This window comes from Cryptomeria japonica, chromosome 9 (genome assembly GCF_030272615.1).
Source record: "Cryptomeria japonica chromosome 9, Sugi_1.0, whole genome shotgun sequence".
Taxonomy (NCBI): domain Eukaryota; kingdom Viridiplantae; phylum Streptophyta; class Pinopsida; order Cupressales; family Cupressaceae; genus Cryptomeria; species Cryptomeria japonica.
In genome coordinates this window covers 334252744-334396922 of record NC_081413.1, presented here as the reverse complement: position 1 = coordinate 334396922, position 144179 = coordinate 334252744, and the positions used below count along the sequence as shown (strand labels likewise).

The 144179-nt window shown below is 36.9% G+C and overlaps 1 protein-coding gene and 1 pseudogene across 3 annotated transcripts; one reads left to right on the top strand and one right to left on the bottom strand.

The window, feature by feature from the left end:
• Positions 1-9676: 9676 nt before the first annotated feature.
• Positions 9677-29085, bottom strand: LOC131029776 (DNA replication licensing factor MCM2-like; annotated as a pseudogene).
• A 20613-nt stretch (positions 29086-49698) lies between these two features.
• Positions 49699-130980, top strand: LOC131029725 (uncharacterized). Of its 3 annotated transcripts, none has more exons than XM_057960349.2 (10): positions 49699-50053; positions 50131-50193; positions 50262-50317; positions 102427-102520; positions 102776-102836; positions 127680-127761; positions 129328-129383; positions 129465-129528; positions 129627-129715; positions 130577-130980. In XM_057960349.2, the coding sequence occupies exons 1-9, from the start codon at positions 49940-49942 to the stop codon at positions 129685-129687; spliced, it is 651 nt and encodes a 216-aa protein (XP_057816332.1). In that variant the 5' UTR covers positions 49699-49939; the 3' UTR covers positions 129688-129715; positions 130577-130980. The 3 variants fall into 3 exon arrangements, with proteins under 3 accessions (XP_057816332.1, XP_057816331.1, XP_057816333.1); XM_057960348.2 differs by lacking the exon at positions 130577-130980 and adding an exon at positions 129808-130157; XM_057960350.2 differs by lacking the exon at positions 130577-130980 and having other exon boundaries at positions 49700-50053; positions 129627-130157.
• Positions 130981-144179: the final 13199 nt, after the last annotated feature.

The window sequence follows — 144179 nt, the reverse complement described above, 5'->3', positions numbered from 1 at the left end:
ACGTCGGTCGTTGGATCACGAGAACTTGCATCACCTTTATCTCCATTTGATCTCTTTGCTTTAGTGTCGGGCCCTACCTACTTTTTTCCACTTTGTGGACTTTAATAGTCATTCACTTTTCCTTCGTGAGGTCGCGCCAAGCGTTAGATCAAACTCAAATCACCCGGCCTTTAACTCCAACCGGGACCGTCAATCCTTTTAATTAACCACACCTCATCTTGGTGGCTAACGGTTTTCACCATTTCACTGAGGTTAAGCTATGGGCATCTTAGGGCCACGAAACAACGAGAAGCGTTGGATCAATCTTGAGATGAATGCCTTTTAAGTGGGCCCTTTACCCGGGAATTACTTACCCCACTTGTTCTTCGGTTAATAAATGTCACATGGCAGTTGGCCATTAGCTCTGGAAACTCCTTTTGTTTCCACCCTTAATCCGCCACGTGTTCCCTTTTACTATTCCCACATAACTATTGGTTACACCTTAGGCAAGCCCTCAACCACTTTTAGAGCCATGTGGCATTCGACACATCTCTATCGAGCTCTACAAAAAGCGGTAGCTATTATGCCACATCACACCTTCTTGTGAATTCCACCTGTCTTTCGTGACTTCGTGAACATTATACTTTGTTTGGCTTGCGGCCGCGAATCAATGTGAGCCATTGATCTTTTTCCAACCCGATCATTCTTTAACCAAAGAAGATCGCTTATCTCTGTGACCCGCCAAACCCTTTCGCCACTTCGTGAAGGTTAAAACACGTTCAGCTTGATCTCACGAAACCACGTTGTCCGTCCGATCAGATGAAACTTGATCGGTGTTTAGCTTTGGTCCAAACCTATATGTCGGGTCCACCTTCGCCTTTCGCTACTTCACAGAAACTAAGTTTCGAGCACTTTTTGGTCGCGAATCAACACGGGCCGTCAGATCAATAGAAAATCGCATGATACTTATAAGGCCTGACAGACATTAGAAAAGGCAGATTAAAAGTGAACAAGAATAAAATATTTAAAGGGACCGCTTAGGTAAATGACAAGGGGAGAACAGTTTTTTGATAAATGGACCCATTGCTTAAGTGAATAAAGTAACGGCAAATTAGAAACCAAAAGGGCTTTTCTTGGGTATTGAAGCGACTTAAAACCTAAACCCTTAACCTCTTAGGATTTAAAACAAATTGAATGAACACAGGCATACCAGACACAGAATTTTCAAAAAACCTAGCCATTTATGGATTGAGAACATCCATTTTTAAAACAATGATAACAGGACCATCCCTTTCAGTGAGTCTTTTTGCACCAATAGTGTTATATCGTTGAAGACCTTTTCTTGTCGATGAGAACCATCTCCACTTTCCTCGATATCTTTTATCGATGGAGTTACTGTCTTCGATGAGTCCTTTTTGAAGTTCATTGGCGTTTGCTTTCTTCGATGCCCTTTTTATATTGATGAGACATCGTTGGGTCTCATCGATACTATTCGAATCTTAGATACTTTGATAGAATGCTTTTAGACTTGTTCAATAACTTATGGGTTATTACGGTATCAATGAAAATGATGATTTCTTCCAAAGAGAGATGGCTTCTATCGATGAAACCATGTGTATCAGAGACATGCCTTTTAGTCTCCTCGAAACTCATTCTCATTGAAATATTTTTTATGTCCATCGGGTTTCATGTCGAAGAGACTTTGGACTTTGGTGACTTCTTTGGTCCTCCCATCAAAACTCATATCCTTATCGATATCATTCATCGATGTAGTTTTCTTTTGTTTTATCGATATCAATTTTTCGATGAGAATGCTTCTTTCGGTGAATCTTCTTTATCTTGCATCGATTATATTGTTTATTTGAAAGCCTTTTCTCATCTGTGGGGGCCACCTCTGCTTTCTTCGATACCTTTTGTTGGTGGGACCATCCCTTTAGGTGATTCTTTTTGCATCGATAGTGTTATATCCTCGAAGACCTTTTCTTGTCGATGAGAACCATCTCCACTTTCCTCGATATCTTTTATCAATGGAGTTACTATCTTCGATGAGTCCTTTCTGAAGTTCATCAGTGTTTGCTTTCTTCGATGCCCCTTTTATATCAATGAGACATCGTTGGGTCTCATCGATACTATTTGACTCTTAGATACTTCGATAGAATTCTTTTAGCCAAGAAAGAAGTCCTTATCGCTGGGTCCCGCCAAACCTTTTCACTACTACGCGATAGGTAACTTCCGGGCATGTTGAGTTCATGAATCCATGTGGGCCATCTGATTGACTAAGAGTTGTGCGACAATTACAAGGCCCGACGGTCATTAGAAAAGGCAATTTAAAGGCGAATAAAAATTAAAACATTTAAAAGGACCGCCTAGGACCCATTACTGAAGTGAATAAAGTAACACGGAAATAGAATTATAAGGGTTTTTTCTCAAACATTTTGAAAGTGATTAAACCTAAACCCTAAACCCTCTTTAGGACGCAAAGCAATATTATAAGTCACAAGGCCATACCAGACCCAAGAATTTCATAGACTTAGCCAATTATGGAAAAGAATACCCATTTTTTAAACAGTGATAACAGTAACCTCTGAACCTTTATCTCTTCCCTCAAAAATGAAACTTGCCATTTGAATTCCTTTCTCATATTGATTAGCTTAATAATATTTGTTCAATGTTTTTTATCGTTAAAAGATTACCTTCCTTTTAGATAAATTAGTTAGATTCTTATTATGTTGAAGAACTTTTAGTTAGTTTTCTCCTTCAACTGAAGTAGTTATGTTTTATTTTGAAATGCTCAATTTTTTATCTTAATATAGATCACAATTTATTTTCTTTAAGTATAGAATTAATGGAATATTACATATGGTATCAGAGCAACCAAGTTCGACATTGAACCTCAGGCTTTCCATCTATAAACAAAACTATATACATATGCAGGCGTACCATGGTTGAGATAATATGCATGCGCACTATATACAAAACTATATTTGCAAGTAAATCTTTTATTCAAATCCACAATATGAAACACAAAGTTTTACTGGAAGAACACAAGTAACCTTATCTCCTTTAGATAATATCACAAGCAACTGCCTATAGAAAGATGCAGTAATCCACAGCATATACACAAAGGAAAGACGACTGATTATATTATGTATGTTTGCAAAATGGTACAATAGTAAGCCTGAGGCTATATTCTACTTCTTCTCTAATGATCCTTATTGTTACAAAAATTCCCTCATTTATATGAGGGTATACATTGTCACCAAGCATTGTGGCTTTTCAGCACATAACTATTAATTAGCAGTTTTGTTAACAAACTGGAAGATAAACAAGTTCAGCATTCCTATGTGTTCAATGTACTTATCATTTTTATACATTAGAACATCATTGTTTAGTGTCCTCATGTCGCTTTCTGTTTGGAAATGATTGGATAGAATATTGTTAACACAAAGTGACAAATCTTTGTCCCGATCCAACTCTGCTACTGATCGATTCTTCTCATCAATGAACTCTTGTTTCCACTGTTCCAACAATACTAACTCACCATTACTATAAAAAGAGGGCACCCTAGGGGTATTCCCATCGTCCAGCCTCTGATGCTCTTTCCTTAATTGATTTGCCAATTCATCATGGGACTTCAAGTGAGCCTCGGCTTCAATTTTCTCACCTGGATTCATCAGACTATTGTCATTCATCAAGCCTTCCAACTGAGACCTGAGCCTTTCATGCTCTTCACAGCTTTCACTGTTCTAGTGTATGTCTTCCAATAGATTTCTGCAACCTGTATCATACTTTTGAATCTATGGTCAATGACCTCGAGAACTAACTTATCCATCTTTTTCTATTCCTTTTTTAGTTGCCAAGATGTCTTTTCGGCCATGTTCCTCCAATACATAGCGTCTGTCAAGGCATCCATGGCATCTCTGTCAACACCGTATGTCATCCCTGTTTGACTGGTACCTGTATCAATCTAAAGTAATCTTGCTTGCAGCCTCTATTTTTCTTCATCAGTTTTCTCATATAGGCTTTTGTATGTACAATTTTCTCAGACCAGAAACTCTATCTGATCTTGGTTCAGTTTAGCGACATCCAAATTTAGTTTGGCAGTTGTTCTAGGGTCAATCTTTCCAACCTGCTGCACCATCAAATGTCCAAAAGCTTCTTCTATATCAACCAATATAGGTCTTTTATCTTTGGGATAGATAGCCCACTGTAGAAGAGCCTTCTGATCTGGATCATATCCTGATCCTCTAAAGAGTTTATCAATCTCTTTTGGCATCATTTGCCTACTTGGGTCCTGTTTCTTGAGGAATCCATCAAACAACAAGGCAGAGTTCATGTCCCATCTAGAGTATAATAACACACCAGCTTCCTTAAGCAACTGTCTTCCCTTCTCAGGTGTCATTTATCTCATCACAAGATCCATCTCCTCTTGTAACTTTTGAAGCTACTGCTCTTCTTCACTATTTCTCATGTTATTCCTAATTTGAGATCCTTTATGTTGATAGAGGATGCAGTGAACTCCTTGGAAGCAATGAAGTCACTATCAGCAATGAAATCCTCATGCTCTAGGAATCTGATGTCAGCCACTTCTTGGACATTCAGTTGTCCTGTTGCCAAGTCTATTGGTGTATCCTCTACATAACCAGGGGGGTAATCCTTTGCATTACCAGGGGGGTAATCCTCTCAAGGAGTGAATGGAATGATGCCAGATGTGGAAGAAGGAGACATATGAACCAAAGGCTCTGTATTCCTAATAGTATCAATGTAATCCCTAAAAACATGAGGCGGGACTCCCTCAAGTATTTCCAATTCATGCTCCACAAGTTTGTTGGCCAACTCCAAGGGGTCTTCAATATTTTGTAGCATGTTCTCATCCATTTTCCTTCTATAAAGCTTCCATTTATAAGCCTGCATTGCTTTCTCAAACTTTATTTGCTTCACTTTGGCCTCTTCTCCACCAATGTTCTTAATGAGGTCATCCGGTAGGTAAGATTTATGCTCTCCAGCCTTCAGCTTTTGTGATGACCGGGCTATCCTTATGTATCCTTCAGGATTGAAATTGGGCCTTGGATCCCCAATAGCCATGCCATAATAATCCAATTTTGTCTGCAGCAGGCCATAACTCTTTGAACTTTTCACAATAAAATCTGAAAATACTAACAACCCAGGTACAATTGATTGTTTTCCATGGCTTGTCATATGTTCTGCACTCACTATTGACAGTTGCCTCACAATTTCCAGACAAGCCACTCTGTTAGGGACTGTAAGTGGTAGTAAGTATGGTCTCCCTTCGAACCCGTATACCCTAACTTGTGTGCAATCTGAAAAACAATACCAATCTCCCCAATTGTGTTCAATTGAGGGATCTTCAGCGAAATATTTTGGTCTTAGGAATATTTGAACCTCTGGTGCAAGGGCATGATCGCACGGGCATCCCAAGAGTCTATATAATGGCTTGACAAAGAACTCCTCAAAATGTCAATATTGATTATTCACATACCTCTGGTCCCATGAAGAAACCCATAGTTGCACTGGTTTTCTCATTCCAGCATTGTCATATGTCCTGACACATAACTCTTCTGGCCATAACCCTTCATCTTGGCCCACATACAATAGCATATGCATAAGTAAGGAATAATTCTTGAAATGAACATTGATGACATCCCCCTTTAAATTTTCTAACCCATGATTCAAAACCTCAACCAAATAAGCAGAAAAATCAAAGAAGCGGGGGTCCTTAGACTGCAAATCAGCACAAATGACCATGGCTGCAATATCCATCAAAGGATGGGCTTTTATCCCTAGCACTTGGGCAACACAGTAATAGGTATACTTGAAATATGGATGGAAAGAGTTGACATCATAGGGAGCTTTGTCATCCTGACCTAGTGGCACTAAGGACACTGCATTCCTAGGTCTATGTATAAGGAGTCTCCACGTTTTGTAAATGTGCTCTAGGTTAAAATATTCACTTGTTAACTTCTTGAGGTCAATCAATTCTTCAAATCCCCAATCCAACTCGAACACGGTGTCAATAACCTCCTTTGTGATTGCAAGAATTGGCTCATCCATGTAGTTATATATGGTCTTGGTTTTAGGGTCATAATTGTTTGCCAATGCCTTCATGAGCTCCACATTCACGAATACATTAGCCACAGCTAACCTTCCTAAGTTCAATCGCCATAAATTGTTGATAGGTTGAGGGGCAACTCTTCTATTGTACCCATATATGAATAATTCATACCCTCTCAACTATGTCCATATGTCTCCAAGATCCTCAAACCAGTCCTCCAAGCCTTCCTCATCAGCTCTAATCTTCTTGGACCTCAAACTGGATGATGGGCACTAGTCAATCAGGTCCTGGGCCAAAGAACGCCCTTCCCTTTTCTGTCTTTTAGGTTTTTCTTCTGCAGCGATAGGTTCTTTTCCCTTTCTGGTCTTATTAGTTTTAGATGATAATTCCATTTGAATTTTGAAAAAGAGGTATGTGTGCAAACAACTTACTTGGAATTACTGAGCTTTATCTGTGAATTCGCCCAATTCCAGCTTTCAGTTTGTCGCCTGTGAATTCCTTAATATTGTGCCCTTTGATGGTTGATCCACTACTTATGGCATATTTAATCAGTTCATAATGGCACTTTAGACAATGGTCACTTGGGCACACGTTTGAATTTAATGGCGATGTGACCTTCCTTGGGATTTGTTTATGATTTTCATGGCAATCAATAATCATTTTGATGAGGATATGTCTTTCGATCATTTATTTCTTTAGTCCATCGATCTCTTTGTTTCTATCGACAATACTTTTGTTTTGAATATTACTTCGATCAAGTATTTTTTCCCTTCATCGAAATACTGTATTCAGTCAGTATGGTTGTCTCCTCATCGAAACATATTTGATATCCATCGGGTCTTATGTCAAAGAAACCTTGGGCTTCAGTGTCCTCCTTTATTTTTCCATCGAAATACTTCTTTCATCGATATCACTATGCCCCATCGATGAATGAGTCTATTATCTCACCGAAGCTTTTCTTTATTTTCCCTTATCGTTCTTCATCGATAAAGTTACATCGGCAAAACCACGCATATCGAGAACATGCCTTTTAACCTCCTCAAAACCTATATCCTCATCGATATCTTTTATCAATGTAGCTTCCTTTTGTCTAATCGATATTATTCTTTCGATGAAAACGCTCCTTTTGGTGGGTCCTTTTTATGTTGCACCGATAGTATTATTTCCTCGAGAACTTTTCCCGTTGATGAAGACCCTCTTTGCTTTCTTTGATATCTTTTGTCAATGAAGTTTAACCTCCTCGAAACCTATATCCTCATCAATATCTTTTATCGATGTAGCTTCTTTTTGTCTGATCAATATTATTCTTTCGATGAAAACGCTCCTTATGGTGGGTCCTTTTTATGTTGCACTGATAGTATTATTTCCTCGAGAACTTTTCCCGTCAATGAAGACCCTCTCTGCTTTCTTAGATATCTTTTGTCGATGAAGTTATTATCTTTGGTGAGTCCTTTCGACATTTCCTTCCTTCAATGGCTCTTTTATATCAATGATAATTATTTTATTTTTTATAAAAATGATCATCATCGAAATTACGACGAATACCAAGCTTTCGACCGACGACTTCTTTGACCGTCGACAGAGTCCATTGGATTGTCAAATTTCCGACGGGCATGGCATCGTCGACCAATCCAACGCCGAGTTTTTGACTGTGGATTTTGTCGACACTCAAACGAAAATTCGTCAAAAATCCGATAAACGGCCGTCGGAAATCAGCTCTGAATGTACTAGTGTATCCTTTGTTCTAGGATTGTATCTACTGTGACCTTCAAAATATCATCAATACCTTTAAGTGTGCTCATCGGTCACTGTCTTTTAGACTTGGATACCATCACTGCATGATGATGTTGCTTTACCTTGAGATCTTCTTCTTAATATTATGACTATTATGATGACTTGTTCTCTTTGAATGCAAGGTCTATGACTTCTCCAAAACATTAAGGACTGCATTTTACTGCTCATTAAATTGTACTTAGCTCTTTGAGCCTTGTGACTGAAACTTTGTGGCTACAAACTTAAAGAGAATTGTCTTGAGGTGACTCAGTAATATTATCAACATAGTCCTTTGCCTTTAGGCCACTGCCATTGATGTCCATCTGTCATTGTCTTTGTGTCTTATGGCACTATCATTGTGCTAAGGTCTATGTCTAGTTGGTTGAATGGTTGCTCCTATGGTATTTATTTGATGTAGCATTCCTTACCATTCTCCTTATTGCTCACTACTTTGTGAATTGATTTTATGTAACTGTCAATTGAAGGGTTACTAAGATTGTCTTTCATTTTGGTTGGAATCCTTTTAGGGTTGCATATTCACTGCTTTGAAAACCTTCTCTAGGTCTGTATGTATTCATTAGATTCCTTGGGGTTGAAACTTCCTTACTCTTGATCTTTATCCAATTATTGTATCGTGGCTGATGTTGAGCTCCTATAGATGATTGTTCATTGTCTTTAACTATTCATTTTGATGGGACTGTATTCTTTTGAATGATTTCATCACTAAAATCTCTTAAGCACATTACACTTTGCATTAACAACCTCATTGTCTTGGTTCTGTATTTAGGTTTTGCACTCAAACTTTAAATAAAAAAGCCTTATTGCTGCTCACATTTTGATGTCTCTTGGACTTATGCTTGAAAGTTGTTGCTCTAGATCTAAATCCTTTATATCTTCTTATTCATCTCACCTTTCTTCCTCTGTGACTACACTATAGGATGTCTTGATATGATTTGGAGGCATCAAAAATGAAATAGGTAACACCAACTTGAAATTCTTAAGCATTGGATGAGAGAGGAAGAGGCTTGGCCTCCATGTTTTGGGTGAAAAATATGAAGTGTTAGTATTTTTTGAATGAATTCGACACTATTTTTAGTCTTCTCCCTAAAATCATCCTATCAAGGAAGAATTATGCAATCATACACAATTTTTTTGAATTTTATAGCAAATTGACTTCGAAAACTTCTCAAGAGCAAAGTTAGGATATTCAAGATTTAGGGGATTAAAATTGAAAAAATTTAAAATCAGTATGTAAGGGAGATAGCCCTAGGAATCTAGTTTCCAATGCAATTTGAATCACCTAAATCAAGAACCAAATGAAAAATTTATGACCCAATTATAAATTGTTGGTCATAAAATTGGCATCATGACAAGCCCACATCTTGATTGTACACAAGAAGATCTAGCATATCAAATCATTAGAACATCAAAGCCTATTTCTAAGGGAGATAGGCCTTCAAGTCTAGTTTAAAATGCAACTTGAATCACTTTATTTGGAGGTCATATGAAAACTTTATGCCACATTTAGTAACCACATGACTTTAAACTAGCACATGTGAACTTTACCTTCTAGGTATGTTCATCAAAATTTTTAAGATATCAAATATAGGCATCTTTAAAATATATTTCCTTTAGAGATATCCCCATGAATCTACTCTAATTCATATTTTGAATCACCCAAATTAGACATCAAATGAAGAAGTTATCAAAAAAATACAGTTGGGTAGTTTAGATGGCCATCACTTTTTGAAACTCTTCCCATGCATCAAAAACACCAAGTTATCTATAGTTAAAAAGTCTTATCTTTTTTGTCATTGAATCATAAATCAACATGAATAAATATCAGTGGCATTATAACTTCTGCAAAGATTTCTGAACTCCATACTTCTGGGTTGAAATGAATGAGTCCAGAAGGACTCTAATGACCATATCTACATCCTCTTCAGTCACATAAGTCCTAAGATGCATCCTAGCATGTGCTTCAGACATTCTTATCATTGATTAAATATTCCTCATTGCAATTGGAACTCCTTGACCATGCTACAAACACAAAAACAACAACCAGGTAAAATTGGTGAATAGAACTATATGTTCTATGTTGAAAGCCATAAAAACTAGCAATCCCCAATGAATGAATGAGTAGAACTAGATATCGAAGATTCCCGCCTCAGATTTGCATAAAAATGTGTCAATTTCTCGAGATCCATATCATGTAATTTTGGGAAGACATTGATCTTTGCATATGTGACATACTTCCTCAATGTATCTTGAGATAATATCTGGGAGTGGATTAAATGAAGCAAGATAAGTACACAATAAAACAAGCTTCTTGTACTTAGGATAGTGCCCTTTCATTCAAAAAACATAAAAGCAGATAATTTGAACCTCTAGATCAGAAGCGTTTCTTAAAGGTGACAAATCATCTCAAGGAAGTCCCTCAGATGCCTCCTCCATTTCAGAGCCTTTTGGCTGGGTGTGGGCATGGTTGTCAACAACAAATATTGCATGCATCTTGTCTCCAACCGAATCAACAACATCTTGCAAGATACTACCAAGGCACAAATTGTTAGAGAAATAACAGACAAACCAATAAGTAGATTTGTTGATACAAAGATATTATATGCTTAAACCCAATTAATGAAATTGGAAAGGTCCTAAAAAATGATTGTCCAAATAAATAAATTTAAGCCAAGAGTTACCTTCACAACACAAAGTATATCAAAATGAGAGAGAATAGGATTAGTAAGCTCCACATTTTGAGCAAATGTTTTTGACGAGTCATACCTATTAGGGATAGAAAAAGTAAGATTGTTCAAATATAAACAACACAGAACAATTATGGGATTATAAGTTAAACAATTGCACTGAACATCAACATGGTTTTATGAGAGTTGGTAAATACAACACCACAGGAGCCCAAATGATCTCCGCAAGCTGAATAAACCTGTTACAAGGAGAAGCAAGGAATCAACAGAGAAAAAACATAAACACAGGAAATGCTCAAGAATATTAGAGCTCTATATTCACAAAAACATGTAATAGAATAATGATACAAAAGAAAAGAATCCAATCTCTAATAGGTCAAAAAACCCTAAAAGGGAAAACCCTAGCCTTGCACATAATAATTAATAAAAGAATTAATTATTATGCACCTAATGTTAGCTTAAGTGTAAAAGAGATAAAGGGGAACTTAATTAATTAAATAAATTTCATTTAATTAATCAAGTAAAGACCCAATTACTCTAACACCCCCCCTTAAGCTAGACTTGGGGAGAAGCTAAAACCTAGAACATCTACTGAAAACAAGAAAGATAGGTCGTGGCAACAGGGCCTGATCAGGTACCCAAATACAAGGAAATCTCTATGAAACGGAGAAAAAGGAGAAAACCCAGTGGGAAAAAACTCCTCTCCAAAAAAAAAGAACATGTTGATAGAAATATGAAGGAAGCAAGGCCTCATAAAGACCCCCCAAGGACAACTTCCTTCACCCCAAGCATAGAGCGCAAATGAAGATAGCGCGGTGATGCAAAAGGTTTCGTGAAGATGTCTACAACCTGCTCGGCAGTGGGAATGTACTCCAAAATGAGAGAACCATCCTGAATCAATTGGCGGATGAAATGCATGTGAAGCTCAATGTGCTTCATCCACCGATGCTCCACCGGGTTGCGAGAAATGTGAATAGCACTCTCATTGTCACACCAAAGAATAGTGGGACTATCAAGAGGAAAACCAAACTCAATCATCAACTATTGAAGCCATAAGATCTCTTGATTTGTGAGCATAGTAGCTCGATACTCAGTCTCCATAGATGATAATGCATGAGCAGTCTGCTTCTTGCAAGACCATATGATAGGACCAGAGCCAAGATAGAAAACAAATCCAGAAGTAGACTTCCGATCATTGACATCACCAACCCAATCTGAGTAGTGTAGCCAACAATGTGTAGTGAATGCCATGAGAAATAGAGCCTCGAATGTACCACAAAATATGTTTGGCATCTTGCCAATGACTCTCATGAGGACAATGGGAGAATAGAGAGACAAGGCCAACCACAAAGGAAAGGTCAGGACGAGTGTGTGTCAGGTACAACAAACTGCCAACCAACTACCTGTAAAGTGTAGAATCTACTCAAGGAGTGGGGCGAGTAGTAATCAAAACAACCCCTGACTGAAAAGGAGTGGGGGTAGGCTTGCAATCAAGCATGCCAAAGTGCTAAAGCATGTCAAGAGAATACTTCTGCTGGTAAATGAAGATCCCATCAAAAGACTGAATCACTTGAAGACCAAGAAAATAGTGCAGAAGATCAAGATCTATCATCTCAAACTGGTCCATCAAAGCTCATTGAACATGTTGAATCATAAAGGATAAGCTACCTGTGATGAGGAGATCATCAACATATAGCACAAGAATCGGGATCTCACCTTCAAGATGTTGAATGTACATTGTGTGATCAAAATGACAGCATGTGAAACCAATGGAGAGAAAGAAAGAGTCCATCTTCTCATACCAAGCGCGAGGGGCCTGTTTGAGACCATACAGTGAACGTCAAAGTCTGCAAACCAAAGAGTTGTCCTGCACAAATCCTTGAGGCTGCTCCATATAGATTTCCTCCTGTATGTCTCCATGCAAGAAAGAACACTTCACATCCATCTAAAAAATGGGCCATCCCCTAGAAGCTGCAAGGGATAGTACAAAGCGATTAGAGTTCATCTTGGCGACAGGGGCAAATGTCTCTGAGTAATCAATACCCTCAACCTGTGAGAAACCCTTCGCAACAAGACGTGCTTTGTACTTATCAATCGAACCATCATCAGCATACTTGGTGCGATACAACCATCAGCACCAAACCATCTTTCTGCCCTTAGAAAGAGGATAGAGATCCCAAGTATTATTCCTCATCAAAGAAGAATACTCCTCCTCCATAGCACAATCCCACTCAGGGTTTCTTGTTGCCTCTGAAAACTTATGAGGATCATCTGAAATGGCATGACTCAAAAGACTAGAATCCACAGTATGAGAACGGGTGCGACGAGTATCTGAAGGATCACCGGCCATAGATCATGTCGCCTCAACAGTAAAGCGAGCCCACTTGGGCATCTAAGGTGGAGCGGGTGGAGGTGGAGATGGTGGATCATCAACAACATCATCAAAATCATCCTCAAAATGATCCTGAAGAGATACAGTGGGAGGAGTAGGTAGATGGGTAGACACTGGAGATATGGTATCCACTGTGGGAAGGCGCTCATCAAATTGAACATCCCGTTGAAATAGGACCTCTGGAATCAGGATCAAACAACCTGTATGCCTTAAAATCCTCACAGTAGCCAACAAAAATGAGGGGTCGACTCTTCCACTTCATTGCTCTCCTCTGAGCATCAAGAATAAATACCCATGCCTTACTTCCAAATACTCAGAAAAAAGAAACATCAGGCTTGTCATGAGACCAAGTCTCCTCAGGAGTCATATGTCAAACTGCCTTGTGAGGCATCTGATTTTGAATGTAGTTGGCACAATTGATTGCCTCGGCCCAAAAAGACAAATCCATGGACCTGGACTGAATCATACAATTCGCCATCTCCCGTAAAGTCTTGTTCTTTCTCTCAGCAACACCATTCTGCTGAGGAGTGTAGGGAACAGTAAACTAATGCTGTAAACCATGCTCAGTGCAAAAATCTCTGAAAGCCTGATTCACATACTCCCCCCCATTATCTATACGTATCCGCCAAATAGAACAACCAGACTGCTTCTCTACAAATGTCTTGAAGATTTGAAATGAATCAAAGACATCAGACTTGTACTTTAGAAAGTACACCCATTTGCGTCTGGAGAAGTCATCAATAAATGTGAGTACATACTTGGCCCCAGAAAAAGGAGTAGGGAATGACATGAGGTTACTATGAATCAACTCCAAAGGTGCCAAAGCACGAGGGGATCTTCCCTTCAGAAAGGGATCCATGTGATGCTTGCCAAGCACACAACCATGACAAACACCATCAGTGCAGGAAATATGTGGGAGCCCAAGAACAAGTGCCTGTGTACTCATCTACTGAAGATATCTGTAATTGACATGGCCCAATCGCTCATGCCAAAGCTTACTCACTAAATCTGCATGTGCTATAAGAGATGAACCTGTACCCGCAGAGGGCTCAAATCCATCAAATCGGTAAAGACGATATGCAGTATCAACACTCCCAATAGCCACAACCAAATCAGAGTCATGGAGGTCCCGAATAACCACATCATGTGGTGAGAACTCAAATGTCTTACCAAATTCAGAATGGCAAATCTGATAAATGGACAGGAGGTTCGTCGAGATGTCAGGTACAACCAGAACATCCTGCAGAGCACCCCCATCCAAAGAGAAAACCTAAACCCAAGACTAAAAGTTGAACAGAGTCGCCCACTGCAATCTGTCAAGTACCACAAGAGGCAAGAGAAGTGACCAACTGCTGAGTGTGAGTCATATGGTGAGAAGCACCAGAATCTAAAATCCAAGTGGACCCATAGGTCGAAGCTTAAGCAGTGAGAGCATGACCTTTCCCTGTGGAAGGAGAAGACGCCTAAGGTGAGGAGATGTGATGTTGTTGCATGGCCTCCTCTAAAGCCTCTAATCGTTTCCACTACCTAGAAACCGGATGTCCTTCCTTGCCATAAAAACTGCAAGTATCACCTGATTTCTTCTTAGTCTTGGAGGAAGACTCACCAGACTACAAAGATTTCCCTTGTTTCAGATTAAATGGTGGTTTAGAATCAAACTTAGGAGGTGGTTTGGAGGAATGTTCACTACTTGCAGAATTATTCTTCGCCTTCAGTTTCCACTTTTGCTTCTCCTTAGATGACTAAGAAACCAATGCTTTGTTCTTGGACCTTGAGAGCATGTCCAGCTGAGAAAGGTGAGACTGCTCACGAGACAAATGCTCACAAAACACATCAAAGGTAGGCATGGTAAAACGAGCACCCAAGCCATCCATGGTGGAATATAAAGTAGAGGCAAAAAACTGAAAAGGACCCCGAAGCTTTGAAAGGATCAAGTGAATGCACTCTGGGTCTGTCTTGGTCTTTCCACACCCCTGGAAAACAGATCTGGTAGTCTTTAATTTGTTCAAAAAATCCTCAATGGTGGGAAAGGAATCAAGTAACAAGGAAACCAACTCTGCCTCAATCTGTAATGCCTGGATCTCATTAACTCTCCTAAAGAGAGTCTCAAACTTCAACCACATATCTTGAGGAGTAAGCAAAGCATCAAGGTGAAATAGAAGACTGTCGGAAACATGTAATGAGAGCAAACCCATGGCCTCATCCATCTTATTTATGTGCTGAAGAATCTCAAAAGGACGTTGCAACAGAGGTTGAACCTCATCTAAACAAGACCACAAACCTTGTGCCCTGAGAACCCTCATGATGCGAGGCTTCTAGGTGTGATAGTTGTGTGATTTCAACAACTCAACTGAAGAGTCTGCCATGAAACTTTGCACCTGTACCTGCTTGTGTTTTTTATTATTATGTGATCTTTCAGAATAGATAGAAGATGCAGAAGGCTTTGTTTGTTTTGAGAGTTTTGGTGTTCTAGATTTTTGATATAAATGATAGAAAGCAAGAAAAAAAACCCCCATAAGAGATAAACCCAAACCCTAGTACATACTGGTGAGAATGAAGCAGTGCATAAGCAAAAAAACTTCAAACTGAAATCTCATGTACCTGATAAAATATATGAGAAACAAGATCACATATCTTAATATAGCATGCTGAGAGCTTTCCAGCGCCTATTCGTTTTTGAAAAATGGAGTCCGTTTGCACATTCTATGGCCTTGGAAGTGCAAAAAAGTGACCCCACTTTGATTGGAATAAAGTACAGTCAAACAAAAAAATTGAAAAACAATTCCAATACCATGAGGTTCGGCTCAGAACCAGCTTTCTGACTCCTATTCGTTTTTGAAAAAATGACTCTGTATGCTCAAGATATGAAGAAAAAACAAACCCCCCCTACAAATGCAAGAGAGAGGGCACATGGAGGCTATCTAGTGGCAGGGTCAGGTGGAAGTGGCCCGGGGGCGGCACTTCGACAGCGGAGCAGGCGATGCAGGGGGCGATGGTCGGGCAACACAGGGGGTGGTGGTCGGGAAGCTGCGATAGGCGGGGTTTTCTGGCGAGCGGGGTGTTCCAGCGGGCGAGTGGAGGCTGGCGACTGGCGGGGCCCAAGCCATCAGGGTCGGCGGCATGCGGTACGGACCTGCCGCAGGGCCAGGGGGGCCACGGTACCTTGCGTACCATGGGTTGTAACCCAAAAAAAAAAAATTAAAAAAAAAAAATTTTGCAAAATTTTTGAATGGTGTTTTTAAAATTAAAAAAAAAATTCGGCATGCATGCCGTAAAAAGGCAAAAAATTGAATTTTTGAAGAAAAAAAATCTCGAACTGCGTGCCAGGGTCGTACGGCCTGGTACAGAACAAAAAAAATACCCCCCCAAAGGCTCAGGTGTTGAAAGTGGTCAAGCTTTATATGACCATAGGGGTTTTGGGGCCTTCTGAGCATGATGGTGAGGTCCGTTTAGGCCCAAAGTGCTCAGAAAAAAAGGCCTATCCCTAGGTGCACAAAAAAACTTCTGAAACCCCAAATCTGCTTCCAATGCAAAAAAAACTCAAAACAAGAATAGGTAGCTACAGATCTGAAGCTCTGATACCATGTGAGAGTTGATAAATACAACACCACAGGAGCCCAAATGATCTCTGCAAGCTGAATAAACCTGTTACAAGGAGAAGCAAGGAAGCAACAGAGAAAAAACATAAACACGGGAAATGCTCAAGAATATGAGAGCTTTGTATTCACAAAAATGTGTAATAGAATAATGATACAAAAGAAAATAATTCAACCTCTAATAGGTCAAAAAACCCTAAAAGGGAAAACCCTAGGCTTGCACATAATAATTAATAAATTATGCACCTAATGTTATCTTAAGTGTAAAAGAGATAAAGGGGAACTTAATTAATTAAACAAGTGTTGTTTAATTAATCAAGTAAAGACCCGATTGCTCTAACAGGTTTTCTACCTTCCCCCTATTGGATTAGTTGTAGCAATAATAGAACACCATGCTTATAATGACATTACTATTCCAGCTTTGGATATGTTGATGCTCTATTGCTCCATAGCTTCATGAATACTCACCCTGCAAATTCCACATCACAATTGATCTGAATTTCAAAATCCAAAAACATGGTTTTATAAAGCAAATAAGATCTTGCAAAAACTCAATATATTGAGGTCTTTCAGGAGGCACCTACCCTAGTCATTCATCTTGTCAAACTCATCAATCAAACAAATACCCCTGTCAGCAAGTACCAATGCACCTCCTTCCAATGTCCACTCTCATGTTATATGGTTTTTATGCACTATTGTTATAAGCTCAACTGTTTTTGATTAATGAATAAGCAGGTTTTGAAGGGACCCCGAAACCCTTTACAAGCTTAAAACAACAAAGCAGCGAGAAACAGAGAGAAACAGAACATAAGGAAAAAAACCAACATAAAACCAAGAAAATCCAGCAAAATCCCCTGAAAGCCAATAGGCCATCCAGGAATCAGATTTTATCCAGGGCTTTAGCTAGGGTGCTGCTTATTTCTTGCAGCTCTTTGATGTTGTCTTTGAGGTTGGGGGGGTCCTTGGCCGCGGCAGCCACAACTTTCTTAAACACTGGCCCTGGTTCTCTTAGCAGTTCCACCCGCCGGGGTAGCATCACCAGCACTTCCAGTCTGGATGGTCTCCTCCTCCAGGTCAAGGTCGATGACCGGTTTAGGAGAGTGGTCAAAGACCTTAGCAATGTCTTCCAAATTTTTGGTGATAGCGGAAAGGATGCTTGGGATAATTCCCATCAGATTTTTCATCGCTTCTTTTCCCTCTTCCAGCGATTTTACCTTGTTCTCCATTTCCTACTTCCAGTTAGCATGCTCTCTGTTTTCATCCTCCCTTTTTTTGTCCAAGTTTATCCCATGCTTCTCCAGGTTTTTTAAGGTTTCGTAATTCCATCTGTCGAAATTCATTCTAGCCTCTGACAGATTCTTGAGATTATCCAGGATAAGCCCCTCGCCAGCACTATTCTTATCCTTTCTATCCCCTTCCTTAGCCAGGTTCTTCTCAGAGCATTTGTTAGTTTCCTTCTCAGAATTGACTTATGTTTCCTCAATATCCTTGGGAGTCGTATCCTCCATCAAATTGCTATTGTCCTTGCCAGGGTGATCACTAGGAATGGGGCTTTCTTGACCAGGCTCGAAATCTTCGCTTTCTTCCTCATTGCCTAGTTCCTCTTCCTTCCAGCTATCTTCTCCGTTAGAGTCGTCCGTCTCCATACCACTACTTTCCTTGACAATGTCGTCAGTTTCCAGCCTGGGGGAGCTTTTCCTTTTTTTGCTGGATGACGCCTTCTCTTTGCTGGTATCTCCCTCTTCCATCCTCCTTTTACCAGGGGAGGCAAAAATCCGCTTATTTTCCTACAGAGCGAGGGTTTTGCAATGCTCATAGATGAGCAGCAGGAGCCCACAGTGGAGAATCAGGCTAGAAGGGTTCATCATGTGCTTGTTCAGGGACCTGGCTAGGGATCGAAAGAGGTAGTAGGGCAAAGACACTTTTTTGTCGTGTCTGAAATGGTTCAGGAGCACGAAGTGGTAAGTGTGGGCCTTGGAGTAGCAGCCTTCAACTGTAATATACTCCATGATAGCGTTCAGGACCCAGCCTCACAACTTCTTGATGTTAGCGGCATCATAGTAGCCCCCAGTAGCCTTGCCAATTTCGGCCCGCTCTTTCTCTTTGCGCGGGAACGGGGACACAACATTGTTGGAGACCTTGAGGTCTCAAAAGAAGTTGAGCCTGGAGTGGGGCATACTAGTTACAGTAGAAATAAGCCCAGCATCCAGTTTAAATTTAACTCCGTAAAGCTTAAAAGAACCATTAGACCAGTGTTCAGAAATCTTGGAAACAACGAGGTTGACCCTACCTTTGTCGTAGTCCTTAAGCTTTTCCATGAAGCTGATGAGATGGCCCTTCTCCAGCTTTGCCCAGACTTTAGGCATAGCTTTCCAGGTCGATGTGTTGTCAGGTTCTTCGCGTCTAAGCTCAACTATTGAGGCACCCTTTCTTGTTGTATATATAGCTATCTGGGCAGTTTTTCCACATATATGAATTTACAAGCTTTTATGAGAAATTACATCTTCATTCCAAGAGTTCATGGATAAAAGAAGAGAATAATTAGGTTATGTCAGATTTTACATCTTATTTGGAAGCATACATACGTGGGTAACTTAACATGTTCTTGCTTAAGGAATTGAGATTTTGTTGTTCCTGGGTCACCAAGGAGGAGACAATTTATATCTTCTCTTAGACAATGCTTTCCTTTTATATTCTTTTCTTGCCCTTCGAACATAGCAAGAGTTATTGTAGCCTTAATTTCTTCGTGCCCATAAATATATGGAGCTATAGATTTAATAATTTGCACTCACACGACAAACAATTGATAAATGTGAAAGATTTAGAACAAATCTGGGAAAAAAAATTAAACTTAAGCTACATGGCATATTACAGCTTGGAAGTGCTAAATAGATAGGATACATATGACTTCACATAATTAACAAGTATTTATCTATGGAGAATTTTGGAGATTTTATAATTTTAGATTCTTATCAATCGCAACCTGGATCAAGAGTAACCACTAACCCTTTCTCCAATGCAAGGATCCTTAGCAAGATTCTGAATTTTAGCTTTAACCTCATCGGTGAGTTTAAAGGCAAAAAACAAGTCTTGTTTCTTTGTAACATATTTAGCTTCAACAACTATTGCAAAAACTAGAAATTCATTCTTGGTATTTAGTGACATGTCCAACTTATTTGTATATGTGCCAGTCACTTCCTACAATAATATATAAGCAAAACATGAAAAATTTGTCCTTCCATATGTAATTGCTAACAAAGTTTTACCAAAATCTAAGAAAATTGATTGAAGACTTACTTTTTCCTCTCCAGGGCGCGCACAATCTATAAGATCATTCAGGAGAATGACTTCTTTATACTTAGGAAGCTATCCAAGTGGTACAATGCCAAGACTTACTTGAAGTGTTAATTTTTTATAGTTCCCATATATCGTCCATAGAGGCACAAATAAAGGCACATACTACTATTTGTCATTCAATTTGTAAATGCTAAGAAGCCTTAATTGAATAGGGAACAATCATCATTGCTTCTTAGGAGAACAACCATCATTTCTTCTTAAGGACCAGGCTCTGATGTTATACTTTCAAGCTTTAACTGAGATATTCCTAATAATTTTGTTATTCAGCAATTGTTTGTATCATGTCCATCAGTATGATATCAAATGCATTTCACATAAAATGTTTGTTTTAAGTGAATGTTCTGAAGTTTAAAAAGAGTGGATTTACAAGTAGCTCTCAAAGAAAAGAAATTGCACTTAAATATAACAACACATAATCAATGTATATTCCTTAGAAACACCTTGAACAACCATGTTGCTACATATAATTTGAATTTCTTAATGACATATGAACAAAACAAACATCATTCATTGTAATAATCACAATTTTCAGGATAAGAGATGCAATATGACGCCTAATAAATTATCATTCCATAATCAACCAATTGTACAGTTGTGCAGTTGCTCAAATTCATCCTTTGCACTTGAAACCAACAAATTCATTTCAATATGAATGTACACTCATGCAGTTGCTCACATTCACCCTTTAAACTTCAAACTAACTAATTCCACTCAATATGAAATCAAAGGAAAGGTTCATCATTTCCATAATTCACTAGAAAGTTAATACATCTAACCTATTCTATGTTAAATGTGAATGGCCCCTTTGATTGCCACTCAGAGCAAGAGCCTACTTTCACTTTAGAATAGGAGTTTTAAAAGAAAGGTCCTAGAACAGTGCCACATTTGTTATGATCGTACTTGACTTGCTGCAACTAAGGGAAAATCCCAGACCTCCTAGTCACTACCCCTCCAATGCAAATCATAGTATTTAAATGAACTTGCCTGTTCAAGTAAGACAAAAAAAAATCATCTGAGAGAACTAATGAGCACCAAATTAATTGAATCCAATATGAATTAAACAATGAAAAAAATTTGTAGGCAAAAAGGCGAAACATACCTTATATTGCGAATCTGATCATATACAGGCAAGTTTGTAATTCTAACATATATTTTATTATGAATGTTTTTTATAGTTTGGATGCAATCCCCATACAACATTTTCAACTAATTCTTCCATTACTTCAAGCATAGATTGAGGGGCATCATCTAGCTAGATGGCGATATTTGGATGTGTAAAGATGAATTGTTTATAGCCAATCTCCAAGCTACATTTATTTGCTAAAGTCAATTCCACAAAATAAAAAGATATTAGAAGTGGCATGAAAAACAACTGCAACAACAAATCACCAAACAACATCATTAAGGCAATGGTATAAATATCACAAGAAGTTAGCATACATGAAAGGATGGGAAAATAAGGTTGTCAAACTAAAACAAGGCAGTATAGACTGATCGACAACCATTTCATTTATTAATCGAATGTATTCAAGTTCGCCATTTCCACTCTTCTGATTCACATAGCTATTTAGAAATTGTCTGAACTTTTTAGCTATGAAACGTCGAACTTCATCTTTGGTCACCCATTCTCTTAAAGTCCCTTGAACATTATACATTTTATATTCACCCTCTTTATCTTCTTCCTCCTACAAAAGTTATCAATAAATAAAGAACCAGAATTAGGTCAATCCCTTCACAAGGTAAAATGTAATGCTACTTGTCTAGAAAAACCATAATAATCAAAAAAGAAAGGTTGTATGTCTTTATATTCTGAGAGTAGATATGCAAGAAAAATAGTCTTATGGAAAAAGGTTTTGCATTCATATTTAAAACAAATACAGTCATAGAGAATCAATGAGAAGCTACAGTCATGAGGAGCCACAAATAAGCAAAGATATTTGAACCTCGGGGAGCGGGCCTCTTACTAGTTCAAAGGATAGTGCACAAGACTACTGCTAGGCAATCAGATCAAGGTCACCATCAAAGTATATAAACCTATGCTAGAGGACAAGATGACTTGATGACTATCAAAATGGAGTACATTGAAAGGACTGCTCTAAAAATGAAAGGATTGCTCTCTATTTGAGTTTTGCCTTCTATTGTGAAGTAGGTGGTCTATAATAAATACTGTCCTGACCTTTCCTCGGATCATTGGTCCATAGGTCCATTTAGTCTTGATTGTATTTATTGTTCTTGTATGCTTTTGGACTGTTACTGCTATCTTATTAATGTTGATATAATTATTCTTTATCAATTGTAGCCTTTCAACACTATATATCACTACCACTATTCTGGGACTGAGAAATGACCTTGAGGTTGCCTTTTGACTGATATTATTTGTTCTTTAATACCCCAATATTCTCATTAATATCCTCAGAGATCTGATTGTTTATGAGTCTCTAAAATCTTCTTCTTGTCCAAAATCTATTCTATTACTGTGGTTGTTATACATGAGCTTTTGGATTGTATTCTCAAAACAAAACCCCTATATTTTGATCCTTATTCCTGTCTCAATGGGTTTCTTAGCCAGTCATAATATTGTTCTTTGGTTTAGACTGTCCCTATGACTGCTCACAAAGAAGATGTTTCCCATTGTCATTAATGCTCTTTAGACTGTGCCTAAAGATTGAAATGTTTTATTTGTATGATTTGCATCTCTATGATCATGAAAGCTCTTAGATTGTTCTCATGATTGTATTCTTGGCCTTGGGTATGCTTTTGATGCTTTGAATTTGGATGTTTTAGCTAGGATGGTTGTGTTTGAGCTTTTTGAATGACATGATGACTACATTCAACCCACCTTCCTTTGTTCTTGATCATTCAAGACCTATCAACCGAGCTCTCCATTGATGCTTTTAGAAGGTCTTTTTGTGCACCTGAGGGTTCTATGGCTTTGATTTGAAACATTGTTTTAGACCTAGGGCTTGGATATTTTATCCTTCTAATGGATGCTTCTAAACCCTTATTCCTTCTCATGACTGCTCTATGTAGTGATACAGTCTCATAGACTATGTCTTGATGGATCTCAAGAGCTTTATACATATGGGTGCAAAAACTAATATGGTGGATCCATTCACTGTTACACTATCTAATGGTCTTTGGATGGCTTTTCCCTATTCTAATATGGTGGAATTAATATTTTTGTGACTTTGCCAAAAGAATTAATCTATCCTTATTGATCCAAAGGTGTAAATTTTCGTCTCATGGGGAGGCTAGTTTGGCCTAAAGCAAAAAATTGGTAACAGTTCCTTTGTTCAGACATAAGGAGCACTAGGTTTTCTATTTTGGATGGTAGTATGGTATTGTATGTTCTACTTATAAATTTATAATGCCCTCAAAGGTAGAAATACTCTTTACTCAAAGGTTACAATAGATTATTGTTAATGAAGCAATTTGTAGCAATTTAAGTAGATTTAATTGTAGGATATTGATATATTGTCTAGATTACCAAGGCTACTTTGTAATTGTTAGAAGGATAAGAAGAGGCATACTTTATTTATAGTATCACAAATTAAAGAGACAATTCCTTGAACTTGTATGATTGTTGGTTTGGAACAATGTTTCATTAAATGTAGCTTCAGATAGTGTGATTGCTATGGAATATTAGTAGTATGATTTTTTCTCTCAGATGGTTCTCAATATTTTAATATAAGAAATAGGGAGCATGAAAATCAAATATGGTAGTGAGAAAAATGACAAGCAATAAAAATCTAAGAAAAAGATCCAAATCATGTGTGAAATGTTTAAAGATCATTCAATGCAAGCACCATACAAAGTTACAAACTATCATCATTATAATGCTTTTATCATCTCAAATTGAAGTATCAAATCGTGCAATCATATGATGCTTGATGTCACTTTCTCCCTTGCTTGTTGGGAGACTGACCCTTACCAAATCGGCCTTGCATTTGTCACTGTTCTGGCTGGTGATGTCATTGTATATGTGACTGGTCTCTTTATTGAAGTTTAAGTCATGTAGAGTGAAGAGTAATGTGTTTATTATAAATAAAAACTTTCCCATCATGCTACTTAATGAATCAAATCAGTAGGCAAGAATTAAAGGGCAACAATCAATAAAAAATGCTTCTGTAAATGTTAAGTGAGATGACAATTGGAAGCCAATGAGAAATTGGAGGTAACTTAAGCCATAATTTAAATGGTGAGATATTTTGAAGGTCTAACATGCATGAATCTTGCAGGTGAATGCTTTGCAAGGATTGTATTTGGGTCTCAATAGGCTTTGGAAATGGCTGGAAAAGATATCGGCAAGCCTCTTAAAATAGAATATGTATATTTGTGGTAGAGGAAGGCCTTAGGATAGTCCTAATATGTCAAGAGCAGGGAATTCAAACAAAAAATACAATAATATAGGCATCCATGGAATCATTCATCGATTAGTAAATAAAACAGAGGTCTAGTAACAAGTCAAGATGGAGTATTTGTTAATAATATGTGTATTTATTAGTTTTCCTACGCCTTATGCATTGTCACACTCAGAATAAAGTCATAAGTCTTTTGATATGCAAGCAGTACCATGTCTATCAATGTGTACAATGAAGAAAGATCTATCAATGTGTATAATGAAGAGATATGTGCCATATGATAAAGTCAGTTTGTAGAAGAAACTAATAGTCAAAACAAACCGTTTATATTGATGCCAGAGCAAAGTTGCATAACCCTACCAAATAAATTTCTTAAAAAAGCATGAACCTACCTATGTATCATATATGGGCAGAGTTTCTAGTGTTTGCAAGAAGTGGGCTATCCAACCAAAGGCAAAAATGGAGATTGCAGTAGCTATGTTGGCACCATCCACTGAAAAACCCAGATTGTCATGTCAATGAAGCTGATGGGAAAATATGGGCAGAGCTTTAAGGTAAAATTTAACCCCTAATCCTTACTGCGTTGTCTTCCCGTGTTGATAATTGCATGTGTTGAGCTTCCAGGAGCATAGAATTAGCGGGAAGATGAATGTTGAGCGCCCAGAAGAAAATAAAGGGAAGATGATTGGGCGAGATGGCTATGCGAGGGAAATATTTTTTGATTTTGATTATTTCTTGAGGGTGAGTCATGAGCCTCACTCACTTTGTGCTTGATTTTCTCATTATTACTAATTATTATTTAATGGTATGGCTACCACAAAAATATAATCATCTATTGTTAGGGAATAGGGGTGTGGTTTTTAGTTTTTTTTTCAAATTAGAGAATACAATTATTTAAATAATATTGAAGCTATTTTAAAAAATTAATCAATATATATTTTCAAGAAATAAAGTTAAACAAAAATATATATTAATCATAAAAAATTTAATGTTGTAATTGAAATTAATTTAAATTTAAATATTATTTAAAGATTTTTTCAATGAAAGATCAAATTTTGAAATCAATCTTTCATTAATGAAACCAAAACTTATTTATATTTTTCTTTTCAATTATCTAAAATATGTGGCAAATTTAAAATAGGAGGATCGATGAAACCCCATACTTTAGAATAGCCATGAAAGAAAATCTTTGGAAACAAATTAGACTCTCGTGAAGAAAACCAATCTTTATTTATGAAGGAACAACTCAAAAGAGCACATAATTAAGCATTGGAATCTTCATAAAAACTTCCCTGTCACCATTGCTCTTCTCTCAATTATGATTGTTTTCTCTCTTAACCTTAGTTTTTGTTCTCTCCTAGATTTGTGATATTCTCTTGAGCTGCTACTACCACCATGATTTTATGTCTCTTCTATGAAGTTGTTGCTTATGTTTTTTAGGGAAAACAACTAGATATATGACATTCTTATAATGTTTAATTGTAATAGATGAGTAATAGTAATTTATTTAGTCTTTTTTATTTATGTGACTAATTATTTAGTTGTGTTTCTTACTCGACCAAATTAGTCATTTATAGTTGTGTTGAAAAAAGTGACTAGAATTTAGTCATTTTTAGTTGTTGTGATTAAAAGTTTTAGTCACGTAGTCATTTATTTGTTGTATTTCTCCTAGTGAGTTGGTGGATTGGAGGAGGGAATGAATGGTGGAGGATTGCGGTAGGATGAAGTGGACAGTGCTGGATTGAGGTAGGATGAGGTGAAAGATGGTGGAGGATTGAGACAGGATGAGGGATTCCGACTAGTGCTACTCGCCAATTGATTAATGCTCATCACAACAATGGATGAAGGTGGTTCTTGTAGATAACTGAATCGCATCTGTGAAACAACAGGTTGTGATATCACTTGAGGTTGGTGCTGGAAGGCACTGAAAACTTGTGACACTGATTGGATGGGTGGGGGCACAAATGATAATGGTATTGTGTAATGCATGCCCCCAGCCATAGCCTGTTTCATAGATGATGGTGGATTAGGATTAGATGGAGGATTGAGGCAAGATGGAGGATTAGGATTGGATCGAGGAGTGAGATAGGATGAACATATAGGATTAGGGATTATATAATGAATTTGGGGATAATGAGATGGTGGATTTGGATTAGGGATGTAAGTGGTAGTGTTGTGAGGAAAAGAGGGAGGTTGAGATAGGACCATGGGAGAAGATGGAGGTATGGATGTTGCATATGGGGGATACATGGAGGTGATATATGAAGGAGTTGTTGGTGGAAGACATGATGAATTTCTCTTGTCAAAGGTGTGATAAGGATTATGAGTGGATGCGCATGGAGGAATGGGAGAGTAGCTAGAATGAACAATTGGATTTTGGTATCTGACACTTGGTGCAAGCTTGCTAAGGATGAGGGCATAAAGATTTTCAATCTCATATTCATCTTGATCAACCATACTCTCATCATCATCAGAATGGGATGCAATGGAAGAAAATGATGGATGACCAAATTCATCATAATAAAATTGTGAAATGACGATTAATTGATGAGTTGGAAACAGATGAAAGATGGAAAAGAATGACAGACCAAAACTCTAAATAGGATGAAATACAAGCTTAGACTAGGATGGAAACTGACTTTGAGGAAGTTGGAAAGAGGATGAAGTTTGATGCTTGATTTGGAGGTTTAACGTTTGATTGATGACCTAGGAAGAAGGCAATGATGATGCAAATTAAGAGATGAGAGATGATGACGGATGATAATGACGATGCAAGAATTGAGATGATGACAACCAAGGTGACAACTTGAAAACTAGGATAATAAAAATGACAATGCAAATCGAGACCTTGAGAATAAGGCAAACCCGCCAAACTATGAAGAAAACTCGCTAGAATAATTTTGGGAGCATAACAAGACAATAAGAATCAAACCTACTAAATGAAGAGGCGAACCTGTCACAGTAAGGATCAAACCCACTAGACCTAGGTGCAAACCCAGTATAGCATCAAAGACTGAAATGAGAGGTGATACTAATAGTAAACCCGCTAGACCTACGTGTAAACCCGCTATAGCATCAAAGAATAAAATGACAGGTGGGATTGACAACGAACCCATTGGATTAGGGTGCAAACCCACTAGACCTAGGTGTGAACCTGCTAGAGTACCAAAGATTGAGAGAAGCAACAAAACTAATAGTGAACCCGCTAGAGTAAAGAGCGAACCCGCGAGTAATCAAAGAAAACCCGTAAGAGTTTGAATAACAGTGACTACACTAAGTATGTCAATCTAGCTCAAGACAAAGGCATTCTCACTATATTACGAAGCGAACCTGTTGCAAGAAAGCAACAACTAGGACTGTGTAAAATATGATGCGTTTGATGACTAATATTAATTTTGACAAAAGATATTTGTTGACACAAACACAACAAGCACATACAAATAATAGAATGCAATAAACAATCATGCACTTCCTAGGATAGTCAAAGGACAATACTTGTTAAATCCCCTAGCCCAGAATACTACATCCATCTGGATAGATAAAAGCTTGGCAACACTAGCTCCAATCCACGACACACACTTCTCGGGCATGCCAAGCTTTGAATTTATAAAGATCCAAAGATCTTGAGAAATTTTCTATCTCAAATTGGGTGGTACATGAGGGGTATCTTTGGTATGCGCGTATCACAACACCTGAGTCAACAAGTAGAAGGATTGGGGCTACTATAACAATGGTTCGTAGTAATTTTTCGACAAGTCTAGTCCAACAACGAATTCATGAAGCAAGCCACTCAAGGCTATAATTAAGCTTATTAATGCAAAGAAGGCCTCCACATATGATGAATTCATTCAACACTCTGGTCGTTTGACCTGGTATTTTTATAGCAGCTCGAAAAACACTACTCGAGGTCGCGTTGGGAGAGACGATATCCCCAACATGCCTTTGTTTTGAAACACTCCCTTGAGGTGATGAGGCCCCCAAGAGGTGATTCTCTAATAAAAATAAAAATGGGCGTTGTTAATCACATTTCTCTTCACCCAAGGTCCACGGAGGCAAGGGGAGAGGATACTTGGTGTAACTGTTGGTCCACCTTACGTGTGCACAAGCGTGATAATCATGGAAGACATGGGGTTCATTTCCTTTAATCAAATTGAAGTGTTCCTAATTAACAACAGACACAAATGCAAAATTGAAAAGCAATAAAGGAAATAAAATAGTTTCAGCGAAACCCCTCTTTAGCGGTCCTGCAACAAAATGTTAATGTTTGAGGTTTTGGGGTCTTCTACACGCTCGATTGGCTACACAAACATTAGTGAAATAACATCAAGACACAAACATTAGCAAGTTAGTCCACATTGGATCAAATAAACATTCTACAAAATGACAGTAAAAAAAGTAGAATTCAAACCCGCCTGGACACAGTTCAAACCCGCCACTTTATGACAAATACATGCAAACCTGCTACTTTAGGATGCAAACCCACCACTTCAGAGTGCAAACCCGCTATTTAAAATGGCAGACCTGCTATTTATGTAGAAATGAAAATGGAGGTTAACGGAATCGATATTTTATGACCATGAACCCACCATTTCACAGTTCAAACCTATCGTTTCAAAAATATGCAGAATTTAAAATGCAGGAAAAAGAATAGATGAAATGTTGTGCAAATTTACTAGAGCAAACTTGCCATTTCATCTATTGAACCTTCTATTTCACTTTTCAAACCCGCTAACTGGTTATGTGACAGCAAAAAGTATTTACAGAAATCCTAAGAGCAAAATGGTTAAATTTTACCATCTGTACAAATGCGGGAATGCATTCCCGCTGCTTCAAGTATCAAAACCGCCATTTCTAAAAGCAAACCCGTCGTTTCTTGAAATAGAAAAATCAATGAATAGACCTCTGCCGAGGCGGAAATTTTAAGTGCTCATTCCCACGTTTTTGCCTGTAAGTGCTCAAATTATATGAAAAATACACTCAAACAACAAAAAATGTGAGAAATGACTCATGAAGTAGGTCCCACCGAGCATGCCAGAAAATGTGCGATGAAAAATGTGTGTGCGAGCATAAATGACAAAAAATAAATCTAATTAATCAAGCAAACACAAGACATCATACACCTCAAGATTAGAATGATAAAATCAAAAGCATAATTAAAAGGACAAAAACAATGCAAACCACAATCCCGCTTTGATTTGATAGTTCCTCGATCTTATGTGTGCTTGAAGACGTCTTTGGATACTTGATTGTGCTCCATGATTATTGATTCAAATGATAATGGATCTTTGGTGAAGTATGGGATGGATGTGTGATGTTGAGTGGTAATTTCAGCAACATAACGATGTGAATGTATGAAAGTGGATCATTTTGGCATTATGATGATATGACGTGTGAAAAGAGGAGGAGTTGCTTGAAAAAGAGGGGGGATTAAATAGGAGTTGGAAGGAGAGGAGGGGATAGGAAAAATGAAACACTTTTCCTCAAGGAAGACAAGTGGCACTCAAAAGGAAGCCATGTGGAAGAAGATTCCACACTTGTCCTTAAAGAGGACAAGTGGCTCAAGAGGGAAGATGAGTGTCCCAAAGGAGGGCCACATGTCTATTTGGGGAAGAACCACCTGAAAATAGATTGTTTTCCAATATTTAGAAAATAGTGAATGTGCACACATGTGGGAGAGGAGGTTAGGATGGGATAGGATAAGGGTGGTTAGGGAAGAAAGGGTAGTTAGAACCCAAGGGTAAGGGTAGGGGTTAGGTTAGGTGGTTAGAAGTTAAGAGGCATGTGACTTATTTGAATAGTTAATTAATTATTCAAATGAGAGGAGGAATTAATTAATTAAGAATTAATTAATAGGGAAGAAGAAAAGATAATGAATAAAATAAAATAAAGTGAATTTATTTTATTTAATAGATGAAGGGTTAAAAAAGGGATTTAATTAATTAAATGATTTTGGGTTGTCAAATAATTAATCAAATTGGGCTATAGCATAATTAATACAATTAATTACCTAAAGGGGGGAAACACTAATTAATTAAATAACATGTGATTATTTAATTTAAAAGTATTCAGGATAGAAAAATCTAATTAATTAGATTAATCAAATTTTAGGTGTCTACAGATAGATGGAAGATTTGACTTGGAGATGATGTGGAAAGCTTTACTTGGAGGACACCTAGGCTTAAACAATGATTTAATTATTTTATTTTTTGAAATATTTTGATTTTTAGGGCTTTTTGGTTTTTTGAATATTTTTGGACTTTTGAGTTTTATGATTTTTTGGGGATTTTTGGATTTAATATGAAAACACACATTAAATGATGCAAAATGCAAAATCCTATGGCTCAAATTGGATGATGTGCCCCCCTTTGGTTTAAAATGGGGAAGGTGATCTAAACATTCAAACACATAAGACACCAACAAGCCTACTCAAGTGGAATTATCAATCCTTTTATGCACAAGACACCATGAGGAAAGATGGCTAAAATGTCTCAATTAGGCTTCACAAGCTTAACTAAGGGGTGTCTTCTATATACACAAGGTACGTGATGCCCAAATCCGTAGATGAAAGAGAATAATGTCAAACAACCAAGAGGAGATGGTAACCCAATCTCTACCTTCACTTACCAAAGGTATAAATCTCTTTGGGGCTTAGATAAGATTGACAAGATTCTACTTCCAAGAGGGGTGTCTTTCGAATCACCCCTTTCTCTTTATACTCCATCAGAACATGGGAGTTGAGGGCAATGAAGATAATAAAAAATAAATGCTTACTAAATGTTTAAACATGAAATCTAAATCTAAACACAAGCATATACCTTCATCACTCCTTGGATTGAGCCAAAGTGAATGCACCCAACTCCACTTGATTTTCTCCTTTTGATGTTGTTGATGGGATGAATGTGGCTAATCAAACTAGCAATGTGAGATTGGGATTATGATAGAATGAGAGAAGAAAATAGTAGCATAAGGGTAGGATAGAAGAAGAAAGATAAAAATGAGACCAAATGAATGGTTGTGATTCAATGATTAATGGGTGGCTAGGATTCATTAGCAGAGATGGCATGGATTAAGGGCTCAGTCTTGTGACAAGTGTCATAAGGAGGATGGAGGTGTAAGAGATAGGTGTGCTCACACATGTGTAAGAACACATTGGGAAGAACATGAATGAGACATGTTTATGACATGTGTTGGAAATAGGGTGGCTTGTGAAAGTGACATGTCTATGGCATGTGTAAGAGATAGGCTGACTTGGAAAGTGACATGTTTATGACATGTGTTAGAGGTAGAGTGGCTATGAGGTGACCTTTCATGCGCAAACATGTGTGAGCAAGAGGAGGGTAGGGACATTTTTCATATGATGACAAGTTTAGATCTTGATCTATGTAGATGGATTCAAGGGCTAGGATTGAGTGTACAAGGATTGAGGTTGATGAGGAATGAAATAATAGGGAAAATGGTAATCTCAAGGTTAGTTAGCCAAAATCAATTAATTGATTAGGCATTAGTTAATTGATTTAATAAGAGGATTTGTAGGATAAGGTTAGGCATATTAAATAAATGCAAATTTATTTAGTTAATGGTGAAGGATACATGTCAACATTAAAATTAAATAAATGTAAATTTACTTAATTAAGGGTGAAGGGTAAAGATAAAAGATTAATTAATTAAATAATAAATATTTATTTAATTGGATAGAATAGTCAAGTATGAAAAAATTTATGTGTCTACACTAGGAATGAGCACATCACTTCACAACCCTTCATTGTTGTGTGGAGAATATAATTTACAAAGTGACACAGACATAGGGCATAACATTTGAATCCCCCATGGGAGGCACCTGTCAAGGCTTGGTAGAAACACATGAATCCTTTGGGATTTTCACAATAATTAGCCATTCTTCTTATTTATTTCTTGAGATAATAATCTAATTCCTAATATGAGGAAAAAAAGAGTGAAATATCCTACATAATTCATAATTCACAGATAAACCAAGAAATAGAGAAGCAAAAATTAGTATACAACAATTGCTTCCAAATCAAAGCGACACAGAGCATGCTAACTTAAATAAAACAAGGAAAAGGAAAACAATGGCACAATCCCATGCTCTACCTAAGAACAAATATCCTAAGGTCAAATCACAAATACAAATCACTGAACTCAAAAACATTTTTTTTATTCTTTGTAAGAAAGGGGGTTACAAAAGTCTCATTTACAAGAAGTGTTGAACTCCTATTACAAGAACACCAGTGGGATTTTATATAATTTTATCTCCTAACTGTGAATGATTTTTGCAACTGAAGAATCCTCTGTTTATTTATCACATGTCCATCTTATCATGGCAACTATTGCAACTGCCTTTGCGCTAGAGATCCAAATTATTTCTTTTAATTTCATGTGTGTGGCATGATAGCCACTTGGGTTGTTTATGATTTTGATCAAGATGATTACAACATTGATCTTTCTCTTCTTCTTTTTTCTTGTTCTTTTTTTTGACTTAAGTCAATATTTATCTACTTTCGAGTAATTTTCCAATCAATGGAAGCTTCGCCCAAGTGATAAATGGCTTTTTTGCTATGAGTGCAACTTGTTACATACTCCATCCCAACCTTGAATAGGTAGTGCACCAACGCAAAATCTCGAGTCTTCTTTATTGACGACTCTAATCTTTGATTAAGTCTCCACATGGAATGTTCCTTTGCAAAATCCTTTATGATAGGAAACTGTTAAAGAGGTTGTGGGAACCCTAGGTGGCATCTTGGTAGAGTCTAACACAAATTGTGCGATCTCTTTGGGAAAAGGAATGAGAGACTGCCACATGGTTCTTTTAGAAAGGGATCCCTTTGGACTTTGAAAATCAAATACCATGTGCTTGAGACAAGAAAACAATAAGGCCACAAGAACCATAATTCAATCAGATTGGAACTCAACTCAATCTAGCTATAATCAAACAATCTACACTATACATGTCAATCATGGGAGAAATCATATGAATCAATACTCCTACATATCTCCTTCCATTATCCTTCCATTTATTTCACAACCATCTCCTATACCCACATATAATAATGTTCTACCTTCCTATTCTCAAGCTCCACCTACTTATCATAATGTTACACCACCATTGCAATCTAGCATGTCCAATTCCAACTCTCCACTAAAGCCACTATAAAAAATTTAGCTCAATGTGTCTCATCCTTACAACAACAATCGACTTCTTTAACCTAATCTACTTTCAATGTTCCTACAATAGATATGGCTAGCCCACTTTCCAATGACATTACTTGTACTCTTATCCCACAACACATGGAGGTTCCTCATTTGGAGTTATATTATGGAAAAGGTGACCCCCAAACTAATGTGAAAACATTTCAAACATTATGTAGTGACTTCTCTCATGACAATAGACTTGTGGAAAAACTATTCACTCGTACATTAAGAGATAAAGGTTTGCCAAGGTATTATTCAATGCCTCCTTGATCAATTGATGCATTTTTTTCATCAATTGTCTAATGCATTTGTGCAACATTTTCAAAACAATATTGGTCCTCAAATTACATTAACTAACTTGATGCATTATAAACAAGGAGTTAAAGAAAAAGTGATTGATTTCATTGGTAGATAAAAACATTTGCATTCACAAATAGCTTATCTTGTTCCCGATGACGATGTTCAACTAATTTTCATTAATAATTTTCAAAAGGATATTAGAGATAAGTTTCTATTTTCTAATTTTACATATTTCACACATTTATGCACAATGCTTCATAATTATCAACTTCAAGTGAGTCAATTTTAATCCTCTTCATCAATGACTTCAGTTGACAAGAATGAAATACTCGACATCAATCCTTTCAAAAGTTCAAAAAATAAAACAAGAAATTTATCAAGATCAATAAAAATTCTTCTAATCATATTGATACACTAGTGGCAACTACAACATCAAGTGTGGCCCCTTTATCATTAATATTTACATGTCGTAATATCACTCCTCTTTCTAAAATATTGCATAGTATCATGCTTAGGTTAATTAATGCTAATGTGATGAATCTTCCTCCCATCAAGTCAATAGATACCTCTAAGCCTTTGCCAACTTCTTTTGATCCTAAAGCCTTTTGTCAATACCATCATTAGCTTGGCCATGATACTGAGAAGTGTTATAAGTTGAAACGCGTGATTCAAGATCGTATTGATTTCAACACTATAACTATGGAGGGTATGAATGATAAAATAAAAAAAATCCATATAACCTTCTAATCAAAACTTACAAATATTTACCAATCCTTTGCCTTCTCATTCTACCAATGTTGTTGAGCCTAAGAAACCTGATTACATGAATGCTAATAATATGTGTGTAGAGGCCAACAATGTTGTGAATCTTAGTGAGCAATCTAAGCCTAAAACTTACTTTCTCATCATCTTTGACTCAAGAGAGATTATTGATTCACTTGATGAACCATTATACATTACCACAAAAATTAAGGAAAGCTCTCATGAGGAGTTCTCATTGATCCAATATGCATGGCAATATTATTATTGAAGAACATCTTTATACACAACAATTTTATCAAGATACATATGACAAATCTAATGTTATGATTAAGGTGCATGATGGTTTTATTTGTCCCACTATAGGTTCCATCACTCTTCTTGTTGAGGTTATCATTGAGTGCTTAGATATTACCTTTTCTATTATCCCTACCTCTAACTAATTTTGTGTGAAGTTGGGACATACTTGGCTTAATTCCATGAAAGCTAAAACTTCTACCATCCATAAATGTTTGAAATTCTCTCATGACGGGTGTATTATCGTGATCAATAATAGTCTTTATAAGCCCTTAGAAAGACATGGAAACTTTGTACTTGATTTTATTTGTCTTTAAACACTCAAACCTTTAAAACCCTGAGAAGATGTCCTTTTCTTATGGGTAAGTTCACAATAATGGTTCCCACTTTCACCCATGAAGGAAAAATGCAATGGTGGGAAAAAAAATTCAAAGGGTGTTCACTCGAACTAGGGGTGTTCAAACATGAAAGGATATCAACCTTGAGTAAACCTAAGGATCCTTCACCTATGAATATTCCTCCTCCTCATCCTAGACCTGGACTTCTTCCTACCCCTTATATTCCTCCTATATATGTTGCAATCCCACCTCTGCATCTTATAAAGGAAAGCACCCAACATGTTGTATCTCTCAAACTAGTGAGGTTTCTTTTTTTCTCCTTCTACAAAGGAAGAAAAGAATCCTATACTGATTGATCCCCAACCTTCACAAGTTTTGATTCATACCAAGAGAAATCATAGTGCGATAGATCGCATGATGAAGACATCATGCCAAGGCTCGTGAGCTTTCTTTCCAAACGTTTCCTCCCCTAAGATGCCAAATGTTGACTTGATCCCATTTTCCCAGTCTTTGCCTAATCCTTTGGAGGAAGTTCATCTTAATCAACCATGTCAAACTTGTTAAAATTGTCTATGTAAAATGATTATTCTACTTCATTTCCTATGTGCATTAAATATCTTATTGTAGACGTATAAAAATGACCATATTCCTAAATGAATATCTTATGTTCATTTCTCTATTTAATCAAATCCAATTTAATCGAATTACTCACATTCCTCTATCTAATTAAGTAAATTACTCCATTTATTTAATTAAATTCACTAGACCTCTTTTACCATTTAATAGGATAAATCATTTTATTCAATTAAATCCCCTATCCACTTTTTAATTAAATTAAAATTTAATTAAATAGTTTATCCTAAATTGAATAAATCTAATTTATTTAATTTCCCCAATTGCAACCAAATTGAATTAAATTCATTTTATTCAATTAAATCCTATTATCCCTCCATCCACTTGCAAAATCCTACATCTCCCACTTGCTTCCTAAACCCTATTCCGAACCCCTTCTAGACTCTTCTAATCACTTCTAAATTAACCTAACCCATCTCCTAAATATTGTCACATCCCTAAGCAAGGGGAAGTCACTTCTCAAACCCTCAAAGTCTTTGAAAACCCTTAAAGGCTTCAACCACTTAACTTTGAAAGTCTCCCAAACCATTAATGGTTAACTCAACCCTCTAGCATGATTAAAGAATTTCCCTAAACTCAACCTCCATGTAACTCAAGGGTATCATCAAGCATTTATTGCTTTGACCACGGTTATCCTTAATCCTTTGCACAAGAGTTTATCCTTTGGATAAAACCTTTATCCAATGGGTAATCCTAACTTAACCATAACCCTTACCCCCTAAGATAACCATGAGGTCTTCTTAAGCATTTAATGCTTCTTACATCTCCTCTCAACCAGTCTTATGTTGATATTTGTCACCATTTCATTGGTGCAAATTACAAACATGGATTCCCAACTTTCAAACTCAACCCTTGATTACCTCTTTCAATCCTGGCCATTCATTGCCCTATTTTTGCTATAAATAGAGCTCTCCATCCTCCATTTGAATCATCCAAGTCTTTAGCATCATACTTATACTAAAATCCATCCAAGTTTTAATATATCATTTGTGCTCATCATTTAGCCTCTCTTTTAAATAGGAATTAATCTAAATATGCATGTTTAGAGTATTTTCTTTATCATTTAGCTTAATCATAGACTAGTATATCATGCTAGGATAGTCTTGCTACTAATCTTGTCATCTTATAATCTAGTTTATTGCATTTAAAGGATCATGCATAGCTTAGGATGTATTTCACCTTAAAATCAACCAATGCATCCCTCGTTCTTGCATTTGTCATCCCTAAACCTCTTTGCTCAGTGATCTGAGAGAAAAGAAATTGGTTTGAGGGACCTTGTGAGATAGAGAACCATGGAACCAACCTTGGGAAGTTGAGCCATACTTCATGACTCCATAGCTTGCACCAAGAAGTCCTGTGGGTGTGTGAGCAAGGCTCCTTAGGTTTCATTTTTCACATTTTAAGTTCTATCGACCCGCTTTTCCCGCATACACTTATTATGATTAATTTAGATGACGGTGTTGATGCTAACAATGTGGATACTAATGATTTTAATGATATGCATGAGATTATTGAAATTGATCATGAGCTATCTTCGATATTTTCAAAAGCATTAGTCCTAGCTCCTAGTGACAAACAATGTGACTCATTATTAGAGCATGATCTTTTCTTTGAAAGTTGTTGTAGATCCATCTACCATGCTTGTTGTGCCTCTTCTTCCATCTTGTCTAGCATCCCTAAATGATCTTAAGCAAGAGTGGGAAGGAGATGATTTGCTAGATTAGCCTCACTTGTATAGTAGATTCTTTTATGTGCTTCCCCAGTGATGTGATACTTGATATGTCTTTGTGTTATGTTAGGCTCTCTTTGGATGACCCATGTTTCTTAGTTGGTTCAAGGTAACAAAGAGACTGGACCTGTTGTGACATTATTCTATTTGTATCTCAATTCTTATATATGTTGTACTCATGTTGATGTCATAAATGTGCTATTGTTATGTTATCTATTCGAGGATGATGCAAAGCATCAAGATCTCTCTTTTTGGTCTCTTTCATGTTGACCAAAAAAGACTTTTGTTGTTCATCTTATGTGCTCTTCTTCCAGTGTGATCTTAGTTCCACTACCTTTGGGGGATGAGGTTAATTCAATACAACCATACTTGATATACATGATTTATCAAATGCGTATACCAATCCCAATGAGTGGATCCCTTATGTGCTCTTTTTGTATTGTGCTTCATTTCCCTTTATTTGTCCTTAATTGGGGGCATATCAATGTGGCAATGTACTTGCCTTTTGGACGCATGTATGCTACCTTAAAGAAATTGCTCTAGTAAGGCATATGCAATCGTTTTGACATGGGAGCATACACTCCGCTCTTTGTTATGCTTTGTGCACACACCATGAGATTTGGTTTGTACACCTTTTATCACACACCATGACATGTTTGGTGCATGCTATAACACTCATTTTGCAGTCAATTATTTATTCAGATTACTTTTCAAATTGAGCCTTTTTCTTTGTAATCTTTCTTTTCACCGATTTTTCAATTCAAATTTTTCTCTCTCTACATGACTCATAATAAGCATAGCCTTACTGGGCCAATATAGTCATGCTCTCTCTTCTCTTCATGAATTTCTCCCTTCATCTCGATATTATATTGATAAGATCCTAAGTCCTTGGGGGCTTGGTGTCTCTTGGCTCTTTAATATATTGATGAAAGTTTTTCAATGTTATTATGTACTTTACTAAGAGTATGAGCATATGTTCATACTCCTACTAAAGTGGGGGCTAAATATAACATTGTAAATTGTATCCCTATACAATTTCATACTCACTTAGTCCTGACTTTGGTATTTTGGCCTTCGGTGCTCTAATTATGCGTGATTCTACTCACACAAACATCAAACTTGCAATCCTCATCTTTTACCTTATTGTTTGGTCCTTTGTTCAAACTTGATTGATTAGACAATGGAACCTTAAGAGCCCTTTTCCTTGGACAATGACACCCTAAGTGCCTTTATCCAGGCCAAAAGGGCCCAATTTTGGACCCTTCAATAATAAAAAAATGAAGGCAAAAATTCCTTTTCCATGTTGGCTTGCTTTGTGAATTCAAACACGTTTCATGAGGTGACAAATAAAAGAAAGCCTTACCCCTTCATCTGGGACATCCACAATCCATATCTTTCAATTACATCTCTCAATATGAACTCAATCAAGCAAATTCATTTGAGCAAGCAATTAAGCATTATCAAGGCAACAAAGGAGAGGTCAAGTATTCTGATTTTAAGCATTCAAGATGGCATCCATGATCAAGATCTTATGAAGACATTTCTACATTTCTACATGATGACATCAACCTCTTCATGAGGACTTCAAAGAAAGATTCGTGAAGGTGTAACATTCTAATTCAACATTTCAAATTCAAATCTAGACTTTGACCTTTTTAAGGTGCGCTTTCCATTTCAATCTCAATTCAATTACAGGGTTAATTTCAAACCTGAGGTTTGACCTAGGCAAACCCTATCAGCCTAGCCATAATTTTCCTTATATTGTGTGTAGGCGATAGCTTCAAAAGAGAAAATATAGATTTGGGAAGAGTAGACAAAGACACATAGAATCGGTTTTTGTAGAGGAAAAAATTGGAGGACAAAGTCGCCCCAAGCACCATTGTTTGACACTTTTTTGATGAAACTTCATGGATACACTCAAAATAACATCTCGATCCCAAGCTTTGGGGAGAAAGATGGAAGCTATGCCTATTCCTACCCATCAAGATAAACAACATGGTGATGGTCAGTGGACAGAAGAAGAGAAGAAATCTGTGGTGGACTTTGTTAACAGAGTTGTTGCTGACATTGATCACACGAAAAAAGGGTTTGAGGATCGATTCTCCATTGTTGAGGAGAAATACAAGAAAATCCAGGTTACTCTCAGGACCATTATGGCCAACAGTCACATAATTGTCAAGCAGACTGCGGAGTCCATGAACATAATGGTCAATACAAGGTGCTGATCAAGACAAGGTGCTGATCGGTGTGGATGAGGACAAAGATAATACATAGGCGAAGTCTAGTCCTTACAAGCGGACTAGAGGGAACCCGAAGAAGAAAGCTTTTGCTTAGACTTTGGACTACAAAAAACTTAGGTATGTTGCTGACAATATGAGTCTTCTAGAGGTTGAGGTCGCTGAGATCCTTAAGAGCCTCAAGTAATTCTTGTTCTCTGTTTTTTTTGTTTTGCTGGTCTGTGGGTCTCTGCTGGTTTTTTGTAGTTAGTTTGGTTTTTTGCTGGCTTTTTGGATGCTTTATGTATTGCTTTATCCTTTGTAGCTTGTTTGGTTGTGTTGATTCTAAACCTTTTAGAATCTTCATTGTAAAGGGTTTCAGGGTCCCTTCAAAACTTGTTTTTGCTTTAATCCAAAACATCTCGATCCGAAAAATATATCTATTGTTTGTATCCGAAGTTGTGGACAAGGTTGGCCCAAGCACCATTGTCTAGCATTTTTTAGCCCAAATTTTAGACACGTTTCTCTCTGCTTCCTAGTATTTCCAAATATGTACTTTATGTCTACATATCCGATCTAAAACTGTTTATGCATGTTGATTATTGTCAATTTCACATCTTTAGCCCTAGATATTGCATTCAATTTACATTTCCATTCATTTTCAACTCTAATTCAAGGAGTACTGAATTTACATTGTGCTCAATCCTTTTCAATCAGATTTGAGATTGAACCAAGTGGATCCATTCTCCTTCCAAATGCAATAACTGGAGATAGGCTTTATTCCTAATTGGCATGCATAAACTTGTGAACCCTATTTCCCATCATTACAATATTTCATCTTCATTTATTCATGCCTTTTTATGATCCTTACTTTTCACCTCTTTTAAGTTCTCATATCTCACCAAGTGTTTTATTTTATTTTTATTTTTATGGCCATTCTCTCTGTCATAATACCTTATTTTTATGTTGTCTATGCTTGTTTACATTTATGATACGATTCTCAATCTTTGACCATTATGCACATGGTATTGCCACATATTGCTTATTAGAGCATGCACATTGAGATTTTATCAATAGCTCATACTCCTTAAGGGTCACTTATTGAGATTATGTGGACGCATTAAACACTTTCCAACACCACTCATTTAGTTTACTTTGCTATATCACACCTCTAAAGCAGTTCTTATTAGCACTTCTATTTCTACATCCTTTGAATTCATTTCCCAGGGGTATCATATCTTCCCCTCTATAGATTTTCATATCTTTACATTTGATGATGTTATGTTTCCTCCCAATCTTGCGCTTATTTTGTTAAATATCTAGTATACATTAGGACCTTCATGCTTTCCATCTTATACATTGTGCCTCCGTGGACGTACCTTTTCACTTTGGGAGCTTCATGATTTCCTTCTCATACATTGTGTCTTCATGATCATCAGTTTTGGATATTAATGATTTCACTTTCAACCTCCATGCCTTTCCTTTTATCACATCCCAAGCTTTCATAACCATATATTTTGCAAGATTCCCTACACACTAAGCGAATTCCCTATAGTTCTAGCCTCATAATCTTGTTCTAGCTTCACACCATAGTTTTGGTTCATGCCATTACACTTACACATGCATTTTTGGCCATTAAGGACCACATCAACACTTTCATTTTTTTGATGCTAGGAACAACCTATCTTTCCTGGATCCTTTTTCTGCCCCTCTATCTATGTGCTTATCACTCTAGATGATTCCATGCTTATTACATAAGGCATTTGATAATTTTATCACTTTATATAAAAAGAGAAAAGCAGAGGCAAATATAGCAAAATTCTACTAATGGTGAGTATGAATTGGATGACTAGATTACAATCATGAACCCGTAGTAGACCTACAAACTTGTTGCTTGAGAATGCACATATCCATCATAAAAAATAAAACAATTGTCAAATTGAAAGATCACATTTCTAAATTGATAGTAACAACTACTAACCTATTAAGAGACAAATATAACACAGTTCTACTATGTTGAATGGTAATTTCAAACCTAAGAGACCATATTACAACCATAAACTCATTAAAAAGCTAAAAACTTATCATTTGAAAATGCCCATATCCATATATCATATAAATAATAATAATAATAATGTTTTTGATGAACGTTTCTCCACATATTTGTTTTTGCTATGGAGAACAGAACCTTACTGAAGGATATCCATTCTGTCAAATTTGGTGCAATCCAAGCCTCATCTCTTTTAGATGTTAGGAGCATTACACTCAACAAATATCTTTTTTAGATATTAGAAACCTTGTACTCAACAAATAATAAAATTGAAAAATCACATTCCAAACTAATAACAAGAGACACAAAGTGTCAAGTTCCTGCCAAAATATTTTTGATTAGTGTTGATGTCAATGATCATTATGTCGATATCAATGATCATTATGTTGATGTCAATTGTCTCAAGACAAACAAAAATTTCAAAACAAAAATAGACATATAACAAATTTTCTTAAGATGTTGAAGACAAAGAAGACAATGCATAGCTGAATATAAAAGAGGGTCACTGCATATTATAATAAATTTGTCTTGTCAGCATTTGCAACATTTATAGAAGAGTAGTTGTGTGTGTGTGTGTGTGTGTGAGAGAGAGAGAGAGAGAGAGAGAGAGAGAGAGAGAGAGAGAGAGAGAGAGAGAGAGAGAGAGAGAGAGAGAGAGAGAGAGAGAGAGAGAGAGAGATTGTGGAGTGCAAGATAAATATAAAATTTGAAACAGAGAAAGCAAAATTCTAGCCAATTTTCTATTATTTATTAAGTAGTAGTGCTCCATTTCATAGGTGTTGCTCCATATGGTAGACATCCATGATTTATGCCTTTAAAATGGTGTCCTTCCTATAATACACAAATTGTGTTTTTTGTTTGTAAATTAGTATTTTCCACATTATAAAGTTCATGGAAATCTTTGAACTGAAGAAAGCTAAATGTAATGTATTATGTTTACCTTTATGTATAGTTTACTAGGTCGAACTTGTAGCATCTGTAAATAATACATATAAAGATTACAATTAGAAGAAATATTTGGATGAAAATAGTTTTCTTTTTTATCATGTGCTAAATGGTAAGCAAAATAGTTGCTCAACAAGTGGTGAAACACAATTACAGTGTGTTATTTCTTTATAATGCAACTTTGTTGTTGGCGTTTTCAAATGTTCTTGTATTGTGATTAAAAATATGCACCAACCATTGATTTGAGCTCACACAAAAGATCAATATCAATGACCCACGTTTAAACTTGCCAATGACTTGTGGGAAGTTTCATTGATTCACTTGTATGAGCATTTATTATAAACAAATGACATATTTCTATGATTCTTTAAAATATTTGATCTACAAATAGTTCCAATTATTAGACTAACACCACTAAAAGGATATTTGTAAAGTGAAAAAGATTTGTGGTGTTATTTTCTACTTTAAGAATTTAAAGTTAGGATTTTTATGTTGATTTCATCTCTTTGTAATAAAAATAACATCTAATAAACTAAATAAGGGTTCAAATAGGATTTATTGAACATACCTATTGGCTCCTTCAAAAGACCAATACATGCTCTGTAGTACCCCTGCCCTAACCAATTTTTAATCTCAGTTTAATCTTGGTTAGTTTATCTTAATATAATGTTATAGTCAGATGTTTGATTTAATGCATAGCTGTTGATGTGGTTTTCGCACTAGTTGTATGCAAGTTGTTTAGTGTTCCTATTTCGTGGTATTAATATCGGGCTAACGCTTTCATTAAGTTTATATATGTATGCATGTATGACTCTTGGTTGCAGGAGATTTCAGGTACAATGCCGCATGAGTGCGAGGTTCGTCTTCACCTGGATTTGCAGGTTTGAGTTTACCTCTTTAATCCTTAGAGTTGGATTAGGTGGTCGTAAGACCCTAGTTGACCATAGTCGTGCTCAAGTGAGCATCGTCAGTCGTCGTCGATATTCCCTTTTGGTTGGGTTTGCGAGTCGTCTGTCTGATCGACTTTCTTGGTTTGCGTGCTTGGTGTGTATGGTTAAATTGATTAATTAGTCCTTAGTATTTAATTTGATTAAATATGTGTTTGTGCATTAAAGATTAATGGACTAAATTAATCGAGATTTCGTTATGCGATTATCGTTGATATTGGATTGCTTGTTTTAAATTGCAAGTAAGTTCAATTAAATGGCTGATTTTGAATATTAAATGCATTTTGTATATGCTGTTGAAAAAGAAAGATTTAAATTTAATTGCAATAGAATTAATTTAATCTTTTGGCATTTTTGAAATAGAAAGGTTAAATTTCAGTTGAGTGAGAAAATCAATTTTAAATGGGAAAAGCAATTTAATTTGTTGATATAGTTGGAAAAGAATTATTTTTGAGAATTATTTTAAATAAAAATTTTAATTCCAAAAAAATGAATTTTTGGTCAACTCTTCCTTATAACCTAAACTTTTGGAAAATTTTGGGGATGGATATTTTTTTGGAAAAATGTTTGTTGGAAAAATCTTTTGGAGGAAATTTGGGGGTTTTGGGAAGGAAGGCTTTTAGGAGCTTGCAGGTTGGGGCTCTCCTTCAACTCTCTTCTAGGAATGCGTATGGAGGTAGGGAGTATCTTATTTATCTTCCTTGTTGCCATAGAAATGGTATGTTAGTTGAATGAAAAATGCTTGTTGTTAAAGAGTCAATCTTTTAAAATCGATCTTAGATTTAAGCTGGATATGTGATTTAAAAACTATGCATGACTGGTGTTCTTGCAAAATAGTTGAATCATTGTGTTAAAAAAAATGGTTCTTTTTGCCATGTTTGGATTTTTGTAAAATAAAAGTAAATTTAATTGGGGTTTTGATATTCCTCAATCTGTTTTGGGTGTTTGAAACCTGTTTGTGTTGGAAGGAAGAAGAAGACCCACCAAAGAAATAAAATAATAGGAAACCAAACCATATTTCCTTTAAACCTGTTTTTTTTGGCAAATAAAAAAAAAGAGAAGGAATTGAAACCATTCATTTTTGTTATTTCGAAATTTTTAAACAAGCAAAAAATATTGGATTGGGGTTCGGAGGGCGGGGAGCGGAGCTCCACCCGCCTCCTCCTCCCCTTCCCCCACGCGAGTCGCAGCTCGCGGTGGCTGCAGGCTCACTGCGGTGGCCGCAGGGGCCGCGGTGGCCACAAGGTGCCGCGGAACCTGCGTGCACCACAGTGGCGCCGCCCGCGTGGGTCTTCCCTGCGGCTAGGGTTTTGGGCGCCCAATCCTCCGCGTTGGGAGGTGGGCCCGACCTTCGCCGCCCCCTTATATTATATTGTTTTTGTTAGTTTTAAAAATGTTTTTTTTAATGTTTTTTTTTTTATTCAAAATATATATATATATATATATATATATATATATATATATATATATATATATATAATATTTTAATATTATTCATAGTTAATTTTTAATTGAGTTTTTAATTATGATTAATGTGGCGTAAATCATAAATAATGGTTAATTTGATATTAATTAATTGTATAAGGGAATATATATGTTAAATTAATATTCGATTTCATTTTATGATTAATGCACTTTTTTCTAATTAAATTCTAGAATTGCTAATTTCGCAATTAAATATTAATTGGTTATATTTTGATTAATCTTGGATTAATAAATATATACCTTGATTAATAATTATTTGAGTAATTTTCTTTTATGCTCAAGGAAACCATCTGTTAATCTGGGAATGGATTTTCTTTATTTGGCTTCCCTAAATATGTATATTTCCTTGATATGTATAGTGTAAATTGGTTCTGGAAAAGACAAATGTGTAGGAGTTATTTTGAACTAGTACGTCAATGATGTTTTAATTGAAGATTAAATATCTTAATTAATTGGTTAATGGTTGTTTAAATTATATTCTTGTGAAATTGGTTAAAGAACTCATCATGGCGTATTTTTGTATGTTCGATGCAATGAACATCAGTGAGTTAGAAAACCAAGAACAACCTGTATCTAAATGAGGTAGATAACTGCAATCTATTTTAGATCATGTAGAAAACTTGATCGACTTTTAATGTTTAGATCCATTCGGAAAAGATTGTATCTGCTGAATATTACCTATGCGAGTTTAATTTCTGTATTCGCTTTTGTTTAAGTAATGGCAAGTCGTGCTTGTTTGATAGGACCCTATTGTATGGATTGATTTGGGGTACCTGTTTTAGTCCTCGGTTCCGAGTTGACTGTTGTTTTGTGGTAGTGTCGTATTTGGTCGTATCCTTTGTGTGGGTGTCGAATGATGATTTGTGGTTGACCATAGTTGGTCGGGTCTCTAGTTAGAGTACCGTCAATAGTGTACCTCGTATGAAGTCATGTTTGACCAAATGGTGGATTTCTCCATTTTGAACTCCGTTCATCTGACCATGTCTATTCCTTGGTTTTTGAGTTCATCTGAGTATAGTCTAGTGTCGTATGGGAAAGTGGCTTTCGATTGGGGGCCACACCCAAAGTGGCTGCTGGGTAACCTGTCGAAAGTGAGTCTAATAAGTGATAACCTAACAGTAGATTAGAATGTAATCTCTAAGTAAGATAAATTTGCCTCACACATGGGACGAGTGCTAACATAGACTCGACATGCAGTGAGAAGGCCTTAAATGGCAATCCATCATCCTTGTCTTCACGAGAGGATGTGTGGGTCCACATGAGGCTTGGATGGGCCGGAGGCTCGGATTAGGTTGCCAGGGTAACCCAGTGTATGGGGCCGGGACTTATGAAGACCCGCCATGGTAACCATACCAGGTTGTGTGATGACACTTGTCCCTACGTTCGCTAGTGTGTTGTCGTTTTGTCCTGTTAGGAGCACGTTTGTGGGTCGTCCTATTGTCTATGCCTTTGTGAGTATTTGGTTTCATGTTAGACCTTGGGTGGTGATGACTCAGTTTTGTGGATGCTCTCCTGGACCTTTGTTTTAGCTTTGATTATGTTCAGCTGGATCCTTTTCTTTTCAGGGATCGTTTATGTATTAATTGATCGAGGTGGTCGTTTGTATATTGTTTATGTTTCGCCTTGATGGCAGGATTGTAAATGGTGTAACCTCTTGTATTCCTAACTTTATTAATTATCAGAGGGGTCTTGCAGTTGAGCAGACCCGGAGATGTAGCCCTTTAGGGGTGAACTCCGAGATCATTATGGTGTTATGTGATGTTATTCTCTCATGTTTCCCTTATTCAACTTTATCATGTATGAATAGCTTATGTTAGAATGTATAAGTGGATAAGATGGAATTAACTTTAAATGCTTATATGCAGTCCTTTCTTGAATGCCATTTTGATCGAATGTATAAGTGGTTTAGATGAGATTTATCGTAGATGCATGTATGCAATCGTCTTTTAAATGCAATAAATTGGAATATGAAAGAAGGTAACTTAGAGTAATGGAATATATTCAGTTGTTGTTAAGGAAATTAAGTATGCTTGAAAAGATCTCATATGTTTATGATGAAATTCTAGTGTGTTAGAATATTAGATGTATGGCTTGTATTTTAATGAAAAGCTTGAATGAAGATTATGAATAGATCTTAATGGATGAATCTTTGCTTGTGATTTATATTTCCATCTTCTGAAAGAAATTATCCTGATTAAGAATTATCTCGTTATTAAGATAATCAACTTATTGGATTAATTGTGTGAGTTAAGTGAATTGTGAAATTTAAGTAATCTCGTTGGGAAACTCTTTAGGTGTTAGTTGATGTCTTCCGCTATGTAATCTGAATCTTTGATATCTCGTTATATTTCTTTGTTGTGCTTATCTTAAAATTTTTTTATTGCACTCCATTCTTGTGTTTTGGCTTATCCCTTCGGGGTTTCCTGGCGGGGCATTACATGCTCAAGGCACCAAGATTCTATTTGATAAATTCTTTGATAGAGATAAATCTACCAAAGACGTCGTATTTCCCATGCAAGAATTGGATTTCTTAAACTATGGGTTCTGCGTTGAATAAATAATTGCTTTCTATCGCCAGGCCATGGGTTTGCTAGGCCCTCAAGTTGTCGATTGGGATGTATTCGAGGTGCTCAGTGAAGCTTGCGGCACCTGTGCCACATCTCATTGACGAGTCCCTACAGCCTGGCATGTGGGTAAGGACCCAGCTAGGAAAACAAAACTTTCCCTACCCTTTGCATTATCCTAAACGTAGACAAAACTGTTTACCCTTTTGGATTCCTGCTGCCCACAAAAACCACTTGGACTCATCTAGTTTGGAAGGTAAGTGCAAAAGAAATGTAAAGCTCTGTAAGCGGTTGCTTCAAGAAAGAAGGAAACCTGCTTTCCCAAAAAGGAAGAAAGGGAGAAGTTGAGAAGCTATCATACAAGAAAGGGACTCATCTTGGCAAATCCTCCTTCCCGCTTGAAGTTGAGGGAAGATAGAGGGTAAATGTGATCTCACAGATTGTAATGATTGCGGGAAATGCACAAAATAGATTCTTTGAAAGGGATTTTGTAGCTTTCAAGTTGATGTACAGGGCGACATAACCTCAAATTCTTTACCAGTTTCATCCCAGACTATGCCAAAGTGGTAGTTTTTTTAATATGGTATCGACACCCCTCAAATATCACAGTAGGTTGGTTTATTCTCAGATTTTAAAGGTGAAAAACCTTTTGTAGACATGCAGAAAAATTGTGGAAATGCAGAGAACACACCTGAATTGTTGACAGTTATCCTCAAGGTGGTGTCGCCTTATGAAATGCAATGATTGCTAGACTTTCAAAAAATGGATTTTATAAAATCTCTTGGTTAGAAGATTGAATTGTATTTTTATTTATTGTGATAATCAAGTATGATATTGCGTTGAATGTGAATACTATGGGAGCTACTACTATTGTCAAATTTGGAAAAAGCTGCCCTAAATTATAGATTCTTTGTCATGTCTCAACTGGTACATTCGAGGACCTTAAGCATATCACCACAACCTTGCAAGCACACTTCAGATTTGAACTTCACAGTATTACAAAAGCAGACGTCATGTAAATGAACAAACTTTGACATTAACATTATTTGAAAAATACTCTGTTGATATGCATTAACGAGAGTATACCTCTTGTGTATTAATTTTTACGCAAAGTCCATTTCCAATGCTGATCCTTCCCTGCTCAACAAATTTGGTTATGAGGAAGCCTGCGAATGAATGGAAATAGTTTATGCACCTTTACAATTCTCAAGTCATATAAATGGGAAACACATTAAGAAGAAACTTGTTGTACCTAAATTTGCAAGCACAAAGAAAACACTGTTCCATTTCTCTAGCAGTTGCTATTGAATCATTCCTGAGGTGATGAGAGAGAAAGAAGTATTGCAGCATTGCTCGAATACACACAGGTGACAGGCGACAGAAACTGATAAAGGCAAAAGAATGGAAAGGAACATTCTCAAGTCAACAAAAGATAATTAATAGTTGAACAACTGCACAAAAATTCATGTGCATGCATTAAGCAACGAAGGATGTTTCTAGACACTTAGTGTACTATACATATTATAAAATTTAATGTGTCAAGTGCATACACAGTAAAATGTACAATACTAATAGTTCTATCTATTGAATATATATACAATTGTCAAAAAGTATAATAAATATGCATTGAATTATATGACATTTGTCAGGAAAATACATCTTAAGAAATAATTTTTTATTTATATTTTCTTGGATCTCATTGAATAAGATAAGATTTTGGTACATCTTTATGGATTTCAAAGACCATCTATCATAATCAACAAGACCACAAATTTATTGACACTTTGGATGGTTCATAAAAATATTGACTAAATATTTGAAGAAAATAGATTTTTTGCCAGGACTGTTTGCAGAATTCACCAATAAAAAAGCAGATAAATAGTATTATTTGAATTGTAAAAAAATAGGCAAAAATTAGAACTATAGAAATATGAACAAATTTTAAAAAATACTCTCAAATGATTGACTGCCTTAAAAAATAAAATGCACCAAATGAATGCATTAGCATACCTGCCTATCTGCAGGAACTAATAACTGCTATGCCAAAATCTACATTATTCAATTCAAAAGTATTACGATCTTCTTATTTATCTTCCTGGAATGACATGAACTTAAGTTCCATCGCCCAGACCAGAGTATGAAATCGTTTATTTTCCTTTACAATTGGACAATGAATGCCATATAACGGAAACCTGGATCCATAGTTGCGTGAGCAAGCGAAGGGCTCTTCACCATGACGAAGATAGGACTGGTCACGACGACTTTGATGCTGATAATAATAGGATGCGGGGCTTCATACAGGCCGGGAGATGTTGTTCCCATGAGCAGAATGGGTCAATACCACGCGGTAACTTTTCATCTATTGAGTAACTTTCAACGATTGTATATTCAATATTTGGGGTTTAATGTATCATATTTGAGCAGATGCGAACCAATTGGCACGATGTTCTGGGTCATCACTGCCCGATTTTCGGTGTGAATAGAGAGGTAATTATTGTATATGCATATAAATATATCGCAATATGGGATGCTATTGAGAGGGACTTGTTTTTCAGGTTTTTCTGCCAATCCCCAAGCCTACAGGCTACACTGGGGCAGATGCATTCAAAATGTAAGATCCCCTCTTTCTCTCCTTCACTCAATGATGCCTGTTGATATAATACATATAAAGATCGTCTTGCAATTAATTTTATAATCTGTTTATAAATGCGTGCCAAATCGAAGGCCTTTAAGGGATCACGATAGCCATTGGACTGAAAACATTCATTCTTTTTGATTGATAGCAAAAGAAATCCTTCGGTAGATTGCGAGCCTTTAGGCAGTCAATCAAAGGGCTTGACCGATTACCTTTTCCACTTTATATTCGGATGTATTTGTGCTGTGAGACATAAAATACTTGGAAAACTAAACGAAGAACTTACAGTTGAAATTTGTTTTATGTGATGGTTTAATTTGTTGTGTATCGTGCTAGTCACGGGAATAAGTCTATTTTATTTTTTGGTTCAGTGTTATTGGTTTGTAATGTTTATTACAATTGAGGTATGGAGGTTACATAGTTAGATTTTGGATACTCTGGTTTAATTGCTAGAGTTTGTGCTCTTCCCCCAGCTGTTATGATGAAGCAATTGCAGGGATCATGAGCCAGACTAGCCAGGATTTTGGGAGAAAGTGAGGCGTTCGGATGATTACAAATCTACCCAACAAAACTAACAACTTAAATCAGTGATCAATATAACAGAACACATTGACTAAATATTTGAACAGAATTATTACAGGGTGGAAATTGGGATGTTCCTGAAAGATTGTTGTCATTGTAACAACAAATGTTTATCCAAAATATTTCTATTGGTTTGAATTGTGAGAGAAGGGTGCCTTATAAGGTATTATATTCACCGTTCTTAGAAGTGCTTGTGTGCTGATTGCCTCCCTTGCCTTGTAATTATTACCAACACGTGAGGCAAACTGTCAAATCCACAAAAATCAAAATCAGTGTTAGAAGACTCAGATTCGCCTCAGACTTGGCAAGCTGATTTTTGACTCAGATTTGAAGTCAGCGTCTAGACTCTACGTAGATTTTACAAATTGAAAAACCCAATAATTCAGAGATTTTAAAGCATTTAAAACTTGTTTCATGCACCCTTTAATAAATAAACCTTAAAGAGACAATAACCTCATCAAATAGAAGCTACTTTGATCACATACACAAGTATACATTGATCACATAAGTATAAATGCAGATTTTAGCTGAAGGAAATAACACATTTATATACATAAATATTGTCAAATGTATATAAAATTCATGGAAGATGAAATCCATGGCATTAAAACAAATATCAAAACTAAAAATATAAGTCTATGGCTTAGAGGACCTTGCATAACTCATCACAACATCACGACAAGTCATGCGCTAGCATCTAAGATAGGTCCTAGATGATGATGTAGCCATGATATTTGCTTGTGTCTTAGTGTCTAGTGTGTATGTTCAAGTGACAAATTTATTATTAAAGGTTTCTTGAAGCCTTTAGGACTACATGTTATGTTGTCAAGCTCATTAACAAAGAGGAAGGCTTAAGTAAAAAGATAAATGGCTATGTTCTAGTTTGACCTTAGCTAAGATACTAATAGATGGGATTGTTCTATGAGATGTTTGTGTAGGGCATGATTGATACATTTTTGCATTATGAAAATGGTATTTCTTGCCAATTACAACTTAACTTGTATTTAGCAATACAAAGACTGTAGCATGCCAACTCTACCTATGGTAGTCCTTGTATAACAAACAAGCTGTCGAATGTATGAAACAAGATAATTCTTGATTGTAGCTTTGACTATGAAGATGCAGAGATTTGCAATAGGGAATATGTATATTATAAATTTTATGATCATGATTCATCATTGGTCTATTACTTGCTTAGACTTATGGTTTGGTGGGGGCTTGGGAGCAACACCCTAATGAGGTCAAAAGGCAACACCCCTTGTAGGGTCAAGGGGCAACGCCCCCAATGGGGTTTGGCCCCAACGCGATAAAGGGACGCGATAAAGGGTGGTGTCAATGGGTGGAGCTCTCACCACCAAGCCCAAATGAAGCCCTTCAAAACCACATTGACCTTCATGGTGCACACCGTTTTCATATTTTTTGTAAATCCTAGATGGACATGTCGTAAACCAAACAAGCATTGAAAGCTCGCAAGTTATTTTTAAAAATCAACTAGAATCTTGAGTCTATCTTACTAGACTTGACTAGTATTAGCGATTTTGGAGATTACTCAATAGCCAAGACTCCCAAACTCATTGAGGGTGACTTGCCTCGAGACCTCGAGACTTGCCATGTCCAGACAAGTCTTGGCGAGTCTTGTAACATTGGTCCAAACACATATAGTCACAACGTATGCATTCCATAATACATAGTTGGATGTTTGATGCCTATACAAAACGTCATCATTAAAGTATATCAATGGCCATAAAAAATCCCACAGAGAAGTATAGTATTAAAAACAAACATAAAAATGTAGTCATACAAGTCACATGTGCCTAAGGCCTTACAACCACTCTCAGGAAGTCCATGACAAACCAATGCCATGAAACTACAAACCTTAGCAACGTTCATGGGCATAGGCTAGACGAATATAGCCCAAATCTTCAAGGGATCTACCAAGATGTTCTCTCTGTTATGACATGTCTTAGATACTTCACCCCAAAATGAAAAAAACTTGCACTTTGCAAAGTTTCCATCAAGTTGGATCTCATGCAAACATTGCAAATTTGGCACAAATGAACCTCATGGTTCTCCAGCCGCAAATAAATTAGAATATCATCAAGAAATATAATGACAAATTATTCTAGGAAGGTATGAAACACTTCGTTTATGAGACTCATCAATATTTATGGAGCATTAGTCAAGCAAATTGGAACCATAGTAAACTTGTAGTGTCCATATTGAGTCCAAAATGCTATTTAATGAATATTTGCTTCACGAAAGTGAAGTTGATGGTAGATGATCTTTAGGACAATCTTAGAGAATACCTTAGCTTCTCTCATATGATCAAACAAAGTTATTTATCTTTGGCAAGGGATATTGGTACTTCATCATCACCTTATTCTGCTGTCAATAGTTGATGCAAAGACAAAGGGATCCATCCTTTTTTATGAAGGTGATAGGTGCACCCCATGGGGATACTCTAGGATGAATGTGACCTTTCTCCAACAACTCAAGTTTCAACTTGAGCTTACTTGGCTTGTAAGTAGTCATTTGGTATGGTGCATGCAAAATGGGTTCTACTCTTGCAATATGATCAATACAAAAGTCCACATCCCACTTTGTCGACATACTTGGAATGATGCTTAAAAATATATCGATAAACTCTTTAAGAAGGTGGTGCTCATTGAGAGAGACTTAAAGGCAATCACTCTTAGCAAGACCACTCATGGTGATAGTGAACTCTTAACATCCTTTATAGATACTCTATTTCAGCTGTATGCTCGATTGAGATGGGTCCGAGAATTCTAGTTATCACAACATGATCCACCAATCATTAACACACACACTTACCTTTTGGTGACAATCTATATTCAAATCATGAGCATTGATCCACTCCATACCGAAAACAATATGAAAGATCCTAGTGGTATGACACACATATCAATAGTGATAGTGAAGGTACCAAGGCCTAACATATAACTACACACAAAGAATCTATTGCCACCTTAGCACCTATGGCCAAATTTACTTGCCAACTACTATCTTGTGGTTGCTTTGTTTACACTAAAAAGCAATGCTCAACTAACAATTTAGAAGTCGAGTTAAAGCTCCTGAATCAAACAGGACAAAAACATATGAGTCACCAAGCATACTTAAAGTCTTAACCACTCTAGCTTTGGGCTAACTAACATCCATTTGATGTTGGGGAAAATGGCCTTTAGAGTATTTCGTTTGACTCTCTTTACGGCACATGTCTCCATTAGATTAACTGGCTTGTTGATTCTGGTAAGGCTTCTACTTCTTGGATGGTTGTTGTAGGGTTTTAGGTGGTGTACAGGAATTTTTGAAACTCCCCTTAGGTTGGGATTGAGATCCATGAACCCTAGATTTTGTCTGATAAGGTACCATTGCTTGCGAACTGTTTTGGCTTGCATGATCTCTAAGCATTGCCTTTTCTGCAAAAATTTCTGATGTCTTAGGTGTTATACAAACTGCCCCCATAATGTGATAGTTCAAACCTCTTATAAACTTGTTTACTAGTAACTTCTCATTCTCTACTAAACCTACACACCGCTTCAATTCAAAGAAACATATTTCATATTGAGCCATTGCCATTTCTAGCTGTTGGAGTTAATGAATCTGATTTACTTGATGCTGCTTGAAGAGCTCAGAAAGATAACGAGTATGGAATCTCTCTTAGAAGGTCTTCCAAGTGATAGTGCAGATATTCAAGTTTTGCTTTTGCTCCTCTTGGTCCTGCCAAGCACAAGCATAAGCATGATGTTTCATGATGGCCAAACAAACTTTCATGCTACTGAAGAATTTAAAAAATACCTGGTAATTATGACTTAATGCTAAATAATACTGCATAAATCACACAATAATGAAAACTTCAAAATGCTTGAAACATACCCATATAATTATACCTTGGAATTTTGAAAGACTTACAAGGAAACCTCCACAGCTGATACAACACACAATTGAACATAATCAACCGTATCTTACATTCAATTTTCTAGTCATTTGGAAAATTTAGTCTTTCATTCCTTTGGAAAACTATCTGAATGAATTGTTTACAATCTTCTATTGCGTTCCTATCTTTATACTAATTCAGCTAAAAAATCTAATCTTCCAGATATCAGCTTTAATTATAAAAGCATCCTTATCACTTGTAAGGATGAGATGGAAGATAAATCTAAATATTTATATACTTTCTATTTAGACTTATTTAATTAAATAGAAGACTTTCACTTAAATCACTAAAGTGAAATACGAGATAGACTGATTCAAACCACTTGAACTTTTCCCTGCATATTCACATTGATCTTGTGTATAAGTTCCTATTTGAGCTAAAATTTTAACACTCCTCAGCGAGGAAAGAATTCTTTCCAATCCAAGTTTGACCCTAAAAGCCTCAAACTTCCCTTTTGCTAAGGGCTTGGTCATAATATCAGCTACCTACTGATCAGTGGAGATGTATTGGAGCTTCATTGCTCCCTTTTAAGCATTGTCTTCGATAAAGTGATATCTGATGTGTATGTGCTTGGACCTTTCATGAAACATTGGATTCTCTAAGAGTTTGACACAACTTTCATTATCGCATTAAATGACCATGGGATCCCACTCTTGATCAAATAACCTTGCAAGTGACTTGCAAAGTGAGATGGCCTCACAAGTAGCAGAACTAGCTGCTATATACTTTGCCTCTACTGTGCTTAGAGCCACTGAAGTCTGCTTCTTGCTGAACTAGGATACCATTATTGAACCCAAGCTAAAGCAACACTCTGAGGTGCTCTTCCTATCTGTTGCATTACCCGCCCAATCAGATTATGTATACCCTTGCAACTTCATCATCTTCAAGATATCTTAAACCATACTCAATTGTGCCCTTCAAATATCTGAGCACATGTTTTGCTGCTACCCAATGCTCCCACCTTGGCTCCACCATGAATTGACTCAAGGTAAAACATATATTTGGTCTGGTGTTGGCCAAATACATCAAGGAACCTATTAGTTGCCCGTACAAGGTGGGATTAATCACCTTCGAATCTGAAGATGTTACACACTTTAGATTAGTGAACATAGGTGTGGCGAAAGGCCTGCAATCCTTCATTTGAAATTGCTTCAAGATCTCAACTACATGCTTACCTTTCCCAATGAAAATCTCTCTTGGTCTCTGCGAAACCTCTAACTCCAAAAGTAATACATTAGGTTGGTTCCTTTATCTCAAACTTAGCAGATAAATTTACTTTGCTCCCTGCAATGAGCTGCTCTACACCTGTAATGAACAAATCATTTACATATAGTATCTACTCTCAAAATTAACAAATCAGTCCCAACAACTATGTAATAAAGATAAGAATCTACTTCAGTTTTGTTGAAGCCCATACTTTCCCTGCAATGAGCTGCTCTACACCTGTAATGAACAAATCATTTACATATAGTATCTACCCTCAAAATAAACAAATCAGTCCCAAAACCTATGTAATAAAGATAAGAATCTACTTTAGTTTTGTTGAAGCCCATACTTAGTAGATATTCATTTATTCTGGAATACCATGCCTCGGGTGCTTGGTTGAGTCCAAACAAGGCTTTCCTAAGCCTACAAACATGGCGATTCCTTCCCATTTACCTGAAAGCCTTGAGGTTGCTCTATATATGCTTCTTCTACAATGAGACCTAACATCATTTGATGCATTTTCTAGTCCATGAATGAACTAAAGGCATAACTTATCTAATGGAAGTGTTCTAGAAGTTGGAGCAGATGTCTCCGCATAGTCCATTCCTTCCTTTTGGGAGAACCCTCTTTCCACAAATGTCACTTTGTACTTTTTAACACCGTCATCTGTAGCATGCTTGATTTTATAGAGCCACTTGGAACTCACAATAAACTTCCCTGCGGGTCTTGGCATGATGTCCCATACATTGTTTGTCATGGTAGAGGTGTATCCTTGACTATGGCATCTTGCCAAACTTGCTGTTCTCCAGCATCCTAGAAGTTGAAAGGCTTTAAATCATTGATACTATTCATCAATGCTGCTAGAACTGGTTCACCTTGTAACCTTTAAAGAATGCCTTCTTTAACCCCTATCACTTGTGCAATAAGCAGGCTAGATTCTTTGGGTCTACTAAGAACTTGTTGATCCTTGAATTCATTTGCATAGTGCTTATCCCCCATTGAAACTAAAAGAAAATTCTTCGTGAGACCAAGACAAACAAAACATCATCAAAATTTACAAAGTTAAGTTGAAGGGAATTAAACTCCTACCACTAGATACTTCGCATCATTACCAAGCTCCATTTAAGCTCCACAATTATGTTACCTAAAACTTATAAACTATTTATTGACTGATGTCATATGCCTAGGTGCCTGATTGTCCACATGCCAAGCATTCCACGGAAGAGAAGAAGCCATTGAGAACTCTTTTTCAAACTTGGCAGCAAGCTCATTCAACTCAGTTTCTATAGAGGCTACTACCTCCTGATGTTACTATCCTTGTTCTTCTTCTTGTTTGGACATTATGATGCATAATGACAAATTTGACAACTAAAACACTTGATTTTACCTAAGTCCTTCGTCCTTGGTTGTGAGGGTAGATCCACACCCTTTCCCTTATCCTTTATGTTTGACTCTTGTTTCAAAACCTTAGGTTGCGAATTGTTGAAACTCTAGCTATGTGGTTGCTCTAACCACTATTGGAAAAAAAACGTTAGTTTGTCACTCAGCAAAAACTAGCTGTTGGAATTATTTTTTTCTTTAGAAAACCTCTTTAAATAAACCTTAGTTGCTGTTTTTTTCAAATCCACCTGTAGCTAAGTTTAGTTGGTCCCTTTCTGCACCCTATCCATTGGTTCAAAACCCTATCCATGACTCATAAACACCTGCAATCCGAAGTTGTTGTAAATTAGAAAACAAATCTTTATTGGCTCAATGGAACCCTTGGTTGTGGATCATAAAAAATGGCTCAAAAGATAACAAAATCTGTTGCTTACCTTGGCATTCATATTTCACAAACCTTGGTGGTGTAGATTTATTTCCCATTTGAAAAAAATGGTTCAGGAATCAAAATCTCTTGAGTACAATTTTTTCATAATAAAAAAATGTTATTTATCGTGCAAAAAAATGTTGTGATTTTTCCACAAATCCTATTCATGAAATTTTCTTGCCCAGCCACGATTTTGCACTTTTGAGTAGTGATTTTCTCAAAAAATCTTCTGGATGATTTTTCAATACAAAGTCCTGCGTGATTTTTCTAAACCACCTTACAGTTTTTTTTTTCAGCAAATTGGGTGCAAATTTCATACACAAAATTCGTGATTTCTCCCTTGCTCCTAGCTGTGACTTTTAGACAACAAATATCTTGAGACTCCACACAAAAAGTACCTTCACAATTTTCAATAAAATCCTCCAAAATTCCTTCTTTGGGCTGCGTGATTTTTCTACAGCTTTTTTGTCTCTGATACCATGATTTTTTTCCAAAATACCTGGTGATTATACCTAATGACGAATCCTAAATAACATTGCATAAATCACACAATAATGAAAACTTCAAATGTGGAAAGATAGATAGATAATTACATTATTACACCTTCAAAATAGTCTTTCATTCCTTTGGAAAACTTACAAGGTAACCTCCACAAACTGATTACTCATAGCTGCACAGAAATCAACAACATGTACTATGTTGTGTTTTGTATGTTATAACTTCAGTTTCTCAGTCCTTCAAAAAACTTCTAAAGCCTTACATTCTTCTATTTTGTTCCTAGCTATATACTAATTTAGCTAAAAATCTAATTTTAAAAAAATCAGCTTTACTTATAAAAGCATCCTTATCACTTATAAGGATGAGATGGAGGATAAGTCTAACTGTTTATCTACATTTTAATTATACTTATTTAGCTAAATCAAAGACTTCCACTTTAATCCTTAAAAGTGAAATACAAAATAGATTGACTCGGACCACTTGAACCAATACACACATTTACTTTAATTACAACTCAGGGTTTTGTAAGATGAGTAACTTTACAGTGGTTTGAACTTTGAAGTTCGACTTCACTTTCGCAATAGCTCAGACTCCAAGATTTGATTTACACTTTAAGGTCTTCTGTGCACTTCCTAAACATCTTGAACTTCAGGGTCTGATGTACACCTTTCAAGCATCTTGGACTTTGGAGTCCAGTTTGCACCAACTTAGACTTCAGAGTCTGACCTACATTGATTCAGACTTTGAACATCAATTCACAACTAGTAGAGTGTAATATGTGAAACTTGCATCAAACTTTGAACTCTTGCGAGTAGGCACCTTGGGCTTCAAATCCGAGTTAACAATTTAGACTTGTAGAGAAAGAGACTAGTTTCGAACCCTGCTGGTTGATCACTTTCAACTTTGGAGCTCAATTTGCAATTTGTATTTAAGAATTTGGGGTCCAATCTAGATTTCACACAATGTGGCATTTTCGGAGCCAAGTCCAAACTTCGATATACTCTTGCCTTGGACTTTGGAGGCTGACTTACATCCTTTATTTTGGATTTTGGAGTCCGATCAGCATCAGACGACTTGCAAACTTCAGGCTGAAACATGAATACAAGCAAATTTGTATTTCACACTTAATGTCTGAAATGCAACTTTCAACATGCAAATTGTGATGTTAGGTCCAAACTCCCTCTAACGTTTGATTTAAACTTCAAGGTCCAAAATGCAATTTGCAGCTGTACAATAGTATCACAAGTCAAGGTCAGCAAGCTCGGGATTTATGAACTCCAAGGCATGGTTTGAAATGCACCAAACTGAAATACTTGCAAATCTAAACCTAAACTGATTTACAGAGAGTGATACATTTGGAAGAAATATTGGCACATCTCAACAACAAACTAATTCTCTCAGATTATTAAATCTAGTCAGTAATCGATAGCTTCAGATTATTCGATTTTAGTACATAATCAGATTTCTCTCATTCATGAAACCATGCTTTTCAACACTCTTTCTTACAATGAATATATCTGATAACATACAAACTGGAACTTATATATGTATGTATTTATGTACACATATCTATGTACATATATCTATATATCTATATATATATATATATATATATATGTATATATACAAACTGGAAGTTATATATATATGTATATGTCTATATGTATGTATGTATGTATATCTATATATATATGTATGTATATGTATACACGTGTGTGTGTGTGTGTGTATGAAATTAGGCCACCTGTATGGCTCCTTTGCTGAGCATATGCTGAACTCACATCTCCTTATGCATTCTGATTGAATCTGTCTGTACAGGGATAGGGCTCAATATCATGCCTGCAAAAGACTTCGATGCCTTTAGGCTTGCTGTTGTCTAAGATGTGCAACAAGACTATGTTTGCTGCTGACCGATAGGTGCCTCAGTCTGTAATATCCCTTAATGGATTGAACTGGGGAACTGCAAGATATGGAATTCAACTTGGCTGAAAGAAGCAGTAATAGCTATGGGGAATGATAGACAGGTAGAATAGAGATGGCAATGAACATTGGAAAGACTGCAGATAGGGATTTTGTCCTATCAACATTGTAAAGTTTGCATCTGGAAGAAGATTGCATTCGTTTAATGCAGATAATAACTCAAATCTTCGATGCCTACTTCAAAACCTTTGACCTGTATTATACCCGCATCTTCTTATGTTGGCCCAACAAAGCAATTAGTTTAGCTGCCTCCAAGTTGCCCTAGGTTGATATTTGAATTATTTAGTAATTGACATTTATTAAAATTTTATATTTATTATTTAATATTTAGTCATGCCAAGTCGGCCTAGATTCCTATGCCATCAAAGTCGGCCTATATTCCCACACCATCAAATTCCTTAATAATTGACATTTATTAAAATTTTATACTAATTATTTAATATTTATTCATGCCAAGTCGGCCTAGATTCCTACGCCATCAAAGTCGGCCTATATTCCCACACCATCAAAGTCGGCCCTTGAATCAATTATTTAACAATTTCACTAATTTATTTATTTATTTAAAATATTGGTGCTGGCTGACCCAACCATCAATTGGGAGATTGCATGGTTTCCTCATTTTGTGTGTTGTACAAAAATGGCTTGGGCAAAGCATTCGAGCATGTATAGGCTCCATATAGGCTGAATGAGGAGTTACCAAGAGCCCCCAAAACCGAATAAACCCAATGGTGAGTTCTCTAACCATAGGAAACTACGCAAGCTAAGTGACAAGATACAAAAGGGAAGTTACTAAAACCCTACCCCTAAACAGTAGTGTACGAGGCTAAAATTTGTTTTGTCAAAAGCTGCAATCTGATTTTACTTTTTGAATAGTATTGGTCATGCAATTGGTATTGGCGAAGATATGATTAAACATTTCCAATCACTATAGCAACATCTACTCTCTTAAAAAGAGGAGATAGCTTCCAATTAGATTATTACATGATTATAATTAGGAGACATATAAACAATGCTCATTAATCATATTTTCTAAATTCAACCATCATGGAAAAACCATTACAACAGCCAATACACATTTGACTTAAAGGTCAAGCAATGATATGATAAGAAATAAAGTTAACACCACTTATAGGGGTAGATTACAACCTATAAACAGCTACACATAATCAATTATAAAAAATTACATGCTAGGACATCAAAGGTCCCGATTCAGAAATTTTTCCATAAAAACACAAAGTGACAAATGCCATAATCACAAGGCAGAGAAGGTGTTGCATACTCTCCAATCTTGCACATTCTCCAAAGAGATCCACACATCCTAATAGTAGTTCAGTGCCACCCACAATGTGGAACCCTTAAATCCACCCCATTGAATGAGGCAACCAATTGGGCAGTCCAACAGTATACATTCCAAACGTAGGGGTTAAGTATACACATGTTGTCAACATCACATACATAAATGCTACCAAGCAAGGCACACATGAGTAGTGTATAACCACCAATCAATTCATACACAAGTAAGTCAACATGGAGATATAATCAAAACATCAATGCATGGACATGAGATGTCAACACATCATATGGGATACAACCACATACGAAATTAAACATATGTCTTGAGATCACAAACACCTATTAGACATGCAATCCAATGCACAAAGAAGAAGAGTTATCATAGGAAATAGCAATGGAGGGTCATTGTAAGCATAAACCATGTGGAGTTTGGGGAGCATGCCCTCATCCCATGGAGGCCCACAATGATACTAGCATCAGAATGCAAGTCTGTCCCAAATCTCATGGTATCGAAAATGCCAGATAATCCCACTTGTCCTTTGTGGTCCTTTTCATGTATCTGTTGATGTGTTTTTCATGCACATGCAAACACAGAATAAAATACCAAGGTATGTTATCCTCTCTTGAACAAAGCTTCCCCGACTGCTGAAGATCTCGCCGAAGGATCAATCAGAGCAACTCCAAGGTTCTGATATGTAGGGTCTCTACGTGTGGATAAGCTCTTGCGGTATGATGTGATTTTGCTGGAATCACAAGGGGACTTACATTTGATGACCTGAGCGTCTGATTTATTTTGGATATCACTGGAACGTGGGTCTTTACTGATCCTTGATTTTTTAAAAAGGGAAAAGGATAAGGGTTGGAGAAGGATCTAATTCTAACACTAAGAATGTAGGAGCAATGGATGACCTATGATGAAACTTTAACTAAGTCTTGCTTTGACATGCTAGGATCATCTCCACAAGGTTAGTGCGATCTTCTAAGGAAAGCTTTATGATGTTCAGATCACCACTACAAGCATAAACACCGTCAGGCTGATGCATATCAATGAAGAAGCGATAATTGAAGTTAAGATTAAGCTGAATGATTCTAGTTGACTACGCAAGGCAAGTTTGCAATCAACAAACCGCTAGTAGTATGGATATACAAATTTCACCATTGATCATACAAATTCCTTCCATTCATCTAATAACATGAAATTAAATTTGAGAAGTATAGAGACCATGCAAATTGTCGAATCAACACATAGAATTCACCATTTCTTCAATGAAGTTTACATGTCTTTTGCAACAATGTCTTGACAACAATCTTTGCCTTCTCTTTCTACTCTACCCTAAAAACTAATTGCTCTTGAACTACCACTACTGACTATTGACTATCTCTCTTTTGCTAACTCCTAACTATTAACTAATCTTTGACTATTAACCCTTACAAATGAGGAGCCAAGGCTTTATATAGAGAGCCCTTTACAAATTGACGGCTCTAATTGACTTAGAATCAATGGCTAGGATCAAAGGATAGAAACCCTAAGTAGGGTTTGTTATAACAAACTTCCTTAGCCAATGAGAAAATTACATTCCAGGAGTGAGGACCAATAGGAAGTAGGGGTGGGTACACCGAAGTTTGTGCCATCCTCGATGAGTTAGGTACATTGAATCTGGACATGTTGAGGTGGACCAATCCAGCTGGAGGAAAAATGACTGGGATGCCACCTTGTCTGACGTCTGTGTCTTGGTTGATCTCTTTTCTGTCTTTTGACGTGATGAATGATGTACCTCCTTGACTCCCATGTGTTTGATGAAGCCTCCTCACTGTCAAGTTTTCTTTCTCTGGTAGCTCACCTCGCCTTGAAGTGTTTATAAGATCTTTCTTCTCTGTCATCATGTGGTTTCTTCATGTGGTGGAATGAGGTCTTGAGGCTAGCTTGCAACTCCTCGAACACTTGCAGTCTTCCAACGCTTCAAAACACCTTGAGTCCTCCTTTATGCATCTGGGACGTCCTTGATGGTGATGGGCTTAGAATAGGTCGTCCTTGTCTTGGCCTGATTTTCTTCCACCTGCAATACAAACCAAAAGATGATTAAGCACACATGATATGTTTATCTCACATAGCATTTTCTACCTTAAATCATCAACAAAAAGGCATTAGAATGAAATTCGCTCAAGATCCTCCCCAGGGACAGGCCCTATAAGAATTTCGCTCTGGACCCTTTGGAAGGGTCAAGAGCGAAATTTGCATTTTAGCTCAAATTTCATCATCTCCTTGCCTTGAACTTTTCTTGACCTTTGAATCGCTTTCTCTTGAAGACATCATTGATTTGACCCCTAAAAAGACCAAAAAGAGGATTTCGCTTTGGACCTAGGCCAAGGACAGGACCTATAGGGAATTTCGCTTTGGACCCTTTGGAAGGGTTAGGAGCGAAATTTGCATTCTAGGACAAAATCTTCACATTTTGTGACCACAACTTGTTCAAATGCATGCCTACAGATGTTTCTAATCTCAATCAACACTAGGTTTGATGCAAAATTGGAGCAAAATAGAGTTTTTAAGGACTTCACTCTGGACCCTTTGGAAGGGTCAGGAGCAAAATTCTTGACTAAGCTCAAATTCCATCATTCCTCCACTCCAAAATGCCCCCCAAGACAAGCACATGCTAGCCTTCTCTCCACCAAGGCTTAGGAATTCATACCTTGACCTTCATCATGGGCAAACTAGGTGATTTTGGGAATTTCGCTCTGGACCCTTTGGAAGGGTTAGGAGCGAAATTCATTCTTTAGCTCAAAATCCTTACTTTTTGGACTCATAACCTATTCAAATACATGCCTATGGCCATCTTTAAGTCCAATTCACCTTCATAAACGCTTGGCTTAACACAAATTTGGAAGAAAAAGGATATTTTGAGAATTTCGCTCTGGACCCTTTGGAAGGGTCAGGAGCGAAATTCAAGTTTTAGACTTGATCCTTCATTTCCTTCACTTCAATTTGTCTTACAAGGCAAAAATACATCACTCCACCTCCAACCACGCCATAGGAATCAATGTCTTGGCTTCACACAAGGAGAAAATAGGTGGTTTGAGGAATTTCGCTCTGGACCCTTTGGAAGGGTCAGGAGCAAAATTCATTCTTTGCTTGTTTTCTCTTACTTAGCTCCATTCTTCTCACTTTGCTCTACTTTGACACTCACCTTTGGATCCCCCTCTCATGAAGACAACACCTGCTTGATGTCAAAATGGCTTGAAAGGAGAATTTCGCTAAAAACCATGGCCAGGGACAAGACCTACTTAGGATTTCGCTTTGGACCCTTTGGAAGGGTCAGGAGCAAAATCCTTGTTCTAGCTCAAAATCTTGATCATTGGTGGCCACAATCCATTCAAAGGCACGCCTAGGGGTCTTTCCAAGCTCATTTCACCTTGATCAAGGTTTGTCTTGACACAAAAAATGGAAGAAAGAGGGATTTTGGGAATTTTGCTTCGGACCCTTTGGAAGGGTTAGGAGCGAAATTCATGTTCTAGGCTTGACTCTTCATTCCTTCAACTCCAATCCACCTCAAAAGGCAAGGACACATCACTCTACTCCCAAATATGCCCAAGGAACAAGGTTGGTAGTCTAAGCAAGGAAGCAAATGAGGTTTATGAAGAATTTCGCTCTGGACCCTTTGGAAGGGTCAGGAGCGAAATTCATGATTTAGTACAAAATTCTCACTTTTCAATGCTTTCAATCACTTCCTAAGGCAAGAACATATTAATCTACCCCCACCATGTCCAAGGAACAAGGCATTCAGTGTAAACAAGGAAGAAAAAAGGTGTCTTCTAAGAATTTCGCTCTGGACCCTTTGGAAGGGTCAAGAGTGAAATTCACAATCTTGGTTGATTTCACACCTCTTTCATCCAATCCATCTTAAAACTTGATCAAACTCACCCTCCTCTCGCCACATTCAAGTGAATTTGCCACCTACTTAGTTCAAAACAAGGTCTTTCCAATGTCCTAGGCAAGATAGAGGGTCAAATGAGGATTTCGCTCTAGACCCTTTGGAAGGGTCAGGAGCGAAATTCTCATTTTGAGCTAATTTCTCACTTATTGTCTCCTTTTCATGCCTTGGACATGCTTTGTTAGGCTTCCTTCCATCATGATCATGTGAATTTGCTCTTCAAGTTGACATCTAGCCCAAGATTTTGTGAAAAATAGGGTTTTACATGAATTTCGCTCTGGACCCTTTGGAAGGGTCAGGAGCGAAATTCACCTTAGGCTATAATCCTGACTTCATCTTTCACATTTCTTCATTCCAAATAAGTGTTTTGCCTTCACTCAAGCCTAGGAATGAGGTAGTTCGTGGCTTTGGGCAATGTAGAGTGTCTTACAGAGGAATTCGCTCTGGACCCTTTGGAAGGGTCAGGAGCGAAATTCCTATTCTAGGCTCAATTCACCTTGGATTTGACTTGACTTTGCCTTAGACTTGATCCTAGATCCATTTCCTTCCCTATCCTTGCAAATTTGCTCAACCATTCAATGACTTAGGTGAAATCTTAGGTCCTTTGTGAAATATCGCTTTGGACCCTTTGGAAGGGTCAGGAGTGAAATTCATGATTTTAGCCTCTCCGTCAGGATTCATATATGGAATATAACATTTAAGTATAAGAATTAAGTTATATTCCATATATATTGTCAGGATGTTTGAGAGTGGTTTTGGACCTCTCAGAGTTATAATGCAAAATCTAGTTTTTGGAGGATTCTTCAATTTTCCAGACTTAGTCAAATTTCAGGATGAGGATGACATTCTAGACTTAGCCAAATTTCAGGGCATTTGACGATTAGGATGACATTCCAGACTTCTCAAGGCGAATTCGCTCTGCCCTTGATGTAAGGGATGGGACCTAGGAGGACATTATGCATTCAACCAAGGTTTGATTTAGCAACTTGAAGTGCGACCAGATAGTACACAAAAAACACACTAGGAATGATCTAAATTACCCCTAATTACTCAATTGACTTGACCTCTTGAGGAGATCCACTTGACTCAAGCAAAGCCTGCTACCCTAATGAGCCCCCTGGCGACCCTTCAATGCAAAGACTACTAGCCAACACCAGGCAACCAAGCAAACTAAACTAACCCTAGAAAGCAAAAAGGTAGGGGTCCCCATTTGCAATGGGGTGATGTGTGAATACGTCACAACAGTATCCTCTTGGGCATATGGAAGTATCTTGTAGTTATCTTTTATTAGTGTTTAAATGTGAAAGCTCTATTGATTTTAAGCTATAGCTTATCTTAACCTCTCATTGCCTTAAACCTCGCTTAACATACAAGTGAATGGACATGAGAGTACACTCCATTCTAGCAGAGAGCCGTAACCTCCTATGGCTACATAGTCAAACACACATAAAGTACATGACACAAAACACAAGATCCAAACAAGGCATAGAACCCCAAAAGATTCCCATCCCATTTCCATGATAAGATTTTCATTCCCACAAAATGCATTGCGCACACATGCAAAATTTCAACGGTAAAAAATCCTAAATTTTCAAACAACACATTTCCATTTTTCAAGGACATCCTTTCAAAACTAAGGGTCTCATACACACTTTTCAAATCACATAACGTTTTTTTGCAGATTTTCTTATAGTTCTAGCACATCAGTATGGGAAAATCTTAAAGTAAATAAATGAAGATTGTTAAAATTGATGGAAAGCAATTTAACAATCCACCCATACAATCTTACCCTACAATAAAGAGTGCCAATGCACCCACTTAAGGTGGGTGTGGCAATGCATAAGAAAATTTAAATGAAAGGGAAGAAGATAAAGCCTTTACCTTCAACCTGTTGTGACCATTTCACACATCGCCCCATCAGAATGGGGACCCCCCTTTTGTTGCTTTAGGTTTTGCTTTCCTTTTGCTTGTTTTTCTCTCTGCTTTTTAGGTTTTTGAGTGAGTGAGTGATCTGCCAGGGCTGGCTAGATTAGGGCTAAACCTTGGAAGCTCGTTTTAGGGTTTCTTTCAAGCTAAGTCTAGTCTTGTTTTGGGAGGTTGTTAGTCGTCTGCCTGAAGCCTCAAGATTGCTATAATGAAACATGCCTTTTAGGGGAGTCAAGTTGGTTAGATCAGGGGACAGGGTGAATAGGCCTCAGGTCAGGTCAGGACTAGATTTGAGGGTTTTCTTGTCAGAGTCCTGTTTGTTTTCCTGTCTAAGTCAGTTGAGCAGAGCCAGTGAAGAAAAGGAGTTGGTTTGATCAAGTTTGATGGAGGATGAAGCGAATCAAGGTAACATCTAGTTTGAAAGGGAAATTTCGCTCCTGACCCTTCCAGAGGGTCCAGGGCGAAAATCATTGTAAACCTCTTTTTTCTTCTCATTTTGATTGAATGATGCTTTCTAGGGCATGTTTGAGGGTAGATTGATATGATCTTGCCTGGAAAGGGACTTGATGGATTTTGAAAAGTAAGATTGATGCCTGAAAGAGGATTTTCGCTCCTGACCCTTCCAAAGGGTCTAGAGCGAATTTCATCCCAAACACTATCTCTTGCCTTGGACAGACTTGCAACCTTGTTCTTAGCTTGGAAAAGGACCTAACTTTGCCTTGTGAGATGGTTTGAGACTTGAAAACTGAGCAATTTGGCCTGGGATGGAGATATCGCTCCTGACCCTTCCAGAGGGTCCAGAGCGAAAATCTTATTAGAGCTTATTTCTTCCTAACTTTGGCTAAGTTTTCATGTACAGGGTCTCTTGGAATGAAGATTGGACATCATTTGATACCTTTGAAGATTTGGAAGCATGCAAAATGAAGAATTTTGGACAAGAAGGGAAATTTCGCTCCTGACCCTTCCAAAGGGTCTAGAGCGAAATTCCCAAAAACTCTCATTATGCAATGAAAAAGGTCAAGATTTTGGCTTGAATGAAACAAGAGTAACTTGTTTTTGCCTCTTGAAGATGTTTTAACTTGAAAAAATGATGGAATAGGCCTAAAATGAGAAAATCGCTCTTGACCCTTCCAAAGGGTCTAGAGCGAAAATTTCTATAGAAGGCATTTCTTGTCTTGTTTGGTCAAATTGAGGTGTCAAAGGCATGAAAAAGGGAAGAAAGAGCATGTTGAAACCCTTAGGTATGTTTAGAAGTCATGAAAATGAAGGATTCTAGCCAGGAAAGGCAATTTCGCTCCTGACCCTTCCAAAGGATCCAGAGCGAAATTCCTTATAAACACATTTTTTAGCCTTTCTTGGACATGAAATTCTATTCCTAGCACAATGAAAGATGAAATCCCACTTGGCAAAGAAGTTTCAAGGTGAAAAAATGAAGGATTTTGGTCAAGATTGAGAAATTCACTCCTGACCCTTCCAGAGGGTCCATAGCGAATTTTCTCAAAATTACCTTTTGCTATCAAATTTTGCTAAGTCAAATATGGGATAAGGTGAAACATAGAAGGAATTGCCCCTGGGAGTGACTTGAGGTTGCAAGAAATCATTAAAAAGTGAAGGAATTGAGCCAAATGGTGAATTTCGCTCCTGACCCTTCCAAAGGGTCCAGAGCGAAATTCCTAAAAACACCTATTTTCTTTGCAAGGTCAAGACAACTTTTTGGTTTATGGCTTGAATAGGTGTGAGGAAGTGTGTTTTTGCCTTTTAAGGATGATTCGGGTTGAAAAAATGAAGGAATTGACCCTAGAACATGATTTTCGCTCTTGACCCTTCCAAAGGGTCCAGAGCGAAAATCCTCAAAAGTCATCTTTTTTTCAAAATTTGGGCAAAACTAAACTTAGACAAGGGTGTGAGAGGACTTTTGAAATGCCTTAGAGTTGAATTGGATTGCCAAGAATGCAAGTTTTGATGCCAAGAGGGAAATTCGCTCCTGACCCTTCCAAAGGGTCTAGGGCGAAATTTCCAAAATTTCCTATTTTCCTTGTAGTTCAAGATAGGATTTTGGTTTTCAGGACTCAAAGAGGAGTAAGGCATGACGATCTATGCCTTGGAAATGATTTAAAGTTGAAAGGATGAAGGAATTGCCCTAAAACCTAAAAATCGCTCCTGACCCTTCCAAAGGGTCCAGGGCGAAAATCTCAAAATCCCCTATTTTGCCTTGCAAGAACAAACCAAGCTTGGGTGGAGTGAATGAAGAAGACCATTGCCTAGCCTTGAGGGGTGGATTGAAGACAAGATGGTGGAGGAGTAAGCCCAAGCAAGAAAAATCGCTCCTGACCCTTCTAAAGGGTCCAGGGCGAAAAACCCTAAAGTCACCTTTTTCTTCCAGATCTGAGTGAGACTAGGCCTGGACTACAATGAAAGAACCTATTTGGAATGCCTTGAAGAAATTTAGACCTTCAAAAAATGAGAATTTTGAGCTCAGGAGAGAATTTCGCTCCTGACCCTTCCAAAGGGTCCAGAGTGAAATTCCCAAAAATGCAATATTTCCTTCAAAGTTTTGATGAGCTAACCTAGTGATGGAGATAAATGAACCCTGGAGATTGCCTTGGAGGAGTTTAATGGTCAAACTAAGGTGAATTTTGGCCTAAAATGTAAAAATCGCTCCTGACCCTTCCAAAGGGTCCAGGGCGAAATTCACATTTTCACCTAATTTCCTCATGTGAAATACTAAAAATTGAAATGCAAGACTTTGATTAGGTCAAAACAAACATGAACTCGCCTTTCGAGAGGTTTTGGAGTGAAGAGAATGAGGTATTCAAGACCTAATTGGAAAAATCGCTCCTGACCCTTCCAAAGGGTCCAGGGCGAAATCATCAAAAAATCTATCATTCAACCTTGATTGATTAAGTCTAAGGCAAATTGCAAAATTGTGAAGACAAAGACATGGAAATTTGCAAATGTAGGTTGAGAAAATTTCAATTTTATCAAGTGAACAAGCCTGGATAAGGGGTTCAAACAAGTCTTGAAGTGAATCTAGACCTTCATCACTTTGAATATTTCAAAGCCTAAGGAGAAAGGAAGCTTCATTAAGCCTCAATCAAACCTCAATATTCCTCAATTTTCACTAAATTTGCCAAAATTAAGACATTTTGGGAGGTTAAATTAAGTTCGCATAATTTGAGGCCTTTATAATTGAATTAATTAATTTTTAAAGCCTTAAAGCAAATATAAAATCCACCTTGGAGGCCTTGAAATTCATTTAAAAAAAAATAAAATTAAGGAGAGCGCTTAAAATACATTTATTTGCTTTTACAAGCAAGTCAGCCTCCTTTTAAGTGGGATTTTATCTTATTTTATTGCTAAATACCTAAGTCGGCCTCATGAGGATTAGGGTAAGCGCCCTATTTAAGGGAGATGCTTTGTGGTGAATTCAAATCATTCATTCATTCCTTCTTATGCGAATTTGAGGAGCAGATTAGAGGAGCGAATTCTAGCAGATTGGAGGCGAATTTCTTGCTAAGTGTTGGAGGCTAGTGAAGGTCAAGTTCTTTTGAAGGCTAATTGAGGTGTAGTTCATCCAAAAGGAAGACCACAAGTCAATCTTTATCTAGCGAATTTTGATCTTCTTCCTTCCATTTTCCAAGGTTGATAGTTAAGCATTCAAGAAGAGGTATGAAGAATCAAATTGTTTGAAGTTCTTATTCAAGACTTATTTTGATTTCATAGCAATTTTTTAAAGTCTAAGTCTTGAAAAATCTAATTTTCATTCATAATTAATTTGAAAAGTTTATAATTCTTGGATTTATCATGTCACTTTCAAATTAATGTCCAAATTATTCCCTTGAAAGGTCTTAGATCCTATGCTTTAAGATATTATGCTCAAGGACTAATTTTAAGTTTTTGTGCAGGCATCAAATGACGACCCCCAAAGCCGAAGGATCTACTACTCGCCAGGCTCTCATCAAGGAAGATCAGAGGAATGACGAATTGGAGACTAGGATCGTGTCCAAGTGGAGTAATGTCGGAGACACCAACCTAGGAAACTTCAATGTGAGGAAGTTTCGAGAGGCCCCTTACATCAGAAAGCCATCACCTGTTGCAAAGAAGATAATTGAGAGTGGCATTATCAAAGCTGCAGGGTTCTCTCCCGCAGTCAAGTGTCATGAGTTGATGATCGAGTGCGCCCGACACTATGATTCACACTCAAGAACGATCGTGGCCAATGATGGAACTATCTTGGCCTATCTTTCGGAGGAAGCTAAAAGTGAGATTTTTCATCTCCCGGAACATAAAGACATGGTCTACAAAAGTCTAGAAGGAGCTTGGTCGATCTATGAGGATGATCTTGATTCCTGCCTGAACTTCATCAACAAGAGTTGGCTACTCAAGAGTAGACCTCGCCTGAACAAGATTCCAAATACACCGCATAGAATCAACTTCCAAGAAGAGTTCAAGGATTTGATAACCTTGCTTAATCGGGTCACAGGTGCTTCTCAAGCTTTCTTCTTTGATAAATGGATGTTCTTCTTCATACAACTGATTGTCCAAGGAAAGGGAATGCTCAATTGGGCTAGAATCATTAGCAACAATCTGGACGTGCAGTTGAGAAGACTAAGGCCTACCAAATCATTCCACATGAGTTCATATGTTGTATATGCCTTAATCAGAGGTTTTGAGTATGCAGGACTACCTCACAGAGGAGTTGTTGGAAGAGGACCCGGAGAAATAAGAGTTTGTGATTCCTATGTTCAACTGCATCATCTGCCTAGAAGTGACTACAAGTTAGTCAATGATACCTTCACGATGAATATTACCAGGATATTGCAAGGTGGGATTCACAATCGATTGTCCATGGACGCACAAGAGCTTGTGAAGAAGCATGGTGTATTGTTCATTCAATTTCAAAAATTCACATACATCAGAGTTCATGGGTGTCCTTCACCTCCCTACATGTTGCCAAGATATCCAATAGACAGGATAGTACTACTTGAGGTGACTAGACAGTTGGCAGCTTATGCGAAGGCATCCAGACACAAGCATGGAAATGGAATCCCCGTGCCCATCATACTAGGGAACTCAGTTGAAGTATGTCCTAATACTCAAGCCGCGGAAGATGCAGAGAAGGAATTATCTCTATACTCATTCACATCGTTTGCCTCGAGAGAGAATTTTGACCCTCATGGTCATATAGAAGAAACAGTTGGGAAGAAGTACAGGCATGAATCTCAGGTGGAGGACTTTTGGATGAATGTCCAAGATGATGTCGAGGTCAAGAGAAAGATGCATTCCAGGTTGCCTTTGGATCTCATCAGGAAATGCAAAATCTATAGAGTAGCCGATCAAGCCCAGGATAATGGTAGATACCTCCATTCATCCTATGAGAAAGAAGACAAAGAAGTGAAGATAGATTGGAATGAGCCTGAGGTTTTAGACTTGAGAGCTTTGATGGCTCCCGTTTTATCCTGCACTCGTAGATGGGTGGATGTACAACATCAAAAGTTAAAGGAGCAGAATGTATCTATGACATTCACCTTAGAAGCTAGACCAGAAGAAGGAGAAGCAAGTGTGAGTGAGAATACTTCTCATTCCAAAGGCTCAAAGAGGAAAGGAGGACCTGAGAAGAGAGAACCTTCCAAGAAGAAGCAAAAAGCGAATCCTGATCACCCACCAAGCACATCTTCTAGGCATGAAAAGGAAGCAAGTCAAGGGGAAGATCAGAGGCAGATAGTATATGAAATGTAAAGTTATTTCAATTTTAATTAAAGAACAAGTTATGAACTATGAATGCTATATATGGATATGAGGAATTATGTCAATGTCTAATAATTCTGATTTTTATCTGCAGGTCTGAAGGAGAGAGATCATTTAATATTTTCTATGTCTCCTCCAAATGAATTCAATTGGCATATATATCATTTAGGCAACCGGTCAATTGGTGTATTGCATGACCGATCAATGCACCCATTGATCGGTGCCTTTACAATTATACCATTAACACAATGCTGATTATCAGTTCAAAAACCCCCGATAGCATATTGTAATATCATAATATAATGACTGATCAATATAATGAATCAGTTCATATAAACACCGATGATTTAAAGTGCACGATGTATATAATCCAACCGGTGCATTTGTTAACCAATGTTAATGCCAAATGAAGCGGTGTATTCATTAAACCCGATAACAAATATGCCCAATATAATTAAGCCCGATAACAGATGTGAATCGGTGCCAATGTTTATGCACCCGATAGCAAGTATGTATCGGCGAATTTAACCCGATAACTTATAGCATTTAATATGCTATCGGGTTAATACCCCGATAGCATATTAATGCCAATTAACAATTGACATTAATATGCTATCGGGTTGTTAGCCCGATAGCATAATGATAAGCAATGTTTGTAGAATCCGATAATCATATGCAATATAAATCAGACATGAAGCATGTAGATAAATAACAGAACACGGAAGGTTAGGAAGATCTTATCTTGCATAAGCTACCATGCATTAACACTCCCTCTTAGCTTTGGAAGATAGATAAGGCAACCTGCATCACATTTCCTTTTCATAACTAAGATAATGTCAGTCAGCAAAAATCATTTATACATGAGAAGTACCATCAAGACATATGATACAAAATAGAAGAATATCACCTGAGCATGTGACATAAAGTATTATTTTAACATGTGATAAAAGTAAGAGAATCATCACCTGATCATGTGAGAAATCATCAAAACATGTGATCTGTAAGATTCATCAAGATATCACCTAACACGTGATGTCAGTATTGCCTAACACGCAATACTTAGGATAAGTCTATGAGAAAGGTTAGTTTCTCATCATATCCAAGTTTGTGATAAGTGCAATAACATTTATAAATGTTTATCACAACATAGTCATGGCACATCCATGACTTACCAGAGATCCAACATGATCAATGGTTGAGATATCACCTACACGTGATATCAGTATTGCCTAACACGCAATACAAGGATAACCATATGAGAAGTGCTTAAGTTCTCATCATATCCAAGTTGTGATAATGCAATAACATTTGTACAAATGTTGTATCACAACATAGTCATGGCACATCCATGACTTACCAGTGATCCAACATGATTACTGGTTTGACTATCATAAGATCGTCACCTTATGATGTCTACATACAAGTGTTCAGTATTTGAGAGATCGTCACCTCTTAGATATGAACACAGGTGGCAAGAAGCCAAGAGATAGTCCAAACATGACAAAGAAGTTTACACATTAAACATCTTAAATATATGTAAGTATAGATTACAAAGCAGATTACCTTTCTATCATACCTAAACCCTTTCTGAAGTGATCAACCTTCACTCTAGAAAGTGGTTTGGTTAGAATATCTGCAGTCTGATCTCCTGTACACACATATTCTAACTTTATCACATTCTTGTCAACCATATCTCGTACATAGTGATATGGAATCTCAATATGTTTGGACCTGTCATGAAATACTGGATTTATAGAGAGTTTTATACAGCTTTGATTATCACACTGAATGACTGTAGGTTTCATAGGTTCTCCAAATAATCCCACGAGCAATATCCTTAGCCATACTGCTTCTCGGGCAGCCCTACAATATATTCAGCCTCTGTGGAACTCTGAGCTACTGAAGATTGTTTTCTGCTGATCCAGGATATCATGGCTGACCCTAAACTGAAGCAACACCCTGAAGTGCTCTTTCTGTCAGTTACACTGCCAGCCCAATCTGAATCTGTAAATCCATGTAGATCTATGTCAACTTTTTCATATTTAAGACCAAGCTTTAGGGTACTTTGTAGATATCTCATTATATGCTTTACTGCAACCAGGTGTATCTCCTTAGGTTCACACATGAACGAACTTAAGGCATTAACAACATAGCAGATATCTGGCCTTGTATTTACTAGATACATCAGGGACCCAATCATCTGCCTGTATTGAGTGGGGTCAGTAGGTCTTGATCTTGCTGCTGCTTCTTTAAGTTTATGGAAGTTGGTTTCCATAGGAGAGGTCATGGGTCTGCAGTTTAGCATTCCAAATCTTGTCAATATGTCCAAGGTGTACTTCCCTTGGTTCAGTACAATATTATTAGAATTCTGCCATACTTCCAATCCTAGGAAGTAATGAAGAAGCCCCAAGTCTTTCATATCAAATTCTGTGGATAGATCTTTCTTGCATTGATCTATTAGGTGATCATCTCCTGTGATTAATAAGTCATCAACATATAAAATTAATATTAACATATCACCTTTATTTCTTTTGAGGTAGAGATTAGGATTTGCATCATTCTTAGAGAAACCCAGCTTTGAGAGATAGGTGTCAATTCTTTCATACCAGGCTCTGGGAGCCTGTTTGAGCCCATAGAGAGCTTTCTTGAGTCTACACACATGAGATTCTGCATCATGAATTTCAAACCCTTCATGTTGCTCTAAGTAGACTTCTTCCATGATCTCGCCATTTAGGAATGCTGTCTTAACATCCATCTGATGTACCTTCCACCCCTTTGCTGCTGCAATGGCTAGGACAGCTCTTACTGATGTGTACCTGGCAACAGGTGCAAATGTTTCTTCGTAATCTATTCCTTCCTTCTGTGAGAACCCTCTAGCTACAAATCTGGCCTTGTGTTTTTCAATACTGCCATCTGCAGCATGCTTGATTTTAAACAACCATTTAGAAGACACAACAGACTTCTTGGTTGGCCTAGGAACAATCTCCCAAACATCATTCTTCATAATGGACTGATATTCTTTAGTCATGGCATCTATCCATACTTGATGTTTGAGTGCATCTGAAACATTGTTAGGTTCAGCTTTAGAGAGATCATTCATAAGTGCAACATAGTTGATGAATTTATTAGGCCTCTTGCTTTCCCTGAAGGTTCCTGAAGGAGCAGCGAACTTCTGAGCTTCTGCTACAGTTTTGGTGGCCCATAGTGGTCTTTTCTTGCGATTATTTATAGGTGGGTCTTGTGTTTCACTTATAGTTTCCTCAAGATACTCCCTCTGAAGCTCAGGAGTAGGTTCTTCTTCTAGGTTAGGAGTAGGATTATGAATTTCAGGTTCTATTGTATTTTGGGCCCTTTTGAAGGCTAAATCTTCTTCGAAGATTACATCCCTACTGAGTTCAATATTTCTCTGCCCTTGTACATAGATTCTGTAGGCTTTAGAAGTTTCACTGTATCCTACAAGTATTCCCCTTTTTCCAGAGGGTTCTAGTTTTAGTCTTTTCTCTTTAGGTACATGAATATAGATCGGACACCCAAATATCCTAAGATGGCTGATATCTGGTTTTGTCTTGTTAAAGACTTCCTCAGGAGTTTTATCTTCAAGGTGTGAATGAGGACATCTATTTTGTATGTACACAACAGTGTTAGTTGCTTCTGCCCAAAGGTTCAAGTTTAGATTTTGATTTAGTATCATGGCTTTGGCAGCTTCTACTATGGTCCTATTTTTCCTTTCAGCTACTCCATTTTGTTGTGGATTATAAGGTATTGTCAACTCCCTCTTAATCCCAGAATTTTTGCAAAAGTCTTTAAATAGTCCTGATGTGTATTCCCCCCCATTGTCAGTTCTTCAGGTTTTAATTTTGTTTTCAGAGAGATTTTCTGTTAATGTTTTAAACTCTTTAAACCTACTTAGGATTTCTTCTGATTCTTTACATTTCAGAAAGTAGATCCACGTCTTCCTAGAGTAGTCATCAACAAAAATTACATAGTACAAAAATCCCCTTAGCGAGGGTACGGACATAGGTCCACATACATCAGAATGAATTAACTCCAAAACTTTGCTAGTTTTCCTAGTACTATTCTGAAATGCACTTTTGGTATTTTTACCTAAGGCACACCCTTTGCATGCCTTTGAATGATATTGCTTCAACTTAGGTAGACATGTGACAAGGTTTCCCATAGTTGACAAAGCTCTATAATTCAGATGGCCTAATCTCCTGTGCCATACTTCATTTGCATTAGTTGCTTCATGGATCAATGCTAGATTGGGCTCTATACATAGCTCATACAAATAGCCTTGTCTTCGACCAATGACCTTAGCGTCTTTGATGGAGGATCTCTTTGGCCAAGCCAACACCTTGTTTTCCATGAATGTCACTCTGTATCCTTGATCTTCTAGTGCTGATATGGAGATTAGATTTCTTTTGATGCCTGGAACATATAGTACTTCTTCAAGTCGTAGTGACATGCCTGTCTTCAGTTTGATGGTGCAGGTTCCAATTCCTCTGACTGGATGTGAAGAATCGTCTCCGATGGTTACTTCCTCATCATCTTTCTCTATCATGGAGTCTAGTATTTCTCTAAAGCCGGTGATGTGTCTGGATGAACCACTGTCGATTACCCATGAGTTAGACTTGTTTGAAGCATGGCTTGTAAGTGCTGAGTAGAGGACATAGTTCTCGGAGTCATTTTCTCTTCTAGATTTCCTTACTTTTGCAAATGTGGCTTGCTTCCCTTTCTCCGGACAGTTTGCAACATAGTGTCCGAATTTGTCACACCTATAACATTGAACATGTGATAGGTCTTTCTTAGAAATGTTCTTGCCTTGTTTAGCTTTTCTTTTCCTGAATTGCTTCTTTTTGTACTTCTTATTGATGTTTGTATTTAGGACTTGTAAGTCTTCATCTATATTCTTCTGTTTTATTCCTACCTTGTTCAATCTGGATTCTTCTTGTAGACAGTCATCTCTTAGTCTTTCAAACTTAGGATATTTGGACCTAGCACTGATGCCTTGAACAAATGTGTTCCATCCACTAGGCAATCCATCTAGAGCAATGAGTGTTAACTCTTTTCTTTGGATGTCGTATCCAAGGGAAGCTAGGTCATCTCTTAGGCTTGATATCCTCATGAAGTAGGAGTTAATTGTCTCCCCTTTGTTCATACTAATATGGTTGATCTCTTGTTTTAATGCCAGAGTACGACTTGCATTTGATATCTCAAATGTCCTTTCAAGTGCCTTGAACATTTTATAAGCCGTCTTCTGCTTTCTAATGATGGGCATTATATTATTTCTTACCCCATCCACTATTATTTTAATAGCCTTATCATTTCCCTCGATCCATGTGGATTTCTCGGTTTCATCTTCTGGTTGTGTACTTTCAGTTTGGACATATGAATCAACTTTGTTTTCTCTTAAAATCATTTTGATTCTAAACTTCCAAGCTGAAAAATCTTCACTACCTCCGAGTCTATCTTTGAATCTGATAGCGTTGGCCATTATGGAAATGTGATGTAGTTTGTAACTTAGTCCTTGAATTTTATCAAAATTGAATAGCCTTAGGTTCGATTACCTTGGCTCTGATACCATGTAAAGTTATTTCAATTTCAATTAAAGAACAAGTTATGAACTATGAATGCTATATATGGATATGAGGAATTATGTCAATGTCTAATAATTCTGATTTTTATCTGCAGGTCTGAAGGAGAGAGATCATTTAATATTTTCTATGTCTCCTCCAAATGAATTCAATTGGCATATATATCATTTAGGCAACCGATCAATTGGTGTATTGACCGGTCATGCCTTTTTAGGCATGACCGATCAATGCACCCATTGATCGGTGCCTTTACAATTATACCATTAACACAATGCTGATTATCGGTTCAAAAACCCCCAATAGCATATTGTAATATCATAATATAATGACTGATCAATATAATGAATCAGTTCATATAAACACCGATGATTTAAAGTGCACGATGTATATAATCCAACCGGTGCATTTGTTAACCAATGTTAATGCCAAATGAAGCGGTGTATTCATTAAACCCGATAACAAATATGCCCAATATAATTAAGCCCGATAACAGATGTGAATCGGTGCCAATGTTTATGCACTTGATAGCAAGTATGTATCGGCGAATTTAACCTGATAACTTATAGCATTTAATATGCTATCGGGTTAATACCCCGATAGCATATTAATGCCAATTAACAATTGACATTAATATGCTATCGGGTTGTTAGCCCGATAGCATAATGATAAGCAATGTTTGTAGAATCCGATAATCATATGCAATATAAATCAGACATGAAGCATGTAGATAAATAACAGAACACGGAAGGTTAGGAAGATCTTATCTTGCATAAGCTACCATGCATTAACATGAAATTGATGAGTCTATGGAATCCATGGTACAAAATGATAAACAAGAGAAAGGACAGCCACCTCAGCATTCATCAAGTCAATCTCCCCAAGTTGGTGCTAATGAGCAACATGAAGAAAATAATGATGATGAAGCAACATCTCCTTTCCGGGAAGATAGACCTCTACCTAAAGAAATACAAGCGAGGGAAACAAGATCTGCCATTCCTGATTGGCTGAAAGAGAGACTGACAAGGGTAGTTGTGGTTGAAGAAGAAGAAGATGTGTTTGACTTGGAAAGCCTTATAGGAAATTCTCCTGAAGTAATAGAGAAGAAAAAGGCCACAAAGATGTGTAAGGTAATTAGAGATGAGACAGGATCTAGGAAAGTGCAGGTAGCTACACCAGTGGTGGACAAATATGAGGATGAGATTCTAGCAGAAGAGTATGACTTAGAAACATTTGAGCTTGGTCCACTTACCTCCGAGCAAGCAATGGAAGAAGCAACTGATTCATTTGAAGCACTTAAAGACAAACTTAAAGAAGAAATGGAAAAGAATAAGAAGCTTGAGAGAGAGGTCAGTGCTTGGAGGAACTATTTTAGTCATCTTAATCAGCCCTTGAAACGTCAGGATCCAGCAGTATCTCCTTTACATGCACTCCCTCTTGAATCAGTAGGTGAAGCAGAAAGGGTGAAGAGCTTGGTTCAACTTATGAGTTCTTGGATTGATGAATCTCACAAGGTAGCCGTTGAATTTGCAACAAGAATAATGAAGACAGTTCATCGAGCTATCTAGGTCCTTGAGATTATCCATAATCTAATGATAACTGTAGCTGCATTCACTCACACTAGAGATGTTATCATCCCAGTCTTACAAGTGATAAGAGAAACACCAAGACAAATTCTGACGCAGGAAAAGATAATGGATGGAGGAACCCATAGCCTCCTACAGTGGTCAGCTCTGCTCCAGATGAAGGAAGTCCTTTTTGAAGACGTCAACACCCGATGCAGCCGAGTGGAAGGCATCATTCATCCAATTCAAGATAAGGTGTTTAAGGTGTTGTGTACCATCCTTGACAGGCGGATCGAGATCGAGACTGATGTGGACATCCAAGAGTTGGAGGATAGAATCAAGGTCATCTTTTGCAAGAAGGAGAACATCATCACAGAAAAGCAACGAGATCAAATGTATACTACTATGTTCCTGATTGAGAAGACCAAAGAACTGGAACTTGGATGGGAGATGACTCTTCTCACTACTTTTGATCAAGTACTCCACTTGGAAGAACGAATGAAGAATCTTCCTGAGATTCCCATTGCTGAAATTGAGGGAATTGTGTCCAGATTCATTGAATATGCTAAGAAAGAGCATAGGAAAGGGAACAAAATTCTAGATAAAAAGTTGTTATAGGATGATGTGGCAATTCAAATCCTATTGGTCTATGTCTCCTCGATATTTGTGCCAATTCTTTATTGGCTATGGATTAGTAATGTTTATCTAAATGGGGACTTTTTTGTAACAAACCCTAATTAGGGTTTAGGTGTCAGAATCTCAGCCATTGATCTTCTTTTGATCTGGGCCGTTCATTGTATTTGAGGATGCTATATAAGCCCTCACTCATTTCATTTTAAGGGGTTAGAGAGAGTTTAGAGAAAGAAAGTTAGAAAGTTGGAGAGAAATTAGTCATTGTTTGTAGCAAGATTGAGTAGTGAAGAAAGAATTTTGAGCAATTGTTGTCTATTTGGCTATGAGATCAATAAAATATTGAAGTTATGGTGTTTTATTGCAATACTTGTGGCTATCTTCATGATTGTTTATCTTCTTGAATCACTCTTAGTTAAAGTAGCATTTAAATTTTAAGTTTGAAGGACGAAATGTTGTGCCTGATCTTTGATAAGATTCACATTCCAAACCACTAGCTTCTTACTGATTGTGAGGACGCCTTGTGTGGTCAACTGGAAACATTAAGATTGGTTAAAAAATTGAATCATTATTGGAAGTATTGATATGTATCTCTATGATAGTATCTATATCCTTGATGATTTGAAAACTATTGAATCCCCTTAGAAGATCGCATCAATTCCAGTAGAGTTGTAATTTCTTGGCGATATTGAAATTGATAGAATCTTATCAAGTCTAGCCTTCATTGAGTCATTCTTAGGAATAGTTTAAGTATCTCTTCCTTGAAACCCTTGCCTTTTGACATTTTTTGAAAATCTGTTAGTGTTAGGAAAATCCTGTTCCCTCATTTGAAAGAAAGTAATACGGACAAGCTTTCTCTGAAAGTGCGTAAGGCCCCTTGAAGAAACAGCATATACAACGACCACTGGTGCTTATCCACACGTAGAGATCCTACAAAAAGAACCTTGAAGTCATCCCGCTTGATCCTTTTCGCGACATCTTCAACATTCGGAGACTTTAATTAAGAGAGGATAAGGTACCTTTAGGTATTTTATTCTGTGTTTGGTCGTGTACAAAATACACATCAACACAACCAAATGCACAAACAAAAATGAGGAGGGATTTTTGTTGCAGGAGATTCACCTTTCAATGCACAAGCATGCACTCTACACTCACACCCAACCAATAATCCAACCAGCGAAACCAATTACAACACCCAACAAGAAGGTAAAGAGCAAAATTCAGCAGTCAATTTTTCCAATGCCCAACAAGAAGGAAAAGAGAAAATTCAGCAGTCCAATAGTTGCATGCCCACAAAATGGTTGTCTTCTTTAGTTTTATTCAAATATCCTTTTCTTAAAAAGCCCTTTTTCCTTTTTACACCTCAAACTAAGAATACAAGCTGTTTTATTAAAATGAACCTTTTGCATTTCTTCCAACAATTGTAATGTCCTTAACAGAACAGTTGGCTCAAAACCACCAAATTTTAACAATCTCTTAAATCTTTCCTTTTTTTGATCACCAAGATCTTGATATGGGCAAGGTGAGAGCATACTAATATTAGAACGAGGACAATAAACATAGCAAGCAACTTATTGGTGGCTAGCTGATCAAATTACAAATATTATCACTGATAGAGTCGATCGATGCCAAATCAACAGATAATGATATGTGAATTCTGATCAATGCCAAACTGGTAAACAATAAGCATAGAAATGCCAAATCGATAGACTATATCATTGAATTTTGAATCAATACCAAATTGGCAGATACAAACATGCAAATAAAAAGGGATCCAATGGTGAACTGTCTAGGATCTTCTCATAATAATGATTTGGATTTGATAGTAAATTGTTGAGCTCAATATTAGTGTTATTACTTATTGTCAGTAAACCATCCATTTTGTTACAATATTGGATTCATGAATTCAATTTGTAAGATTTAAATTAAATTGATACCTCTGAATGATGAGCTGAAACTCCAAAAGATTGTGATACAATCACTTAGAAAAATACTGAGAAAATGCTGAAAACTGCAACCTAAAATGCAACTGAAAATAATTTTACTGATGACCGATCTGTATGACATTGTTGGATTTAGTATGGTTGGCTGGAAATGGGTACAGTCAGCATAAGATACAACACTCCAAATATCCCACAAATTGCTGTGAACAAATTCTGAAAATGTACGACTGGCTGAAACACAACCAGGATTTATGGGATGTCACAGCATACAATCAATGCCTCAGATTCCTAAATTCTTGAAATTGTATGGCCGGGCTAGGAAAGTAGGAACCACTGAAGGGTGATCAAGAAATTAGTATCACAATAAACTGATAAATGTGCAACAAAATATTAAATCTCATTTCAAGGAAAATCTGGAATTGAAATTATCTGTTCAGCATAAAATATTTCGCAATAAAAATCTCTGCAACTATAAGCATTCAGTGCCTTGGTGACCTCTGGATGAGACCACTCATATGGCTAGGATTTTGGTCCCAAAACCATCTTGCCAAAGGGTTTTTGTCCTCAAGCAATATAAGAAGAACTTACATTCATTTTTGTAGAGAAGAATTTCATAAAATGAACAAGAAGATGTTTTTTTTCTAAGTGACCGATTCGGGTACAGGTATGGATACGGATATGGGTACAGATTTGCAGTTACGACCAAAAAAAAATTCCTTGGGTATAGGTACGGGTATGGGTATGCCTGTACATATCTATGTATTTTTATACGTGTACATATGCATACACATATTATATGTATGTTCAAACATCAAAATTATAAAATATAAACTATATCAGTGTATAACTATAAGAAGAGTGATACTCATAAATCCATAATTGCCTATTAAATATCAAAAGATAGAATATTTCGATACCTCATTCATAATTTGCAAAAATGAAAATACAAGTCTCAAAATGTATGATAACTCAAATTATAATAGATTTTAATATTCATGTTCTTCATCAAAAGCATCAAGGTCAATATCAACATTTGGTTCAATTTCATTTGAACCACAATCAATTGGATTGCCACTACCACTAGCTGTGTCAAGTGTAGAAGGGGGTTCAATTTCATTTTTTAAACATTTGACAAAATGCCATATCATTAACAACACAAGGAAAGTGATTTTAGAAAACTTAAAGCAAACAGCTGCTACATATGCATAATGTAAATCAACTGTAATCAATCTCAGTAATGCTGATATAAAGTTTGCTAATCCCACGTTCATATGTATAGCTCATAAATGCAACTGAAATGATATTTAATTGCTTGCTTGCTGTCATATTCTGATAAAAAATGATGTCACAAAGTTGTGAGAGTGAAACTGAGGTTTTAATTTATGAAACTATGCTTGGTTATGACCTTGGGTTCTCCCTGGGTTCTCTGTGGATCCTTCATAGAAGGACCCATAGAGAACCCAGGCACCCAAGAAGAACCCAAGCTGTATCCGTACTTGAATAGTACTTGTACCAATTTCCAGGCCAAAATAGAAGAACCTAATATCTTAGGTTTTTTTGAAACAATCCCCTTATATAACTTTTTTCGAAGGAAAATAATATAATATAATATTCTTTTATTTTATTTATCTTTCAAAGTTATAAAATAAGAAAATATCCTTATAAAATACACACTTTTAGAACCTTGGGCCTAATGACACTTTTTAACTCACTTGTATCGACCTACTTAAATAATTAAATGTCTTTATTATAAAATGTAACGTAAAGTTACTTTTCAACAAGTTAAAATTAACTGTTTAATTATTTTTTTTTCTTACCACCCCATTAGCCTACATGATAATTTGAGAAAATAGTCGGGTCTATAATAGTTTTACTTTAGTGAAGGGTACATGACAACAACACATGCTTGCTTAAAATTAAAATATCTTTCTCATAATTACAAAACTTGGACTCAACAAGCTAATTTTTGACCCATATTTGGACTTAGCCACTCAAACATGACCAAGACCTGAGAAATTGAGAAATCATGAAATATAGAAAATCTGAAGGATCTAAAACATGTATCATGCACCCATAAATAAATTGACATTATATATATGTGTGTGTATGTATATATGTATGTACGTATATAAATACATACATGTATGTATATATTATACATACATGTATACATGTGTGTATGCATGTATAATATATACATACATGTATGTATGTATATATGTATGTATATATATGCATATATACATACATACATGTATGTATAGTATGTATATATACTTAGTCACCACATTCGGCGAATTTGATCCATGAGATTCAAAATTCAATGAATTTTTTCAAAATCCAAAAAATTCGGGAAGTGTTGTGATGTATTCACAAATCGCCCCATTGTAAATGGGGACCCCTACTTTTTTCGCTTTGTGGGGTTTTGCTTTCTAGGTTTTAGAGTTTTGTCTGTTAGCCTTTGCTTCTCAAGTGTCGCTAGGGGGATCACTAGGATGGCAGGCTCTGCTTGAGCCAAGGTGAGTCTTTGGGGCCCCAGAATTAGGGTTTCTTTGAAAGTCTTCCTTAGGGCCTAGTTTTGCTCTTGTTGCTAATTGTGTCTTGTTTGGTGAGTGAGTATCATTCTTGAAGGTCCGAGCTAGGTCAAGTTGGTGAGTGATGAAGTCTGGAATGTCATCCTGATCTTCAAATGCCCTGAAATTTGGCTAAGTTTGGAATGTCCTGATCCTGAAATTTGACTGTTTGGAAAACTGAAGAATCCTCCAAAAACTAGATTTTGCAATATAACTCCTGGAGGTCCGAAACTACTCTCAAACATCCTGACAGTATATATGGAATATAACTTAAAGTATATCTTATACTTAAATGTTATATTCCATAAAATGATCTTGACGGAGAGACCAAAATGTCAAATTTCGCTCCTGACCCTTCCAAAGGGTCCAGAGCGAAATTCTCCATAAGACATTCTACTTTGACCAAAACCTAGAACTAACGTATTCTTAGGCTTGAATGAAGGTAAAAACGCTTGTTTGAATGAGGAAATGTGAAAATGAAGTCAGGATTTGAGCCCAAGGATGATTTTCGCTCCTGACCCTTCCAAAGGGTCCAGAGCAAAATTCATTTTTCTCCACTTTGCCCTTTGATATGACCAAGTTTGTTGACTTCTGGGGCGTGATGGGAAGGTTTTGATGCACATTTGTCTTTGAGAGGAGATTTGAGGTGACAAAATGATGGAAATTAGCCTAAAGTAGGAATTTCGCTCCTGACCCTTCCAAAGGGTCCAGAGCGAAATTCTTGAAAACCTCATTTTCTCCCTTGTTTAGATCAACGTTCTAGTTTTGAGGTGATGGGATGTGAAAATGTGAAGGATTTTGGCCAAGATTAGGAATTTCGCTCCTGACCCTTCCAGAGGGTCCAGAGCAAAAATTCTTATACACCTCAATTTTATCACTTGTCAAGACCAAATTCCTAGTTTTTAAGGCATGTTTGAGGTGTTTTGACATGTTCTAGCCTTAGGAGATGAGTAAAGGTGAAAAGAATGAAGGATTCTAGCCTAAAGGGTGAATTTTGCTCCTGACCCTTCCAAAGGGTCCAGAGCGAAATTCTTGAAAACACTCATTTTTCCTTTAGCCAGAGTCAGGACCAAGGTGGAAATGAAAGGAGAGGGATCTATGTTTGCCTCTCAAAGAGGATTGGAGTTGGAAAAGTCAAGGATCAAACCCAAAACATGATTTTCGCTCCTAACCCTTCCAAAGGGTCCAGAGCGAAAATCTTTGTAGCTCTTATTTTCTTCCTTATTTTGGCTAAGCTTTGGCATGATGGAGAAGGAATTAGTATGTTCTTGCCCTGAGAGGGAGTGGGATGCTTTGGAAGATCAAGATTTTAGCCTAAAAGAGAATTTCACTCCTGACCCTTCCAAAGGGTCTAGAGCGAAATTCACTATAAACCTCATTTGCTACTTGATTTTGGCATCAATCCTTGTTCCTTAGGTGAAAAATGATCTAAGTTTGCCTCTTGAGGTGGTTTGAAGTTTGAAAAGTGAGTGATCAAGCCTAAACTAAGATTTTCGCTCCTGACCCTTCCAAAGGGTCCAGAGCGAAAATCCTCCTAAGGCTCATTTCCTCCCTAGTTTGACCAAATTTTGATTTGCAAGGCATCTTGAAAGGAAGGATGGACATCTTTTGCATTGCAAATGTTTGAAAGCATTGAAAAGTGAAGGATTTTGAGCCAAATAGTGAATTTCGCTCCTGACCCTTGCAAAGGGTCTAGAGCGAAATTCCTAGAAACACCTTTTTTTCCTTGGATAAGGTCAAGTCCTTGTGTTTTTATGGCGTGGATGGAAGTGAGATAGCATGTCTTTGCCTCTTGAGGTGGTTTGGAATTGGAGAAATGAAGAATCAAGCCTAAAAAAATGATTTTCGCTCCTGACCCTTCCAGAGGGTCTAGGGCGAAAATCTACTTAGACCGCTTTCCCTTCCTTGTTCGACCAAATTTTGATGTCCAAGGCATGTTGAAAGGGAGAATGAACATGTTGTGGCCTTTGGGAATGTTTGAAAGAGTTGAGGAATGAGTGTTTTAGCCAAGGAAGGAAATTTCGCTCCTGACCCTTCCAAAGGGTCCAGAGCGAAATTCCTTACAAGCATATATTTTTAACCTTGCTTGAGCTTAAAACCTTGCTCCTAAGGTGAAGAGAGAGGAGATTTTACCTTGCAAAGAAGATTGGGATTGAAGGAATGATGATTTTGGTCTAGAAAGGGAAATTCGCTCCTGACCCTTCCAGAGGGTCCAGGGCGAAAATTCTTCAACCACCTATTTTCCCTTGCAAAATCAAGTCAAACTTGGGTTGGATGTGAGAGGAGAAGTGTTTTCTAGCCTTTTGAGGTGAATTCAACTTGAAATGATGGAGGAATAAGCCTAAACTAAGAAATTCGCTCCCGACTCTTCCAGAGGGTCCAAAGCGAAATTTCACCAAAACCACCTTTTTTCCAAATTTGTGACAAGACAATTGCAAACTAAAGTGAATTGGGATGGAAGAAGCCTTTAGGAGTAACTTCAAGTTGCTAGGAAACATTGAAATATAAGGAATTGAGCCAAATCAAGAATTTCGCTCCTGACCCTTCCAGAGGGTCTAGGGCGAAATTCTAATAGGGCTTGTCCCTGGGGAGAATCTTGAGCAAGCTTCATTTTGATGTCTTCTTGTTGATGATTTAAGGTATAAAATGCTACGTTAGAATAAATATATTATGTGTCCTTAATCATCTTATGGTTTGTCTTGCAGATGAAAGAAGACCAGGCTAGATCAAGGACGACCTCCTCCAGTCCAGCATCATCAAGGACGACCTTCTCCAGTCCAACATCATCAAGGACGACCTTCTCCAGTCCAGCATCATCAGGGACGACCTGTTCCAGTCCAGCATTTCAAGGAAAGGTACACCATCCATCCTACACATCAAAGACAAAAGAGGTCAAAGCAAGGGTCCGTTGGAGAAGGAGATAGTTTCAGAAGAGTTAATTAAAGTTAGCTTCTCAGCATCACCAAATTGAACATCAACCAAGTTACAAGTGTCAGACAAGGTGGCGTCCCAATCATCATTCCTTCAGTTGGATTGGTCCACCTCAGCGTGTCCAGATTCAATGTACCTGACTCATCGGAGATGACACAAACTTCGATGTACCTACCCCGGTTATCCATTGGTCGAATATTCCAGAGAAGACATGTGTCCAAATAATGCAATTATTTCATTGGCCAGAATTGAGTTTGTTGTAACAAACCCTAATTAGGGTTTTCCTTGTAAGATCTCGGCCATTGATTTCAAATTGATCTGAGCCATTGAATTGTATTGAGGGCACTATATAAGTCCTGGCTCCTCATTTGTAAAGGCTAATAGTTAGTCAATAGTTGATAGTGGGTGAATAGTTAGCTAATAGTGAATAGTCAGTTGATAGAATAGCAATTAGAGTAAATTAGGAGGACAAGGCAAGAAATTGTTGCCAGTGATTGTAAACAAACTCCATTTTCATTGAAGTTATGGTGAAGTGTGTTGTTTCGTTGCAATACGCATGGTCTCTTGTTGAATCTTCATTTTAGATGATAGATAATTAAATTGAAAGAAAGAAGTTCTTGAATGCACCTGTGTGGAATCCATCTAATCCATACCACTAGCCTCTTACTGATTGTAAGTGCGTTCTGCGTGGTCAACTGGCATAAAATGAGCTTAATCTTAAGTCGTTACACGTCTATTGTTCATGCATTATCTTGAATGGTGATCAGTGTCTGATGGTGTACGATTTGAACATATTGGAAGCATCCCTTAGAAGATCGCACTGAGTTGGTGTTGGATTGTTCAAGCCTGATGGTGAGACCCAGCCCAGTAGGACTCCACCTAGTCGTTCATACATCTTCTCGCATTCTAGGTAGTAGAGTAGACTTCCTGAACCCTGCATCTTTTGCCATTTGTTTGTCTTCCAGTTAGTAAATAGGACTTGTGATTCCAGCAAATCAGACGTTCAAGTCATCGAGTGTAAGTCCCCTTGTGATTCCAGCAAAATCACATCATACCACGAAGAGCTTATCCACGAGTAGAGATCCTACATAACAGAACCTTGGAGTTGCCTCGACTGATCCTTCGGTGATATCTTCAGCAGTCGGGAAACTTTACTCAAGAGAGGATAAGGTACCCTAGGTATTTTATTTTGTGTTCGCATGTGCATAAAAAACACATCAACAGTAAGTCTGCGTTAAATTCGTACAATAAATGTGTTAGGGTTTTTTAATAAAAAATGTATTGTAAAAACGTGAGCTTCCTTCACGGGTTTGCTAGAATCTATTCACAGACGTCTGGTGAAGCTACTAGCATGAGGAAAGGAGACACCGTGCACATCCAATGCGACCAAGCAACACCTTGCAAATCTGAATAGAGGTGACGCCCAACGCCCTGCAAGTCCAACGCGAAAAACCTTCAGCTTCACCAACAATGCCTTGCAAGTCTGGCATGACCCAGTGATGGGGCAAGTCTTGCATGAATAGATTTTCATCATTTTAGTTTTCATTTAGGTTTTTATTTTCATTTAAAATTACTTTTTCCTTTATGTTTTTTTTTGCTGTCAAAACTTGTATTTTTTAATTTAAATATTGACTTAGATGTCAATCAAAGTTTAAATATCATAATATTTATGTTAAATTTTAATAAAAAATAATATTTAATTATAATAAATTTAAATTTACATCTTTTCTCTTTAAAAAGTTATAGTTAAACTAATTTAATAGTTTATTGGATATATTATTTATATATAAAAAATTTGTCTTCGGACATGTAGTGTTGCGGTTTAAACACTTCGTTGGTGAAGTGGCCACCAAGGTTCAAATCCCTGCTGAGCCATTGTGCTCACAAGGCCTTGTGCCTTCTCTGGGCCATTGTGCTCGCGGATTTGAACAAGTGAAGTGTGGGGATGAGGTCCCCCGTTTGTGGCATCACCGGTTCATAGCTCTGGGTCAAAAAACGTTCACGTGGAGCCGGAGGGCGTGTTGTACCAGCATCACCGGTCACATTAAAAAGTTTATATATATATATATATATAAGTCAAATCTAATTTTAATTTTTTCTTTCTAATTTTCTGCCCTTGCTGAAGTTCATCTGAATTTTATGGTTGCCAAACTCGAATTCGAATTTGAACGCGGTGACTTAGTGTATACACACACACATGTATATATATATGTACACACACACATATATATGCATATATCTATATATACATGTATGTATTGTCAAGTGTAAACAAAAGTCATAATCCATGGCATCAAAACAAATATCAAAACGAAAAGAATAATCTATAGCTTAGAGGGGGCTTGCATCACTAGTCCCAACATCCATAGTTGTACAATTACTCCTATATGAGTATTTAACATAGGTCCTTGATGATGATGCGATTATGATATCTGCTTGGGTATTAGTGACACCAACTTCCAAGGGGTTTGCCAATGCTTTATCCATCTCTGCTATGGCTAATATCTTTGCCCTAGATCTGCTTGATCAGCCAATGCACGGTTCTCCTCACCGAAGACAAAATCTTCAACCTTAGTGATCCAATTTGATTTGATCAACCTCCTCTAGAGCGATGGGAGATAAGTCTATGCCCAAGATATTTTGTGATGAAGGTGAAGGTTGTAATGAACATAAGCAAGATCATTCAATTTTTGCACTAATAAGTTGTTGTGCTTCTTGGAGTTTATCTGCTCAAACATATTCTAGTTATGTTCACATCTTGAAACTTTGCATAGTTGGCTGAAAACACGATTGACAATCCTCTAAAGGTTTGGCATTCTAGCACCAAATCTTTACCACCATGCATTTGAAATTAAAAAAATATAAAAAAATGCAATCTCATTGTCCAACATTGAGTTTCAAGATTAACATAAAATAGGATTAAATTTTAATTTTTAAATTTATATTACACCATCAATAGGCTTACTTGGCTGCAATGTTGTCTAAATTGTCTTGCATATGTATTGTGCAAAGAGGTCCCCTTTGTGCAATTTTGTAGATCTCAATCTCAGAGCTTATCTTCACTCTAAGCTGAGGATCAAGTACCATCCACTTTGATCATGTAGAGCCCACTCAAAACCTCCTCATCAGCTTTGAAAAATGGGCAAAATCGGCTCCAATACTCTTTTTTTTCTCCTTGTGTTTGCAAATGAAATGGGTGTGCTTTTAGAGTGTTGGAGTTTATTTAAGTGCTTAGGTTTTAAGTTTTTTATTTCTTTTCTTTTACATCTTCCATTTTTTTCCTTTAATTCCACCAATCAAGTCTACTTGTTGGGACTTGCTAGGTATATATATATATATATAAAATCAAGTTTATGTTGGTGATAGATTAAATTATAGTTTTAGGTATTTTGCAATGTATTTAAGGTGTTGTCTGAAATAATAAAGCACGCGTTTCATTTGAAAAATGATTTTATTATATTGTGTATAACAATATAATTGGCTATGTTGTTATACTCATTTTGCATAAAATAATAATATCATTTTTCAATTGAAACACGTGCTTTATTGTTTCAGACAACACCTTAAATACATTGCAAAATACTTAAAACTATAATTTAATCTATCACCAACATAAATTTGATTTTGTTAGCAATTTAGCACACAACAAGACACATAAGACAATTAAATATAAATTACGTACATGGCTTGAACAACCAAGAAAAGCATGCAAACACATATTACGTGTTTTCATGCAACACTGGGCATGGTGAATCAACTGATTTGGATTTAGGCTTATAGGGCCACACAAAGCACATCACGTAGATTGAGCTTGATGAGATGGGAAATAAAACATAACATTTTTATCCAAGTTGACTACCTCCAATTAATTAATGTTGGGGAAACTTGTGCCTGCTCACTCAAGGAAAACATTAGATGTACTACTTGATAAAAAATAGCCAAAGCAGAATATATGAATGTATCCACCAATAAGATAACTATAGATGGTAAATAACCCATCACAATTTTGAACTCAATAGGCATAGGCAAAATAAAATATCAAAATGAAAATACTTAAGCTAAAACATTGCTGAGTCCAAACATAAGCAAGTCTACACGTGTACATAAATCTCGGCACATACTCCATACACCTTGATGACAATTCACAGAAACATCGTTGGCAAGTGCAATAGCAATGCCAAGAAGAAGTCCAAACATATACAAATCCACACACACATAGACCCAAAATACATGATCCATGCACCTTGATGGCAATACAAACATAACATCATTGACAAGTACAATAGCAGTAAAATACAAAATAAAATTTGAGCAATAGAAAGAGGCACATATGCCTAGGGCCTTACTCTTAGTTATGCTTGTTTTTTTATGCAAAATAGTATAAGCTGTGAGTTTTTAGAGCTTATGGACCCATAATGCTGAAAAGGAGAAGTAGAAAGGAGAGGTCAAGTGAATGACACGATGACACTCTGCTATTAGATCGTAAAAGAGCCTATTGCATAAAATGCCCCTAGATAAGTAGAAAATGACACTTTATAAGTAATGTGAATATAAGTCACATAGAAGTTCGAAGATTTTTTTTCAAAACATTTTCAGATGGTACCAAAAGCTGAAACAAAATATGTAATGTCCCTTATTTGATTAACATAGTTAATCTATTTCAATACACTAAAATTGATTGAGAGACTATTCATGAAGCCAGTCATTGATATTCTTCAATTTATTAGTTATTAACAAGTGCTTAGAGACCAAATACAATAGGTTCCCTCAAAGTTTACAGATCCAAGCCCTTACCTATCTTGGGTCTATACCCTCAAGGCTTATGGGTCGCTGATGCCCACCCTATCTTGGGATTTAACCTATTGCTTGGATTTAGACTGCCCCTCTTTGGAACATTTCATTCCCATCTTCTTAAATACTGACAGTAATAACATGATTTAGACTTAAGTATACTTATTTCTTATGTATTATGAATATATATGAAATTAAGTATGACTGTCATACATATTGCAGTCCATATTAATATTACTATTAATTCTGCATAAGAACATTATCAGGCTTCATATATTAAGCATATTTATTAAGCACATCCCCATGCATACCACCAAGAACAAGGATGTTACTGCCTGCAACTTAATAACAGTTTTGATCTCATCTGATCCATGGTGATGTCACTAGATGCTTTTGATTCCTTCCCTTTATATCTCTCAATGTGAGGGAGAGGTCACACCTCTTCATCATGCATGTCCTTTGGCAAGAGACACACCCTTTCACCATTAGCACCTTTTGAAAGAGTGCAACTCTTCATTCTTTCTGCCCTTGGAAAGGGATGCAACCTTCCACAATCAGATCTACACTTCTCATTTTCTAAATTCTCCCCCCCCTCAAATGAGGTTCTCTTCTCCCTTTTATATCTCACGTTTGAGGGAGTCACAACTTATCATTTCATGCCTTTTGACCATTCATTAACTTTAATCAAATTTTAATTATATTTAATTATATTCTTTTATATTTTAATTTAATTTTTATATTTATTCTTTTGTATTTTAATTTTATTATTATTATTATTATTATTTATTATTAAATTATATTTCAAACTAGGGGCATTACAAAATATTCCATGCAAAACAATGTGAAACCACCTTTCCAATAACTGAGGCAAAAGCTATACTTATTCCCATGAAAGGGCGTTGAAGAGGGATGAAGAACAATATAGCCAAATTTCAAGGGAACTAATTGTGCAGGAACCGCAAAATTTAGAGGAATCAGCAAAAAATGCGACCAAATATAGAAGCCTCTGCCAATGTGGTGATTAAAGCTAAATTTGGTGTCCTTACTAAATTTTCTACTGAAATGCCAAAAGAATAATTCCAAAATTCGGAAGCCATGTAGGGTGGATGACAGGTATAAAAATGATTTAAAAAAATAAAATAGCAGGTGTTATTTTTGGGGCTGTGGCCTAATGGTGGAGGCTGCACCTTAAAGCAGAGACTGTGGTTTGGTGGTGGAGGCTACGCCTCCCACCAAATGGCTTCAGCCCATTTGAATAGGCTGTTGCCTATGGAAAAAGGAGGCTGCAACCTACAATTTATTTATATATCTATTTTTTTGACTTAATTGAAATTTTACCGAAAAAGAGATTTGCAAAACAATCAGACCTTTACAATTGTTTATGATCTCAGGTAATATGTTTGAGAACTGCTTTTTATTTTGCCTCCAGAGATAGAGCCCAACATTGACTTGTTTACATTTTTTGATTAAAGGTAAAACAGGTTAGAGGGACCTTAAAACAGCAAAGCATAGCAAAACTACAGCAAAATGTTTGCCCAAGCAAATCCCCAGCGAACCGTAGCACAATAGAAAGAATAGAAAGGATTATTAAACAGAAAAGACTAGAGTATAGATGATTTAGGATTTCCACAGCTTCCATTTCCTGTTGGTAGAATTCTTCCTGTAGTTTGGCAAAACCCATAAGATGTTTCTTTTAACCCTCAAAGGATTTCTTCTTGCATAGATGAGTCCTTGTACTTGCCCAGCTTGATCCTTTTTTATCATCTTTCTTCGTTACTTGCATTATCTGCCTTTCATGGAGCTCTCTAAGTTTTCTGTTAGGATATTAAATCTAGCATCACTATTTTGAATAGTACGTTTGCTCACTTCAACCAATTGCTCTAGATTGATGGACTTAAACTCTTTTTTCAGGGCATTCATCCTTTCATTGACCTCCATTTTCTAGTTATTTGTACTCATCATCATAGCCTTAAATTCATTATTCAGGTTGGCCAGATCCTTAATTTTCTCAAATTTTGGGACAGCTTCCCATCCTTGAAGAATGTTTGCATCTTGTTCCTTTGTTAATTGGTACTGGCCACTAAATTGTTTTGTACAGATTGTCCAATTTGATATTCAATCGATTATTTCAACATAGAACCACTTTTTCATCAAGTGTTGAGATGAGATTGCCTCCTTTGTGCCGAAAATATCCAACAATTGTTCACGATTTGAGGCCTTAGACATTAGCTCTAGAATGATATCAGGGGTAGGGTCTAGAATGATTGGGAAAGGGACCCCAATCTCTAGCTCCACAAAGGTGGTTTTTCCTTCTCTGCTATTATTGAGAACAGGAGCTTCCTCATCTTTGCCTTCCATCACCAGCTCTTCATCATTCCCCATATCCACATTGTCAGTTTCTGAACCCTATGACCCAACGATTTTGCATCTCTTCCAATTCATTATACTCCGGGTTTGATGAGGGACTTGACAACTTTTGGATTGAGTTCCCATAATCTTCACCATCCCTCTAATTAACAAGAATATCTTCCTTCAATGACTTGGAGGAAGAAGTTGTGTAATTATAAGCTGAACAAGGATTTTCTTCTTGGTTTTAGGATAAGTTGCCAGTACGAGTATGGGAACGGGTACGGGTATGAGAACCTGGTATGTGGGTATGGGCAATTTTGATTTACCCTTGGGTACGTGGGTTTGGGTACATTTGTACATACGCACACACACACACATATATAATCAAAAAATTAAAGAAATATACAATATTGTAAAACTAAATACATTTGATAGTATGATACTTCATCATTGATCAATGCCGAATGCCAAAATGGTAGCGATAAAGATAAATATTAAATGCCTATTGATAGTTAAATATTTAATATTTATCTTTATCAATTGGCATCAATACTGATAATTTTAGTTGTCTAAGCTCTTGATTCTGGTCTTCACTTCTAGACCCCCTCATCGTAATCAAATTTCTTATATGACAAGATATCCCACTAACTAGTGGGGGGTTGGGAGTGGAGACCTGTTGACGTGTATTTTGTACACAATCAAACACAGAATAAAATACCGAAGGGTACCTTATCCTCTCTTGAATAAAGCCTCTGATTGCTGAAGATATCGCGAAAAAGGATCAATCAGGATGACTCCAAGGTTCTTGTATGTAGGGTCTCTACGTGTGGATAAGCTCTCTGTGGTATGATGTGATTTGCTGGAATCACAAGGGGACTTACATTTGATGATTGAACGTCTGATCTGCTTTGAATATTGCTGGAACACAGGATTTTACTAGCTTCGATTTGAAAAAAGGAAAAAAGATGAGGGCGAGGAAAGGATCTAATCCTAATACTAAGGAATGTAGGAGCAATGATTGATCTTCGATGAAATTCTAAGTAAGTCTTGTTTTGACATCACAGGAACATCTCCACAAGGTTAGTGCGATCTTCGAAGGAAAGCTTTATGATGTTCAAATCATCACTGCAGGCATAAACACCATTAGGTTGATGCATATCAATGAAGAAGCGACAATTGAAGTTAAGCTTAAGCTGAATGATTCCAGTTGACTACACAAGGCAAGTCTGCAATCAACAAACTACTAGTAGTATGGATATACGAATTCCACCATCAATCAAGCACCTTTCTTCCACTCATCTAATAACATGAAATCAAATATGAGAAGTATAAAGACCATGCAAATTGTCGAATCGACCCATAAATTTCACCATTTCTTCAATGAAGTTACAAGTCTCTTACAACAACATCTTGCCAACAATCTTTGCCTTCTCTCTCTACTCTACTTTAATTGCTATTCTATCAACTAGCTAATCACCTTCTAACTACTCTCTATCTGTCTTCTAATTGCTTCCAACTATATTCTAACTCTAACTATTTCTAATTGCCTTTACAAAATGAAATGCCAGGGCTTATATAGTGCCCTCAATACAATTCGATGGCTTAGATCAATTCGAGATCAATGGCCAAGATTTTACAATGAAAACCCTAATTAGGGTTTGTTACAACCATTACATAACATTTAATGCTTGACCAATGATAAAATTGTATTGCTTGGACACATGTCCTCTCTAGAAAATTCCACCAATGGATAGCTGGGGCAGGTACATCGGAGTTTGTGCCTCCTTCCATGAGTTAGGTACATTGAATCTGGACATGTTGAGGTGGACCACACTGACTGGAGGAGTGATGACTGGGATGCCACCTCATCTAACACTTGTAACTTGGTAGATATTCAACTTGATGTTGTTGAGAAGCTATCTTTAATTAACTCTTCTGAAATTATCTGCTCCTTCAACGAACCCTTTGCTCTAACTTCTTGTGTCCTTGATGTGCAGGACGATTGTTGTACCTCGCCTTGGAATACTGGATTGGAAGAGGTCGCCCTTATCTTGATGATGCTGGATCGAAGAAGGTCGTCCTTGTCGATGCTAGGTTGGAGGAGGTCGCCCTTGTCCTTGCTTGATCGTCCTTGATGAGACCGTCCTTGATCTGGCTTGATTTTCCTTGAGAAGAGTCTTTCGACTTGTAGATCTTTCGAGCTTGGGAGTCGCCATCTTGATACCTACACAACATTTCACAATTAATAATATATCTTGAAATCTAAAAATTAAACTTTAAAAGGAAGATTCAAGATTTTAATTTAGGAAACCTCATGATAAATCTTGAGTTATCATTTCCTAATTTAGGATTTTCAAAGCAAAATTTAAATCTTCAAAAATGGTGCCAAGGTGATTACGCCATACCTTCACTTGGGAATTAATTCTAAAAAATGATGCAAAAATAGGAGAATTCGCTAGGCAAAATGTAGATGAAGACTCCCTTTAGCAAAATGCGCCCCCTTTAGCTTGGAAAAGAACTCCATCTTCCACTAGCCTCTTCAAGATCTGGAAATTCGCCTTCAAATGTCTTCAAAAATCTGGAAATTATCCGCCAAACTAGCAAGAAATACGCCTCTCCAATGGCCTTCAAGATGAATTTCGCCTTCCTTAGTCTCCACACTTGGTAGAAATTCGCTCCACACAAGCTAGATTTCGCACCTCCTTCCTTGCTTCTCCAAATCGCACTTGAAACAATGAGTGAATGATTTGAATAATGAAAAAACACCTCCAATATATAGAGCGCTCACCTTCCACTTACCCATGAGGCCGACCTTGCAAATAAAGGCAAAAAAATAAATAAAATTTAAATAAAGAGGAGGCCGACCTTTATTAGAATATTTAAAATAAAACCCCAAGCGCTCTCTTTTTATTTAATTTAATAATTAATTAATTTAAATGGCTTTGCAATTAAAATTTCGATTTTTTTAAAAGGCTAAATTAATTATTAAATGCCTTATGCGAACTCATTAAATGCCCACTTCAATTAAAAATATTCCAAAGTTTTAGCGGACTTAGCATTTAATGCAATTCAAAAAAAATTGGCGTCTAAGCATGGGAGGAATAAGGGACACCTATCAATATCGCTCTGGTCCCTGAGAGAGGGACAGGAGCGCCCATGCATTTTGGTCCTCCATCTTTCATTTTTTACGTTCAAAACCTCATCCTTGACGTTCAAAATGGCATTTTATCTGGAACTTTAAGTTCAATTCATGTGATCTTTGGAAGGAGCTTGCCTTAAGGCATTTTCGCCCTGGTCCCTTGGAGAGGGACAGGAGCGCCTATTGCAACTTGGGTTGATTCTCTCCTTTGTAGGCCACTCAAGTTATATTCAACGAATAAAACACACTTCCCTTGACCTCTTCAAATCGCGAAATCACTTAAATCTTGCAAGGATAATGCAAATTTGGAATTCAAGCTCCGGTCCTTCAGTGAGGGACAGGAGCGATTTTGTCCTTCTGGCACATTTCCTTGTTTGCAAATTTCTTCAAATTATATTCAATGGACAAAGATGCCCTCCTTGATATCTTCCAATCCAAAAAACGTCTTGGTCCTGCAAGGACAGTTGAATTTTAAGAAACAAGCTCCGGTCCTTCAGTGAGGGAGAGGAGCGATTTTTGTCCTTGAGGTCAAAATCTCAACTTTTCATTGCAAACGGCTAAATCCTGGCGTTCCATCATGTTGATTTCACCTTCCCTTGCGTCCTTGACGCTTCAATTTGATCAAAATGAGGTCAAAATGGTCTAAGTAAGTCATTTCGCCCTGGTCCCTGACTGAGGGACAGGAGCGATTTGACTTTAAACTTTAAAAATTTGCCATATTGAGTCTCAAAAATCTTCTAAATCTTCAATTATTGCATCTCCTGGCGACCCTGCACAAGACAAATGAAGCAAGTCAATAACCCAGATGCATAAAATACCAATTTCGCCCTGGTCCCTGGCTGAGGGACAGGAGCGGTTTTACCTCTATAGGCCAAAATATCAAGAATTTAGGCTCTCAGTCACTTCACAAGGCAAAATTAGGTTATCTCCAAGGCGAAGGATCAATTATCAAACTTTCCAAAATTTGGTCAAAAATTCAATCAAACCAAATTTCAAAATTCCATCATCAACACTTAGGCAAAATTTGGACTTGCTTTCAAAATTCCGACTGAATCTAGACAGATTCACTTGACCCCTTGACAGATTCACCCTATTCCAAAATTGCAATCCATACGAGGATGCTCAATAACCTTCAAAATTGACTGGACTGCGGCTTGAAAATATCAAAAAAAGAAACCCTAAGGCTTAGCCCTAGTCCAGACGACTCACTCACTTACTCAAAACCCTAAAAGCAAAGAGAAGAACAGGCAAACCAAGCAAAAAAGAGGGGGTCCCCATTTGCAATGGGGCGATGTGTGAAAACGTCACAACAAGACCCTAATGGGTTTGAGGGGCAGCAATGATAAGCTGCACAAAGTGTTAGGTGTGAGAAAAAACCAACGATGGAGAAAAGAGAGTGAAGAGAGAAAAATGATCTTTGTATTGGGTGAAATGATGCTTTTAGGGGCAATTTAGGGTTTTTTGATGCAAAAAAGGGTAAAAAAATGTCTTTTTTTCTATATTTTGGTGGTCAGCACTTTTGGGTATGCCTAGTACATAACTTGGGCATACCCAGAAGTCCGGGTACATACCCAAGGTGTACCCAGGCGTACCCTCGAGCGAACCTGTACTTAGGTGTACTTGCTATGGGTGTGGGATTCCTTAAGGGCGTAGTAACATAGGTTTTAGCATGTTTACAATTGATCCTTACAGATTTCAGCCTTTTAAGTATAGTGGAAAGGCTTATTTTTGAGCAGCTTACTTTCTACAAAAGATTACTTAAAAATGCTAATGCAAATCCTCCTTCCAGCTTGCAAGCCACAGGCTGTCCAGTTTAGACCAAGTAATAGCAGATCCTAACTAAAGTAGCTGTTTTGGACACAGCGGTGAGATCAAAATTACTCTACCATTCACCAAATATGCCTAGTGCTCAGATCTACATGCTACCATTACTTAGAAAAGACTAGTCCTTTGACAACATGGCTTTTATACCATGTTAGAATTCTGTGTGACAAGAATTCTACCTAGAACCTGATGCCTATGAGCTAATCACAAAACTAGGAAATGAATAAATAATTTCTATATTCAATATTATGGAATATAATTACAAACAGTAACATACAGATATATAGGCGTCTTATATCCATGAATTGCTAAGATGACATGGCCAAGAGGTAAGAGTTTAACTTGTAATCACTCTCAATTAGGAGGCAAGTCAACTAAGCTAAACAAAGACTAGAGATGGCCTTGACTAAATAGAGGTGGCACCTAACTCCCATCAATAAAAAATTGACGAGGTAGTGGTGGCTCTTGTGTACCTCAAGTAAAGGTAAATACATTAGCTACCTAGGTGAGAATAATTAAATATTTCTAAGATCCTAAGTAAATAACTAGCTGCAACATTACGCTTAGAATGAACACTATCCTAGGTGAGTGTAATATATACACCAATAGTTTACGCTCATGTGGCGAAAATATTTAAGATACATTAGGCTTCGAAGGTCTATAACAATGAGACTGAAACATTTGTCTTCCTTGTAAGCTGGCAATACTTTAGAATCTCCTGTGAAGTTTGATATAAGCATGTATTGCACACAAAACATGATGCCTTGTAATGCGATAGCATCATGGATGCAATAATCTAGAATTGATTAACTAGGATTAAAATTGAATTGGAGTTACTTGGCTAAGATTCTAGTGAGTGAATTAATATTCTTATGTTAATAGCCAACATTTTTTTGAAGACATAATCCAAAAAATGCAATAGATTGTCAATTCAAAAGTTGAATGAACTTTACAACTTATGTCTCTGCCACAAGAATATTATATCACCAAGCGAAGAATTGGCCCCATTGATTCGGACTCTTGGAGGAATATGATCTTGAATCTGAGTGGATCATTGAGGATGATGACTCTGTGTTTACATCATAGGACTATGGATAGGTGGATCATGCTGATTGTGAGGTGAAGCTTGTAGCAATGGTGAGAAGCAATCTTGTACAACTAGAGATAATGCAGTTGTTCATGATAATTTCTGCAAATAGAATGGGTATAGCTTCTTTTCGATGCATACAGAGCATTATAGGGTTCGTTGTTCTATGTCTAATGTTGGGTGGAGTGGCTCCTTTCAATCTTAGTTTGATCTTATTTGATGCAACTTTTTGTTGATGTGATCTACATAAATTTCTAAATCCATTATATCGAAATAATTTTAAGCATATCAGAATAACTTTTCTTTCATTTCAGCTTTCAAGTTTGAAAATCAACTTTCAATACTCTTTTCTTTTCCATCTTTGTGTAAACATGTGTATGGTAGATCTAGTTGATTAGTTTTTGTTTATATTTGAAATTGAAATGCAATATAATAATTCCCACCCCCCAGTCCAAAAAAAATTTGCTATTTTTTAATTATTTTTTAAAATTGAAGTGTTGGCTGAGGTTTTCTACAATGTTCAGGCTTGCTGATTTTTTTCTATGTCCGAGACAAAACGCTATAGAAATATTATGCATGAGCTCGTTTCATTTATTCACATATTTGAGTATTTTTTTCTTCATTGTATATGGCTCAAAATTGTTTTGTAGGATAAATTTCTTGGTTCAACTTTTCATTTATTCTTAGGAATTAAAAAATTAAGTGATTAATGTATTGGAAATGTTGGTTACCATGCAGATCATTCCAAGTTGGAAGGGAGAAATTTCTTATTCCATGGTTATTGGTGATTAATCGTAAAAGCCCTGAACTTCCAATGATTGATATACATTTGGTAAGTTGGAAGACTTGCATCATTTCTTATCTTATCATTTAACTAATAATCAATAGCATCTTTGAAAATTTTGTCCATGATGTGAAAACCTGCAAGAATTGAGTACACAATTGTGCCATTTTAATTTCCAAGTTATCAATGGAATGATTGCAACATTTAATACACTTTTAAGTGGAAATATCTCCATTCCTTGTGTGAAATCGAAGCGTGTGATATACTTGTAAGTTGTATGGTCTTATTGTGTGAATTTTACAGAGATACTCTGGTGCTGATATCCATGGTGTGACTGCAAAAGTTGTGAATATGCCTCATCATTGTAAGTTTTCTATTCATTGACATTTTCTTTCTCACATTTCAATGTTCCTTATCATTTTTTCAATTTACATGTTAAATTGAATGAATTCAATGAGATTGAAGTTATGCTTAGATTAGAGATAGCACATAAAATTTCCACCCTTTTTTGACTTTGTAAGATAGTTCTTATCTGGATCTCGGTCACCTTGTGCAAGATTTTATTAACAATGTTCATTTCTTTATATTGTGATGAAGAAGGTGCATGACATCTGAAGAATATATGCACATGTTTGTTATTTCTCTCTCTTATTAAAGTTGGGTGGATATAAATGTGTATTAATAAGATAAAATGTGATGGGCATTGCACAAGGTAGATACTAGAGATGAATAACTTATGATTGACCTTTATTTAGCTCGAATGATTGCAAGCATTCTGTTTTAATGTGATGATATCTTGGTTGTAGACAGTTGGAAGAAGTTTTGGTTTTATATGTTTCCATCTTTTGTGATGTACAGTAGTTTCATGCAGAGACAACCTTGCAAGTACATAATTTTTAGGCTTAACTGACATAATCATTTTGCTGGCTTCTTATTTTGCTTATACATAGAATATGCATAGCTTTGGGTCCTCAATGTCGTGAACATTGTTTTGGGCTCATATATTTCTTACTTGGTTTTTCAATATTAGTTGAAACACATTTCAATGTAGTATTAGAATCTAAAACTTCCAAATAATATGAAATCAGGTTCACAATTACAAACTTGGTAAGAATTATGTACCGTTTTTCCTGGATTTCTTAATAGTCTCTTAGAGAAATAAGAGTAAGAAATATAGGAATAATTTGTTATAGTTAGGGATTGAATTTTCACAGATTTTATTTTTTGGCCAGAATTAAAAAATAAAGTATTATATTATATCTCATGGAAAATACATAACCTTTGATTGAGATACCACAAGAGAGATACAAACTTCCACCACATAATATAACTTCCACTTGCAAAGTTGACCACTATATACCTGCAATTTTTCAGGCAGACGAGTGACTTCCTCCAAGCTTTCATATTGGATCCAAGATAACAAATCTAGATCTCTATAGCATCATAATGACTCCTAGTAGTAGCTGATCTTTGATTACAGGGAAAATGTTGTTCTGAACCATAGCATGTAGTTTTTAAAACATTTCTGATCACTTTCTTTGTTCCAACATGCAGTGGTATTCTTTTCAGGGACAGGAGGTCCAATCTACCCGACTTATGAGAAGCACATGCATAGGCCAAAAGGAATCACAAGAACTCTTTATTCTTACGTTGTTTGTCTTCTTCAACGAGCAGTAGTACTATCTTGTCAACTTTTCTAAACAAAGCTTTGAAAATGCCTCTTTGATGGTCTATAATCACTCTCTACTCAGTAAGTTTATGGTGATTCAGACAAACTTCCATTTTGTAGATGAGTAGACCCGAAAATTGTGGCAGTGGTAGGTGGATTGTGATATCCTTATTTTTGCAAAGGTGGATGGGACTTATCTTCATATTTGAATTAAATTCTAATGCCATCCTTGATGAAAACAGGGGAGAATATATACTTAAGATCAAGTCAGTATTTTTACTACAAGGCAACATTAAAAGCTGGCAGCTTATTTACATCACCCCTCTTGATGGAACAATTAGTGGGAGTTTGTTGTGACGTTTTCACACATCGCCCCATTGCAAATGGGGACCCCCTCTTTTTGCTCGTTTTGCTCGTCCTTCTCTCTGCTTTTTAGGGTTTTGGGTTAGTGAGTTAGTCGTCTGGACTAGGGTTAAGCCTTTGGGTTTCCGTTTTGATGTTTTCAAGCCAGAGTCCAGTCCAATTTTGAAGAATTGATGAGCATCCTCGCATAGATGCAATTTTGAAATAAGGTGAATCTGTCAGCGATCAAGAAAGTTGGTCTAGGTTCAGTCGGAATCTTGAATGCGAGTCCAAATTTTGCCTAAGTGTTGATGATGGGATTATGGAATTTTGTCTGATTGAATGATTTTGACCAAATTTTTGGAAATTTTGATAATTGATTCCGGGCATTGGAAATGGCTTAATTTTGCCTTGTCAAGTGACCAAAGCCTTAAAATCTTGATATTTTGGCCTGTGGAAGCAAGTTCGCTCCTGTCCCTCAGCCAGGGACCAGGGCGAAATTGATGTTTTTATGCATCTTGGTCATTAATTTGTTTCACTTTTCTTGTGCAGGATTGCCAGGAGATGCAGTTGAACGTAAATTGGAAGCTTTGAAGATTTTGAGATTCGAAAATGGCAAATTTTTGAAGTTTGAGGCCAAATCGCTCCTGTCCCTCAGTCAAGGACCAGGGCGAAATGTCTTGTTTAGACCACTTTGACCTCATTTTGATCAAACTAAAGCGTTAAGGACATGATGAAAGGTGAACTCAACATGATGGAACATCCAGACTTAGTCGTTTGCGACGAAAAGATGAACATTTGCCCTCAAGGACAAAAATCGCTCCTGTCCCTCACTGAAGGACCGGAGCTTAAAATCCAAAATTGCCTTGTCCTTGAAAGATTTGAACGATTTCGCGATTTGAGGAGAACAAAGGAGGTACATTTTATCAGTTGAATATAACTTGAAACTGCCATCATAAGGAAAATTGGCCCTAGAAGCAAAATCGCTCCTGTCCCTTTGCCAGGGACCAGGGCGAATTTTAATGTTAGCTCCCGTCCCTCTCCCAGGGACCAGAGCGATTTTCTTTATAAGACAAGTTTTGGGCAAAGATCAAGTAAGTGTTAAGTTTGAGGCAAGCAAAGGAGGCGTAACGAACCCATTGAAGATAATTTGAAGATTGCAAAACGCCAAGTGAAGCCCATGTTGTCCAAGGCGCTCCTGTCCCCCAGCCTGGGACCAGAGCGATTTCTTCCTAAGGAGAATTTCTCACCAAGTTGAAATGAATTCCATGCCAATGGTGAATGAAAGGGAGCATGACGAGTCCGTTGAAAACAAGTTTGAAAGTTGGCAAAGCAAGAATGAGCTTACAAGTGCAAGATCGCTCCTGTCCCTCAGCCAGGGACCAGGGCAAAATCTTGGTTACTTTGCCTTCCATCCAAGTTTAAACCACTCCAAACCAAGGTACAAGGGGCAATGACGTTTGGAACGCCTCGAAGAGAAATGAAGTTGCAAAGACCGCAAAATGTGATGAAATTGCCCAAGTTCGCTCCTGTCCCTCTCCAAGGGACCAGAGCGAAATAGTCAAATATGCTTAAACTTTGAAGGCCACGTTCGTTTCAAATGTTCAAGAAGGAATAAAGGACATCATTCTACGCCTTGAAGATTATTTGATATCAATATGATGGAGGATTTGCACCATAGATCAAAGTTCGCTCCTGTCCTTCAGTTAAGGACCAGGGCGATATTCACAAAATCCATCATTTTTCTTCCTAGATCACATCAAAGCAAAGTTATACAAGGTTGAAAATGTCATTTGAAAGGTGATAGGCAAGAAGTGAATGTTAAAGGATCACAAATTTGAGCTAGAAACTAAAGTTCGCTCCTGTCCTCCAGTCAAGGACCAGGGCAAAAACCACTTGAAGGACAAATTTGCTTTGCAAAGAAGAAGTTTGGCGTGTGTGAAATAAACAAGGGGATCATTGCCTACCTCACGAATCAATTTGGCAACTTAAAGAGACAAAGGCCAAGGGGAAATGCAAAGTTCGCTCCTGTCCCTCAGCCAGGGACCAGGGCGATAATGATCTTAAGAGGCATTCATCTACAACATTGATCGATCAAGCTCAGGATTCCCAATGAAGATGCCAGTTTCAAAGTAGAGGAAGTGATTTTAAACGTAAAAGGCGAGGAATTCAAGAGCAAAATGCTAAATCGCTCCTGTCCCTCAGTCAGGGACCAGAGCGATGTGGTTAGTGTCCCTTATTCCTCCCATGCTTAGGCGCCAATATTTTCGAATTACATTAAAATGCCAAATTCGATAAAAATGTGAAAGATTTAATTAAATTGGTATTTAAAAATAGCGCATGGACATGCAATAATTAATTTAAAGCCTTTAAAAAATCGAAGTTTTTAATTACAAAGGCATTTAATTAATTATTATTAAATTAAATTTTAAAAAAGGGAGCGCTTGGGGTATTATTTTGCAAGGTCGGCCCCCTCTTTTATTAAATTTTATTTGTTTTTTGGGCCTATTTTCCAAGTCGGCCTAGGGGCAATTATCAAGATGAGCGCCTATATAGGAGGGGTGTGTTGAGCATGTTAATCCATCTTTCAATCATTTGTCCAAGTGCGATTTTGAAGGAGCAATAAAGGAGTGCGAAATCTGGTCCAAGAAGGAGTGCGAGTTGAAGGCTAGAAGTGGTGAAGTTGATAGAAGAAGCACATTTTGAAGACTTCGATCCACATTTTGCCTAGCAAACTTGCTTAATTTTGCATCTTTTCTTAGAGTTAATTCCCAAGTGGAGGTATGGCGAGATTCTCCTAGTCTCAATTTTCAATTTTCAATTTTCAATCTCAAGTGGCTCAGTTAAATTTAGGAAATGATAATTCAAAGATTTATCATGAGGTTTCCTAATTTAAAACTTAAATCCTCTTTCTAGTCTATATTTCCACGTTGCAAAACATGTTACTAATTTTGAAATGTTGTGTAGGTATCAAGATGGCGACTCCCAAGCTCGAAGGATTTACAAGTCGGAAGGTTCTCATCAAGGAAAATCAAGCCAGATCAAGGACGATCAAGCAAGGACAAGGGCGACCTCCTCCAGCCTAGCATCGACAAGGACGACCTCTTCCAATCTAGCGTTCCAAGGCGAGGTACATCAATCATCCTGCAAATCAAGGACACAAGAAGTCAGAGCAAAGGGTTCGTTGAAGAAGCAGATAGTTCCAGATGAATTAATTAAAGCTAGCTTCTCAACAACATCAAGTTGAATATTTACCAAGTTACAAGTGTCAAACGAGGTGTCATCCCAGTCATCACTCCTCCAGTCAGTGTGGTCCACCTCAGCATGTCCAAATTCAATGTACCTAGCTCATGGAAGGTGGCACAAACTCCGATGTACCTACCCCGGCTATCCATTGGTCGAATTTTTCAGAGAGGACATGTGTCCAAGCAATACAATTTTATCATTGGTCAAGCATTAAATGTTATGTAATGGTTGTAACAAACCCTAAAAGGAAGATTTTTTATGGCGAGCCAATTTTCTTTGAGGGTTTTTGTTTGTACAAATCTTTCTACAAAACGGATTGGGAACCTAATTTCGATCCATGGAAACAGACCTATGAGGTTTCCTTTTTGGGTTAAACTTGAAAATCTTCCCTCAAACTATTGGAACAAAGAATCTCTAGAGAAAATTGGGGAGGCTATAGGATCTTAAATTGGGATAGAAGAATAATTTTTCTTCGGAAAATCAAAAGTCCCAAAAATTTTGGTTGATATGGACATAGATTTGGAAACCCTAGATAATCTAGAATTACAGTCAAAGGATTGTGGTTTTAGAAGATCACTATAGATCTGAGTGACAATGGTGGAAGTTGTATATTGGGCTAGGGTTACATTTCAAGTAATTCTAATTGCGTGAGAAAATATATTGATTATGCCCTAGGCCCTCCCAGAAGCCATCCGCAAAATCTAAGCACTCAGGAAACACTTGGGACCCAAAATGATATAAGAACCGATTCATTGAATCCCATCAACAAAGTTTCTTGGGAAGACTTTAATGATCTAGGTTTATCTGTGAAGGATAACCCCAATACTGCTTAGATTAATAATGCCGAGATTCAGGGCAGACTCAATTCTCTCAGGGCAGAAGCTAAAGATATACAGAAGGAAATAGACTTGAATCTCAACGCATTAGTCCCTCATAATATCAGTTCTATTTTGATAGAATCCCCAACTATAATCAACAAAGGAAGAGGAATGCAAGAAGAAAACAATCCTTTGGAGGCAGATCATGAGAGATGTCCTGCCATACTTAGGGGTAATGTTTCAAAAAGGGAGATTTTTGAGGGGTCAAATGCAGTAGGTGTGGTTAAATAATTCCTAGGGATCTCCTCCCCCTCAAAAGATGAGGATGAAGAATCTCAAAAGGAAAAATGTATCCCCATCAAGAAGATTATGGACTTAGATAGAGTGGAAGGCCCAGAGAATGAAATTTTAGATGGGGATGTGGAACCCTTAGAGGACGAAGAAGAGCAAAATGTGGTTGACTTGGGTGTACATCAAGATGTCTCTAACAAGAGGATACTAGATTGTGGCAAAACTTCAAGCAATAGAAGAGGCAGGAAGTCTTTTTTAGAATTGAGAATGAGGGATGGAGAAGCAGAGGGACAAGCGAAGATCACTTATCTATTAATCGTGGAGAAGTGAAACACCCTTCCTCAAGAGCCTTGAGGCTCTTAACCTGGAATGTTAGGGGCCTCGGTGCCCCTAACAAGCAGCACTTGGTCAAGCGCATATGCAATGCAATAAAGGCAGACCTCTTTTTGCTTTAGGAAACTAAAATGACCATGGAAGAAATCAAGAAATTTGGGAAAAAACTAGGATATTGGCAGGTTGAGGCTAATGGAGCCTCTGGAGGACTAGCTATCCTTTGGAAACAGAATGTGTTATCCTTTGATAAAATAGCAAACAAGAAGAATTGGCTAGGTGGTTGGGTTAAGTGTTTGAGTTCTAATATGCAGCTCATCATGGTCAACATTTATGGGCCAACACCCAACATCAAGAAGAGAGAGGTTTGGGTTGAAATGGATAACATCTTGAAGTCTTTTCTAGATGGTTAAATTGCTGTTGGGGGAGATTTCAATGCCATACTACATTCCTTAGATAAAAAGGGTGGATCTCAGACAATCAATTGATCTCAAATGGATTTCAGAGACTGTCCGTTAGAAGAAATAACCTATTAGAAATTGAAACTACAACAGGCTCTTTTACTTGGAACAATAGAAGACTCGGCTTCAATTATATTGCTGAGAAGCTCGATAGATTTTTTTTTTCAATGGAGATCTCTCCTCCCTCCCTTTTGATTTGAAAGCCTCAATTCTCCCATGGTCTGGTTGGGATCAGATCATTACTCGATGATGCTGGAAGTTATTGGAGATGTTAAACCTATGGGATGTCCATTCAAGTTTGAAAATATGTGGATGAAAGACAAAGGATTTTTCAATTTGATCCAACAATGGTGGAATCAGGAACGTTTTTCTGGTTCTAAACTCGTTTGCCTATTATCGAATTTGAAAGCCATTAAACAAAAGCTATTGTCATGGAACAAAGAACACTTCAAGGATATATTTATAGAAAAACAAAGGTTAGAAGATGAGTTGTACTCCCTTAATGAGAAAGTTAACAAAGAACACTTAAGGATATATTTATAGAAAAACAGAGGTTAGAAGATGAGTTGTACTTCCTTAACGAGAAAGTTAGTATGGATCAAAACAAGTTCAAATGTGAGAAGTAGCTCTTTCAGGATTATGAGGATATTTTGTCCAAGGAAGAAATTTTTTGCAGGCAGAAATTGAGGGAGAAGGGGACAAAACCTTTAATTTTTTTCACAATGCCACTAAATAGAGAAGGACAATCGATAGGATTTTAAACTTAGTCAATGAGGATGGCTCCATCTTAGAGGATCCAAAATTGATTGTTGAAAGCGTAGTTCCAAAACTCGCCGTGAGTCGTGCGAGTTATCCGAGTCGCTGAGCCGAGCAGACCTCGCCGAGTTTTTATGACTCGGCCCGAGTCATGGAATATGATATATAATTTCATATATATATATAATTGTAAAAGTATATAATTTCAAGATTTTGTTGAGTCATTGCCGAGTCGTTGCCGAGTTGTAGCCGAGTCACAAGTTGAGTTGGCCTTGCCGAGTCCGAGCCGAGTCCGAGTCTGGGAACTTTGGCTGAAAGTGTTGTGACCTATTTTAGAAACATCCTCAACAACTACGATGGTTTTGATCTTTTAAATCAATAGGATCTTCTTCAGAATATACCTAAGACAATTAGTGAAGCTTAGAATAGGTTGATCGCAACTAGTTTCTCCAAGGCAAAAGTGGAATTGGCTCTCAAACAATTCCAGCCTGATAAAGCTCCCAGTTTGGATGGGTTCCCAGTTGGCTTCTTTCAAAAATGTTGGGACACTGTGGGAGATAATGTAGTTGAAGCATTGGAAGCTGCTAGGCATTCTGGGAGGTTCCTAGGATAAATCAACAATACCTTCATTGCATTGATTCCCAAGAAATAAAATTCTCAAAAATGGGAGGACTTTAGGCCTATTTTCTTATGCAATACATTATATAAAATCATGGCCAAGATCTTGGCTAATAGGCTGAAGACAATCCTTCCTGATATAATTTTTGAGGAGCAAATAGGGTTTGTCCCTTATCGATCCACATCTTAGATGGTGTCATCATTGCTCAAGAGGTAATCCACTCTATTCAAAACAACAAAAGAACCCAACATACTCATCAAACTTGACATTAAAAAGGCATATGACAAGGTTGACTAGAGATTTTTGTGTAAGTGTCTGGAGGCCTTTGGATTTTGTAAGCAATGGGTGAATTGGGTATTTTTCTGCATTTCTCGTCCAAGGTTTTTAATTTTAGTTAATGGTTCTTTGGAGGGCGGCTTTGAAGTGTCCAGAGGATTAATGCAAGGTGATCCTTTGTCGCCTTTTCTTTTTATTATCATGGTGGAGGCCCTTGGGAGATCCTTTATAGTCCAGGGCAAGTTAGATGGTATCCAGATCACTAGTGGGATGGAGGCCTCTACCCATCAGCAATTCACGGATGACACCCTACTAATGGGAGTTGGGAAGGAAAAAGAAGCCTCTCAACTTTAAGAGAATTCTCAAAAGGTATGAAAAGGCTTTGGGTCAAGTTGCTAGCAATGAAAAATCAAAGATTCTTTTTTAATATGCATCCATCCAAGGAAACCTAAATTTCGAACTTGCTGAACTTTAAGATTGGCAAGTTGCCTTGCACTTATTTGGGCATCCCCTTGGATAAGGGTATTTGAACTACTAAACTTTGGGACCCGTTAAAAGAGAGAATGGAAAAACACTTATCATCCTAGAAAGGCAAGTGGCTTTCATGGGCCGAGAGATTAGTCATGATTAAAATGGTTCTATCAGCTATGCCCATTTACCTTCTTTCTTGCCTTTCTCTTTTGGTTGGTGCTAATACCAAGATGACACAAATTTTGAGAAAGTTCTATTGGTAGGGGTTGGCTGAAAAGAAGAAAATAGCCATGGTCTCATGGGATAAAATCTGCAGGGCAAAGGAAGATGGTGGTCTTGGGATCCGAAATCAACTGTGGTAGAAACAAGCCTTGGGGGCCAAATTAGTATGACGAATGTATGAGCAACCACAATTAAAATGGGTAAGAATCCTCGATTCCAAGTATTTGGAATCAACATAGAACATTGGTATTTTCAAATCCTTGAATCCTCCGAAGGGCTCCAAAAATTCGGAATTTCATTTTGAAATGCAGAGACATCATCAACAAGCAACTCTCATGGGATGTGAAGGATAGGAGGTCTGCCCTGTTTTGGGAAGACTCTTGGGGCGGTTATCCTCCCATGGATAAACTCATGAATGCAGGTGGGTTTAAGGATCACCTCAACCGAACATGGGATATTTACATTAGGGATTATGTGGAGATTGACTATGCCCATCCCTCTCTTGGATGGAAGTGGAGGAATTTTGCTATTAATTGCACTAATGCTGTGGAAGTTGAAAGGTTAAAATTGATTATGTAGGGAAGAAGCTTGTCCTCAAAAAGGAATTGACAGGTTAGTTTGGACAAAATCCAAGACATGGCAATACAACACTAAGGATGGGTACATTGTTGTTTGCAAAGATCTTTAGCCTCTAGTAGATAGGTTACCTGTGAAGTTATGTTGGGATAAGAAATGCTTTCCTAAAGACGGGGTCTTTGCTTGGGCTGCTGTTTAGGGAAGAATTTTGACCTCTGAACACTTCAGGAAACTAGGATTTGAAGGTCCTTCGAGGTGCGCTCTTAGCGAGTTTGCAGAAGAAACCTCCTACCATTTGCTTCTTGGATGTCCATATGCATACTCATGTTGGATCTAGTTATGTGAAATATTGGGCTGGATCATTGTATTGCCTAATGATATCTATGGTCTCTTCATGTGTTGGCCACTCATAAAGACTCGAAGTCTGTTTGGAAATCTATGGATTTGCAATCCTTCTCTTATTTTGTGGGAGTTGTGGAAAGAGAGAAATAGGAGGATTTTCAAAGGACTAAAGATTACTGTGGATAGGCTCATGTACAAAATGGAAGCAACAATTGTGGAAATGGTAAATAGAAGGAACTCCTTTCTCATTAATAAAGAATGTCACTTCATAGAATGGGATAGTTTGATGAGAAAAAAATGGAATGGGTTTAAAATCTCCCTCTTCTTTGGCAAGGGTGGCAAGGATAGTCAATCAGACAGAGCAAACAATATATAGAAGCTTCCTAAACATGGGTGGCATAAGCTTAACATGATGGTGCCTCCCGCGGTGATCCTGACCCATCAGGGGTTGGATGCATTATCCATTCATGGGATTGTCAAGTGGTGGCAGAAAAAGCCATACCTCTGGGCCAGGCCACTAATAATTTGGTAGAATTCAGTGCATTAATCGAAGGTCTTCTCATTAACAGAAGTATGAGCATCAACAAGGTTGAGATTGAAGGATATTCAACAATCATAGTAAATGCAGTTAGGACCAAAGATACTCCCAACTGGAAACTTAAATCTTTATTGGATAGAGCTTTGGAACTTCTAGAGCTTATTGATGACTTCACGATAAATCACATTTATCGTGAAGCCAATAGAAAAGTGGATCTTCTTGCAAACATGGGTGTTGACGGTGCACACAAAGATGTTGACAAATCAATCTGAGCTTATCCACATTAGCATAGGGTCTAGCCATATGATCATGGCTGAGGGTCATCATTCTGGGATTGTGTAGTGGTGATTGTCTGGGATGAAGTTGCTTTTGAGGCAAGGAAACCTCGCATATGAAGAAATATTGCTTCTCTTCAAAAGCTATTAGGGTTCAAGCTTATTGAAGGCGAGGACTCGATAGAGAAATTCAAGGAGGTTGAGGGTATTTTGCTTGTTGAAGAAGGTGGTGATAACTTTGGCTCGGTAATCGTGGAAGATGTTCCTGTGACAGTTTCAAAGATGCAGCTTCCTCCCCATGTGGAGTGTGTCTTTATGGACCAAAGCCTTCTCCCCAAAAGAAGAGGAAATAGACGAAGGCGCGACTGTTGGCTGAGGAGCCCTTGGGCTCAAGTGGGTTTTGACTCTGTCTTTCACAACATGATTTTTTTGGTTCTCTTGGTCGCTGTTGTCTTCCATGGTTTTTGTAAACGACTATGGTCTAGTTTCATAAATTCTATATATGGCATAGTTTTAGGTGAAGTTGTTAAGCCTATTGTATATAAGTTCAATTAAACTATATGATGGTGATATAATGGTGATATAGGCATCTGGACATTATAGATATCAGAATATGGAGCGATAAGTTGTATCCTGCATAATGTAGACTTTTGTAATGACTTATATTTATGTTAATACAATTTCCGCTTCAGCGTATTATCAACCAAAAAAAAACAATGATAACGATTGCCTTTTTCTATGCAAAATTCTTTTTATTTTCACTTTTTAATTTTGACATTTCTTTTCCCACCTAAAATTGCCTCTAGAGGTGTTAAAAAACACTTTTAATAGAACATTTCATTATGCCCACATTAATAAAATAATAATAATACATAAGTTGTCTTTGTTACAATATTATGAAACAAAGTTTTGAGAGTAGTCTGAGACAACTAAAAATATTATCATTAAGTTATTTCCCTAATTTTATCCTTTTTGCACTCTACTATTAGTGAACTTTAAACCCATAAGGGTTTTGCATTATAAGCATATAGTTTCATAAATGGAGACACACTGATAGGCATATGATAATAAGTGTTATAATAGTATTTTGCCAAATAGAACCATTTTATCCAAGTTGATTACTCATCTAAAACATTGTTCCTCAAATGCCCCTCAAGTTCTCAACCTATTTACTTACTATTTTTGTTCATTGATATGTTTGAAGATAGTTGATGCTTGTAGTGAGTTTTGTAGCTATCAAATTAAGCAACTCCTACCAAAAAGCACTCGGGAATTTGTTGTCCCTATCAGTTACAATAATTTTTGGTAACCCATGTAGCCTAAACACTTCCTTGAAAAATAAATTGGCCTCTTAGGAGGACTTGAATCTTGAAGAAATAGAAAAGAAATGCTCATATTTAGTTAGCCTATCCATAGGAAAATGCAATCTTTCATCTCTACCTTGGGCAGACCTGTATTGAAGTTCATGGATTTTCTTTCCAACTTCTAACCAAGAATAGGCAACGGTTGTAACAATCCTACAATAAAAGTGTGCTCTACTTTGTTCTATTGACAAACAACATATTCTTTGATATTCTTGAGGACATCCTCCTTGAGTCCCTTCCAACAAAATCTCTCATTGATATATGTCTTGTAATATTTTGAATGCCTTACTAATGGTGTATCATGGAAGGCTCTTAAAATGTTTTCCTTAATTCTAGTTTCTTGTTGGTAAACAAATTTGTCACTACAGATTTCAATGTGACTCACTCAACAGGCAATGATAAACATACCAACAGTTGGATAAGTTGTTACTGAACTAACAACTTTTCTCTAAATTTGAGAGAGGCAGCTCCCTCATGTGATAGGTTTTTTAAAACTTTTGTGTACTTTGAAAAAGATAGAAAGGAAAAGGAAAAAGCTAAATAAAATGATTTACAAAAACCCTAGTGGAAGACACATGTCAACTAGGATTTCACCACAAAAGTCAGGAACTGGGTTCCTAGTTTATTTTATGAATTGTATGATAATATTTTCATAATATGCAACAATGATGAAAGAAGAATGAACAATCTCAACATAAGAAGATATGGCGTATGCTAACACCTTCAAATCAAGATACCAGGAAATGATTGTGTTTCTTTATGTCAATTGCGTAGTTCGTATCAATACTTCAATGGATGACCAATGATTCCATTTCCTACAATGACATGAGAGATTACCAATTTAACATACTAGAAGTTAGTAATGATAACACAAAAGAACATCTGAAACATATGGTTTAAATGCTTTCCTTATTATCTTTGTGAAATTATGCAATTATAATAACTCTTAGGTACAAAGTGGTAGACAAAAAGTCCTCCAAAAAGTCTATAATTTTTTTTTTCTCTGTAAAAAGTCTAACTTTACAAGACAAAATCCTTGTATTTATAGGCTTTCCTTGATAACCACCTTGCAACTGCTTGGCAATTACCTAGTAATTACCTCAACTACCTTTTGAAATATAATAGGTTGGAAATAATAAACCTTATTTGGTTAGATTTCTCATAACTTATCTGGAAGTAAGGTTCATTTTCTAGTTCTAACCTCTAGTTACAGTGAGTGACATGAGTCACTTTTACAAAAAAGCAAGTTGAAACCCATAACTTCAAAGAAAGGCCAAGTTATTGTTTTGCTAAGGTGGGCACTGTGTCTTCTTTCACTCCATTTTTATTGCAAATTTTCTAATTATGTCTTGAAGATCAAGCCATTGACCATAATGAATATTAGACCTAATTAAAATGGTCTCCTTTTTTGGCTTCTGAACATTGTCAGTATCCTCCATCTCATATTTCTCTAGACCCTTTGACCATAGTAGTTTTCATTCTGATCTATATAACATAGCTGAGCCTCAAAAAATTACACTCTTACAAGACTACGGTTAAAAATCCCTTGGGTACACATCATTTAATAAGCTTGTTAATATGAGATAACCCCCAGTGTAGATGTAACTATTATTACCTGTCTTGAAGTATTGTTTGCACTTGTTATATAATGCAAATAGCCTCTACATGGACCAGCCTGCTTGATGTTTTCTTCATTGATATTTTAATCAATTAAACAAGTTTTAATGGGTAGTGTCATCCGCTTATATCTAATTTGGCCATTTCAATGTTTAGAGATTCCTTCTATGTTACATATGCTTGCACATCCAATTGTGTGACCTGAGAATAACTTGGACATATCATTGAGGGAGATATCGCCATTATTTATCAGGTATTCATTTGTATCTATATCTCCAATCAAACAAATGATTGGATTTTTAGTTTCTTTTAAATCCTACAATGTGGCTTTCAATATAGCACTTCTCTCCAGCCCACTTGTTGTATATGACCTGGAAAATCATTGAAAACATTGCACTAGTTGAGATAATTACCAATCCTATGTAGACCCACTCAAGATTATATGAAGACCAAGGCAATCTTCTTTGGCTATTGTCATGAAGGTACCCCTGACAAATGTAGAATCTTCCAAGCTTACAAGAAATAGATATAACGGTCACCATTGTTATTGTTTGAGTATGGCGCATTTAAGAAATTTACTTCTCCAATATTGCATTGTCAATTTGTAGTGTCCCCTACTTGATTAACATAATTAATCTATTTCAATATACTAAAATTGATTGAGAGACTAATCATGAAGCCAGTCATTGATATTCTTCAATTTATTAGTCATTAACAAGTGCTTATTTGTTTTCCTCATTAGTCGATTAATTTCATTAGTCATAGTTCTTAATATAGATATCAGACCCTGCTACTACTTAAGTTTTAAGGGAGAAGGGTCTATGTATGTTACCAAAGTGCTTAGAGACCAAATACAATAGGTTTCCTCAAAGTTTACAGATCCAAGCCCTTACCTATCTTGGGTCTATACCCTCAAGGCTTATGGGTCGTTGATCCCCACCCTATCTTGGGACTTAACCTATTGCTTGGATTTAGACTGCCCCTCTTTGGAACATCTCATTCCCATATTCTTAAATACTGACAGTAATAACATGATTTAGACTATAAGTATACTAATTTCTTATGTATTATGAATATATATGAAATTAAGTATGACTGTCATACATATTGCAGTCCATATTAATATTGCTATTAATTCTGCATAAGAACATTATCAGGCTTCATATATTAAGCATACTTATTAAGCACATCCCCATGCATACCACCAAGAACAAGGATGTTACTGCCTGCAACTTAATAACAGTTTTGATCTCATCTGATCCACTCACTAGATGCTTTTGATTCCTTCCCTTTATATCTCTCAATGTGAGGGAGAGGTCACACCTCTTCATCATGCATGCCCTTTGGCAAGAGACACACCCTTTCACCATTAGCACCTTTTGAAAGAGTGCAACTCTTCATTATTTCTGCCCTTTGAAAGGGACATAACCTTTCATAATCAGATCTGCATTTCTTATCTAAATCAGATGTGCACTTCTGATTTCCAAATTATCCTCCTCTCAAATGAGTTTCTCTTCTCCCTTTTATATCTCATTGTTGAGGGAGTCACAACTTTTCCTTCCATGTCTTTTGACCATTCATTAACTTATTAAATTTTAATTAATTATATTTAATTATTCTTTTATATTTTAATTTAATTTTTAATATTTAAATTTTATTATTAAATTCTATTTCAAAGTGGGGACGGTACACAATGAATTGTAAGGATTGCAAAGGGTAGGTATTAGAGGTTCAGATTGTATATAATAAATAGGAGTGGGATTGGCAAAATTATTCAGCATGTTGTTGACAATATCTAGCACTTTAACATAGAGCATTAATCATGAGTAATGGAAAACCTGTAAGGCATTGTGAGACAACATTTCTTTGAGAAAATTTATCAAATAGTTCATACACACTCTCTGTATTTCCATGAAACCGCAATTATTTGAGAAATGCTATCAAGGTGTTCACACAACCTTTTTATGGTTTCACGTTTTCATGCATGTCTACCGTGGCATTTGCAACTACAACATGTGACATAAATCCCCTCCATTATGATTTGATGGATACCTATATCCTGTTGTAGAGCTACCATTTTGACATATGTGGCAAAGTTGTGAGGTTGATTGTTAAGCTACGTAACTCGGGGACGTGTCCTTGGGCTAAAATCCTTCGTCCCCGTACCGGGGACATTTCAGGGACTTGGGGACGGCTAGGGGACTGTAATATCCCACTAATTTTTTTTTGTTTTTTCAGGCCAATAGCAATTCATCCACAACAATTACCCGTTAAGGTTAGAGTAATAAGCAAAACAACTAAAGGGAACCCTTACACCTTTTGTTCACCGAGAGCCCAGACTGGGAGGGTGAGAGCATACGGTGTTTCGAGGATCGTCAGCATCAATAAACAAACTGAACATTACAACTGCATGGGCGGCAAGCCATCCCCTTCTGCTTATCCAGCAGGATAGAGACTAAACTTCTTGGCGGTAAACCGACCAAGGGAACTATTACAAGAAATAGAAGTTCAATCACTCTACCGCGTATTTCAGCGGGAGGACATTACATTAACAATCACTCTACCGCATATTTCAGCGGGAGGACCAAAACATTGAACTTTATCACTCGACCACTTATTCAGCGGGAGGACATTACATTAAAACATCACTCTACCGCATATTTCAGCGGGAGGACTATTTATCAAAGAAAACTGAATTACAAAACTGAGAAGGCGGCAAGCCAGCCTCTTCCACTTATGCAGTGGGAATTACAAAATAAGCAGATAGAATGGGATGCTCAGTACTACTGAAACAATCCTTACAATATGGAGATGAGATGAGAAGATTAACTGCAGATTTCTACACAATACTGTAATTTTCTGTTACACTGCTCTGCAGGCTGAAAGTACAGTTCCAGCAGCCCATGAAAACATGAAAATACTCATAACTCACTCAATTCTTACCCGAATTGACTCAAATCAAGCCCAATCCCACCATACATCCAATACAATGACAACCAATCACAGCCACACCCCAAACAACCCTCTTTTTATTTTGCACGCATCCCAATGCAACCCAAAAAACCCACGCCTAGACTAGGAATTTCGATTTTGCATAATTAAATCAATACTCAAACAAATGTGCTAAAAACTTACAAACTTATTTGCCAGTGCTGGGAAGGAAGATAGGAATAATACCCATAACTATCAGACGCTCCAACAGAGAGATATGAGCAAAAATGTGTTTCAGCCACAGGCAAAACCAGCAAGTCCAGAATCGTTGCAACACCAAGATGTCTATGGCAAAGCTCTGAAAGCGATAGGAGAATACAAGGCACAGCTAGGTACTGTATTTCAAGTACGAAACCGGGTAGCACTAGGGAGACGCACTCCGAAGCCTCAAGTTCTGTCGCCAATCCGGCAACATAACATTACAGATTTTCAAGATGGTGCAAATGGGAACCCAAGCCTCATATTTATAACTTCATTCTTCAAATCCAAATGACATCCCTCCAAATTCCACGCTTGCATTTGAATTTCATTCCACTTTCATGTGGACCCAAGAGTAGCGCCCAACTCCCTAAGTCAAAAGTCACGCCCAAGAGAGGGGAGGACCCACGTTGGACACTTAGGCACAAAATGGCGATGTAAAGTGAAATAATATCCCTTTTTAAAAAAAACATTTCACATCCCATAAAATAATTGAATTTCGCCCAAACTTAGGATTAAACAGGCATTAATCCCAAATTTAATAAACCAGCAGCCAATAAATAGATTAATTAAATATTAACCTTAGGAAAGGAAATAATATTTAATTATGTTGCAAATATCTCCCGCACTGATTATTATCACCTCCAAGATGAAACTGAACCCAGACGACCACAAACTGCCGCAGAATTCAAACCCCTGACTACTGCCAAAAATAGAAATGTGCCACCCAGCCACTTACTAAAAATAGTAAGTCAAGAATTAATGCTCAGAAAAATATGATCATCGCGTCCAGAGGCAAAGCAAGGAGTGTTCGGTCGGACAATGGCACCAGAATGGTCATCCCCTGACTTACTAAAAATAGTAAGTCTTCGTTTCATCGATGCTAGACCCTGATTACTCATTCCACCTAGCCTACGGGTCTCAGGAATAGGCAAATGGACCTCTGAAAGAACATCAGTGAGAAGGGGACATTACAGGGACGTCCCCCTGCTGTCCCCAAAATTGCAAAATTTGTGGGAAACGTCCCGGAAACTTGGGGACGGCAGTGATTCTCAAAAGGGACGTCCCCCCGCCCCCAATATGGTTGGGGGATGTCCCTTCATCCCCTAACCGCCCCGGCCGTCCCCCTTTTCCCAGCACATCAAAAAAAAAAAGACTCAAATGCTCAAAAAAAACATTTTTTTAATTTTATTATAGGTCTGTAAAACTAGATTTTCACTAATATGATGGGTAAACATGTCTAAATCACTTCCAAAAGCACTTAGAAATAATGAGCAGCAGCCTGATAATAAATTTCACAAACACTTGGAACTCGATAGTGCGTATAAATGTGGTTGCAGGTCTGCAATATTGGGCTTTTCACAATTATGAAAGGTAAACAGGTCTGAATCATAGCCAAAAGCACTCAGAAATATGAATAACAGCTTGGTATAGAATTTCACAAACACCCAAAACTTTGTAGTGCATAAAGAAGCGGTTGTAGGTCATAATAGAAATGGAAGACTATCAAAATATCCTCCAACCTGAAAGAAACAATGAACTTCATGCAAACAAGTGTTGGCATATTGACAATGTATTTTCAATTATGAATACATATATTGAGTATTGACAATGAATTCTGAATTCTGAATGCATATTGAGTATTGACAATGAATTTTGAACACAAATGTGGTATGCTAGTCACGGTTGGCAGTCATGTGCATTTTCTATGCTTTACATTTCGAATACTTGTTTATCAGGATGGTTGTGCATAAAATTTCCTTTCTATTGCACTTTGATGGGTATCCATTCATTGTTCCAATGCACCCATTTTGGCATAGGCTCAAAGATGTTGGCATAGAAGTTAGCTTCACACCGGCAAATGCATTGAAGATTTCAAAGCCTCTTGAACAAAACCATGATGTGTCCAAACCCTGCAATTATTATACTCCTTGATATGACATCTTTTTGAGGTGTTATATCAAGAAGATCACATGACATGCCTATATTTCCACATTTTGCAGTCATGTTTACCAAGGTAACCGCAAATACAACGTCAGCAAATATGTTTAAATGAATGCCCATATTTTGTTTCAACAGCTTGCCTTTCGGCAAAGGAGGATATTGGCAAACATTTGGTAGTGTAGCTTTACACCTGATATTTGTATCTGCTGGATAGTTTCGAAAGGCTTTTCAACTAATCCATTATGTGCATATCCTGAAATTCATTACATTATGCTAAACAATTCACTTGCTTTGTCTTTTGCAAGTATTAGTTTTTCTGGTAGTTATGGTAACTACCTCATGAATCTAGCTATCTTCTTTTTGAAAGCCATTTAAAACCTTGCTGGCGTTTTGAAAGAGATTAGCAACCTGCTTGAGAATGCTGATAGCTAAGCTTTCCTCCCATCATCGGCATTTAACAGTGACTTCACAACTTGTATTGGCTTTCTGAGGGGAGGCAACCTTTTAACAACTTTACAAAATTGTGGATAAAGACTTTATATGCATTTCAAATGTAATGCGTAACACTTAGGATAAGCAATGCACCACATTTTTCTTGACCAGCTCCACTGCTCTCACCATTCACAACATCTCATAGGAGTAAGTGCCTTCTACTCTTTCTCTGTTTTGCCTGTTAATCCTATCATTCTTTCTCTTTGAATTTTGCCTTTCTATTTCCCGCAAATGTCTAAAGTACTCTCACATGGATGTCGCATCCAAAAATATAAACACAAGTATTTGTCGCAGTTTTGTAGCTATTCTTTGCAACTCAAGCACATAGGGAAAGATACAAACAAAAATAGCTAGATACATAGCCCAAGCTCTCATGTCTGCAAATTTTCCAAGCAATATCTAATCCTGCCATCGGTGATATTCAACTTAGTAATCCTGGCAAACAATAGGAACTTGCTCAAGTGGCTTTTCTTGTTCAGATTCATGTTTCAAGTCACACCTCAAAGCTATCAATTAATCAATGAAGAAAGAGCTTGGTTGAAACTAAGCATTTGGATCTCTAAGCAAAGTTGGTAGCTGTGAAAAACATATCTTGGCTGGCATAACCCATGCATGGTAGTTGCGAGATTTTCCAAAGCTTTCTTTATCTCTATAACAGTTATAATGGTTTTCATTATCCTTCTCACCTTGATGGCGATGGCTGCTTTCATCAGCATTTTGAAGGCATTTCATAATTTCAAATCTTAACTTGAAATTATAACTCGTGAAAAATGAAAAATCATAACCTTGTGTCATAACCTGATGAAAACTTTATAAAACTTGCTGTGAATGCAGTGAAGGAGAAAACAGGCAACTGGATAAATATTTTCTAGGGAAACCTTGCTACATTGTCTATTATGACGTCATGAAACCCCTTGCCAGACCATATTGCTCCAGCTCCTATGAAACTCCAGATTTAATTATTTTTACAAACTGCCAAAGAAAAATCAAAAGTTTAATATCTCCCAAACTGTAAGGTGTTATGGCTTGGAAACTTGCCACATTAGTTGAAATGAAGTCATGAATTGTAAAATGATTTTGCATCATTTTTCATAGATTTTGAGATTTAATTGTTTTCACAAATCTATGATAAATTGCATCAGTGCTTTGACGGTTCCAGTTTGATGGACTTTTTTCCTCAAATTGATGTGCCTGTACTAGGTTTAATGCAAGGAGATGACACGAACCAAGTTAAACTTGTCATTTCAAATATGATCAAGTATGACAACTGGTGCAAGAAACAAGTGATGCTACCATTCTGTGATTGAGAACAACTTGACAAAGGAGTTTGGTGCATGGCGATGCTTTTTTTTCTACCTGAAAGTTTAAATTTGGTGGTATTGAAACGAGGCTAAGAATTCTGGAATTATGAAAAATTTGTTCTTATGGAGAATAAGTCCATTTTTCACTGAATGCCTATCATCTTTCACTTCTCCATCAATGCGATTAATAGAGAATGCATTTTTAGCATATACTGCAATAATGACAGCCTTCCAATATGAGAACATAAAGTACACTCATTGGAAAAAGCATCAGCAACTACACTATTTTTTCCTTTCATATATTCTATGTCAAAATCATAAGCTAAATTGTTGTGATGTCTTTACCACATCTTGAACAAATTAGATATTGTCTTAACTTTTCTGAAGCATGCATGATGGCTAACATTTCTTTATCATAAATAGAGAATCATTTCTTAAGTTCTCTCAAATTCCTACTTCAAAAGCTATGGGATGACCCTTCTATGTCAACATAACTCCAATAACTTTCTCCAATGCATCACATTCAACAAAAAATGGAAAAGAGAAATCCGGAACAACTAGTATAGGACATGAGTTAATTACCTCCTTAAGGTAATCAAAATCGTTTTAACTATTCAACAGCTCCTTTTTTTGTCATATCTGTTAAGGGTGTTGTAAGTTGTGAAAATCCTTTAATAAATCCATCATAATAATTTACAAAGGCCAAGAAATCCTCTCAAGTTCTCAACTATGTCAATACAGTAGAAGGAAGCTAATCTAAGATAGCTCTGATTTTTTGTTGATCCACTTGAACTCCTTGGGCACTAATAACATGACCCAAATATAATCTGTCATTCCAAATTCACATCTAGATTTCTTTGCAGAAGAGCATGTTGCTTGAATGTTCCTAGAATTGTATCTAGATGCTTTGAATGTTCCTTCCATGTTCTGTTGTAAATCTAGATGTTATCAAAGAAGACCAACACAAATTTTCTCAATTGCTTATTGAATACTTGGTTTGTACATGCTTGAAAAGTAGCTGGAGTATTTTTTAAACTAAAAAGCATGACCAAGAACTCAAATTGTCCAAAATGGCATTTGAATGTTGTTTTCTTGCATGTCTTCATCCTTGATGTGGATTTGATGGTAACTTGATCTCAAATTAATCTTTGAGAAATACATTGCTCCATTGAACTCATCAATTAACTCATTGATCTTGGTTATTGGATACTTTTTTTTGTAGTTATTTGTTTAGAGCTCTATAGTCAATACACATTTGCATGGTACTATCTGTTTTCTTAACAAGAATCATTGATGAAGCAAAAGAGCTAGAACTAGGTCTGATGTGGCTCACTTACAAAAGTTCCTTATTGGCCTTTTTGATCTCTTCCTTATACCTCTTTGAATTATAGTAGGGTGTAGTCATCATAGGCTTAACACCTGGTTCAAACTCTCATATATTTTGGAATCCTCTATAAGAAGCTAGTCATGGAGGTAAAACATTAAATATCACACTATGCTTGTCCAAAATAGATTGGATATCAACATCATAGGATTTCTTATCTATGTATGATATTGTGGTTGTTGCTAAACAATGGGCTTCCCAACCAACTTGCCCTCTCCAAAATGATCGTTCCATCATTTTTGTTGAAACAATTCTTAGGGCTCCATGTGCAATACATTGAAGCACTACTTCCTTTCCTTTCGACTTGAATTTCAACGCCATGTTTTGGTAGTTCTGAGTGAATTTCTTTAGGAAGTATCCATTGCTCTCCTAAAATTATGTTGGTCTCTCAAATGTCCACTATATAGAAATTGTCATGCACCTCATGTCTTCTCAGAGTGAAATCATTTTGAGGAGGAAAACCCTTTTGGAATCCTTTTCTTTAAGATTGAGCACTTGCATTCATCTTCTTTCTTGAGGAGGAAATCAGCCTCATGGAGACTTGACACTCAAATTGGGTAAGTTGACCATTCCCTCTTATGATGGACCAAACAAATGTACAGCTTCTGCTCGGGTTCAAAAGTTAGATGCATACTTTTCACTTAACCTATGTATGGAGGAAAAAATATGAATTTGCTACCCTTCATCTGTAAGGAATAGCTCGACTGGTGGTAAAATAGATTGGTTAACTAAGGGCATAGTTTAATTAATTCATAAGAAGAATTTAGCCAAAGGCTTATTGAAAGGTTTGATGGCAAGAACCCCGAGATACATTTGAGTGAGTTGGTTGTAAAGTACCCTATCTATTTTCTTTCAAATAACTTTCAAAGATTTCAAATTAAGCATTTTGTCAAACAATTAGGAAACATGGTACCAATAAAAAATTCTGAATTTTATGATCTAGAGCAGCTGCAACTATCATTAATGATCATAGGAATAATAACAAACAGTTGATATATATAGAAATAATCATTGACATTTTTTACAAACACTTGGCATTCAACAAATAAATTGCAGATGCAAATACACAGTTGAGACTTAAATTTTGCTCACCTTTATCAAAGACTGAAAGTACACTTTATTTGCATCATCAGCCTGATTAACCACATACTTCTCCTGGGCAAGGATTCCAGAGGCTCTAACTGCCGCCAACTGATTTAGCATATTTTTGACATCTTTATTATTATCCAAATCCAAATTCAGTGAAGGGGAGTTCGTCCCCAATTTCTTAAGACATTAAAGCAGCTTAAACCTTCTTAAGCAAGGGTAGTTTTTCCTTACATGGCCATTATCTTTGGCATAGGAAAACAAGAACTCAATGCACTAAGGCCAATAATTTTACAATTAATCACAGAATCATGGAGCTTGAAACAAAGTGAATTAGGGAAGCAAGCTGCAGGTTAATTATAACTCTAGCATTCATATGGGACAGTGAAGACCTCGTATCATGAATTTTAATAACTTCCCCTATTGTCTTCAATACATGAGGAAGTAAAAACCAAATGTGGAGGAAAATCACAAAAAAAATAAAATTTCAAGTCATCTAAATACTATTTCCACAAACTAAATCCACGAAGTTGACTGAAGAACTTGGGATTGATCATAGGGTCCCAAGGAAAAGCCTAAATACTATTTCCACAAACTAAATCCACGAAGCTGAACCAGGATCCAAACCAGAACTGGCAAATAGTCTGATATCAATTGCATTGCAATATTAGGAATCAAGGTCAATGTTGATGGAATCTCACCTTTACTTGCTTGCTACTTTGCTCTGTGCTTGAACAGTCCCTTGATAATGACCAAAAAATTCAAATTTTGTTCCTTCAAAAACCTCCACTCTTTCATCATTGGCAAGGGCTTGCTTGGAGGTGTTAAAAACTCTTGTCACTGAGTTCTGGCCAAATCTGTCCGTGCCGACCACCTCACCTCCTACCAACTCCTGTCCAGTCCCATACCCACCCCATACAGGACGAGTCATCCCTGTATTGTCTATGAGCTCTTCTCTGCCTTATCTCCTACTCAATCTGCAGCTAAAAATCAATGGGGAGAGATTGAGAAGACCAAAAAGCCAACAGAAAAACAGGAAAAAAAACAATCACATTGTTGCAAAGATAGAAAGCACAACACTGCACATAAACTGGACAAAGATGATAAATAAAGCAAAGGTGATCAAGACCAGCAACTAGAGGCAAGAGGCAAATCAATGGAGGATTACATTTTGTCTTACTCACAGAGCTATTCTTGCCTGCTCCTTCCTCTTCCACCATTTTGCATAAATAGATAATGTAGATAGTTTGACTCTATGTTCATTTCTGGATCAAATTCTATATATTTGATTTTGGCATGTAGTCGTAATAAACTGATTTTATATTTTTATTTATTATGCCCATTTTGGCTGTTGTAAGATGCAGATTAGTTAATTTTATAGATTTATTCGTTGTTTCATCTGTGGCCTGACATGGGAATCGATACAGGTTAGTGCAATATAGAACGTTTTATGTCTAATGAATCTAAACATTATTGAACATTCAACTAACCTTTAACAGGACTGGGCAATCGTTTTTCTTTTAATTTTTTCAGGATTGGTTCTCTTCACTAAAATGTCTTTGGGTGGTTAAGATTTAAAAATTTCTGATTTAATGCAGATATGGAAACTCACGAAACTGTGGCGAAGGATTTTTGGGATCCAGAATCTTGGCCAAAGCGTATAGTTGTGAGATACTTTTGGTTGGTAGCTTCTCCTACTTAACTTTTGTTTCTTTTCAATTGTATTGGTGGGTCAGGTGATTTAGGCTCTTTCAAAATTGAGTTATTGTTTATGCATTAGGATTTCTTTATAAAATTTTAATAATCTCTTGATATTTAGGGAGTTTAAAATTGTAGGGGGATTGAGCACACAAATTATATAGCAGTGGATAAAAATAATATGGAATGGACTCAATTGTAGATTTCTATACATCGTTAGATGCTGGCACTGACATCTAAGACAAACATAAAAAACAATTTTTGAAATGAAAAATTCAGGAAAGCTGACAAAAATCTGCTACAAGGGTAGGGAAAAGAAGCTATTCTGTGTGAAACTATGCACCGAGAGCCTTTTATAATTCATGTCTTGACTTGATCCAAGAAGTTTCTTTTCACATATGGCTATTTTTCATAATTTCGGCATACTAATGTTGGCTGATGTCATGTTGGTGGCCATTAGCTATTGGGATAATAATGTCATTGTTTGACGTTAGCCTACTTCTACCTGCAGCAAACTCACTGTATGGATGTGGTCCAACAACCAGCATTGAATTCAGTAGGAATTTTAAACCTTAGAAGATTGGTTTCACTCAAAATTAGAGGTGATGGTAGAATCATCTCATAATGCATGGAAAACTTTTCATTATGTTGTACTGCTCCCTGATAAATATGGTCCCATTTATAAGCAACAAAACAAAAACCAAATGACAAAAGTGCAAATCATTCCTCCTTTCGAGAACCATGCAGGTCTTTTGTGCATCTAAATTAACTTGTACATAATATGTAATCTCCCAAAGATATGTTCTATTTATGGATATAGATACAGAATAGAGATCTGTTCATGTTTGTTTCTGTTCTGTTTGAATATGACTCTTGTGTGGGGATGGGTATGAAATGGATTGGGGGACAGGTGAAATGGGCTGCATGGTGGTGGTGGTCATTGGGATTACCTGGTACTGGTAACTTGTGATACGGAAATGATCAGCCAACACCATTCATTTATAGATGATGCAGGGGCTTTGAGATTAGGTCAGATGGACATATGGAGGACATTGGAGACAAAGTGGATAACTGACTGACTTTTCGAACAGGGGTAGTAAAGATACTCTTTATTGCAGGCTTTGGTATTCTTCTACTTTGGCAAAAGACTTGATTCCCGATACTTCATTCTATTACCTTTTCATTGCTCCCATAATTTGATATCTTTCCATTTTATATCTTGTTTACTACTTAGATTGAGCATGATGGTTAACTTGAATCAAATGCCTCTTTAGAATTAGAATCTCTTGTATCATTCATTATTGGGATTCTGAACTACTCTTTTTGCTTTCAATCAATTTCTATGCATGGATCATCATTGCAAGCATGTCAGCTCTGTAACCTTTGTAGAAATTGAAGAATGTTAGACATCAACAGCTATTGATTCCCTGGCGCATTGCTTTTTTTTTTTTGAAAATTTGAAATCTCATATGAGATTTTCTGTTTACATAACATGCATGATTTGATAGCTGGTTAAAATATTGTTTCTCTGTGTGCTATTTATACTAGGGAGGAGAGGTCGGAGATTGATGTGTCAGGAGGATTTTATGTGCTTTTTGGAGCAGGTATTCAGATGCGGTTATTACTTTGGACATTCCTTCTCTTAATGATGACATATTAATATTTGACCATTATGTCTGAAACAGGTTTTCTTTTAACACTTGTCATGGCAATCTACATTCTGCAATCTTCACAAGAGAAGTTTGTAAGGTACAGTCAGTGGCTATGTTGCTCTCATTCTCTGATAGACTAGTTCTATTTGTCATCCCTGTTGCAAAACTCATAAACTTGTTCATGTGAAATTATAGGTTTGTGAGGGAGAACGTTGGGGAGAGTCCTTTACATGCAGAGGAGGCTAAAGTTGAATAAGAGATAGCTAAATATGAAAACGGATAAGGTCTAATTACACAAAAACCCAAGATGTTGTAAGTAGAGTATCAGGAGTGAATTTGAAATGTTGAGTAAAAGATTCTGTTTTCTGTGCTGCAGTGATGAGATTAAGATTTATCCTCTTCCTGATGATGGATTGCTGATTGCAATCCGAAACATTATTTCAAAAATATACACAGTTTTTTCCAGAAACTCATGCACATGTTTTCATGGACTGTGGAAAGCTCAAGCCTACTTATTTGGCATGAATGTTTATTGTTCAACCAAGTAGTTGCTTTAATTCTTCTTTTTAGTCTATGAATAATGATTGGGATGTTCTAAGAGCATTTATTTAATTGTGGGCTCAGTTATCGTAGCTTGGAGCACTGTAACATGCAAGCTGCCTCTTTTTCCTCAAATCAACACATCACTCTATTTAGAAATGATGAATGTGGCAAATATTTGTGACATAGGATTCTTCTTACCCAATGAATTAAAAGAAATAATCATATCAAACTAGTAGTCTATGGTTATGGAAATCATGACCCTTTTGTATATGCTGCTAGTTGTCTAGATTCCTTTGATTGAACCTTACGGCTGCAATTCTTTTGCTTCTTTGATATTTTACCAAGAGATAGATAATGTGTGAACATTTATCCTTTTTGATCAATTAATTCTATAAATTTTTTAAATGTTTTGAAAGTTTATAGCGAGTGAAAGAAGTAAAATTGCATTTTAAACGTTTTTATGTAGTGAAGCAATGCTTTATTTTTGTGAGATTTCTAAATTTGGGTTTGCAGGTACAGAGCTTAGCTCACTATGAAACAATTTATGGTGTAGAATCTAAAATTTCATAAATATAAATTAACAGTGAATGTTGCTTCCGCAGAGTTCATTTGATGTTTTTGATTAAAGGGTTAAAACCAGGCTTTGAAGGGACCAGAATCTCAAAACAAAATACAGAGTGCCATCTAAAGAACTGACTCACAGCCAAAAAGTGGCAAAACCAATGAAACAGAACCACCAAAAAAACGCAGACCGCAACAGAAACTGCAGATCGTCAAGGTTGTAGCAGCGTCCAGCTCTTCGTAGAAGAATCTATTATGCAGATCAATGAAGTCCACGAGCTCCCGTTTTTCCTCAGCTCTCATTTTTCTTTTCCTACTTCTAATTTTGGTACTCAGACCTGCTCAGGATTTCTTCCCAGGCATAGCAATATAATTAATTCGATGTAACTTCTAAATAATGATCTTCTAATTAATATATATGCTAGACTTGGTTCTTGATGAGGAATTCTAAATGAATGGAAGACTCTGAATTAATTTTTATTATTGAATATTTTCAATTTATCGAGTTCTACATATCGTAGTGAAAGCATCTTTACTACTATGAGCTTTGAAATAATTATTGGTTTGTTAAAGAAAAAGAAGATTGATTGACCAATCGTCAAAAGCTCATAGCTAGATATGCTTTAGAAAACATCCTCAAGGATAGATTATTTTTAATTAGCATTAGTTTTGGACCACAACATAGAATTATAAAACCCCAAAGTGTTTTTGCTAATGCTCCAAGTAAAAAGTCTCACTGGACAAAGAGAAAGTTGATGAAGAGTTCTAGTCAAAAGTGTTCACACAAAGGTCTTATTTGATAAAAAAGAATTAGTATCATGAAGCTAATGGGTTTTGTAAGGTTGAGTGAGTTTATTACTTCTTGGTAAACCTTAAGATTCCCGATTGAAACATATCAACTTATGTGGATCTAGATATGATAGTATATTAACATGTGAGTGAAAGCAGTGCTTCAGATGACACATGATCACACCAATAAGGCTAAACTGATCCATAACATAATTAAGAAATCGAAGTGTAGGTCAAGAAACCAATGAAGAGGACCTCAGGCCACTTATATTACATGCATTCACCATTAGGGGATACCACATAGATCGGTAAACTTTTAAAGCAATGCTACATAAAATACTTCGATTCTTGGCCAACTTGCATGCTCGTGTTACTTCCATGGTTGATGTTTCTTCTCTCTAATACAACTAGAGTTTTGAGACATAATTGGAGGCTATTGAGGTCTTTGAGAAAGTTGTCACTGGCTTGTGTTCTTTTTTGTTTCTAGGTGTTCTTGAGCTCTTAGTTTTTGGATTGTATTTATATAGTTGGTTAGTGAACATTGGTTGGCATTTTGCTGTGTTGGGTCTTAGGATCCTTGCAAAACATGTTTTAGCTTTGATCAAAACTATTCTTAGCTACATTTCTTTTAGAAGGATGTCTTGTCTTTTGTTTCCTCTATTATCTTCGTATTGAACATCATTGTAGTTCCATTGGGGTTAGTTATTGACTATCTAATTTTGGCCTATGATATCGTTTGCCAAAGTTTTTGGTGACACTTTTATTCTTGTTTATTTTTTAAGGGTTCTATAAGGGATAAAGCTCTATTGAAGGGACATATTTTTTTCATTTCTTTCTATAATTAACTTAAGAAAGTGCCATTTCTAATCAAAACTTAGATTTTAGGCAATGGACTTTAGGGCCATCTTCAATATGAGGATTAAAATCCTACATTAGCTTGATGATTTTGGTTTTCCCATCATTGTGACACTAAGTGGTCTTTTGAAATTCTCTTTTTGGTAACCTTTATATTGAGGATGTTGATTCCTCTTTAGCTTGTTAACTAACTTGGGTCTCACAATAAGCTCTCTTGTTGGCATTTTGCTCAACCTTGCATATTTTTCATGCCCATGATAACTTGCACCTTGTTCACCCATACCATATTCTTCATTAACACCTTGTTAGTTTTCTTGCACATATTCTTCACCTTGACCTCCCTAATTCTTGAGATTGAGGAATTCCCACTATTGACCTCTAATCTTGGCTAACCCTTGTTCCAAAATAGTGTTTTGATCACAAGTAATAATTCCTAGTTTAATATGTGATACATGATTTCATGCTGATCATTTTGTTTTGATGGTTTTCTCACTTACCTTAGGTGATGTTACTATGTTTGTGATTATTAGAACATTGGCCTTGATAAATGGTGTCTTTAATACATCAAACCCTTTAGAGTTCTTGCCGTCTCAACTAATGAGGGGAAATGGACATCACATCAAATTCTTCGACTTAGTATAATGTATGGACTATACAACTCTAGACCGCCATTTCACCTTGTGAAAAAATCACAATCAAGATCAAGCATCACCACACAAGCTTTAATCTATTACAATGTAAACCTTGAAAATTCTTATTTTCTAGGTGAAAGAAGGATGCCTATTATCATCTACACCTTGGAAATTCTCTTCCATCAATTAAAATACTTCCTTCATTATGTCGTAATTATATGGAACTTTGGGAGTTATAAGTGTCTCTTGCTTGCACTAAAAAGCTTCTCTTCCAATTCAAATGCCATGAATGATAGGAAGGTGAATACCAATTTCTAAATTTTTTATTTGTCATAACTTGATGTAGTGATGAACTTAGCACAAGCAACTACTGAAACAATGATGTGCAAATGACTAATCTGCAATAATGGTTAGCTTACCAACATGTTAGCAAGATGATCAACTCTGATACCACTAAAATATTGAGCTCTATATTTTTGAAAAAATAATCAATTGAAATATAGATGTAAATAAACTCCCCTTTCACTTTTTGATCATTCGGATCATGGAGTGAGCAAGGTGAGAGTTGTAAAGTGGAAAATTGGGAGCTTAGCAAATTCTCCACTTGGAAAGGAAAATTCACTAAACTCAATTTTCACTTGGGGAGACTTTACATTCAAAAGAGGGGGATGAATCCTACTAGATCCAATCCTAAATGATGCAAGGATTAAATACTAAGTAGATTGGTTGTGATTGGAATGCAATTGACCTTTTTTTGTAAGTTGATTAATTGAATTAAGACTATTGGCAATGGGCCAACGTCCCTCGTGGGGATTCACGACATGGTTTAACAACCTTTTGTGGATTCTATAAGTCTAGTGGTTGTATCGGGCATTGATAGGTCTATCTTTTGGTGCAACGACAACCATAGCTTGTAACAAGTGGTACGAGAGCTTGGTCACATGTTCGAATCATGCAGGCCACGATGAGTGATGCTGGGAGGGGGATTGTTGGCAGTGGGCCAACGTCTCTCGCAGGGATTTACGACATAGTTTAACGACCCCCTATGGATTCTATAAGTCTAGTGGTTGTATCGGGCATTGACAGGTTGATCTTTTGGTGCAACGACAACGCTAGCTTGTAACAAAGACAAAGTGCTGAAAATGAAGACAAAGTATGCGAAAACAACGAGCTATAGATTCCGGATTCAGTCGTGCACCTGGATCTGAGAAGTTTGAGATGTTTTGGAGCTGCTCTGCGAAATTGGGCAAAAGTTGTAGGGATTGTGTGTCCGAACAGGGGCGCTCTCCACTTGGTCCTCTGAACTTTCCGTGCATTGAAAAGGGTTTTTTTTGTCTTTGCAAATAAAGCTTAATTCCAGAAGTAGAACCACGCACATGCTTCCTGAACACAGAAAGAAAGGGAAATGTGTTGGGAATAGGGGTTTGCCTTCAGGTCAAACCTCGATTTTGGAATTAACCAAGTGGTTGAAATAATGTAAATGAAAGGACTGAAAGTAGAGATCCTTCTCTTTGAGGGGATGTTGAATTGCTTGAAAATGAAATGCTTATACCTCCTTGTGACGTTTTGCTTGCCTCCACATGGAATTATGATTTCATGAAGTAGAATGATGATCTCCTCTCCAATGTTTGAAATCTTGACTCTATTGCTACTCCAAAGCTTGAAGGAAGACTGAAAATGCTCAATTGCTCTTGAATGCTAGGACGCTTGATAATGATTTTCACTAGATGTCAAATGAAAGGGGAAATCCCTCTTATATACTTGCCAGTAGGATTAATTGACTAATTAGGTCCAAGGGAGGGGATCAAGATAGGCCCCAATTAAGGGGTCCTAGGGTGCCACACCTTGGTCTTCAGGGCAAGACCAAGGTGGCCCTTTAGTGCATCATTGAATTGCAAGGTGTTTTTGGTGTGCATTAGCATATTCAAGTCTTCGATTAGGCTAAGGGGCGCAAGCACTAAGGCAAAGACCCAAATGTAGTCGAAAATTGCGAGGGGTGCAATTTTAGGATGTTACAAGAGTATACAGTCTTCAAGATTACTAATGAACTGAAAGCAACAATTGAAAGGAAAGCATTCGGCGATAAGCCAACCAAAATCACTTATTCGGTGGGATGCATATGTAATAGTGAAAGAAGTAAACAACCGTTTATTTATTGAGAATTACAATGACACTTCCATTTTTCAGTGGGAATTTATTTAGTGGGTAAGCTTATATATTATTGAAATGTAAAAAACAAGCTTCTTTCACTTATCTAATGGTGAGCGATTACAACATGACTACTTATTCAGTGGGGTAAGACATTAGTAAATATCAAAGCAAATCATTAGTGGTACTACGATCTGACATTATAATATATAACACATGAAAATGGTAGCTTTTGATGGCATGACCATTTAAAGCATTACAAGGTTAGTGCATTTGCATCATAATAATCCAAATAAGACCAACTGTTGATAACAAGTGTTGATGTTAAACAAAATTGCTGAAATATCTCAATATTAACCTCAAATCATTAACAAACCCTCCTAGCTTGAAACAATATCAATATACCTTGATAAATGATGAAAATTACATTGGTATAGGTTTGATAATGCTTTGGAATGTGCTAGAACATGTCTAGATGTCAAGGAAGATACCAAAAAAATCTTGCCAATGCTCACCTGACACACCCCAAATGGTAATAAATAGAAATATCTCTTCAAAAAATTACTGAACTTCACCAAATCACTCAAGAAAGAGTGTATAGTGATTTGGTAACTAAAATTAGACCTATACAGGTTTGTCATCATGCTAGTACAAGTATAGGGACATGTGTAGACACCTAAAATTGACTTAATGCTCGCCAATGTCACTTTTACTAACTTTATTCTTAATTGATTAAATAATTTTAAAAATATAATTAATCTAACTTTATTCTCCTATTCTAAGTTTAAAAATCAAAATTTCCTTCTCTTTTCATAATTAACTAATTTTTTATTTTTAAATATCTTATTGTCTTCCAATATTAATTAACTAATTTTATTATTTAAAAAATCCACTCTTATCCCCGTTATTTAAATAAAATTTATTATTTAATTAAATATCTCTTTCTATCAATTTCTCACAATTGACATATCAACTTGGTGCACTGAAAAGAAGGATTTTTGCATCAAAATTATTTTCTTGGGGCAAGATATAGAGTGTCACCGTCATTATCGAGGAGGTCCGCATAGAAGGGGCAATACCTAAGTTTGCAATTCGATTAAGACCGCAAAAAAATGAATATCTAGAAATTGTTACACTTCACACTGTAGGAAGAACCAAAAATCACATTGACATTGCAAGCCCAACGAAAAATTCGTGTCCACTAGTAAAAGGAACCCCTTACGGTTTGATTGCATGATTGATTGGAGGAAAGATTAATTTGGATAGGTTTTGACAAATCATGGGAAATGCTAGGTTAATTTTAAGAGCAGGAGAAAAATTATCTTCCTCCCTTTCACAAAGTGCAGACACGCCAATCAACAAAGCACAATAAAAAATTTGTTTCTCGTCTTGCCCATGCCTTTCATCTTCAAAACTCAGCAGAAATATTTTGTTGCTCTCAGATGTACAAGTAGGAACCCTAAAATTCGCCATGCTACTACCTTTGTGTTACAAGTATGGTTGTCGTTGCACCAAAAGATCGACTTGTTAATGCCTGATACAACCACTAGACTTATAGAATCCATAAGAGACGGTTAAGCCATGTCACAAACTCGAGCTTTGCACTGCACAACACATGGAGACCAAGGGTGCACACCTTGCAACAACCCCCCCCCCAGCGCAAGCGAGAGGTTTGAACCTGTGACCAAGCTCTAATACCACGTGTTACGAGTGTGGTTGCTGTTGCACCAAAAGATCAACCTGTTAATGCCCGACACAACCACTAGACTTATAGAATCCATAGGAGGCGGTTAAGCCATGTCACAAACCCAAGCGTTGTGCTGTACGACACAAGGAGACCAAGGGCGCACACCTTGCAACACTTTCATCTTCAAGCACGAAAAATTCACATCATTTAAACATTTAAAAAAAATCCCACAATTGAGGGGTACGTCATTTTGAACTGAAAGTGAAGACGGAGTTTGAACATAGTGAGAGTTTTGAAGGCGTGACGTCTTCCATTGCGGGAGAGGGAAGCCGTATTGCAAATTGCAGAGGAGGGGGCCACCCTCCTTTGCCCATGGTTGATTTCATGACACGTAAGCTCCTTCTTATATCCTCAAAAAATGTTCCTCTATTCAAATTTGTTGTTAGATTTCTCCTTGTTCTGGATTTACTTATTATGCTTTGCAGGTTCATTCTGGTTTAAATGACGATTGCTTATTTTGTCGATAAACCTTGGTTGAAATGGATGGAAATCCATCCACAACTGTCGATAAGGCTAACCCTGCTTCGTCTCTTGGCATTAAAATGTTTAAGGAAATTTTGGTTGAAAAGCCAATAGAGGTTTCAAAGAACATTGCATTTGTGGCTAACTTGGTCGTAGATGATGGAGGAGAGGGTGCACCTGAGGGAGGACGAGGTAAGCCTCCCGATGGCAACCGCGGTCCCTAAAAAGCTTGTTCTTACTCCCAATACATATATGGAAAAATCTAGGTTAAGGAATATTGAAATCTTCTTCGATGTTGTGGACATCTCCAAGGTCCTGGCAAGGAAATATATGGATGAATGGATTGAGAATATTTGGATTAAAAAAATGTCTTTTAGGTTTTTTTTTGTAGGATGATTCAAAAAGGTTTGTTTCTAATTTTTTTAAAAGATTCAAACATGCAAGAACTAGTTAAAAAAGAATTATATTGGAATGTTGGAAGTTTCTCATTTAGGGCCTTGAAATGGACCCCTGAAGCAATCAAGGGTGAGGTCCTTGCTTTATCGTGCCCTAGATGGATTATTGTTAAGAACGTCCCACCCTTCATGTGGGAGCTTCTTTCGTAGATTCTTTTCTTCTCTTGGAAAAGTTTTGAGAAAAGATAAATGCCAAGGTAACCCTTCCCCACCTTGACACTAGGGTTTTGGTTTCTCTCAACCCTGGTATGGATATGTCAAACTCGATTGAGTGCAATATTGAAGGCAAATGCTTTGTCTGCAATATTGAGGTTTGAGGGGATTTGAATGCTTGTTCCCTCTATCATAAAGAGGGCCACATATGCAAAAACTGCCTATTTTTAATAGTTCAAAGGGCAACAATAACCTTAACGACCTTGCCAAATCAAGTGATATTGTCAACCCTAACCAGAAGCATGGTGGTAAACCATCTTAGGGGCAACCTGTGGGCAAAAAATAAGGCCATGGTAAACATGGCAACCCCACACCGGGGCAACAATTTTCTATTGTGAAATATCTAGAGTCATAGAATGGAACCCTAGCCTCGAAGTTAGACTCACTAAGGCAATCATCCTGGCCTATAAAGATTTCAATTTCTCTACTAGGCAAAATAATATAATTGCTACTCAACCTATTGATGCCAATCTAGTAGGTGTAAGTTCAATGTAAACCCTTTGCCATATTTGGCTATTAAGGAATCACTCTCCCAGATTCATAACCCTTCACAAGAGAAGGAAGGCTTCTCATATGGTAAACATTGCAAACCTTAGAAGAAGAACACCCAACAAATTGTCATGAACAAGATTACGGCGGATATTGAAAGGGAATGATGTTGGCTTCCTTGGCATAGACAACTTAGAGGATATGGTTCCTATTTTTGAGACTCTCGATCTCCCTCTAAAGACCATTGTCAACCTTCCCTGCAACTAGGGATCCATAGTCAAGGCTATTGTTCAAGAATTTGATGGGAAGGGATTAAATGATAAGGACCCTCAAGGGAGTGGTAGCTTGGCAACCTACTCCTATCTTTGATCTAAAAAACTCCAACAATATTAGTTCTCTGGATGACTTAGGGGAGATTGATATTCCTCCTATTGTTACCTCTGATAAGGTAGCCTTGGATGACAACTTAGTCCAAGGGGAAAGTCAACCTACCCCTCCTTTGAAGGCCTTGGATGATTCCCCCAATTCTAGAACAACACCTTGAGGAGGTGTCCAATGATTGCATTGAGAAGAATAACTCCTTGGTTGTGAAAGACATGTGTCCTAAGTTAGAGATTGTGACATTGTTTTCTCAAGCCTAAATAGTGTTAATGCTTTGGATGTTATGGATGACCCTAGGGAGAACCCTAATACATAGACCATTGAGAGGAAGAAATCTCTAAGTTATAGCTCATCCCCTATCCATGGGAAGGCATTATATGAGAAACTTATTCCTAATAAATATGATCATATTAATGTGGTGAAACCAAAGAAGAGAGGGAAAGGCCTCTACCTCACCCATTCCAAAAAAAGAGAGATACTAAAATAGTCTTCCTAAATTCTTTGACAAATTGAGGAAGCCAATGGATACCTCTAGATAAGGTGAGCCATAAACTTCAATTGTACTTCATGGAATGAGAGGGGATTAGAGTCCGCAGAAAAGAAATATGTTGTTAGAAGGTTTATTAATTAGATTAATAATAAAGATACAATCCTTCTACAAGAGGTGGAAGCTACACAATTCACCCTTGATGTTAACCTTAATTGCCTTTGAAAAGAATCTGCAAAATTTACTACACAACATGGGAAAGGTAAGGGGGGAGTTGTCTAGGTTCATCATGTCATAGAACATGGCTTCTCACCTTGTAATACGACAATGTGGATCATTCTTGAGAGACATTTTTAAATTTGGACTATGCTTTTATATGCACCGGCTAATGATTATAGGGATATGATTGATTTATGGAAATGGATCTATAACTTCCTTGATGCCCCTTGGATCATTGGAGGGGATTTCAATATGGTAGAAAACCAAGATGACAAAGTAGGAGGATCCAAATTTGAATGGAAAGGAAATGAGATATATTTCTAGACGAGTGAAAAATAAACTTGACCTGACCCCCTTGAAGAAAATAGGCAAGAACATTAGTCTATTTGGTTCACATGGTGCAACTATCAACAAAGGAAGAAAATGATGTATTGGAGGCTGGACAGACTATATGTTAATAAAAATCAATTTAGTTTCAATAAGGACGATAAGGGCAATAGAATCAGAGTGCAACCCTACACTCTGTCTAATCATCATCCCATCCTTGCTAACATATATCTTAATAATAATAATGAAACTAGATCTAGTCGAAATTGTAACCTTTTGCTCATTGTAAGATTATTGAATGACGAGGATTGTAACTATGCCATTTACATGATTAGGTAGGTCAACAAGTGGGGACTATCTAATCCCTCTGCAATTGCTAAATGGGATCACAATGTCAGAATTTGGAGGACATTGCTTTAGAGAATAGGAAAGAAGGTGGCAATTTATAACAAGATGATAGAAGATAGGCTAAACAATGAACTCCTCCATTTAGAAACTTTGTTGCAGGATGGTCACTCTAATAAGGCCTTCAATGATAACTTGACTCTGATCAAGAATTCATTGAGAAAATTGTAGAATAAAAGATTTCGAGGATTAAGAATTAGAGAAAAACTGAATTGGATTAAGAATGGGGATGGAGGGTCAATTTGTTTTTCAAATATCTCAAGCACAAAGAATTTAAAGAGAATATTGTTGAAGTTTGGGAAGATGGTAAAACCATCCAAGATCTAGTATAGATCAGAAGCATCTTTCTAGAGTACTATAAGAAGTTGTTCACTATAGAAGGTAACACAAGCATATGCAAAGAAGCTAGGGAAATATTCAAGCAACTCAGTCCCAACAAGATTTCAAAGTATAACATTCTCAGTCTTAACAAGGACATTACTATAGAATAAGTTTAGAAAGCCATTAATGTCCCCAATAATGATAAATCTCTAGGCCCAAATGGGTTGTTAGTGGAATTCTACAAGAAGCACATTAGTTGGATTAGTGAGGACTTTCTTATGGTATAGGAAGTCATCAATAGAGGATCATTCGGTCCAAATATAAATAGAGGGGCCACTAAACTATTCCCCAAGGAAGGGGACAAGACCATAATAAAAATTGGAGACTGATTAGACCAGGCTTAATGTTTCATACAAAATACTTGTTAAAATCATAGCCCTTAGACTAGTGGACATACTCCCAAGTTTGTTTGCAACACTCAAACTAGCTTTATATAGGGCAAGTCTATCTCAGAAAATTTGTTGAGTAGCTGGGAGGCTATGAATTGGGATAAGATTTGCAATCAAAAGGTGGCAATGCTACTTCTAGACTTTGAGAAAGCCTATGGAAGGGTATAGTAACCATTTCTAATCATAACTTTGGAGGCCTTTGGCTTTCCTACAAAGTTTTGTCAAATGATTAGAGTTTTGATGAAAGATGCTTCAGCACAGGTTGCCATCAATGGCTCACTAACAAAGGAGTTTTTGTTAGAAAAATCCATTAAGAAAGGCTGCCCTCTTGCCCCTACCTTGTTTGTTATTGCAACAAATGTCATTTTCTACCTCCTAAGGGATACATCCCTCTCACCAAGAGTCAAAGGTATCAGTCTTCATAATAATGAAGACCTACTTAACATTCAATTTATAGATGATACCTCCCTATTTATTGAGCTCAAAGAGAACAATATGGATGTTCTCATGGGGAAATTGAACCTATTCTATGAAGCCTTTGGAGCGAAAATCTCCAATTCCAAATCTATCATGTTAGGTTGGGATGAAAATCCCCCTCATTGGTTGATAAAATATAGTTTTTAGTGGTGAGGGCCCACTAGGGAAGTGGGGTATCTTGGTATTCCATTTGTTGTCAATCCATGCATTAAAGACATGTGGCTTTGTATCAAAACTAATACTGAACATAAGTTGGGAAAATGGAATAAACAATTCCCCACTCTTACTGGTTTGCCAAAAGATTCTCTCATCATATAGTCTGAATTATTCCTTAGTTTGGCACCATGATATCCAAAAACAGATTAGGATATTTCTTTGATCTGATGGAAAAGGTAAAAACAAACAACACTCTATTAAGTGGCAATAGTGTTGTTTATATAGGAGGAGGGGTGGATTAGGGTTGAAAGATATTAGGTTGCAAGGAATTGTCCTGATTGCCAAATGGATATTCAAACCACTAGATGGTGAAGAACCCTGCAAAGTGCTAGTGAGGAACAACATCAATCTCTCTGTCCCTAAAAAAGCTAAAACTTGGAAGTTTCTTCCTCTCAATGATCTCTTAGTTGGTTCTTTCCTGATGTCACCCATAGGATCCAATGTATTTAAGACTATTTGGAAAGCATGGGACGAGGTTAGAGGTCTTATTACCCATAATGACATTATTTCTTAGAGTAATGAAATTTGTGGGGAAAGATCAATCTAGTGGAACCTTGTTATCAAGGATAAACCATTTGCTCTCCTTTAAGGTTATTCTACAAAAAAATGGTTCATTAAGGTCATTAAGATCTTTGGTGACGTCCTCCAAAATGGTAAACTTAAGTCTTAGATCTCATTGAGTATTGAGTATGATCTCCCCTCCTCCAATTGGAGGACATAAATGATCATTAGAAATGCTTGTGCTTACTTCCACCTACCTAGGAACTATTCGAGGATTGATGATAGATTTGTTTATATAAATGGGCAAATGGGACAACCCTTAGGGATATCAAACCTAAGTAGATTTATGATTCTTTGTGTTGTGATTCTAATCTGATTAATTACCTTAATCAAAATTGAAATCTAAACTTGCTTGAGGAAAAATGGACTGAAATTTTCACTAATCTATGGAAAAAATAATATTGAGCCTAAAAAGGTATGCTTCAAGTGGCTTATTTTATTGCAGACTTCCCTAAGAAGTGTTTAATGATAATAATAGCATTAATAGTTGCAACATATGTGGGACCCCTGAAAACATTAAACACATCTTCTTTGAATGTTTTGTTGGTAAGGAAATTTGGAATATCTTTTTCTCTAGGTTGAAAGGTTGGAATAATAGTGTTGTTTTCTTTGAAATTTTATTTGGAAGCATTCATGGTATAAAGAAGAATTATAATATGTTTTGGCTTATTTTATCAATTAAAATTTTATGGCAAATCTGGTTAATACAAAATGAGGACAAGTTCTAGGGGGTTAGAAGGGTTCTTATTGAGTCTTATAAGAGACTCATATTCTAATGTTGCTTCGGAGGTAACCATAACATTGAACATTTCCAGATTCAAATTTGATAATTTCATGGAAGATGACACTAGAAGAGTCAACACTACAAAGATTTCATTTGGGCATAATTGGGCATACACTAGAGAGGACTACAAGAACTTATTAAAGACTACAATGAAGGCAAGAGTGCAAATGATAATCATAAAGGGGTACATCTTGTTGAACCAGATGATACAATTATATATCAACACATGTAGTTTGTATATATCTTCATTATCTATGTTTAAAGTTGTATCTATTTTATAAGAATTCATGTTATAGAGTTTGGGTTGATCAAGTTGAGGCCTTGCGAGGCAACCACTTTATTATTTTGTGGTTCATTTTGAGGTAGAACTAATCTGCCCCTTGACTCTTGTCTATATATCTCTATGTATGTTTATACCTTATCTTTAATACAAATGTTTTTTCTCAGAATTAAACGATTGTTCCAAATTATTTAATTTACTAATTATGTCTTCACAATTAAATAAGTTCTTTAATTTACTTAATTGTCCATCTATTTCCAAAATCATTTTTTTCTAAAATAAATAAAATATTTATTTTTCCTAATGCAAATGTTTAAATGCTTTTGATTATTTAATTTGCTAATTATTCTCTCCTATTAACTACCACTAACTTTTTTTTTGTTCGGTAATAGGTTATGATTTTATTTAGAGTAACCAGGGAAAAAGCTTGGCCCTGATCAAGGGTGGTAACAACCAAGGATACCACCATCTTGAAGAAAGAAGAAAATAGAGGGATCCATTAACATATCACATAAGACAGGAAAAAGACCCAAAACCTACAAACAATACAAAATATTAAGTTTTGAAGTTAACACCTCCCTTTGAATGAGAACGAAGGACCATATCAAAGGGATTAATCTTCCCCTTTCTCTCTTTTTTCCTTTTCACCAGTAAGCCATCCATCTTGAATCCTAGCAGCCTCAACCTGCCAATCCAAAGAATTATCCTTAGAAAGAATCACCTGATCCATTGTGGAGGAAGCCTCATGTTGGAGCTTACCATCCGCTGCCAGTGAAACCTCCTCCATATCCTGGGACCCCAAGAGCCTGCATTTTTCCTTTCCCTCCGAGGTAAAAGCTCCCTTTCCCAATATCATCTCCCCATCACACACACCAGATCTAGTTTCAACACTATCTTTTATCACTTGTCCATCCTGGGGCCGAGGATATGTAGATTTCTGAATCACT

Bases quoted from the DNA above. Each gene is read 5' to 3' on its own strand.
- LOC131029725 (XM_057960349.2), top strand. From the start codon at position 49,940: ATGACGAAGATAGGACTGGTCACGACGACTTTGATGCTGATAATAATA. The intron at 50,194-50,261 runs GTAATTATTGTA...CTTGTTTTTCAG, and splicing joins TTTTCGGTGTGAATAGAGAG to GTTTTTCTGCCAATCCCCAA. The intron at 102,837-127,679 runs GTAAGTTTTCTA...GATTTAATGCAG, and splicing joins TGTGAATATGCCTCATCATT to ATATGGAAACTCACGAAACT.